General features: G+C 41.2%; 1 long non-coding RNA gene and 1 other non-coding gene across 2 annotated transcripts; one reads left to right on the forward strand and one right to left on the reverse strand.

Annotated features, from left to right (window-relative positions):
* Positions 1 to 16,815: 16,815 nt before the first annotated feature.
* On the forward strand, positions 16,816 to 102,868 carry LOC123458584. Its single transcript, XR_006635726.1, has 2 exons — positions 16,816 to 16,921; positions 102,818 to 102,868. It is a non-coding gene; the product is annotated as an uncharacterized LOC123458584 (long non-coding RNA).
* On the reverse strand, positions 25,848 to 25,983 carry LOC123459141. The gene has a single exon (XR_006636049.1). It is a non-coding gene; the product is annotated as a small nucleolar RNA SNORA51 (small nucleolar RNA).
* Positions 102,869 to 144,179: the final 41,311 nt, after the last annotated feature.

The raw sequence follows: 144,179 nt of genomic DNA on the forward strand, positions 1-144,179 counted from the left end.
TTGTTCCAAATATAATCAGATTCCAAAGGCCAGTGAGGGTTTATTTATTTATGAAAATGAGGACCCAGCACCTTTTGAAATGAATGCTCTCATGCAGCAGCCCTGGTCTGCCTGGATACATTACTCTGAAAAATAACAACAAGGTTTCTTTGACCTGGGAAAGTCACAGGCTGAAATGCTTATTTTCAAAGCAGCATTTATTTTCTGCTGGTTTGGAACATGCCCCCCTTAGGAATAACCTTCTGGCTGCTCCAGAAATGCTGATATGTGGATTGTGTAACGTCAGCCCTCCTGCGTGCCCCTGTCCCGAGTCATTCCTGGCGGCGGAGGCAGCCGGCCCAAGCCTTCCCATTGTTCCCACGCTGTCCTGGAAACCGGAAATTATTTCTGTGAAGAGTGGAACGAAATACACATAGGACATATTCCTCAGAAGATGGGTCCATTTCTGAAGTACAGCATGGAAAGAACCAAGATGAGATTTAAAAGGGGGGGAAAAAGAAAGAAGAAGTTGTTTTTTTTTCAACCTGAGGCCCCCACTCTAAACCCCTTCCTGCCTAAGGTTCTGTTTGCTGAGGGAGGCCGCCTAGGCAGCCTTGCTTCCTGGGCTGCTTAGAGAAACGGGAGAGAGGGGAGCTTAACAAACGTTTCCGTGTTTGCTTTTTAAGCAAGCTCGGGTAAGAAGGGGCCCATTCACAAGAGTCCAGGTAAGGCCAAATAGCAGGTGGAGGGTGGGCGGAGCGAAATGAAACCCTAGAACATTTTGGTCCTCAGGATCCTGTTATCTTCCCTTCTGATCAGAGGGTGACTCCTGATTGAATTTGAGGAAAGTTCCAATACCTCAGGCTATTTGCAGCCTTCCCCTTTCTCACAGAGTTTGTTCAAGTGTATCTGGTCATATGGCTTCAGATTTACACCCACTCCAAGTCGCTTTTTCTTGGGTGGAGAAGTTCCAGAGCTCAGAAATGACCCATCCAATCAACCCATGGCCCCTTAACCGAGCAGCTCCCACCTGTGAGGTTCAGGTGTCTACACGGCTTCATCCTGCTCCACAAACTCACACACTCCAACCAGCTCAGGGCAAGCCTGGAGAAATGGATCCAAGGTCCCGCACACGTGCTTACTTGTGTCTTCACTTCTCTCCAGCTCAGTTTTCCACCTGTGAAACAGACCAAGCACTTCTCACTTTTCATTCACCTGTCCCAGGGCTGATAAGGAGAGCACGTGAGATGACTGGTGTGCAGGGCGGCCTTTGGCAAAGTGCTTCTCTCCTTTGCTTGGATCAAGTGAGTGACCCCACAGGTTCTCATTCTAACACTTGGCTGTGTACAAGAACTACACAAAGGTCTGGAAGGATGGCTCAGCGGTTAAGGCACTTGCCTACAAAGCCTAAGGACCTAGAGTTGACTCCCCAGAGCCTATGTAAGCCAGATGCACATGGTGGCTCATGTGTCTGGAGTTAGTTTGCAGTGGATAGATGCCCTGGTGCTCCCATTCTCAATCTCTCTCTCTCTCTCTCTCTCTCTCTCTCTCCTCTATAATAAAAAAATAAAAATAAACATTTTTTTTTTCCTTAAAGAACTACAGGGAGCAGTATGAAAAAAATTAAAAAAAAAAAAAAAAAAAAAAACCACCCTGGTCTTATCTCCAGAGCTGAGAGTAGAACAAAGCTGGTAGGAATTATTCTTTTCAGTAATGTTCCTCAGAAAATTTTATTGTTGACCAGATTTAGAAGCTGCCAATAAATTAGAGTTGTAGATGTTAAAAGTAAGGAGGTTAAGGCCACCCTGAGACTACATAGTGAATTCCAGGTCAGCCTGAGCTAGAGCGAGACCCAGCCTTTAAAAAAAAAAAAAAAAAAAAAGCTTTTGCCAGGTGTGGTGACACATGCCTTTAATCCCAGCAATTGGGAGGCAGAGGTAGAAGGATCGCCATGAGAAAAAAAAAAAAAAAAAAGCTTTTGCCAGGTGTGGTGACACATGCCTTTAATCCCAGCAATTGGGAGGCAGAGGTAGAAGGATCGCCATGAGTTCAAGGCCACCCTGAGACTACATAGTGAATTCCAGGTCAGCCTGAGCTAGAGCGAGACCCTGCCTCAATAAAACAAACAACAACAACAACAACAAAAAAAAAAAACAAGCAAGGAGGAGTTGTGTATTAGAGTGGGTAGGTAGGAAAATCCTATAAGATAATGAAAATTTGAAGAGCAGATACTCATGCTAAAGGGAAATTTAAGAGGGATGAAGTGCAGAAACCTGAAGAGGAGGAGGATGAAGACATGATGTGGAGCTGCTATTCAATTAGCCATGAAGCAAAGCGGTAAGTATACTGGGGAAGGCTGAGTGTCTTTCAGGAAATCCAGGAACTCCAAATGTATCTCATAGTGACCCCAAGTTACTTTTCTCCCTTTCTACATCTTTGCACAAGCTACATTGATGCGTTGGTGCCTGCACGTGGAGCTGTCTCCTCCCAGAGAGTCTTCTCAGGGTGGAGTTTGTTCCTCTCACCAGGCGAACCATGACAGCTAGGAAGGTGCCTACAGCAGGAAAGAGCTCAACCCGGCTGTGTAGATGATGAAGTTGGGCATTTGGTAAGGACTTATTTAGGTTTGATTCTGACACTAATTTTTCTGTGATGCCTAAGACCACAGTTTGTCTCTTTTGATTTCAAAGACATGCCCTTGTGAGATTTGAAGGCTCTAGGAATTCAAGTATTTGCTTAACAAGGTGCTTAGGACATCGAGCTTAGTGAACAGGCTCATACATATAACTAGAGCATACTGACTCAAGTCACTGCTTCTCAAACTTGAATGTGAATACTGTTACCTAAGGGTCCTGTTACAGGGCAGATTCAAGCCCAGGAGCCCAGGATGAGCCTGACCTCGTGCATGTTTGACAAGCTCCCACACAATGTTAATATTCTAGGTCGTGGTGACTACTTGCTCAGCATGGTCAATGTACTCTCTCCCAGGGGAGACCGATGCTGCTATACCATGGGTCTCCCTTGGCTGGCAGGTGATGAGGCTATGACTGTATGATGCCATACTGACTTGCTGGAAAATTTCTCAATACAAACATTGAAATAATGACTTTAAAAAATCTTGGCAGGAGATGGCAGTGACCTTTGGATGACTCAGAAGGCACCATGGTGCTGGGAAGAACTGGCAGAGGAGTGCTCAGCACTGAAACATCTCAATCACACCTTCCAAGGCTCAGGGTCCATTGTGAAGAGGTGGCAGAAAGAATGTAAGAGCCAAAGGAAGGGTAGGACTCCTTACAATGTGCTCCTCCAGACACAAAATGGCCTGGGTATCCATGACCTCACAGTGCCTGACACTACCTACACAAGACCATCATAATAGGAGGAAAAGATCATGACATCAAAATAAAAAAAGAGACTGATTGAGAGGTGGATGGTACATGATGGGGAATGGAGTTTCAAAGGGGAAAGTTGGGGGGGGGGAGGGAATTACCATGGGACATTGTTTACAATTATGGAAGTTATCAATAAAAACAAACAAACAAAACCAAAACATAAAACAAAGAAATATCTTGTCGGGGTGTCTTGTTGATTAGAAATTGAGAATTTAAAGTCAACAAACCTGAGGTCAAATCCAAGCCCATCGTTTCTTAATTGTGACTTTAGCTAAGTTACATCACACTCTTAGCCTAGGTGTCTCAGGTAGGCAGATGAGAACACAAAATCTATCTCAAGAAAGTATCTCTCAGGTATCCTGATGAGAGGATTCTGTAGGCCACACGGCTCACATGTAAGCCATCCCGAGAACATGGCAGTCCTCTCCTCCTGACTCAGCAGCACAGGAAGTAGAGAGGCTGCAGGTGATAGAGGTTTCTTTTTCCTTTCACATCAAGTAGCAGAGGTAAGCCTTGTGGAAAATGCAGCCCCTTTCACTTCCTCTCTCTAGGTGGCATGAAACCCCCAGCAAGGGGGAGGGGGTCTAGTACAGGGTCCGTGGGAAGGAAAGAGTGAAAGTGCAAAGTTCTGTAAGGAGGGAGCTGACTCACAACTCCACAGGAGCACTGAGACCCTTGGGAGAGAAGTTCAGTGGGGGACACAGAGGGCAGGTGAAGAGAACAAAGCAAAGAGAATCACAGGAGCCTCTCCTACTTCTCTACAAAAGCCTTTTCCTATCCACATGCCTCCTTTGATACTGAACTCTAATTCTTGCTGCACTTATCTTTAGACACATTCTATTTCTGTATTTAGTGCAAAGGAGAATCAGAACAGCATATTTTGGTCCTTTGGGGGTCAGATATGCACACAGGTGTTGTTCCCTGGTTTGCTCAGTGCCATAGTCCCTTAAAATCTAGATGATATGCTCCAGAGATGAATCCTGTGTTGATTTTCCCTGATTTTCCATCAGAATAAGTATAATCAACCTTTAGTCAGGATTCTACTTTGCACCTCTCTTCTGATTTCTGGGCACCCACTAGATTCCGGCTGACCTTGGGCTACTCAAATGACAACTTTGGGGGATGACAATCAATGTCCTTCAGCTGAGGTGTATACATGCTCCATGTTTAGTGCTTTTCCACTCTAAATTTGCTTGTCATTACTAGAAATTTAAAAAAAAAAAATCTTGACTATGGACACAGCCTGTTCACCACCTGCTGTATTTGTTACTACCAGGAGAAATTTGCATTTTAAACAAAGAGCTCCCTCAGTCAAATGAGTATTTGATTTTGGGGGTTACCACTGTGGGTGTTCATTACACATATTGGGAGATTTTAAACATGTAAATACAAGCCTAAAAGTTTTGCATTTTGATGACCTTCACTAGCATTGAGCAGCTATGGTTTTGAAAACTTTCCAGGAGCTATGATGTCCACCCAAAATTGCAGATCCCTTCCTACTGGTGGACTATATAATGGGATAGTAGGAAAAAAGTGTTAATAGGTCTATTTTGACTTAGATACCCATCAGATATATATTGCTGCATGATAAAAATACAATGAATGGATAAATAAGATGTGGTATATCTACACAGTGGAATTCTACACAATAGTAAGAAAAAAATGACACAATAAAATTTGAAGAAAAATGGTTGAACCTGGAACAGATCATTTTCATTGAACTTACCCAGTCACAGAAAGATAATTACTGTATAGCCTCACTCATCTAAGCATCTTAGATGAGGACTGGACAATAGGGTGGATGGGAAGGGAGGGGAGGCAAAGGGAGGGGTTGGGGGCACTATCTAGACCCAAATGGCAATGGTACCATAAAATTCTGCATCCTGAAGGGAAGACCAAATGGTTGAACTTTCACCAGGCCCTTAGAGGGAACACCTGAGTCACAAGGCACTGGAGAGGGTATGATGAAGACTGACCTTAATCTTCTAGAGCTTCTCTCTCTCTCTTCTAACTCTTATATATTAGTTATCTTTTTCTTCCTTCTCTTCATGGGCACTGACCTGTAACTCCCAGTACCAGCAGGTGGCTATCATCCACAATGAGCTTTTGATCAGAGAGACCCACAAGGTTTCCTAAAAGAATGACAGATTTCTGTCAGAGTACTTGATGACCCACCAAAGGTTCCTGGTAAGACACTACTGCTGAACATACCATATGTGGTTGACATGTAACATGGAGTGACATGGCTGGAAGATGAAAGAGAGTCAGTTCCCAGACAGTCAGCACATCTAGTGCCAGAAGATGCTACATTGGTGACGAGGGGAAAATGAACAATATCTGTCCAAGCAACTCATGGTCTAACCTCCTTAGCAGGAAATAACCTGTTGTGATGCTCACACAAGTGCAATAGTGGCATACAGCCATGGTGGGAGACCAGCTGCTCTTGATTTGGCTAACTGATCCCCTCAGTGGTACGGGACCCATAGTTGGAACTGGGAAACAAGTCAGAACCATATCCAAACCTAAGCCCACTCTCCATTATCAAGCTAACATCAATCGTGGGCTACAAGAGGGCCTACACCTATTAAATTCTCTATAAAAAAGTAAGGGTTATCTCATTTGTCTGGTGCTAACTTTACTCTCCATTGGAGAATCTGCTTCTCTTTTTCAGATAGATGTAGATCATAAGGAGAGAGCCACCCCATCATGCCTCAAAAGGGCCCTGGCTGAAACTAAGAATAATTGGCAAAACAAGCAAGGGTGTTGTTTACTTGGTGAACCGGGTACCAGCACAAGGGTGAAAGAGATCAACACAGAGAAAAATCAGCTCCTACCAAATCAGAGATCCAGAGACCCAAAGGCCCCCAACACCTCATCACTGAAGCAGACCAAATTGAACCCAACATGGCTCAGGGAAATTTTGCGGAAGAGGGGCGAAAAGAATGTCAGAGCCACATGTTGGGTCATGATATGCAGAGACATTTATCCTACCCATAACTGTGGGCTAACTCCACAATGCACGACCCATATACCTCAACAAGAAGGGGCCAAGGGGAGAGGGTATGTCACGGATAAGCCTAATAATGGTACCAAACTGACTATTTGCTGAGTACAAAACTAATTAATAAAATAAATTAATTAATTAAAAATGCAGTTTCTGTGGGAACCAAATTTCTATTACGTGGGAAGAAGGCCATCCCATGCACACTGCGTGGTTGGTTGGCTTGAGTGAAGTTCAGGAGGCGCTGACTGGTTTACGGTGCGTTCTGCACAGGTCTCGGAAGCCACCAGCCTTCTTTACCATCTTGTATTACCAAGGGCTCTTTTCTGGATCTGCCCGACCCAGGAGGCTGTCTCCTTCAGTGTTTCACTCAGGTGTAATCCGCCTTTATTTGTTTTTAAGACAGGGTCTCTCACTGGTAAGTATGCTAGGAGGGCTGGTCACTGTATCTCAGGTATCTCCCCAAGGCAGGGACTACAAGCACTTAACACTACACCTGGGGTTTTATGATGTGGGTTCTGGGGAACAAGGAGCTTGCTCACTGAGTAATCTTGCCAGCCATGAGAATCAGCATTTTGATGAGACAGGCGATTTTAATGATGAAAAATTTAATGATGAAAACCAGCCTGCAGGCTAACCCTGGAACAGCAGGCATCACTTCTCCTCTGTGTTGTGCACTGAGGCCACTCCAGACTTAAGAAAGGGACACAGGACATACTCACCTTTTGACGAAAAGAGCACCATATGCGCTCACTAGAAAGGAAGAACCGCGGTGTCATCATGCAGAGGTCTACCAGTTGTTTTTTTTTCCATCACATTGCTCAAGTACAGTAACTACAGTCTGTCCTACCTCTAAAGAATGCCAGTCCTGACGACCCCTGCAAAAACAATCTCAGAAATGTCCATTTGTACCATATGCATAATCAAGACCATCAATAGCTGGTGTGAAGAAATTTGAAGACAGCCAGAGAAATGGATGAGCGGAGGAAGTCTCGGCAGCACAGGTCCCTGAGTTAGGGTTGCCAGACCCTACGTAAAAGCTAGAAGCCATGGCAGGCATCTGTGCTTGCATCATACCAACAAGATGGCAAGCTGAGAAGGAGATATTCCCAGAAGTTTGTTGACTAGCTAGTCTGGAAAATACAGCAGTAAACAATGATAGAGACTCTGCCTCAAACAACATGGAAGGCAAGGACAGACCCCCTAACAGCTTTCTTTTGACTTCCACACTCAGGCATACGAGCATGCACACACACACATACACATAACAATAAAAATAACAATAATAAAGAATATATTAATGGGCTGAAGAGATGGGTCAGGGGTTAAGGGGCTTGCCTACAAAGTCTAATGACAGAGGTTCGGTTCCCCAGGACCCATGTAAAGCTGATACACAAGGGGACACACATGTCTGGAGGTCCTTTGCAGTGGCTAGAGGCCCTGGTGTGCCCATTCTCTCTTTCTCCACTCTCATAAATAAATAAAATATTGTTATATAAAAGATATATTCAAGCTAAAGCAATGGCTTTGCAGTCAAGGGGCTTGCCTGCAAAGCTTAGTGACCCAGGCTCAATTCCCCAGTAGTCACTTAAAGCCAGATTCATAAGGTGGTGCATGCATTTGGAGTTCGTTTGCAGTGGATAGAGGCCCTGGCACACCCATTGTCTTTTCCTCTCTCCATCTATACCACTCTTTCTAAGAAACAAATAAACAATAAACAAAAAAGAATATATTAAAGATAAATTTAAAGACTTGAGATTCCTTTGTTGCCATTGTTGAGATATGGCTCAATTAGCCAACTCTAATGAGAGGAAACCCACAATACTTCTTACATGCTTGTTAAGAGAGTCTTAGGGAGAGCAGTGTGATCCAATGAAAACATACATGAGTCTTTAGCCAATGGAAATGGCTTAGACCCCTAGAATTTTCAAAGGTAAGAGTTATGAAAGAAACTTTCTCTGAGCCTCAGTTTCGTTCAGTTTTCAGGCAAGTAGAGGTGATGTCTTTGAGGCTTTCCAGAAATTCAAAGTGATGGTATTTTCGAGATGCTGCCCAAACCTTTAACAAGTCCTATTAAGAACATTTTTTTTTAAAGAGCTAAACTTTGTAGAGGCTCTAACATTTAACCTCATAGGAAAAAAAAAGAAAAACACGTGTTTTCTCATGCATATGTGAGAGAAGGAAGGGAGCGAGTCAGCAGGCAGTTGAGTATGTATTTAATGAGCAAGGGTGTGTAATTGGGAATGTGGAAGTGAATAGGTCGAATGAGTCAGTGAGTAAAATTTTTCTGATATTGATAAGCACTGTGTGTGGTTTTAGTTCATTTTTCCAGAACAGTGATTCCTCCCCCCCCCCCTTCAAATGGGCAGAGCTCCTGGCACTTTTTTTTTTTTTTTGGTTTTTCGAGGTAGAGTCTCACTCTGGTCCAGGCTGACCTGGAATTAACTCTGTAGTCTCAGGGTGGCCTCGAACTCATGGCGATCCTCCTACCTCTACCTCCCGAGTGCTGGGATTAAAGGCATGTGCCACCATGCCCAGCTTACCTGGCACATTTTTATAGGAAGCCTTGAGGAGCCATCAAACCTTGAAGCCTATGGTCTGCGGAGGCTGAAGGTGCAGCAACAGGCAAAGGGAAGAAAGGATGGCTTACAAGAGATGGGCAAGCTGCCTGGAGAAGGGGAAACCCAGGGACCCACGGCTGCTTCTGATCTCCCAGCACAGCCTCTGCCTACTAGAGCAGAGCTAAGAACAATGGCTGCATTATTTCACAAGGCATCCTTTCATTCAGCTGGGAACTAATTGTCTGTAATTGTACTTGTTCTAGTTCACCGTGCACTGCCACAACAGAACACCCAAGGCTGTGCAATTTCTAAAGGATAGAAACATACTTCTTACAGTCCTCTTGACTAGGAAGTCCAAGGTCAAGGAGATCCACACCTGCATCATCTCATGACAGAAAGAAGCCCAAGAGAACAGGCAACATGTGAGAGAGGGAGAAGGAGCGGGTCCAAGCTCAGCCTTCATGCAGTAAGGACACTTGTTTATTCCCAAGGGCAGAATCCTCATGAACTATTCATGTCTTAAAGGTCCATTATCTCAACACTATTGCATGAGGGTCCTCTCTCTCCCTCTAATACACTTTGAGGAATGATCAAATCACAGTGCTTGCTCCAGGAAGGATTTTTTTTCCCTCAAGGTAGGGTCTCACTATAGACCCAGGCTGACCTGGAATTCACTATGTAATCTCAGGGTGGCCTAAAACTCATGGTGATCCTACTACATCTGCTTCCCAAGTGCCAGGATTAAAGGCATGTGCTACCATGACCAGTTTAGGAAGGATATTTTTCAAAACACACAGGTCAGTAGTTAACAATAAACACCATTGATTTAGTCTGTAACATCCCTAAGTAGAAATAAGGAGGCATTTCCACACATAGCTTTGCATTTTTAGGACCAAGACCTAGACAGCTGGAAGAAAGAGAACTAGAGTGGGATATTGTCACTGTGTAAAAGCCACTATGGTGGTCTTCCTGGCATTGCGATCGTTGTACGTTTTCATAGCTCTACAATGCAGGCAGCATGGCTCCTGTTTAATGGAAGTAAAAGCCAAGGAGGACAATTCAAGAAAATACCTCACAAACTTTTCTGCCTCAAACAGAAGAACATCTTAGAAATGTTAAAAAAATAATACAGCATCAGAATATGACAGAAAAATCTGAATTTTAGAAAGTTAGAAATTTGTGTGATTTAAATAGGCTTGCCTACAAATAGAGGTTGTAATTCCCCTTCATCCAACTGACAGTTGTAAAATCCTAGCCTGCATTTTGTTATAGTGAATAGTATTGAAAATTCCTCCCAAGCAGAGATGTTTAATAATGTCATTTTCTGGATTTCCTCTGTAAACCAAGAAATCAAGAGCTGAACGTTTGTATGTCTCCATGGGAGGGAATTCCTAACTGGTATTGAAGACCTAGTCAAAATTCTATGGCTGTGGAGGTCATAAGCCCTAGGGAGGAAACTACTACTGCTGTATGGCCAAGTGGGTATATTATGCAACCATGGGAAGGGGAGGAGTGCTTTGCAATACTGTCTTTCAGACACAAAGTAGTCTTGGTATTCATGACCCCACAGTGGCTGATGCTACCACCCCAAGACCTGCAAAATAGGAGAAAAAAATGATGACTTCAAAATAAAAGAGAGGCCTGGAGATACGGCTCAATGGATAAAGACACTTGTTTTCAAATCCTAACTGCATGGGGTTGATTCCCCAGTACCCATGTAAAGCCAGATCAACAAAGTGGTACATGCATGTGGAGTTCATCGCAGTGGCATGAGGCCCTGCCCTGTCCATTCTCATTCTCTCTTTCCCTCTCCTTGTAAATAAATAAATTAATTAAAAGACTAAAAGAGGAGAGTTTAAAAAAATGGAAGAGAGACTAACTGGATAAAAGATTCTATGGAAAGAGGATTTGAGATGTGAAAAAGAGAAAGTTGTGGAAGGTTATTATGATCTTGGTATATTGTCTATGTGTATAGAGTGTCAATAAAATGTGTAAAATAGGTTTGTATGTCCAATAGATAAATAAACCCAATCAGTAATTAGAAAAATATTTTTTACCACTTGCAAAACTGAATATGAAATATTCCATATAAGCCAGGGATGAAAAAAGAAATAAAAATAGAAATTAAATCTGATCTAGAAATTAGTGAGGTGATTAGCTGTGATCAGAATCTATTTGGTATACATCAGAGAGGAATGTGTAGCCTTACAGCACCTCCACTGTTTTATTATGAAAAGTAAATGAGTGATTCCAATCAGGAATGAATAGGACCATGAAGAAAACCGAGAGGGAGCTCATGTGAACGGGCATGTGCAGAAGGCACGATTCCAGATATAGAACACACAGAGCACGGGAGAAAAGACGCAAGAGGAGGAGCAAACCTGGCTCTTTGAAGGGCCAGTGAACAGATTTACCCTGGGCAAGCCCTCTGGAATGAAAAGGGAAAGTTTTGCAGCACTGAGTAGGGAATCTGTCTTTAATATACCACCCACTATGAAAGGGAACCATGCAGTGAAAACCCAAGGCTTTAATAAACGGACTCAAAGCCTTCCCATGGTTCGGATATACGTTTTGGGGCTCAAATGTTCTGCATCCTTCCTTTCCAACCACAAAGCCTATGCGTGGTCAGCGCTGAGACTTCATGGCCGATGGATAATAACATTTCCAGTTTCTAGAACATTCGTATAAATTCTCCATCCTTCTCGAATTCAGGAGACCCAGGGAAAGTAAAGCCAAGGGCCAATCCTGAAGGAGAAGCCACAGCTGGGCCCAGGGAGTTTACTGAACTCAGTCTATGTGTAAGAGACGCATCGAATGTAGCTTGTGAGGCAGGTTTGATTATGACCCTGCTGGGGCCAGTGGGGGTGCGAAGTCCCAGGAGCCCTCAGCCCTGCCCCAAGTCAAACAGCCGGCTCGGCAGAGCAGAGGCAAGGCTCGGCTTTCCCGATTGGCTCCCGCGCTGGCAAGCACCCTCGGAACCATTCCCGGATCTCTGGAGAGGAATATCATCCCTATCCCATTGCCCCTCAAGGCGGGCCTTCACATTTCCTTGCTGGGCCAGGAATTGTGACACCTTTTGCCTCGTGGACTGATTAGAGGAGGAGGGCCACCGCTGCGTGGAAAGAAATCTCGCTCTCCCCCCTCAGCTGTGCGCGTCTTCCCTTCCGCTGATGCTCCTGCTGTTATATGCATGGAATGTTGCACAAATGTTTCCGCTATGAATTTATCCTTTCAAGGGCTGAACAAAAGAAGGAGGCGTTGTGTTTTCCTTTGTTCCCCAGGCACCTAGGTTAAGAATTTGTGCTTAAATCATGATGACTCACTATTTCTTGGAGCAGAGCACAAGGAAGTGGACAGATCAAATATCTCTGAGAGATGTGGGCTTGAGCCCGCGTGGGAAAGAGCCGGCTGCAACCACGAAGGCAAAGTTTCCTTCAAAACACACCGGTCCCTGCCCCCCGCCCCTTCCCCAGCAGCTGCCAACATGACTGTGTTCTTACAGCAGCCTTACTTTGATTCCTGCATGACTGTCAAATATTTAGGCAAGTGATATCTAGTTCCCCTGTACGCGCCTGCATGCTGACTTGTTGAGGTTTGCAATTGTTAACGGAATCACTGGTTTGCTGTTCCATAGGTATGTTGGATTTGGGAACAGTTATTTACAGAACAAAGACAGGAGGGGCGGTGGTTTAAATACTACAGTTCAGGGTAAATAAGCTTAAGAAGTACCTAATTTTTTTGGAGATTGCAATATAATAAAGCTTTCAACTAAGCGCACTGTATTTTAGTTCTCCATATGCATGCATGCATGTATTATGGTCAGAAAACAACCTGGGTTTGAATAATTAGATCCATTCCTCAGCAAAAAGAAAGAGATTCTCAGAACAAACTTTCTACCGAGAAAATGTTGTATAACCTCCCACTTTTCCACCCTCTCCAGGCCCAGCAGTTTAGTTGTCTAGAATGTTCTCCATGTGGTTCACTGGCTGGCACAGGGAGTTGCATGGATAAGTGTGAGTGCATCAGCCTGTTGGCTACTAGGAGCCCCAAGTGAGGATGCTGAGGTGCTCAGGGTGTTTGCTTTGGAAGCAACCCTTCCAGAGGATTTCTTTTCCTTGCAGAAGACAATGAGGAGCTGGGAGCCACTCTGGCTGGGACTATTTCTCTCCTTCCACATTCATTGCTTAATTCCTACATGAACATGTCCTGGAGCAAAGCAACATGATATTAGCTAGAAGGATAAGAATTCTCCTAACATGCTTTTATCCATCCATGAGATCTGAAAGCCTGTCAAAAAAGACTTTCTGCAAACTGTTGCATGAACTGGAAGACAGACTTGTCACCTAGTTCCTTGCCCCTCCCCGCTCTCCGATGCACAGCTCAGGGGTACCACCCCCCACACACCCGTCAGTATCACCACCACCCTGAAATCTCATTACCTCTCTCACCAGCTCTGTGAAGGTCACTGTGGTCAGCTGGGTCTATCAGAAAGAGCAGGACACGATTCGTCCTTAGAAGACAGCAATCTATTAGAGAAATTTAGAAAAATTCCAGATATTCTGATAATTCAAAAGGATCAACCTGGACGACCCATTTTCTGGGGAGCTTGAACACTAGTAATCCCTTCTGGTCCAAGTAACACAATGGCCAAACTAAAACCGTTAAGACACGATTATTGCACATGAAGGGATGGCTAGTGTGTCTGGTTCGGTGACTTAGGACTATCAGGGCAGCAGGCCACCACTGATGTAATTGTCTTTTCTTTCATTCATGGCTGCCCAGTGGCTGGTCTCCTGTGGTCAGCTGAATTCAATCTCAGCAGGCAAGGAGAGTCAAGAATAGCTAGCAGAATTCTCACTCCTGCCTATTTTAACATGAAGAAAATATTCCCCACAGACTCTAGAAAAGAGCCCTCAGTATCTTTTGGGTCAAGAATGAGTCATGTGGCTTCCTGTGAGTGCACGGGAAGCCTAGACAGCCATGATCCTGGATCCGCAGTCTTTCTAGCTAACACAGAAAAGGGCAGGGATCAAGTGGACAGAAATTGCCAGCTGTTATTAAATCAAACAACATGTTACTTAAGGAAGACTCCTGTGAATTTCTTGAGGTGTTTACTTCTTTCCTCATAACAATACCCCATGCCACTGTTTGAGAGATAAATCATGCAAAAATCACAAGAGTTATGAAAAGCAAGAAGTTGATTGATTATTGAATGTCCAGCACCTGGTGGTTTTCAGATCTTGGGAACCAGGCTCGATGCCTTCCTCGTTCATGGTGTGCTACTCATGCAGCATGGAGCTTGACAGGGACGACCCGACCCTCACGCCTTAAACGACTGAGCGCGGGCATAGTGAACATGCAAAGTCCTTGAGTTTACTTGAAATTCACTGAAGAAAACGGGACTTCAAAAAATGGTCAACAGTGTAAGAGTGGTGAGAGAGACATTCGTTTTTCACACTCATGTCTTACATGCACAAACATTTATGGATTCTGGCACTGTGTTTCTACAGTAGTAATCAAAACATGATTAGGATTTTGCTCTGCTACTGTGCATGCAGTCTTCATACCAAAATTTTACTGCTGTGCTGCCTCTGTTCTGCTTGTATTAAAATGGTGCTGGTGTACCACCCAGGGCTTCAGGGTCAGTGCCCTCCATCAAGATTTGAAGCTGATAGAAATGACACACTCTTCTTTCCAAGTTCATCATCTTTTGCTTCCTGATCCTACCTCCCCAATCCTTACTCCTTTACTGCCTTATTTTGGTTGAGAAGTAATGTGCCTTTTCCATCTTCCAAATATAATAAACATATTCTTAATTTTAACATGCAAAACTCTCCAGAACTTGTCGCAGATTACAAGTGATAGATAGAATTTAGTTAAAGACAAAACTGAGAATGTAAGAATAAAATGCCTATTATTTATTAGAGAGAGAGAATATGACTTTGTATTCAAAACAAATGCACTGTTTTACAGTAGACCCCGAATGTCTTTACCAGAGCTGCCTGCATGGTCAGGTGTGTTTGTACTTTATTATGGGGCTAGAGTTACAAAGTTTGCAGCTGATTTCATTTTCCAAAGGTAGTGTCAACAGTATTTCCCAGTCACAGACCTTATCACTCATCTTTAAAAACACTGAATCTCTTTTCTTTGCCCATGAGTCTCAGCAATGGGTGACTGCAAAGGCGATGTATTGTTACTTCAGGACTCAGATGTAAAAGCATTATACTCCTCCTTTTTATTAAAAAAAATATTTTATTTCTTTATTTATTTGAGAGAGAGAGAGGAAGATAGGTAGAGAGAGAATGGTCACACCAAGACCTCCAGCCACTGCAAACTAACTCAAGATGCATGCACCCCCTTGTGCATCTGACTTATATGGGTCCTAGGGAATTGAACCAGGTTCCTTAGGTTTTGTAGGCAAACACCTTAACCACTAAGCCATTTTCTCAGCCCTGCTCCTCCTTCTTATTGTCCTGGAGAGCCTGCTTATAGAATGGAGGCTCAGGTTGTAAGAGGGCTCAAGTCACCTGGAAGGAACTCAAGGCTCCCAGCTGACCGACTCGACAGTGCTCTTAACAAGAGATGAACCTGCTGACTAATTTGTCATCCATGGGAGTGACCATATAGAAGTTGAATCCCCCCATGGGAGACCAGCTGCCCCAGTGGACCCTGGAAAAAGCAGACACAAATCTGTCTTGTGAGACTTACCCAAGTTCATGAATACAATGAGTAGAAGGCAGCTTCGTTCCTTATTTGTATATCTGTGGTTCTGTTGATCCACCGATCCACCATTGAATTCACCTGCCTGTCCATCTACCCACTCATCAATTGCATGACCCCCACTCATGAGGACTTGTTCTAGGCACAATGGTTCCAGAAATGAAAAGACCGATGCATCTGAACTGGGGCTTATTGTCAATTCTCGCAGTCACTCTTTAAGTCGCTTTGTGGTAAGGAAACTGAAGCACAAGTTTAATGACCTGACTTGACATCACCCAAGTGCTTAGTGGCAGGACCTAAGCAGTTTATTTTCCCCCACCTTAAGCAGGAAAGCATTATATATGACCTAGTTTTACAAACACAATTCCTCAGTGAGGCAACAATTAGAGGTTTTCAACAGCCAGTACTTAGAATTTTAGGCTTCTTTAATTAGAGTATCTTAAGTTAGTGTTATTTTAAGTTTACGTATCTTAGAGATGTTTGTTGTAGAGGACGAATTGCTGATGAAATAATGCACATGAAAGCACGTTATAACACGTCAAGTGCCATACAGGTGGGAATTATATATAGTTTCTGGGTTGAAGATATTGCTTCATATGTTAGCATGAAATGCAGAGTAAAATAGACTTTGTTAGGAAAGAAGCAAGAAATGAAACAAGAGGGAATTAAGATTCAGGCTCAATAGCTAAGACAGGCTGTATTAGGGAAGCCGGAAAAGGGCTGTGACAGGCAGGTCAGAAGCAAATTTCCTTGCAAATTAGGGGTACTTATGGGGCAGTGGGGGCCGTTGGAGTATTTGGTTTCATGGCAGTGTGCCTTGCCTTGGGACTTGGGCCATTCCAGAGCAGTGGTACCTTGGATGTGTGGTCTAGTCATGCTTCAGAAACAGAGTTGCAAATGGCATCCACGAGTTCAAAACAGGAGACATTCTGATTTCAGGGTTGATGCTGTGAAGACACTCCATAAGTTTTTTTGTTTTTTTTTTTTTTTAAATTGAACTTCAGATTTTAACTCTCTGGAAAAAAATTAACCATAAGATTTAACCATTAAAAGTAAAACCATGTGCATAGGCCTTTAACAGACACTTTCTCAGGCAATCGCAAGGGTAGGTATGCAGGACACATAGACACAATGTGGGCTTCTCTGTGGTGACATTCTGTGGGAGCTTGCAAGCAGTTTGCCGCCCTAAGGGAACTCTCTGAATAACCTACACATGTGCAGTGAGAATTGCTATTCTCTACCTGGGGCACAAGAAGCATATGGCTTAGGTAAGAAAAAACATTCTTTTGGGAGAAAAACATAAGTTTATCTAGAGCTAGATTATCTAATGAGTCTATGGTGTTATTATTATCTGTCTTTCAGCAGTTGCCTTTAAAGTCCAAAATCAATACCGTATTGTGTCTGTTTTTGTTCCTCCAGCTTAGCTGATAGGTCTTGAGGTAGAGTAACATACCTTCCATAGCCTAGAAACGGTCCATGTTTTATAACTCACACACTGGAGTCAGGATGAATGGGTTCAAATCCAGGTTATGTTTCATAGACCTGTGGAACCATAAACTCATTTCTTAACTGCTCTGTGTCTGATATTTTTTAAAGCAAATAGCTAATAGCAGCTACATAATGGGACTTTTGGAAGGATTAAGCAAATTAAATTATGAAAAGTACTTAGACTAGCACTCAATAAAGGCTCAGAATGTATTAGCTAGTATGTGTCTCCTTGTGTTGGTCTCCTATGGGGCTATAAAAGCTGGAGACCAAGGGCTTTGTCCTATTTCATTGACAGTTCCCTCAGTTCTGGGGTTAGGGTTACAGTGAAAGGGCCCGGGGCAGACAGGGGGAGGCAGCTAATGACAAAGAGAATGAAACACAAAACAGGATAGGTAGTATGCTAGTACAGAACTAGAAAGAAAAACAAAATTATTGCAAATATTTCTTGATGAACATGATGTTTTAGTATCTGTGATCTAAAGTTCATAAGCATCATGTTAGGCCTCCACTTGGACATGAAACATCATCAAGCATGATAACTCCTCAAGTTTAAAATGTTCATGATGCTGATTTTAAATATGTTGATGAGTTTACTCATCAATAAAAATCAGGAAACTGAAATGATAATAAATGCAGATCGGGATATATATTAAATATTTTAACTTAAAATAATGTGTTTTAATCACCCACCTATAGACTTCAGTACCTTTCTAAGATTTTTAATATTCTGGAAAAATTAATCATAAAATTTAACCATTAAAATTTAAAACGTGTACATAGGCACACACGTTTCCCGTAGACTCAGGTTCCAGCCCAACTTGCCCAGGTTTGTAGCTCCTGGCATGGATTCTGGTAAACAGAGTGTTTTTGAGTTATATACATGGGAAGGACTGTGCACTCTAGGAGGATAGGACAGTAGTATTTCTGTCTCCTGAGTTCCTTCTGTCTGGTACCTGGTCCAGTGACTTATTTCCAAAGGGGGATCAGAAAACACTATGACAATATTTTATAAATGAAAAACAGAATGGATTGGCCTTAGTTTAAATCACATGTCATGCTATTGAAATGAATTTATTGAAATTTATTGAAATGTTCTTAGACGATCATAGACATCTGTACTTTAGACATCCCAGTCAGGATCCCCTTATCTCAATGAAGCCATTATGAAACTTCTCTTCCATTAGAGGTGATATAAAGGGTACCACCATGGATTCCTAAATAAAGATAAAGAAAAGTGTGCTGCCAAAATCTGTACCTGCTGCTTGTGCATTTACCAATCAGAAGGCTCACAGCTCACAAATATTTCTGTCATGATCTTTGGGATGAGAATTTTGCATGCCACTATCCAGTGTGTCCACATACAGGTTTATATGTGAGTGAAACTAGTGTCATTATATATTTACTTGAATTGTGTAAGATATATTTGATATTTCATTTTTCTGTATTATTAAAATACATTTGTTGTGACCCCAGAGTAGGTCCAAGGCCAAGGTCCATAGTTTGCAAAACCATGAACTAGACTAAGTTTTGGAGAGGAAGATATTTTGTGTTTTCTTGCCCCTGGCACAGGGACGTATGTAATAAATCATGTTTTCTTCATGTTTAGATGCAAGGTACCTAAGCATGGGGATAGGAAAATGGGTTTACTTCTTAGCCTTGCCATCGAACAGCCTGATGATTTTAGGAAAGATCCTCTTTCTCTTCATTTGTGCTAAAAGTAATGACAACAGTAGCACCAGTGACTAAACTTGGTTGAAGGTTTGTAATGAACTTGTAAGAAAGTAATTACTGGCCCTTGACAAAGGGATTATGGTCTTCCACTGGGGTCAATGTCAAAAGACCTTCCATGTACAGAGAATGTGAGCACTGCTGGGTTCATTTTCCTCTGATGGATGCTTGGAGTATGGATCTCCATGGGAATCAGAAGGAGCTGCTTCCTCTGGTCATTTGGCATGCTTGGGGCTGGGAAGAACCCAACCCTTTGAAGAGCAGAGTGAGAGTGCATCACCAGCCGCGTTCTCAAACATTCTTCTTTCACTCTTCCTCCTGGCCCGTTTGCAGCCCTTTGGTCTGCATTGGTGGCACTTGGGTCCAGCTGGCCTTCTTCCACATTCTAGCCTTTCTGGGGAGGACAGAAGAGGCATTGTTGAAGTCTGAGGCCCACGGGACACAGAGCTCATGTCCTCAGGCTACCTGTGGCATTTCTTTTCCAGGACATTTTCTTGTTCTTCTCATTGGTCTCATTGACACGTGGGACCAGAGAGGAAAAAGGAGGACTGGCAAAGTGCCACAATGAATGTAAGCCACAGTGGACAGATGAACTGTGTGAATCAATCTCTTTAAATGGTGCTGTCTGTATAGAAAGAAGCATTTATGTTTGCAATGAGGTTTTTGACTTTCCATAGTGCACTGGCCCCTCTCACTCATGTTGACTCAAGAATATCACAGTCTTAGCATGTGAGAAAAAGTCATCTTCTGCTCAGGGAAGAATGTCAAATATTGTCAATTCTAATGGTAATACTTTCTAGACATGCCTATCATCTTGTAATTATATATAATTGCCACACACTGAAAATATACCATATAATATTTGCCTCTCATAGCTGATTCCAAATCTTCGTAAGAACATCTTGAACAATGAGTAAGCATGCCTCGTTGGAAAAATTTAAAAATGACATTAAGAGGAATTAAGTAATTTCCTTCAAAGCTTCTAGCTCATAATGGTGGCCTTTCAATCAGAGCTTAAATTTGTCTGATTCTGAAGCCAAACTTTTTGTGCTTCCCACATTACCTGTCCACAAATCATGTCCTCACTAATAATTCCAGTTCATATTTCATTTCCTGGATGTTTGCCTCGTCTGGCTCTGTTGGGAACACTCTACTTCTGTTTCTGGTGTCACCTAATGCTTACAACAGCTCACATAAGTGAAATAAATTCATCTCAAAAGAGGGGATCAGGCATCTGTCTATGAGTATACAGCTCCAAAACTAGTGATGCCATCACAAAATTTTCATTTCCAGCGATTCAAGTTGTGTACGGATGTTCATATACTCGTGTGTAGCATATGAACTCTCTTCTCTGAAGATTTTAATGACAAGCCTTTGTGCCCCCAAATCTACCTAAGCTCACAGTGTCTTTTCTCACAATCACAGTGTTCATGCTTGCTCCCAAGAGGCCAGATTCCCCATGTTGGCAATGGTTTAAAGTTTAAATATGCCATTCTTTTCAAATACATGTACCTCAATGTGGCAAAGTTGTATTTCACTCAAAAACATGTAAAAAATAAAGAAATTCACAAGTTACTTTAATCCAGTATTGTTTGCTTAGCTTAGTACTGGACTTAGCAACAGGTACACAGATCAGCACGCATATGCATGTACATACTAAATAGTCTCATTGTATGGTGTTTTTCATGTGACTTATCAATATTTGTGAAGTCAGTAAGCTTCAATCACCATCAAGTGGAAGTGAATGCATCACATATTAAATGAAAATACAAGAAAAGTATGTTTGCCCCAAAGTAAGTAAAGACCTGGTTAAGAACTTGCCTTGTAAACAACATATAGCACATCCACTTTCTCTTCCTTTAGTATGCTCATAATAAAAGGAGGACACCTAATTTGTAAAGATGCAGCTCCATGGACAGGTTTCTTTTTGCATATTCTCTGTTCCATCTTAATCTTCACTTTTTTTTTTTTTTGAGGTAGGGTCTCACACTAGTCCAGGCTCACCTGGAACTCACTATATAGTCTCAGGGTGGCCTAGAACTCATGACTATCCACCTACCACTGCCTCCCAAGTGCTGGAATTAAAGGTGTGCACCACCACACTCGGTTTAAGTCTCCACTTTTAATGGAACCTCCCTCCATAAATATTTCCTCAAGCCAGCAGGCCTCAGATAACCTCACTTTGACAAAGACTTCTTGATACATACATTATATTGTTGTTTAAAATGAAACTCTTGTTCCAGTGCCTCTGATCCTTATACCGAACAGAATGAGAAAATAATAGTTTTTAGGATTAACACTCTTTACATTACAAACAGGGAACTAAGGCCTCCCATTCCCTGTCATGCCTCCCTGGACAAGAGCTACGCTATCTTTCATTCCTTTAACTCCCTTTCTCTTAAAGCTCCCTCTTCTAAAGCTCTAACCAAATCTTTCTGAACCTTAAAAAATGGAATTCTCAAAGATTTTCCAATTCTGACTAAACTGGAAACTTTAAACTTATCACCAAAAATCCTGTGCAAATTCTGTCTTTAAGATTAAAAAAAAATTACCAGGCATCTATTTTCCCCCTGTATTTCTAAGCTGTGCAGTTAAAATTTTCTGTTAAGGAAACAAAGATTATGTGTCTTGTGTATACACTGAGCCATAGCAGTTGCTATGGGATATTAGATAACTTTAGAAAAAAATAATTCTTCAATTCAAGGAAAATTTCAATTAGTTACATGGGGAAAATATGATTCATAAGGACCAAAAAAATGTCCATCATCAACTACAAGACAATTATTTGGTAATGGAAACTTGAACTAGCTCTTCACGGACAGAAGATGGAATAGAGGTACAAGATAACATTGGCTGGCACAAAAGAAAATAGTTCATTGAAACTCAAAATCACTGGAAAGTGCTGAGGGATGGATTCATATGCGTTTCTTTCTTTTTCCTTTTCCCATTTCTTTTTCTTTTTATTTTTTCATTTAATTATTTTATTAATTTATTTTTTGAGATAGGTTCTCAGCCTAGCCCAGGTTGACCTGGAGCTCACTCTGTAGTCCCAGGCTAGCCTCAAACTCACAGCAATCCTCCTACCTCTGCCTCCCAAGTTCTGGAACAAATATGCCATGCTTGGCTCATATGGACTTTATCGTACCAGGATTTTCTGAAACCTGGGTGAGGAAAAGGAAGTAGTTCAGGCTTTGGAAATCACACACTGCAATCCTTGGTCGGCTCCTCAGTGCATCATCATAACTTCAGGTCAATCATTAAATCTCCTGAAGTCTCAAGAATACAATCTGTACAACGGTCACAGTGAGATTACCTATATGCAGCATTATTGCAGAAGATTAAGTGAGAACTCCTTTTACAGATTGATGTGTAGGTTTGACTGCTCCCAGTCTTTCAGATTATTTTGGCAAACAATGGACAATGATCTTGAGAGGTAGGTGGGGCTGAGAGCCCGCTGCCCAACAATCTCATTCCGGAAGGAATGTTTTCGATGAAGGCGCGTCTCTCGTGTAAACATTATTATGGAACAGGTCTCAGTCACACAGCCTGCTCCGGTGAACCTGGTCAGTGCGGCCTCTCTATCGCTCTGCGGTTCTCAAAGCACACAGCCCTTCTGCTGTGCATTTAGGTTCAGCCAAGCATCCAGTGGGACAAGGTGACAGAGCTGAGAACGGAGAGGGGAGAGGCGAGGGGTTAACAGCAGACATAGTTATGCCAAATATTTAAGGCTGCTGGGTTTGTCAGATTTCTGTTCTCTTCGTGAAGGAGTACAGATTTCCTATACATTCTCTTGTCAGCCACACCACTTGACTATCATTGAGTCCTTCAGGGAGCCACTTCCAGCATCCTTTGTGCTAGGGTTTTATCTGGTCCGTTTCTGCACCAGGCCCTCTCTGGCAGTGATGTGGCGAGAGCTGTGAACAACATGAAAAACTGCATCTGGAGAATGGTTCCTTCAAAGTCCTCAATCAAGGTTCCTGACCTGCTTTTCCCCTACAACACTTTAATTTCATGAAGGCAGCTTTAAAAATGTGGCTTTTACAGATGCACAAGGGGCGCACGCGTCTGGAGTTCGTTTGCAGAGGCTGGAGGCCCTGGCGCGCCCATTCTCTCTCTCTCCCTCTATCTGCCTTTCTCTCTGTGTCTGTCGCTCTCAAATAAATAAATAAATTTTTTTTTTAAAAAATGTGGCTTTTACACTACAGAGTTCAATACAAAAAGAATAATGCCAAGCACATACGGGTACTTGATAAGTATTAAGTAATGAATGAACAGCTTGGCGAGTGAATGAACTTATCAACTTCAAGGTGTAGATTAAGGTTAACTTAATGTCTTTGTATACATGCAGATATGGATACACACAGAACAAGTTCAGGAGAGTGTGGTGGGTGGAACACCCAGTATGTTGTACACTTTTCTTTTTCCTTCCTCTAGTAAAGCTCGCCAAACTCCTTATTCTCAGCAACTCCAACAGAGACTTATTCAAATTAAATTAGATGTTTTCACACATTTTTTTCCATGAATAACTTGGAGGTAATACTTCCCATTCTATTTCCTTGATTGGGAAGTTGTGATATTCAAAATGCAGGGAATTTAACAAAAATATACAAAATATCACAAGAGAGTAATTCTATGGCATGAAGCATTCAATGTCTGAAATTGGGTTGTTTTGAAAATGCAATTCTTCGATTCTCCTCAAGTTTGGCCCATTTATAGCATGACAAATATGCCTAGATATTTATATTCTAACAATATCCCCAGGTAATTCTTTTCAAGCATTTGTTTTTGTGTTTTTTTAATTATCTCCAGATGATTCACTAGCACAATTAAAATTTAAAAATTGCCTATGAGGCAAGAAAGGGGACAGTGAGGAAAATGACAAGGCGATCCACAGTGACTGGGACAGACACTCCCTTGGAAAGGGAGGGACACTGATTTTTCTGCTCATCACTGGAGCCCTGTCGCCTACTGAGGTAGTTGTCCCATATTCAAAGCTCAGAAAATGGCCTTTGAAAGAGCCATGCACGTGGTGGTAATGGTGTTTTGAACTCTCTGTGGTACCCAACACAAAGGAAATGACCCTTCATCCTTAAGACAACAGATGCAGGTCAAGTCATGAATTTCTTTGCCCTGTTTCTTGCCAAAAGGAAGAGGATTTCCTTTATGTACTTTCTTCCCCTTCCATTTAAACAATGTCCATAAGCTGGGAGAAGGTATATAAACATATACATTGTGTTCACACACCTAGGTCGGGTGGGGGGGTGGTGTAGGGGAAATGGCCACATTTCCTGACTTATGAAACTGTCGGAATCCCTGTGGCCAAAGATCTCTCTTCCCCTGAAGTGCAATGCAGTCCCCTTATGTTGTTGGTCTTTGGTAATTTCTTCCTAACCCTTTCTCATAGAAGCTCAGAAGTCGCAAGAGTCAATGCAAATTGCATACAAAGCTGATAGCTTGAAAAGGTAGCTAATTACACAAATACAGTCTAGATTTTTTTTTCAAGCCACCCACACTGTGATTAAGGAGTCAAGGGGGCTCTCAGCCTGGTTTATGACACACACAGGACCCGTCTATGAACACATGGGTTGTTACAAAGACACTTTAGTCCTCCTGTTTGTACACACGTATGTGCCTCTGTGTTGTGGCTTGTCAACTTCCAGCATGGAGCAGCTGGAAGGACCCTTGGGCTACATTTAAGGTACAGGTTTCAGCTCATTAACCAAGTAGAGGTCTTTGAAGCCACCTGCTGTCTTAAGTGTCCCTAGCAGATATCACAGGGCCAGAGACAAGAAGGTGATGAATAAAACAGGGGATAAATAGGCAAAGGTACTATATGCTTGTCAAAAAATATTCTTAGCCGAGGATGCATTCTGGACCCCTCAGCTGCTAATGGATCTCTTGACTGTGGTGACCATGTGCCAAACCCCTGTGCTCTTACTAGCTACCACTCAGCTGCTGTCTGTGTCATTGTCTAGGCAAAGTGGGAAGTCCATATACTTCCAATGAAAGGAGCAGCATCCTTAGAGGCCGGAGTACACCCTCTAAGCCAAAGCCTCTTCCCCTGTTTTGCACATCTTTAACTTGTCAGATATTCATTCCTTTGTACTGATAGCAGGATTGTCACTTAGGGCCTGGGGTAAGCTTGGTCCCACGGTCCATGTTTCATTGATTCCTAAGGGCTTCTTCCTCTTGAGTTAAATTTCTCCTGGTAAGTCAAACCATTGTATAAGTTTGCTTGTCTAAAGAATATAACATTTGGGACTGTTTTGTGAGGTTTTGTTAGATCTAGGGAAGTTCACATCACTGGATTTTATCTCTTCTTTCACTCATATTCTGTTTACCGTCACTCACCAATTTCTGCTGCTTTTCACTGGTCACTAATTTCTCAATCTCTCTGTATTTATAATGTGGAAACAAGCCTGAGAATTCAAAAACAAATAAACATAAGTGTGAGGCTGGAAATCTGACTTGAGCATCATTTAATATTAGGATTTTTCTTTCCTAGATTGTATCTTTTATCTGACCTTAGCACCCAGTGTGGATACAGAGTGAGATGAAGAAACTGAGCTGGAGAGGTGGAGTTAGTGAATATAAGGGGAGGAACGTGGAGTTAAATTTGTGTTTCTCTGATTCTGAAGCCAGATTCTTTGTAATCTTCCTATCATATCCAAGCAAAGGGGTAGAGAGGAGGCCCTTGGAGATTATTGACAAAACTTATCAATAGTAAAAGCCAAGGTTCCCATTCTTTGCAGGGCCAACACCATTGATTAGCAGGTCCTGCAATGCAAGCTGATCCTTGTAAGGAGGAAACGCCCAAAATATCTCTGTCCCTTCATCCCTCATGTACTGGTTTCCTATTACTGCTATGGTAAATGACAACAAACTTGGGCACTTACAAAAATAATATTTTTATCTTACAATTTGGAAGGCTACACTTTTTTATTTTTTTATTTATTTTTATTTTATTATTTTTTTTTTCCATGTCTCCCCATTCACAATACAGACCAGGCACAGTGGCTCAGGCTGAGGTGTACTTGGGGTTAGGTTTACTTTGCCTCCTCTTTCTATACAGTCAGTATAACAACACACAGCCTGTGGTAAGCAGTAGGAGGCTAAGGCTACACTTTTAAAACTAATTTTGCTAGGCTAAAATCAAACTATTGGCAGAAAAACAATTGGGAAACTGAGTCTGGAGAGATGGCTTAGCAGTTAAGAGCTTGCCTGTGATGCCTAAGGATCCTGGCTCGAGGCTTGATTCCCCAGGACCCATGTTAGCCAGATGCACAAGGGGGCACACATGTCTGGAGTTCATTTGCAGTGGCTGGAGGCCCTGGTGCGCCCCTTCTCTCTCTCTCTTTCTCTGCCTTTCTCTCTGTGTCTGTCGCTCTCAAATAGATAAATAAAAAATGAACAAAAATTTTGGGAAACTGGGCTGGAGAAGATGGCTAAGCGGTTAAGGCATTTGCCTGTAAAGCCAAAGGACTCCAGTTTGATTCCCCAGGTCTCACATAAGCTAGATGAACAAGGGGGCACATGCATCTGGAGTTCATTTGCAGTGGCTAGAGGCCCTAGCACGCCCATTCTCTCCCTCCCCTCTTCTCTCTCTCCCTCTTCTTCTCTCTCTCTCTCAAATAAATAAATAAATATGTTACAAATTTTGGAAACTATCTCAAAAAATAAAGAGGATTTAAATTTAGTATTTAAATTTAGTATTTTCATATGAAGAATGATTTGACTTTTGTGGCTTGCTTTGTACATTTCCTTTATGCTCTTCAAGTGTTTTTGATCACCTACAATATATTGGTCACTGTTTTTGGTACTGAAGGTACAGAGATAAGAAAATATGATCTTTAAGTTCAAAGATTTCATAAAGTGACATCAAAAATCCTATAGCCAGGTTATAAACAGAGTGTTTAAGAGTTTTCTGCTAAGGCTACGTGCAAGTACCGCATTCCTGAGTGTGTCACAGCGGTGGTGTGCGTCTGCTCTGGCCAATGCTGCCTTTCTCCACAGTACCTTCCTGCAGTAAGTGCTCAGTAATTTATGAGCATTTGTTCAGATGCAACTGTGAGCAGAGAAAGACCTTTGCTCTCATGTTGCTTCCTTTCAAATAGCAGCCTGCTGGTCAGCATAGAGACTGGACAGCAAGGGCCAGTACTGGTCCAGACAAATGGTGATGCCAAGGCACAAAGTAAGACTGGGTGCCTAGGGGGAGTTCCTTTGCTATTAATCAAACTGAAACATAAAGGATGATAACATTTTAGGGGGAAGGTTTTGTAGAGACTATGCTAAAGGGTCTAGAATCATCTGGAGGACAACTGTAGCCTACTTGCAAACAGCAGGTCCACATGAATGAAGCCTACCATTCTCTTGGTCCAGAAAGCTCTTTGAGTTATGATCTCCTCACTGTAGGACTGAGCCTCACATTCTGTTGCTGGCTGCAGGCCAGGGACTGCTGTCAGTTCCTACATATTGCTTCAATTCCTTGTACACGTCTTCTTTAATCTATTCTCATCCCCCAGGTCTTTCCAACTGCAGGAAGGTCCCAGCCCCATATTAAAGGTTCATCTTATTAGGTCATGTATCCATCAGTAACTTCTTTTTGTTTAACACACAGTTAACTGATTAGTAACCTAATCTTGGGAGAGACATCCCATCACAAAGAGGTTCTGCTTACTCTCGTTGGGAAAAGTTTTTACATAAGGAGGCAGAAATCTTAGGTTCATCTTAGAATTCTTCCCACCACAACCAGTAACTGTCTGGGTTGATTTTAGAGACCACCTTCAAAACACATGAGCTCTTAAAGAAGTATCCATTTCTTTAAGATCAAGCTGTTCATGGCACAAACTGCCTAATACTTTTTGAAATTTTTATTAATTATTTGTTTAAGAGAGATAGAAAGAGGGAGAGGGAGAGAAAGAGAGATTGAGAGAGAGAGAGAGAATGGGTGTGCAAGGACCACTAGCCACTGCAAACAAACTCTGGATGCATGTCCTACCTTGGGCATCTGGTTTACGTGGCTCTTGGGGAAACGATCCTGGGTCTTTGGGCTTTGTAGGCAATTGACTTAATCACAAAGCCATCTTTTCAGACACAAATGGGCTAAATTTTTCATCTTTCACTAGATGTATATATTAATGAGAACTAATAACTAACATACTCCATATACCTGAAATCATTTTAAGAGCTCTACTTATATTTCTTTGCCTGTCTCACTTTATTGTGATGTTGAGCATCAACCACAAGGCTGTACACATGCTAGACACAGACTTATGTCCAAGGGCTCCAATTGCAGCTGTCAATCTAATCGTTACAACAACCACATGATGAACCATACATATTCTTATTTCACAGATGTGAAAATGAAGTCACTGAAAGAAAGGTGGATGATTATTCAGGGCTTCCAGTTAGTCAGTGGCAGAAGCAGACAAGCGCTCTCAAGCAATTTTATTCTATGCACTGAGATGGCTCCTCAGCCCCTAACTGGCATCATTAATAGCTAACTAATGATGCCATTTTTTTGACCTACGATTACTCAAAGAAGATGAACAGGTTGGAACACAAAAGTACTCTTTCTTCATATGAGCAAAGACAATTTCTCAGATTTTTATAAATTAATCATTATATTTTTATATAACAACTACCAGCCTCTGAAGTATTTCTTGAGCACTTAAGCAACTTCTCCACCAAAAACAATGAGGTTCTTAAAGGCTGTCCTTTACTCTAAAGTTCAGCTTAGAGAGCAAGACACAAAAACCAATATACCAAGGTCTCTTACTGGTCACCCCAAATAAATTCTTTTCAACCAGGATTTATGACCAATTACTAAGTCTATCAGCCACAATAAGGAAAAAAGATTTTTTTTAATTAAAAAAAAATAGAGTTGAGTGCCAAGCTTTTCATCATATATTTTTCTATAAAGCACTGCTTAAACTTTCAAAAGGAGTCACATAATGATTATCTTTAGATAAGAGGCAGAAACAAATGATATTCTTTCAAATTTTGGTTTCAATTCTGTTTATCTAACCACCAGATTGTTCTTTTTACTCATTGAAAAGAAGAGGGAGACAGTGTGGTTTGTGGACTCTGTCCCTCTGTGAAGATAACTTTATTCAAACTAAGAGGGAAATGACTCACATACTAGTTATGTATTCACAGATGGATTAGACTTTCATCTCCCTTTGCCCAGCAATGAAAACTTTGCCAAGCCTCCCGACCTTCATAGATGAAAGTGTTATGCCAATTTACCATGGCACAGTGGTTTCCTGGATGCCTTTCATAATGAGATACCAAATTTTCATTTGAATATTTAATCTTTTTCTGTCATAAGACTATAAGGAGAAAACTGAAGTTATGAAGTAAAGCATTATGGCATAAAATTCTGTGTAACTGCTGAAATGAAAGGTAAGATCAATGTCATTAATATAAGGATAGCTATCAAGGAAAAGTGTACTTTTACCAGAACGTACCAGGAAGCTCTCTGGCACATTTGTAAGTATCATTTTCAGATATAACCAAACTATAACACAAATTTAAAACATGGCTATCTACCATCCATCAATCATCTATCTATCATCTATCTACCTCTCACTTGAGAAATAACAATTAATATTTTATGGATTGTGGCCATTTTTATACTACAAGGATAATTTAGTTTCATTTTCAATTTTACCTAGTTGTTATTTACCTTTATAAAATCTTTCAAATAGTTTAAGTAGGAACCACACATCCTTTCCAATTCTCTAAAGTTTTTTCTAAATATTATATTTTATTCATTAGATAAAGAGAGAGAGAGAGAGAAAGATGGAGGGAGAGAGAGAGAGAGAGGGAGAGAATGAGCACACCAGGGCCTCTAGTCCCTGCAAACAAACTCCAGACACATGTGTCACCTTGTGCATCTGGCTTACATGGGTACTGGGGAATAGAACCTGTGCATTTAGGCTTCACAGGCAAATTGTTTTCAAATAAAAAACAAGTCTGCTTTAATTTATTCATCTATATGTATACATTCATGTGTGTATATGCATGTTTAGACATGTACGGGCACAGATGTGTGTGGGATCTTGTGCACAGGTGTGCATGTGGAGGTGGAACACCAACATCAGATGTCTTCCTTGATGACATGCTCTTCATCTCATTTTATGAACCAAAGGTGTTCACTCACTAAATCTAGTGTTTGTTGAGTAGGGTAGACCAGCTATCCAGCAAGCTTGCAGATCCTCCTGTCTCTGCTTGCCCAGTGCTGGGATTATAGTACTGCCATGCCTAGCTTTTATGTGGGTGCTGGAGCTCTGGACTCAGGTTCTCGTGCTTCCATGGCAAGAACCTTACTGACTAAGCACCATCCCAACCTCTTTCCATATATGTTGCTAGTGTTTTTAGTTTTCTACTTTGAACAATGCTTGGTGCACTTGTAAAAATACAAGCTTTAAACTAAGGAACAGTCACTCTTGCAGAGCCATTTTGAAAATGGCTTCCTACCTTCACTTCCAAGAGAGGAATCCAGTTTTATTTCACTTCTATTGAAGGGTTTTACACACTTTCAAAATACTTTACTTTGAAAGGAACAGAAAATTCAAGTCAGACTTGATAAAAGGCAGTTATTTATTTATATGACTAATAACTCCAGAGGCTATTGGCTTCAGGTACAGGCTGATCCAGCAGGTTAATTATATTTATGTTAGACGTGATTTCCTTGTATTTCTCATGAATCTGCTCCATCTGCCAATTTTGGCCCCAGGCTAGAACTGTTAATGGTAACAGCAAGGGCTTCTGGCAGTTCCAGACCCACATCCTCCTTTCAGCCAGAAAAACAAGTGTCAGAGGCCCAGCTTTTCCAGCCCGTTTCCTGAGGTCCAGTCATAATGGATGAGCAGTGACCATCTGCTCACTTTCATGATATCAGAAAAGCACCACCTAAAGAAGGGCTCAAGCCAGTCAGGGGTCTCACTGGAGCGGAGTCTGGACCCATCTCTCACAATATATATGGGATAGGATAGTTCTTCAAAGAACATTTAAGCATACTTTATCAAAAAGAAGAAATAGTAATGCTTTATGCTGATGTAGGAGTTGGCATAGAATGCTATGATAAGTCAGCTTGGCTGGATTTGAACTTACCTAGAATATAAACCTCTGGGAATATCTGGGAGGCACTTCAAGGTTTACTCTAAGGAGGTAAGATTTATCCTGAGTGCGGATCTCACCTTCTCACTGGCTAAATTGAATAAATAAGAACGAAGGCAAACTGAACAGAGCACCAGTATTCATCTTCTTCTGCTTTTTGGGTACGCTAAGTGGTCACTGCCTAACATGCCTGCAGCTATAGCTATAGGCACACCCACCCTTCGGACCTTCCCCACCACGATGAACAAACCCTTCAAGGTGTGAGCAAAATAAAGCCCTTCCTCCTTCCTTCCTTCCTTCCTTCCTTCCTTCCTTCCTTCCTTCCTTCCTTCCTTCCTTCCTTCCTTCCTTCCTTTTGCTTCCTTTCACCTCTCTCTCCCTCCCTCCTTTTTCCCTCCCTTCCTGGTGCTTTATTATGGCACTGAGAGAGAAACTAACCTAGATACTATCTGGAAGTAGAGTTCTACTGCTAAAAACAAACTTGAAAAAACCTGAGGATGCCATCCTTAAGTCCACCCCACTGCTACTACTCTGTGTGATGGCATCTTCCTTTCATTGACTCACTGTCAAACTTTCCAGAAAGATCTAAGTCCGCAGTAGCTCCCATTAAAGTTTAGAATGGGTTAACAGCTGAAGACATCAAACATTACTATAAATAATGGCTCATATGTTCCTGGTAAAAGTCCTAAGAGTGCATCCCACAATTTGCATTAACCCAGAGGCCAATATGTAATTATTTAAATGAGATTTTTTAAAAGAGGAATGATTCCCTAAGGATTGACTTCCAACCCATTGTCACGTGGAGTCAGTAATAGCCTTAAGGAAAAGAAAATCTTCCATTTACTATGTAATATTTCACCAAAAGTAAAGAAAATCTTCTATTTATTATAAAGGGATCTGGGAGGCCTTAGTATTCCATCTACTCAAGCCTAACTTGTGAAGTGAACTCCTTACGTACCCATGAAGGGTCTTAGCTAATGTAGTCTTTAGCATCATGACAGCAAGCGGAGACTTGGAGCTAACCCAGCATTTGGCATCTAGAAGACCCATCTGCAGGTACAAACACGGTAAGGTCAAACATGTGAACCACAAAGCCAATAAATATATACAGGTACCTTCTCTTAAGAAGGACTTGGAAAGGACATTGCCAGGTTACCTGGTGAGCTTCATTAAGAAGTTTATAAATTTACTGTCTCATCTCATCTCAAGGCCTGTGCTTTTGTTGCTGTTGTTCTATTCTCCTTTTAGTGCTTTCTTCTCTTCACTCATTTTCAAAGCCCTGCTCAGAGACCATCCCTTCCGTGAACTAGAATGGGTAGAGCTACTTCCTAAAGATTCCAAATATAATTCCCACAGTAGGCACCTGTCATTTATGACTCCCTCTGATCTTCTTCTCTCTTCCCATGAGGGTAAATTCTTCATTAATGAAATGGGAATAGCAACCTCCTTTGAAAATAATAACTGTAAAGCAGAATGAGTAGAGGCCTAGAGAGCATTCATGAAATTTAGCATTTAGTAAATATTCAGTGTATGTGTATCTTAGTCCTGTAAACGGTTAAAACTCAAAAGGGAAAATTTGTAACATGAACATTCATGAGACCTGGACTCCGTGCTAGAAGCACCCATATACGTAACAGTCACTGAAGAGACACATTCCTCATCCCTCAGTAGGCTATGTCGCTGATCACAGCCCACCTGGGATTAAAATTGCCTTGCAGATAGATTCCAGTGGCACCCAGACTGCTCAGTGCCTGCCAGGCATCTGCTCTGCTCATGTGGAATATCTTCTTTGAAATATGGGTTCCCACTGAGAGGAAAAACATCGTGTCTCCTTTGGATGTGCACAGGTGGGCTTGGATGGCTGTCCCATAAGGATGAGCTAGAGAGGATTCCTGGACTGACAACAATGTTACATGACATCCAGTAAGGTCTCAGAGAGCTAAAATTCTTGTTCCCTGGTTGAGTCGTGTATATACATATACATATACATATACATATACATATACATATACATATACATATACATATACATATACATATACATATGTACATACACACACATACACATACATGCTGGTCTTGAACTCACGGCAATCCTCCTGCCTCTGCCTCCCCAGTGCTGGGGTTAAAGGTGTGCGCCACCACGCCTGGCTAAAAGGTTATTTACATGACATTCTGGATGCCATCTCTGACACTCATCTGTGTGAGGCTACATCCAACAGACAGCTCAGCATAGCTGTTCTCTGACTATTTCCCACTATGGTACCAAAGTAGAAACAGCAACTGATGACTCTGCCTGTTTCCTCGTTGTTTTCCAGATGGTACTTAACCTTGATGAACTGTCTTCCTTTTGCTGGGCTTAGGAAGCCAGAATTGTAAGTTTGCCATTCTTTCTTCCAGGGAGGAAGCCATATTTAAGCTCTCTCTTCTTCATCAAGAAAGAGAAAGTCGGAGTTGAGAGCTAAAGAAGAGAAAGTTTGAATCATGGCTCTGTGTGTCCTAGCTCTGTGATCATTCCTGACTATGTCTTAGTTTTCTCCTTTTTTGGGAACAGATAATAATATGGAAATTTCAGGGCACCTGTGAGATTCAAATAGGACCTTTGCTTAACTGTTTCTCATGCAGTAGGCAGTTACTAAGAAATTGCTTCCTTTCCTGCTTGCATCTTCATTCTAGGTTTATTCTGTTGACAGAAGGAAGAGGAGCAGTCACAGTTGAGAGAGTATGAACCTGACTCCACATATCTTTGCAAATACAGACCAACACTGGGGAGTCCGGGGTGTCACGGGCATTGTTTCCGATTGATCACGTCCACGTTTGTGCCCTCTGCTCTACTCTTCTGCTCAAGGGATCTGGGTCTCATGTGATGTTCTCCTTCTTTTCAGTTGTTATCTCTAGAAAATATCCAATACTCACTCCAAATTATGGAGCAAAGTCCTGGTAAGGGATAACATATGCTTTGACATGGAAACATGATCCAAATTCATGTCCATTTACTTTGGATTCTGGGGCACAGCCAGGTCAGTATTTCACTTCTCATCATCATTTCTTATTTATTTAGTAAATATGAATAGAGTTCCTTTGCAGAAACAAGTTATAGGAGCCTGAAGTACATGACTGAGTGAGACATGGTCACTCTCTTCAGGGGTCTCCCTGTCTTGTGAGACACAGCTGTGTAAATACAATAGCTGCAGGCATATACAGAGAGCACTTGCCTTGTGCCAGACACTGTTGTATGTGTTTTAAATTATTAAATCATTCACTCTTTGCATAACCCTGTAAGATGGAAAACATTATTATCTGTAGTTTGAAATTTAAAAAAGTATTCAGAGAGGTTAAATGTACTGTCCTGTGTCATAGAGACAATGTGATCTAGCTCCTGAGTTTCAATTTTTTATCACTGCTTACAACCACACTATACACAAGATAGTACAAAGTCCATTTCTAAAAGTCTATAGTCATGAAGTAATCAAGGATGCAGACTAGACAAAACCTTTGAGAAAACTAAAGGAACTGGAAAAACTAGCTGCATTCATCAGTTGTAGAAAGTTAAAGTTGATGGTCAACTATAACTTATGTGTGTACTGAACTATTGTTGAAGCCAACTTCATAATTCTCAGTAAGAAAAGATGGAAAAGAGTTTCTAAGCACCATTTTAATGTTTGAGAGTGCATTTATATGTAACCATCCCTACATGTCAGACAGAATTTCAAACCTTACCACAAATAGCACAGTGTCTGTCCTTCAAGAGTTTCCAGTTTAGGAGGGGCAGGTATTTTAATAGCTGGTATTCAGATGACATGAAACGGGTCCTTGGCAACAGAGAGAGAACAGGGAAATCCTCATAGCAAAAGCATGAACTGATTCCCTCTGGAGCAGACTCAGAACAGCTTGCTTTGCTCACATTCCATTTGCCTCTCTAAGTGGGAAGAAGAAATAGAGTCAAAATGTGCCCATCTCCTTCCAAGTGTATTGCAGTCTCAGAGTGTATCTAGTCTGTGTCCCTGCACCTCAGTTCCCAGGTCAGGAGTCAGTCTCCTGTCACTGTCTCCCCCTGTCCACTGTGATGCCATTTTAATGCCAGAGCTCTGCTAGTGTCCAAGAAGGATAATGAATTGAGAGTCATTCTTGGAGGTGGGTTACAGATTTCTTCCAGGTAGGAGTTCCTAAAGTTTCAGTTGGGTGCTTGACCCTCAAGCCCATACCTCTCATTCTAGCTACACTACAACTCAACCTTCCTGGTGAGTGAGACAGAAGCAGCCCTGTGGATGCCCACTAGCTCTGAGATAGGCATGGTCTCTACATCTGGACTCTTTGTGATAATGACACAAAGGATATCTGATTCTCTCTGTAAATGAGGAAGTGCATACTTCAAGGAGGTGATGGTGGTACCTACCAAGGATATCTTACTGACACTTATAATATCTGTTGGAACATGGAAGGGACTCCATCAGTAAGTGCACTTATCACCCCCTCTGCTAAGCTGTAAGTTTGAGATTGGACCCAGGTCTACAGTATCCCACAGCCTCCTATCCCATCCTGAGTGGGATTCACCATTGTGAATTCACCACTGTGTTCTCCTGTAGAAATTCACCCCCACCCCCCGGCAGCTATGACTTTTTTGCTAGAGATAAATGCATCCACTCTGGACACTCCTGTGACTGTGAGGAATTCATGAAGGCTTCTACATCAAAGACTAGGGAGTGTGCTCAGGGGACTGTTTGCCTGCATACTGTTTCATACTGTACCTGGGAGGGTAATCTTTCATCCTTGCTGTGCCTTCCCTAGAAGCCTATCAAACAACTCCAGGCCTTTTCCTACTCCTTTTTATCACCCTCTGGAACAAAGTTAGGACTTGTGCAACTGCAGGGTGCTTTTCTGTGGGAACAATAATCTCATTTCAATATGTGTGGGTGGGTAGATTATACGTTATGGGCTTGGAGCTCAGTTGTAGGACTAGGGAGGGACTGAGCTGAATAGTTGTATGATTAACAAGCTCTTGTGCTTTTATGGCCTGGAAAGAAAGGGCTGCTGTGAGAATTATCAGTTCAGATTGGAAATGATTCACCCCAAAGTATTCAATAGTTTGGGAGGTGGGGGTGAGAATAGACAAAGAATTTATATCCCCTACATGTTTGTAAAGGAATTAAACATGCTGTATTTAGAGGAATTTGATTCTTTCTTTCTCCATCTCTCTCCTTCCCTTCCTTCCTTTATTCTTCTCCTGTCTCATTCTCTTACTCTCTCTTTCCTCCTTAGATTCCTAACCCTCCACAGAGGTAGCGTGTCCTGTACTAAGCCCCGCTACCTTCTGTGAAAGCATTCTTCAGGGACTTGGAGGCACGCTGTCCAGACAGCTGATTCTGGTTGGTCCTGTCATACATTTCTGGGTTTTACTTATCCTGCTGGCCAGCACAGTTGGACTACCTGCTCTTCCATGTTTTCTCTTAGTTCACATAGTCACTGAGTGTTTGCTAAGCTTCTCTTATTCTCCCTGCCTGACTTCAGAGATCAGAGCATCACCACCTCTTTAGAGGAAAACCATGGAGTGGTCAAGCTTAGAGAAAACAGCTTAGAGGTATTTTCTAATACCAAAGTAATTTGAATACAAGAAATGGATTCATCTATTATCTAGTGATACAAGACCATACCAAAGTCTACTCTCCTCTATGTGGATGTGGTTACCCTCCTCTAGGAAAGCTTGCAGAAGGGACAGGTAGTACAAAACATGACATTTGCTCTCAGCTATACTTCCACAGACCAAAGGAATGGAGGAGCTACACCAACATGACTAGATACTACCTCCAAACACACCCACAGTTCCGTCACCTGCTCCGAACAGGAGTAATGTGCAGTGGAAAGGGGCTGTAGAGCTCAAGGTCATTTACCTTTAGAAATCCAGAATACTGGGAACGACTGAGGTACAAGCCTTCTCCAAATAGCCCTTGCTCATCTACACATCTTAGAGTTCTTTTTGCAAGATTAAGGCAACAAAAATAAATCTTGTCAATACACTTCTGTGGGAATAATGTGTGTGGACTGAATGAATGAAAATCTCTTTTGTCCCCACTCCCTCTCTGCCAAGGTTACTTTGAAGGTCATTCGTTATTGATAACATGACTACAGGATAAAGGAAAGATGTCAAAGCTAGAATGTACAATAAAGCAGTCTTTTTTTTTCTAACTCATTGACATTTGTAAGAGTTGTCTGTTATTGTAGAAAAAATTTTCTTATTCTGACTAGAATGTTTTCTCCATAAATATCAAGAACTGGTTACACCATAAAGAGCAAAACAGACATGATCTTTATACTCATAAATCACTTAGTCTAATGAAAAAAAAACAGTTATCAAACATAAGAACACACATATATATATGTGTGTGTGTGTGTGTGTATACACACACACACACACACACACACACATATAGCTTTGATTTTTACTTGACAAACATATACTTATCATATTGAGTGTGAGTTTCCAAACTACATCAAACCCCATTTGCAACACCATTTAATTATGTTCTTCCTTATGCTCACCTATATGATATATAGCCTATCTGGTTAGAAAATATCACTGACTTGGAATATAACCTCTGAACACTTAGAATTCTATCTGTGGTAAGTAGAGTAAGTGGAGAACTGGCAGGTGCATCCTTCAACTAGATCAGTGTGGACATTAAATCAAAGCCCCATGCTCTCCTTTGGTTGATGGTCCAAATGGCAACTGGACAGGATATTGCTGGTTAATTATTTTTGTGGGGGTGTGAGCAGGATATGCTGTCCTTATTGGATGGCATTACTTGGTATGTAATCATCTCCCACCTGCATCCAGATGTTCTAGGTGGATATGTGAGCTCACATCTGGACTTTGAAATAACATTGCTCTTCTGCAGGCCATTCATACAAATGTGAAGCTGTGATCCAACCTAGTTCACTGATGGTTAGGCTCTAGAATTTTGAGAGAACCAGTGCCTTTATCTCTAAGCAAAAAGAGGGAAATTTTCTTGATCACTGACTACCAGACAAGGGAACACAGAGCTGTGGCATTTACTTAACTTTTCCTTAGAAGACAAACATTACACAGAGAGGAGCTTTTTCCAGCCTTCTTGGTTCCACTATTTATGACAACTTTCTCCTGGCCTTGGGCCAATATGAGCTGGCCTTTGAATGTCTGTAACAAGAAGAAATCTAATTAATGTAAGCACTAAAAATCTCATGAGGAAAAGGAAGAAGTTGATGGACTAAGCATCAATTATTTTGTTGTTTAAAGTATTGCATCAATTCTACCAATTTATGGGGGTTCCAGAGTGGTTCTAATAATTGCCTGGGGAAGGAGCTCATGTCCTATTCACTTGCCTTACTAAGCACAAGGAATAATTGCCTCAATATAACTGTAAGATTTTATTTAAATGGAAATTATTAAATGGAAAACATTGCTAGTTATTTTAAGAATAGGAAAGATTCAAAGGCTAAACAACACAAGATCAAAACCTCCAAAATCAACAAAAAATCAATTTGAAAGTTCTTTACTCAGTGGATAATTACATAATTGTTAACCTCTTGATTCTCTGTGTTAGCTTAACTTAGCCAACACACATAGTTATTTGATTCTCTCTATCCCTAAGGTAATGCATTCTTCTAGGGGTGTAGTGCTAATTTTAGGTAACCCAGAAGAGATGAAACACTTCAAAATTGACACTAGGTCAAGTTCACTTTAAACAGTCATTTGTTCCCTGTCAACAGCACTTTCTACAATCTCTAGAAGGGAGGGGAGGAGAGATACTAGAAGGAAGGTAGGAAAAAAAAGTGAGAAGAAAGGGAGGGAAAAGTGATCAAATGCATTATTAAAATCAAATGATCACTGTAATTAAGCCTATGATGTAAATGTTATTCAAGTTTATAAATGAAAACCTGACCTAGAGAGAGTTATAATTAATCTTTCTTCACTGCATTATATATCACATAAGCTTTTCTCTATTCATGATACGAATTAGTGTTTAATTCTCACAACCCCTTGAGATAGGCAATATTATCTTCAGTTCATAGATGAGGAAACAGAAACCAAAGGAGATGGAATTTCTTAGTCAAATTTGCGTGACTTGTATTAGAGTAAGGCGTCAGACTCAGGCGGGCTCACTCCCAAATCTGTGCCTTTGACTATTAAAGTGACTTGCTATTATGAGACGACAGACCTGTCAGGCTTATGTGTTCCACCATTGAAGCCTTTTAATAGTTGTAGACATCCTGTTTGATTTTAATGCATATAACACAATTAAGTCAGATCTTTTCAGTAGAAAGAAACACAATGAAGGACACAAGAAACTCCCAAAACCGATAAAGGGGCTCTGATGATATGAAAACTAAACTTCTGGAGAAAATTCAGAGAGCCATGCCTCAAGAACAACCCACCAAGAGAGAGAATCACCTTTTCCTGCCCAGGGTGCTATAAATCTAAATACGCTACCCTAGCAGAAGATTTCCTAACCAGGCTACATACGCAGCATCATAAAACATGAGGATGGCATCTCTGCCTCCTATCAAATTTAGCATAGATTACATTCCACCTTGATGTACATCTGCTAGTGCCTGTCTAAGGAACAGTGGCTATGCTTCATGTTCCTGAGAACACTAGAGTGGATTCAATGTTGGAATCTAGAGACTTACATTGGGGAGAATTATCAGAATGTGAGCAGCATGTTCACAAGAGCTAAATGACAGACGCTTGCCACAATGGTAGAGCTCAGTGTGGAGCCCAGATCAAGCCAACTCCAGGGTCTATAAAGGTCATTACATGCTACTTTCTGATACCATTGTTCCCAGGATTCACCAAGTTTGGAATCCTTGGATATGTGGCATATCACATACTCTTGTTTATGATTCACAAAGAAATAGCTGATTCTAGATCCAAGTTCCTTATCCAGAAAAGCATATCTGACTGGAAGTGCTGGGCATTGTTTCTTCCTAAGGATTTGGAATAGATACTTGAGGTGAAAACTGAATGATGCTATTGAGAGATGACATGAGCCTCAGTGCTTCCTCGATGCCCACGCCTCTCCCGCTCACCTGCCTGGTGGCCCACTGCGGGGCAGACCTTGTGCTTTCTACTTTTCTGCCTCATAGGACTGGGATAGGTACATTGGACATGCTCAAATCAATAATGTCTCAACAAGAGAACCGATGTTGGGATGCATGAGAGATGAGAGAATGTTTGATCCTAAATTGCTGCCAAGGAGGGACATATTCAGTTAGGTTTGGGAGACAGTATATAGAGAGACAGAGAGACAAAGAACAGACCAAAAATGAATTGCAGGAATATGCTATACTCCCAATTAAACTCCACTTCTCTTATTTTCATAATAACCCACAATAAGCCCAACCACACCATCTCCATAGTAAATACCAAATTTCCCCTAGTATAATCAATTCATATTGCATATTAAGAAAGCATCATCACTCCTTCCAACTCCTCTAGTACAATAACCAGTTTGTACTCCTCAGAAGCCACAATATTACCTTTCCCAAACCACCTCACACCCCACCGGAAGCCCCAATCCTCCATCCCCAGAGGCAATTCTTCTTCCCCTATAAACCACACTTCAGAGTAAAGTTGTCACCACTAAAACCACTTCATACTTTATGGCAATGATCAAGAATTGCTCCATATACATCCTCAAATTCCCAGAAAAGCCCTAGTTCTCACTTCAACAATTAGGTCACACATCACAAAAAAGAGACCCATTTGGACCTCCTCCTCCTCCACTGCCATGGACCATGACATTCTGGAGTACTCTCAACCCTCCCATGACAAAAGCCAAACCATGCTCCTTCAGTTATTGGCAGTTCACCACCCCAGTCCTGTAACAGCTTCTTTATCCTCCACAGAAAGCCCCCATCCTCCTTGATCAGGCCATACACTGTGGACAGAACCAATTCTGTCCCTCAGATGCCCTCATTCCCATGAGGAGCTCCATGAAACTAGTTCATGTTCAATATCAAGCACAAATGCCTCACCCAGCTACCACTCACACTGCCCAGTAAACTTTCGGGAGTTTTCTCACACCCTCATGCTCTATAGAACACCCGTGCTCTCCTTTCCAACCGTCACTCCCCACTCTTCAGTGACTGTCATTCCTGCCTCCTCCAATGTTCACACTCCACACTGCTCCTTCCACATTCTCACCTCTCCTTCACATTCCAACTATGTCTAATCTTCCCTTCAAGCCATTCACACTCTCAGGCAAACCTTAAGTCATTCAATCTCATCAACCCTGTCTCACTTCCCAGAAAATGAATGCTTTTGCTCAATTCTCCTTTTAGCCTCAAAGTTAACCTCAGACATTCCATGGTTCACACCACTCCTGAAGTACTCTATAGTGTGAATGTTGTCCATAGCAAGTCCTATTCTTTTCTGCTACAACTTAACCATACTGCACACTAGCACCTAACATAAAGCATGACAGATCCTTCATGTTTCATGATAATCCCCTTCATCCCCCCCAACCCGCCACATCCAGTCCACACCTCACTATGGCTCTCAAGGCATGGACTTCCAATCTCATTGCAAAGTAAACCCAGGCTATGACCCCATATAATCATGCTCCATTCCCCCAAACCTGTGTAACTTCCTCAAAGAACTCTGACAATTAAAATGGCATTATTTTTATTTTTATTTATTTATTTGAGAGAAAGAGAAACAGACAGACAGACAGAAATATTCAGGGAGAAAGAGAGAGAGAGAGAGAGAGAGAGAGAGAGAGAGCATGCAATCGCCTCCAGCCTCTGCAAACAAACTCCAGATGAATGCGCCCTCTTGTGCATCTGGCTTACATGGATCCTGGGGAGTTGAACCTGAGTCTTTTGGCTTTGCAGGCAAATGCCTTAACCACTAAGCCATCCCTCCAGCCCCAAAATGTCATTTTACCCTCAGATACCAGAGACCTGTTACTCTTAGTCTACCTCCCTATGAGTGTGTTCTGAGGAGTTGCACTGATAGAACTGTCTGATTTTCTGCAGAAAGATGAGCTTACAGGGAGGGTGTGATGCAAGTGTGCACCTTAAAGTGCAGCCCTAAATAATGTACTATAGCTAGAATAAATGTAGTTTGAAAGCCTGGAGCCTTTCTGTGTAGTATGATATGAGTAATATATAATATAATATGAGAAAAATATGATGAACTAAGAACAATACCATCACATTGATTCTAGCTCTCTGAGTGTCTTGAGTTCTTGTGGTCAAGGGGAAGAAGAGGATACAGGCAAAGTGAAATATTTTAGGTGATGTATTGAGTTTATGTACAGATTTCTTAACGGTTTTTATGTACTATCTTAGCACTGCTTTTGTACTACAAAATAGACATTATTAGAAACAGTGGTTCTCTTCAACTTACACCTTTTCCTTCTACATGCCAAGAATGTTGCAGCATCTGTGCTGTCCTTCTGAATCTTCCAAAAAATCTTAGCAGAGAAGTCACATTGGAAGCTCAGCTAGGAAGAGTAGGGTATATGCCCACGTCCTATAGAGGCTTAATGGTGGTGGCCATAAACCTTTGTCTCACACTCATTCTTTGGACTCCGTTGCTGTGGATGTTGATCTGGAGGTGGATGGAGCCACGACGGCTCTTAATTGTCTGCCTTTATCACTCATCCTGGTGAGCTCAGCCTGACTTGCGTGATCTGCACATTGTCCTGTGAGCCAAAGATGTTGCCTGTTTCACTCGCCCTGTAGTCCCGGCGTGGATGCAGTGATGGCTCCTTACATGTGTAATGTGTTACTCCATTTCCATTCAACCAAATAAATCACCAAATTAGGGTTACTTCTGAAGAATCTGTCCATTGATTAATTTATTAAGCATCTACTTTGTAGTAGAAGATTTGAGGTGATACTTTATTTAGCCGAATGTCCTTAAATACATTTCTGTTATATTAGTATCCTGTGAAATTGAATAAGTGACTAAAATATATATAAGCAAGTACTTGGAGAAAAAAAAAAGGACACATCAGACTCATGTAATTTCCAATTAAAGGCATGCTGAATTCTGGCATGGCACAAAAAAAAAAGGTGTCATGTCAGGCTGTTAGAAGCTCTTTCTTTCTTTAATAAACACAGTGAGAATGAATTTTGAAATGATCTTGACAAAGTTCAATAGGTTTATATCCTCTGTTAAGGAAACCCTCTGTCTGTATAACCAAGTAACCATTATTCTGTTAATGTTCAAATATATTCTCATAACAGGACTGAATTAAAGTCTTCAGTAATTGCTGGTAAGAGGCAGGATTTATTTTCATAACTAACCCAATTTTACTAGCTCATGAAAACCTCCCATCATATGTTAAAACATAGTAATAAAAAACTCTATGAAGCTGAACATAATTTTCTCCTATGAACTAAAGATACAGCTTAAGTTTCTGACTGAAAGCCAGTCCACCAGTCTTCATTCATTTACACTTAGAGAATCCAGGCAAGGTAATATTGAGCTGCAGCAGAGGAAAAGCCTGAGCAGTTCTCAGAATCTTAAAGAGCTTGAAAGAAATGTCAGATTAATTTGTATTAATATGTTATATGTTAACTCTAACGTTAAACTTCTTTAAGCTGCAGTTATTATCTAATTCCTGTTGATCGGTAGTTTGAAAAGCAATTTGTTATCTTCAATAAGTAAAAACAAATGGAACAACAAATTAGTACTAGAAAAACTGTCAAAACTAATTTTTGGATCAATTCTTTCAGAACACCAGATCTCAGGTAAAAGCAACAAAATTGTTCTTGGTGCTAAACTAAGCCAAATATCAGTACAGTTGTCTGTTGGTATCAGGGGTTGATTCCTGCACAAGCTCAAGAATATAAAAAAACTATAGATGCTCAAGGCCTTTATATAAAATGCATAGTATTTTCATCTGGCCTTTGTAAATCCTTCTGTATAATTTAAATCATCTGTACATCATTTACAGTACCTAACGTAATATAAACGGCAGGTAATAGCTATTGTTTTATCTTGTTTGTGGACCAATGAAAAGAACAAAAATCTATACATGATCATCTGTACATGCTCACTGTAGTTTAAAACATATTTTTGAGAAGAGATTGGTTGAATCTACAGGTGTGCAGCCTATAGATATTGAGCGATTTTATCCTTCTATAAGTTAGTAGAGTAGACTAGTGTATTACCATCCCAAATGCATAAAAAGGGCAGCAGGGCAAGAATTCTATCTCCATCACTGCTTTGATTGCTGCAAAGTCTATTTATTGGATAAGTCAGGGATACCATCTTCAGATTCAATGCATTTTCAACAATAGCATTTCCCCCACTCTACAATTGCAAATGTTTCCCTGTTCCCCTGAAGTTTAACCAACACAGACTAGTGTGCTAGACAGAGAGGTTTGCTGACCATACCAACTTGCAGCCTCAAAATCAGAGCTTCATCAGAAGTGCCTGGTGCCCCAGTGATAGCAATGCAAACAAATTCAAGAAGTTTTACTTTCCCCTTCCTGTAGTCCTAGAAAACCACAGCGGGTTTGCACAGGTGAGCTGTTGGAAGGAGGTATTTTAAAGCCCAGCACAGAGTCTGGATAGAGCTGGTATCAGGAAGTATATAGTGTGATCTTATTGGGATGGTATAGAAGTAACTCCTAGCAGGGGAGAAGAGAGCAGTGGGGAAGGGACAGGAACTGAGGCCCAAGATGGTGATGTTTCAAAGGATGACTGGAAGAGAAAGGTGATGTCTGGCAGTGATAAGCCCCAGGTATTTGCATCTTACTGGAAACCATGTAAATAAAAGGAAACTTCCTGGCAAAATACCTGGACTTGTAGAAACTTCACCATAGGTCATACCAGGTTGAAGATGCAGGGGAGAGGCTGGTCACACCCTGTTCAGCTCAAGCCTGGAGGCAATTTTCCTCCCAGTACTTAGAGAAGCCCAAGTTCATGAATGGGAAAAAGAAAGGTGGCAGGAAGTAAAATGAACCAGGGTAATATCTCAGATACCTCACAACACCTTTGCAGCCCTCACAGACTTCCACTTAGGTCTAGTATTTTCCATCTGGAAGTTCAGTGGAGCTCCAGGACCCTCATATCTAAAGCCAGGTCCATAAGCAGATATGCAGACTCCCGTGAGTGTTTTGTACTCATGGCTGTTTTTGTTCAATTTTATTTATTTATTTGAGAGCGAGAGACACAGAGAACAAGACAGATAGAGGGAGAGAGAGAATGGGCACGCCAGGGCCTCCAGCCACTGCAAACGAACTCCAGACGTGTGCGCCCCCTTGTGCATCTGGCTAACATAGGACCTGGGGAACCGAGCCTCGAACCGGAGTCCTTAGGCTTCACAGGCAAGTGCTTAACCGCTAAGCCATCTCTCCAGCCCTCATGGCTGTTTTTGACATTCTTGAACTCATTCATGTCATAACATCTGATGATTTTATGTTAAATAAATTGGCATCTGAAACGTTGTAATACAAAGGAGGTGCTCAATAAGGTAATATCCAATGAATACTGACAGCAGAGCAAGCTGCATGTCAAGGGCTATTCTAGATCCTGCAGACACCACAGTGAGCAAAGCCAGGGCCCCAATCTTCAATGAGCTCCTAGTGTAGAGGATAAAGAGAGAAATGGAAACTGAAAAGTATATCCTAGTGTGACACCTCAGCATAGGAGCACCTCAGCATCCAGATATAGAGGAAAGACTGTATGGAGCCAACAAAGACACAGGAAGGAAGGAAGGAGTTTGATCTAAAGTATTTAGTCAGGAAAACTTGGGATTATTTGAATGTCAATCTAGTGACAAAAAATAGATTTTAGAACAACTGCCTCTAAGGTTCTATACTCTTCCCACTTAAGTACCCTGATGGTACTGTATTTCTCCCCTCTGAGGTGCCGCACTCCTCTCCTCTGAGGAACAGCACTCCTCCCCTCTGAGGAACAGCACTCCTCCCCTCTGAGGTACCGCGCTCCTCCCCTCTGAGGTGCCGCGCTCCTCCCCTCTGATGTACTGCAGTTCTCCCTCATGCATATTCATAAAGCATTGGCTTGTATGTTTTCTCTCATTTATGAAGAATATAGAAGTGTTCACTACCCAGAACCGATGTTATTGGAGCAATTTTTAAAAACTATCTTTGTAGATGTCTTAGTAGTATTATTAATGATTTTGATTCTCTCCCATCATAATAGGAAAAAACGCTTCTTTTTTCTTTTACTTTATGTGGTACCCAAAATCGTGGTTCTTACTATTGAATTAAGACTTGGAGCTTTAGTTGCACCATTTGTTGCTTCAGAGAAAAATAAAATCTGGAAAAGGGCTCGAACGGTATTTGTATGGTATTACATGGTTCTTAGAGAATTAAACATGTGACACAAATATGTACGGACTGGTCGTGGTGGTTTTTTGTGAGGAAACACTGCGGTATGCATATCAGTGCCTTTGTGGAGGAAGTAGGTTATTGGGGTCCATAAGTGGTGCAATAACATGAACTAAACAATGAAATCTCTGGTAATTACACAGCTGCCGGGTGCAGAAATCTTCCATCTATATAGTTCGGAAGTTATATCTAGAGCTGTCTGAGTCAGATTGTGTTTTTAAGTGCTGCTTCCTATTACCTGAGTGGAGGCATGGAACCATGGGTGAGCTGGACAGACGTGGAAAGATGGAAATTCCTCTGTCTGCAAGACAGAAGGTACACGTCTGTGCTGAGTTGATTGTACGCCTTTGTTTAGTTGGAGGCACTTGTCTATATTATGAGCGGCTGGCATGGAGTGGAGATTGTGAGTTGGTGTTGGAGTGCAGGCTTAGAGACAGACTTCATGGGTCCAAATCTCAGCTGACAAATTCTAGATGTGTGATGTTGAGTCGTAGAGGAACTATTTTGAGAGAGAAAGGTGGAGACCAGCAGCATAGAAGAGAGCCCACGCTGTGCTGATCTGCCCTGGTTACTCAGGGGGAACAGTCCTGGCTCAATTAACATCAGAAGAATTCAGGTTAGGAAATGTGCCTTAGCATGTACTCAACTTGCCATGTGGACAAACAGAAGGAACACAGAACAAAGAACTCTGATGAACTTGGCTGATAAACACATTGCTAAGATGAGAGGAGGAGAGTGGGGAAAACAGCCCTCCCACCGAGGTGATGCAGCTGGCAGCCCAAAGGCGATGCAAAAGGAACACATGGGCTGTCACAGTCCACAACCGTCTTCCATGAAGCACCTGCCAGGTATTTTACACAAAAATTCAAGTTCAAAATCTACCTCTGTGGAGTGGTAAATATTACACTTGCCCTTGAATAACAGGGCTGCAATTTATGACAGCACCTGCAAGCAATGGGTGATATTTCACATGGTATTTGCACCTCTGAATTTAAGTTTTCCCAAGTTAGATGGAGCAAGGGCATCCTGCTTATCACTGGTTCAAAAGCCTTATTGCGTAAAGCATTTTTGCAACTTATGCTGTGATACATAGAAAGAGAATTAGCCAAATTATAATCACACCTTCAGCATAAGCAACTGCATCTTTTAAGTTCATTTTTGCAGACCTATTTATTGTTATTCAGGAAACAGAAATAAATGTCTCATGCTTGACTTCTTTTCCCTATGAAGAAATAGGGTTGTAAAAAATATAAAAGCTGATTTCTGGGAAGCAAAATGGTCAGTTCCTTAAGTGTGGTTTGGGACTGGTAGCATCAACAGCAACATCACCTTGGAACTTGTTTAAAAATGAAATTGTGGGGCCACACCCTTGAGCTACTGAATCAGAGACTCTGGGCTTGGAACCAGCATCTGTTTTAACAAGTTTTGTAACCATTGACCTAGAAAAAAATGTGATCATTTGGCAAAAGATAAGATTATAGGACTGTGCTACATAATGAAAAGTATCCCCAATGTAGAAGGAAATGACACTTTCTAACAGAGTCTACATGACACAAAGCTATGAAGGTGACACCCGTGCCCCACAGGAACTAACAAGGATCCTTTCACTTCACTTTCTTCTCTGTGATAGGTGAATAGTGTCTCCCCAAATCAATGTCCATCCAGAACTTACAAATATGATGCTCTTTGAGGAAAAGGGTCTCTGTAGATACCATCAAGACAAAATATAGCCATGTGGAAACAGAGTGGGTACTCCATTCAACAACTGGTTTCTTTCAAATGAATGGGATTTTAAGGATCAATGGGAGTAAGACAGCCAGTAAAGTGTTTGGCTCACACACATGAGGACATGAGTTTCATCCCCAAAACTCATGTAAAACTGTCAGGCATGTTGGCACACCCTCGTCATCCCAGGCTAGCCTATTTGGCAAGCTCCAGGCCAAGGAGGTACCCTGTGTCATAAAAGTTGGATGGCTTTTTATGAGGAATGATACCCAAGATTTTCCTCTGGCTCCCATGTGCATGCTCATATAATACATACACATCTGCACAAACATTGCACCCTCACACATAAATATAAACAGGCCAACACACACACACACACACATGCATGCACGCACACACACACAGGAGTGATACTTTGAGAAACAGAGAGATGAAGAAGAATGTCATGTGAAGAGATGCAGAGATTAGAATGACATGTCTATAAGTGAAGGAACACCAAGGGTTGACTGCAACTCCAGCAGCTAGAAGGGACATGGAGCTGAGATGTCCTTTCCCTCATCCAAAGCAACCTACTCTTCAAATATCGTGGCCTCCCACTTCGGGTTCTCTCGACCTGTGTGTGAGAGATAGAATAGAGTGAGAAAGGGAATGTGTGAATCAAAGAAGGAGGAGGAGAGAACAATAATTTTGGTGGTGTTGGAACCATGATCAAATTGTGGCTTTGTGATTGAAAGATGTACACCAACACCAATCTTTATTTTTTTTAATACAAAGAAAGTTGCTCATAAGAATTTAAATGCTTTACTGTGCAGCCAGCTACATGCACCTTTTCCTCTCACCACCATGCTGTATGTCCAACATAGTCTAGTACACTGTTCTCCCAAACGTGTCACTGCATAGCGACTTAGAAATCCCTCTCTCTCTCTCTCCCTCCCTCTCTCTCTCTCTCTCTCTCTCTCTCTTTTGTTTTTTTGTTTTTTTGAGGTAGGGTCTCACTCTAGTTCAGGCTGACATGGAATTCACTATGTAGTGTCAGGGTGGCCTCCAATTCATGGCGATCCTCCTACCTCTGCCTCCCCAGTACTGGGATTAAAGGCATGCGCCACCACGACCAGCTTAGAAATTTCATTTTTGTGTTCCCTGTTTATCTGGGAAAACTACAGAAAGTAGAAAACAGTTATCTGGTAGCAACATGGCCACTCCTGCTTTGCTGTACTATATACCCAACTTTCTCCCAGTTAATGCTAAAGAGCCATGCATGCCTGTGTCCAAGACCAGCCTCTGCACATTTGCACCAGAGCCCAACCCTCTTGCCTACTCAAGGATGTTGCACCAGCAAGCAACTCTTATCTCCTACACAAATGTTTTTATTAGCAAATGAAGTGGGTGTGTGATTCTTCCCATCTTTAAAACTTGTTCCCTTGGCCAGATTTCCTCCATATTACCCTGGTCCTCTGTTTGCAAAACTTTTGCTAAAGAGATGTTTTTTGTTTTGTTTTTGTTTTTTTTCTCATTGTTACTACATCTGTCTTCTGTTTTGTCTGGAACTCACTAAATACTTCATAAAAATTTCTCTAAAGAATTGCTCATTGCAAATCTTGCCCCTTGTTTTAATTGACCACTGGCCACTCCCCATGAATTAATTTAATTTTCTCTTTTCTCCCAGGGTATCATCCCAGACTCCATTTCAATCTCTTCTACACTTTGCTTCCACAACCCTGATCCCTAAATGTGGCATGCTGCAGGATTCAGTTTCTTTATTATTTTGTTTTAGGATTTAGTTCTTCAAAATCATTTCTTTCTAGGTACTTTCATTTCCATATTCTTTTGGAGGGTCTTAAATACCATCTATAACTGATGACTTTCACACTTATACACCAAGCCTCAGTCTTCTCTTCCAATGCCAGAACATCCTATCCAGCTGTTAGCCTGAGATTTCCACCTGAATGTCTAAGAGGGTTTGTCCCAGTATCATCTACCTAAATAAATGACTTCGTCTTCCCACTATTCCAAAACTTGCCACCTCCTCACTTTTGGTCATCCCTACATGTAATACATTGGTACATCCTGCTGGCTTTGCATTAGAATATATCAATGACCCATCCAGCTTTCCCTCAGTGTGTGTGTGGGGGTGGATGTATATGTATGTGCAGATTTACTGCTCCACATGTGCAGAGGCCAGAAGAGAATGTCATCCAAGTGCTTCAGAAGGACATTTCAGAGAACCTTCAGCTGCCATTTTTACAGCTCCCAATGATTCCCAGGTCTCTGTAAGAGTTGAAGTGACCATGAGTGTAGAGTTCAGTGGATTAATGCCAATCTCGTAGGAGTGAATCAGTCACTTAGAAGGCCAGTTTGCTATAAAAATGGTTCTAGCCTCGCCCCTGTTTTTGCTCACTTCCCTTTACCTCCAGTTGTCCTTGACCTTGAACTCAAGACCTTTAGAACTCTAAGACACAAGCCCTCTGCACCTTGTAAATTACATAGTCCTACCTATTCTGTCATAACTGAACAAAATGGGATAATACATCTTTTTTTAAAATTTCCATAGTCATAATCATCATCAACACATTGTGTTTTTACTTGTTGAGTCTGCTCTTCCATTTGTAAGTAAATGCTACAAGAGAAGGGACTGGGTCTGTTGTGGGTCCAAATGTATTCTCACTGTTATGAAAAGTGTCCTTCACACATTCTCTGCTCACTGATCAAGTGAATGAATCCACTGGCTTCTTTTCCTGTGCTATTGATGGGATACACACAGGAATAAAGGGAAGAACTCATTTAAAATACAAAATTTGGGCTGGAACAATAGCTCAGCAGTTAAGGCTCTTGCTTGAAAAGCCTAATAACCTGAGTTTGATTCCCCAGTATACACATAAAGCCAGATGAACGGGGTATAACATGTGTCTGGAGTTTGTTTGCAGTGGCCAGAGGCCCTGGTTCTCCCTCTCACTCACTCACTCACTCATCTCTCTCTCTCTCTCTCTTCTCTGGGCATAGTGGCACATAACTTTAATCTCAGCACTTTGGAAGCCGAGGTAGGAGTATCACTATGATTTGAAGGCCAGCCTGGGCTATATAGTAAATTACAGGACAACTAGGGGTAGTGCAAGGCCCTACCTCAACCCCCACCCCCAAAAAACTTCGCAAAATGCTGCTTTGCTTTCTCTGAGACTTATTTGAACATTGTCTATCTGCTTGCAACCCTTATCCTGCCTAGTGGACTGACAGGTAAAAATTCTGTGTAGTGTATCTCTATCTCTGCCTCCTTTCCTGCCTCTCATGTACATTACATTCTCTGATTTTGGGATGGAAATGGTTTCTGTTGTTATTGTCTCACGACAGTCATGTTTAGCACTTAACTTTGGAGGGCTTCATCTGTTAGATGCTGGTCATTCATCCAATTTAGTTTTTATCTCTCCTCTCTTCTCTTCCTTTCTCCATTCTCCTTCCTTCCTCTACTCTCTTTTGAATTGGAACCTGGAGAATCATCCTCGTATTATAAGAATTTCTATGATACAGAGCAGAAAATGGGAAGCAAGACCAGGAAGCCTTTCTCCTCATCCCGTCACTGGAACCGTCATCATGCCACTTCTTGGTTGTCCTGTCACTTGGCAGGCTGAATGTCTTCGGAAGTTTAACAGGAACTGAGCTTGCAATAGTTTTCTTATGGAAATGTGAGGAATATATATTTTTTGTATCTAAAACCATAGGAAAAGTACGAAAACATGTTTGTCTTTCCTATGTTCTTCTGCATTCTAGGATGCTATTTTGCACAGAGAAAGATAGTGTAGTCCTAGACCCCAAGTGCTAGGAGAGTGCCTGACAGAAGCTTGTTCAGAAAAGATCTGGTCCCTTTCAGTCTTCTTTCTAGACACTTCCTTGGAACATGGACACTCCTATTGGAATCTAACAATGAAACTACTAAGGTATGTATTTCAAGAATAGAATCTCCATTCCCCATGTGTATAGTATCTCTGGTTCCTAGAGGTATAATTTTCCTTTTGGGGTCTATAAATATAATCAATAACTTCATTTTCTTTTGAGAATAGGATCAGTCTGAAATAAGAAACTTCATTACTTTGAATTCTAGCACTTAAAAAAACAACAACCTATGGTGAGCTAGAAAATACATGATTTTGTTGTGTTGAAAGATACTTTTTTTAAAAGCAGAAAAAACAAAGCAGTCTAAGGCAGGTCTGACCACTTTTATCAAGTTTGTTCACAGAGAAAAATAGGCGTTCCTAACTGGTAGAGCTGGAAGAGTGCTTGAGAAGAGCTTGGGACCTAAGCCTAGAAGCATAGTGGGTACCATAGGCCTCTGGGTTCCAAATTGTTCCTTGGTGTTAAATGCCAAATTACAAGGTGGAATAGCCCAGTCTGATTTAGGACAATTTGAGAAAATCAACATTTGACTTGTTTGCACCCTTAGGGAAGGTTTAGGGAGACTGTAAGCCCCAGAGATGGTCAATGTGCAGCATGAAGTTAGGATCTACTACTGGGCAAGAGAACAAGGAAGACTTCCTCTCATACACTTCTAGCTGAGGGTGGGGAGTGGGTGAGGGAGAAAGAGAGGAATCGACACTGACCACAAGAAGCTATTAATCTAGATGAGGACGCTATAAAATGAGGACCAGAGGGCTAGAGACCACAGCAGCATCTTGGGTTGTGGATACTGGCGTTAGGAGAGCTGGGGCTCAATAAGAACACCACAGGTCAAAGGTGTCTGCAAAAATGGCAGCAAGGGAGCCAGGTGCTCCCAAGTCATAGGGCTTCTCTTTCTTCTTCCTCATCTGCAAACAGCCACTTGAGGTGTACAAAAAGGGGACAACATAAAACCTGAATGATAATTATAACTTAAAAGAGCCTTCCATTCGAGTGTTAGTAACACCACAGACTTGCTCAGGGGTGTGCAAACTTTCCAAACTCGAATGCTAGCTGTGTGTGTGCCCCACATAGCCTCACAAAGACAGGCATTAAAGTAGACCTCAGCAGAGTACTTTTGGACCATGAATATGATTCTAAATGATATCATCATTTACTACCTTCTACTGTATAAAGGAACCTAAACTCAGAGAAAAGTGAAGAGGAGAAAGGTGGTGACCTAACTATCCTTTGGTTCAAAAAAAAACCCACAAATGTACCTACAAAAACAAGTATGAAAGTCATGAGACTCTTACTCCAAATTACTTACTGTGAATTAAAATCCAAGTACAATGTAAGGCAATAAGATTGAATTGCAGATACAAAAGGAAGAGGAAGCACAGAAGAAATGAGACAACCTTAACTGTATTAATGAGACCAGAGGGTCTAGATCAAAGGAGCTCAGGGGAACCGTGGATTCCCTACTAATGAGGCAACTTTCACAGTGTGTGGATGGCTTCAGGTTCCAGAAAAGAGAGGGATGTGGTCAACCTGTGTTTATACTGTAAAGTACCTTTACATTGATCTGATTTGAGTAGTTGAATACTTGGGATGGGAAAACAATGAAAGGTCAAGAAGGTATTGTTGATACATGTCTTTAGTTATAAAATGGTTGCGGCATAGAAGTCAAATATCTATTCTCATCTGCTTCAGAGAACAGAAAAAAGGAAAGGAAGGAGTTTCTGAAGTGAAGATGGTAGACAAAGGGTGAGAAATCAAAGCAGTAACTGGGAAAGAAGTGAGTTCTTACCAACAGAAGGGCTCCAGCAGCTGCTGGGTGCTTACCTATATTCCAAGACAGCTGGAAATCTATGGCTTCAGGTTCAAATTTTCTTGTGATCTAGATCTAAAATTTCTCTTATGTGGTGAAGGTTTGACCACCAGCCTATGGCACTGTTGAGCTAGGGTGTAACATTCAGAGAGTGGGACATAATGGAAAGATGTTAAACCATTGAGGTTATGTCTGTGAGGCAGATAGCAATATCTCAGTTTTTCTGTCTCCCTCCTCTACCATCAAGAGATGAAAAACTGGGCTGGGAAGATGGCTTAGCGGTTAAGCGCTTGCCTGTGAAGCCTCAGGACCCCGGTTCGAGGCTCGTTTCCCCAGGACCCACGTTAGCCAGATGCACAAGGGGGCGCACGCGTCTGGAGTTCATTTACAGTGGCTGGAGGCCCTGGCGAGCCCATTCTCTCTCAGTCTCTCTCTGCCTCTTTCTCTGTCTATCTCTTTCAAATAAATAAATAAATAAATATAAAACAAGAGATGAAAAACTTTATACCATGCTCCTTGTTACAGTATATTGCTCCTCCACAGACCCCAAATAATAAAGCATGGGACTATGGACCAAAACCTTTGGAAGAGGAAACTATTTAGTGAACATTTCTTCCTTTGAAGTATTTGCCTAGGTATTCTGTCAAAGTGATGGAACACTGACTAACATACAAACTATAGCTGAGAGTTACTCTCAGAACTGATAATTTCTACATTTTTTTTCACCTATATGTTGATTCAACACTTTCAGTTCTGAGGTACTCAGAAGCACCTATGCCCAGACGTAGTAATAAACCAGCAACAGAAACAAAACCATCAGCAGAAGATTGACTGCAATCACACAGATACCATTTATAACACAGTGTCCTTACTGCTGCACAACAAAGGACCTACTTCCTATCTCTGAAATTTGGGCTCTTCATGTGACTTCCTTCAGAAAATATAAAAACATGCAAATAATTCTGTGTCAAGTTGGACCTATTCCTCAATCATTTTTTTTTTTCTTACCTTCATGGAAACACAAGAACAAATGTAAGTTGGCCACCTGCACGGCGAGAGACCTAATAGAGCTCAACATGTTGCTTCAACTAAGAACATTATACATTTGCCAGTGGTCAGTTGGTCCATGTTGTAGTCACCTTGCTGGACAGGGAAACACTATCAGTGGAGAAGCTGGCTTACTTTCATAGATCCAAGGTAGAGAAACATCATCAAACAGCCACCAAACACGAACAGCCAGAGCTCAGACTGCTCTGAACACACCTTAGGGTTGGATTTAAGATCGCCCCCTCCAGTGGCATACCTGTTGAACAGCATGGCTCTATTCACTGGAGATGTGAGTTTCAAGCTCAATTTTAATTAAAAAAAACATGCCTGAGTCTATGGGACCATACATTCGAATCACCAAAGCCTCCAACATGTAAGTGTAAATGAGATATATAGAGCTGCCTACACAACCCGGGGTTGACTATATACGTAGTAGTGATCACATCTGAAATCAAAAATACTACCCAGTTTCCCTGGACACTTGTGAACAATATACATAAATAATAATTGTCTGAAGCACTGAGTTTTAGAGTAATTTACCACATGGCTGTTACTAACTAATGCATGGCTACAACCAGGAAACCTGCCCTTGAGTGCTATGAGCTCAGTACACCCACTTGACGTCTCTTATGCTGTACTGTCTTATGCATAAGCTTCTTTGCATATTGTTAGGTTAAGTACAACGTGCCATTGATTACAGCACTGGACCTCTTTGTCCTCTTCACTTCTGGTACTATATATAGATGTCACGCCTGTTGCATTTTAAGGGAAGTATTCAGTGTAATAATTTATACTGAGTACTTTACACAGCATGTAGTTCATAATTAACACTTAAAACTTTTTGTCTACTGTTAATATTTTTATATGTGAAATGGAGCAAAGTGCCTCAGGGAAAATATAGACCTCACATGGGAATAAATTCCTTGTGACATCCTTTGGTTCACACATCAAAAGGTGCAATAGCTATATCCTTTATCTTTTTTGATTGATGTGTTTATTTTGAGAGAAATCACTTCCTTTATACTAGTGGACTGGGCATATGTCCAAACCAGCACAAAGAACTTCAGATGGCAACACCCTCTCACCTATTTCTTCATGGCAGGAATATACACACTGTGTTTTACAAGATCTCTTGTGAAGGCTCTTTCCTGTCTGTGTGATTGTAAAGGCTGAAACTTAAAAACTCATCAGGACCAAGGAAATGACATGCATCTGTAACGTGTGTGTCCTTCCTAAGTGAGCAAGAACAGAGAGTTAAAGAAGGACCTTTTTATGAATGTGCTTCATAAAAAGTTTTTTAAAAAGAGGAAAAAAAGAACAAATGCTGGGGAGTTGGTTCACTGGTTAAAAGTGGTGATATGCAAGTCATTCTGACCAGGGTTCATTTTCCTAGTGCCACATAAATCCAAACGAACAAAGTGGTATATGCATCTGGAGTTCATTTACAGTGGCAAGAGGGATACTCCTCTCTTTATCTCTCTTTCCCCCTGCAAATAAATAAATAAATAAAATTTTAAAAAATAGCAAAGGCTAAACCTCCTGCTTTCAGCACCCACAAAAATGTATATATATTTCATACTTTGTTGTGCATTTCAGAACTCAAAGCAGGGACTGGTGTTCTTTTCTGCGTGGGTGAAGGTGTGAAGGTGTGACAAGTCAAGGATGTAATAGTTTCACATAGGAAACAAAAGAACTTTCCAGGTCTAATGTGAATTCTTTAGTCTAGTTACTCCTTTTATTACTCCCCCAAATTTCTTCTTCACTCATGACTAAATACTTCTACTTGTGAAGATCTAGAAGTTTCTCCCTTCCCCCCTTGCTTGCTTCCTTGCTTGCTTCCTTCCTTCCTTCCTTCCTTCCTTCCTTCCTTCCTTCCTTCCTTCCTTCCTTCCTTCCTTTCTTTCTTTCTTTCTTTCTTTCTTTCTTTCTTTCTCTCTCTCTTTCTTTCTTTCTTTGTTCTTACTTTAACCCAGGCTGACCCGAAACTCACTCTGCAGCCCCAAGCTGGTCATGAGCACACAGCGTTTCTCCTCTCTCTGTCTCCCATTTAATTGTTTTCTTATTTGTGAGTATGTTTGAGGATTCATGCACAATGAGCTATTTGTGAGACTGTTTTGGTTATAAGTAGAACCAGCACAGAGAATGGAAGGAACTGAGACATATGGAATACTATGAACTCAAATTACTTATTCCTGCAGGTAACAAGAGCTACTATGGAATGCTAGGAATCAAAGTGCTTAGTATACACACCCCAGAATTATCAAACTTGAAGAGTGAGGCTGCTGAAATATGTGTTTACCAGATGGTCTAGTTAGAGATAGAATCACTACTGAGCGAGTTTATTCCTATGCAAGTGGCAGGCATGAACTGATGAACTGCATCTCATGGGCATATGCCTTTCAGCCTTGTGGGAAAGGAACATGGCATTAGAGTCTGGGTTTATGTCACAGATGCAATTACCTTAAAGAGATATATGTAGGCATCCAACAAAGTGTGCTTTAAGGTGTGAAAATTACTCCTCACGGTAGAAGGCATCTAGCACTTTTAAATATTTTCATTTATCTTCAAGCAGAAAGAGACAGAGAAACGAGAGACAGACAGACAGAGAAAATGAGTGTGTCAGGGCATTAAACCATTGCAAATGAACTCCAGATTGCATGCACCACTTTGAGCATTTTGCTTTACATGTGTACTGGGGAATCAAGCTCCCAGCTGTTAGGCTTTGTAGGTAAGCACTGCATCTTCTGAGCCGTCTCTCCTACCCTGCCCCTGCCACTGTTGCTTCCCAGTATCGCTCTCCTCTTGTTTCCCTACCCCTGGAGAATATCCCCTCTACTCATTTCTGTGTATATAGTTCGGAAGGAACAAATCCTAACTTTTCGTAACTGCCATCTGAGGTTTGAAATGAGCATATTCTTACCACATCCTGGTCAATATTAGTAAGTATCTCCTTATGATGAGTTTAGGGATGGGGATATAATAAAAGTTAGTTTATCAGGATAACACCCTGGAATTTTGCAAAAGCAGTTAGAAATGAGCAAATATCTTCCCCACTAGGGTTGCTTAGCAGAAAGGTTGTAAGCCTAGGCATTATCCATCTTTGTCAAACTCTGAGAATGGAGCTGATTGAAGAAAGTATGTTCCCTACACTGTTTGAGCATTGTCACACAACTACTTGTCCTCGGACTTTTGATTTGGATGACTTTGAATTTACTCCACCCAATACACCGTCTCCATCTCCTGTCTCTCAACTTCCTCGCCTTTGGTGTGCAACTACTGCACAGGGCCGTGCAGGTTGAGCATACATGTCCGCCAAATGCCATCCCATTTGAGAGATCAGTAGAATTATGTGACGTAGGCAGCATGCAGTGATTAAAATATGAGCAAAAGACAGCATCTCCCTAAAGGAGATATATATCAGTGGTCAAACAGACATATGAAAAATTCCCAATATTGCTATCAGGCAATTACAGACAAATGCAACAATGAACTTCTAGTAAACAATGAACACACCTTGCATATTCTTGGTGGAAATGAAAAACAGTGTGGTCACTATGGAAAACAGTATGGGAGCTCCTCAAAAGACTGAAAATCGGACCATATGATTCAGCAATCCCATATTTATCTAAAAGGATTGGAAGCAAATCTCTGAAGAGATGTTGTTAGCATGTCCATGTTCATTTCAATACTAGTAATACAAGAGAAGATGTGGGATGAAAAAAATGTCCATTGACAGAGGAATGGATAAAGAAAATATGCTGCAAACACCATTTACATACAACAGTGGAAAGCAAAGTAGTTTCCAAATTAAAGAAATTTTCTATTGCATGACAACATGGATGGACCTTGAAGTCATTATGCTGTAAATAAGCCCACTACAGGGCTGGAGAGATGGCTTAGAGGTTGAGCGCTTGCCTGTGAAGCCTAAGGACCCCGGTTCGAGGCTCGGTTCCCCAGGTCCCACGTTAGCCAGATGCACAAGAGGGCGCATGCGTCTGGAGTTCATTTGCAGAGGCTGGAAGCCCTGGTACGCCCATTCTCTCTCTCTCCCTCTATCTGTCTTTCTCTCTGTGTCTGTCGCTGTCAAATAAATAAAAACAAAAAAATTAAAAAAAAAAAAGTCCACTACAGTGCTGGAGAGATTGTTTAGTGGTTAAGGCAATTGCCTGCCAAGCCAAAGGATCCAGGTTTGATTCCCCAGGACCCATGTAAGCCAGATGCACAAGGGGGCACACACATCTGGAGTTCATTTGCAGCAACTGGAGGCCCTGGTGTATCCATTCTCTGTCTGTTTCTGTTCCCTCTATCATTCTCTCTTTGTTTACAAACAAATAAAATAAAACAAGTTAAAAATTTAAAAATAAAATAAAAATAAGCCCACTACAGAATGACAATTACTGCATTATTCCATTTATATGAGATCATATTTTCAGAAATAGTCAAATTCATGAAATCAAACATTGTGGTGATGGTTTACCAAGGGATGAGTGAGGGGATGACACAAGAAGCTAACCAATGGGGTTAGAGTTCTTCTCAAGTAAGATGGATATTCTTTTGATATTTGCTGCACAACATTGTATTTATAACCTGTCATGTGGTACTGTACATTTAAGGTAGAGATCATGTTAAAAGTTATTATTAGAGAAGCAAACATCCTGACAGGGTACACATACCAGTACAATAGTGGGCACACAGTCTTGGTGGGTAACCAATAGCTTTCTGATTGGCTAAGAGATCCATTCAGTGTAAAAGACCAAATATCTGGAATTAGGAACCAAATTAGAATCATGTGGAGACAAATATTATGCCCTCCAGTGTCAAGCTTTCACTAGTCTTTGGCTAAAAGAGGGGTTAAGTACATCAAATTCTCCCTCAATTTATATACTTATCCCACTTAAACTATGCTGACTTCACTATCCATTGGAAAATCTGTTCTTATTCAGAAGGTAGCAAGACCCAAAGAGGTAAACTACCCTCACTTCAGCCAAGCCACAGCTGAAACCACAGAGGAACTGGGGGGTGAGCAAGAGTGCTGCTTCCATGCTGATCCTGACAATCAGCACCAGGGTGAAGGAGACAGATCCTGAGGACACTCAACACTTACCAAAGCAGAGATACAGAGGTTCCTAAGAGCTCATCACTGATGAAGACTTAAAACTCACCCATCACAGCTCAGGGAATTTTGTGGAAGATGGAGTCAAAAGATTGTAAGGACCACAGGTTGACACATAATACTCAGAGACATTCCCTCCCCTGCCCAAATAACTAACTACTGCTCCTACAGTGCATAAACCACAACCCCACAGGGAACACCTGCAACCCCACTGAGGAGCGCCCCTAGCAGAATGGGGGCAGGGATGAGGATTAAGAGGGTACCAGTACATGATGTATCCATATGAAACATGGTAACAATAATAATGATAAATCTACCCCCCAGAGTTATTATCAGGGCTGGAGAGATGGCTTAGTGGCGAAGGCACTTGCCTGTGAAGCCTAAGGGCCCCGGTGTTTTGCTCTCGTGTTCCCATAAGCCAGATGCACAAGGTGGCTCATGCATCTGGAGTTTGTTGGCAGTGACTAGAGGTCCGGGTGTGCCCATTCTCTCTCCTTCTCTCTCTTTCTCTCTATTTCTACCTGCCTCTTTCTTTGTCTCTCAAATAGATAAATAAATAAAATATTTAAAAAGTGCTATTATCAGAAAAAAATTAAGTTTTAGACTAAATAATATTTATAAATAAATATTTTAAAAATAAAATACTTGTTATATGAATTCAATAGTCAAACATAAACAGAGATAGTAGCAAACTAAATAAAACCTAAAAGAGTGTTTTGAATTCTCAAAGAAGTACATTTGAATCTTAGTCCAGACACGTATTAGCTATGTCTTAGTAAGATTCTTAAACGCTGTAAGCCTTAAAATGCAAGAGAGGGGTGTATACTGTGTGAGGCTCTTCAGAGGTATGCATTATGATTTCACAATATTTAATAGGAAGTAAATTTGATGATATTTGAAGAAAAAATTACAGAATTAAAGGCAAGTGTGTATCAGTGCTTTATTGAAACACAATTATCCAATGTTATATACTTAATGAGTCTGTATTGTTAATGTATCCATGAAATCTCCACCAAATTAAGGTACTACATATTTCTATAACCTCCAAAAATTGTCTTGCGGGAGGGATTATTTATTGTTTGTTAAGGTAATAAGAATTCTTTTTTTTTTCAAGGTAGGGTCTCACTCTAGCCCAGGCTGACCTGGAATTCACTATGAAGTCTCAGGGTGGCCTCAAACTCATGGCAATCCTTGTACCTCTGCCTCCCCAATGCTGGGATTAAAGGCATGCACCACCATGCCCAGCTTAAGAATTCTTAACATTAGATAGACATATTGTAGTCTCCAAACATATTACAGTACACAATAGCATGTTATTAACTGTAGTTCCTGTGCTATGCAGCGGATCTCTAGTACTTCTCTACTTAATATAAACTGATACACTAAGCAATCAGTCCTTATTCAGGCCTGTCTGAGCATAGACTCACAACTCCTACAGGGGAGCTGCAGTGTCTGTCTTTCTCTGTGCTTTCTCTGGAGAAAGAGCCTCTCCCTCCCTTAACCTCACTTCTATTTACCAATCTGATGTAACCAGAACTAAGGTAAGGCTCTTAGAAGTCATGAATGTTAGAATTAAGAAGTGATATGCATTAGCCTCATGTTCATAGCATAATCAGTGCTTTCAAGTCATATCATTGCCACTATTTGAGTCTACTCCAAATGCAATATCTACCACCTTCACTTCTTTCCTGGCCCACATAGCCATGGCTTAGTACCCTGGGAAGGGAATCATAACTTCTCTTCAAGTAGATATTTCTACTAGAAACTCAGTAAAGGTAATAGGACTCTGCTTTTGTACCCAAAGGGCACACTTAAAAAGCTTGCCTACCTCTGTGGTGGAGACAACACAGAAAAGAGGCTTAGGAAAATGACAAGACCAAGCCACAGTGATGACATGGAGTAAGGAAGAAAAGGGCTGATTGATCACTGAAAAGTAGATCACATTTCTAATCATATGATCTTTGGCACTTTGTGGGTAAGACAGTAAATGAGGAGGGACCCACTTTCTCCCTCAAATGTGTACCCTATCCTTAACCAATACTGGCAAATTTTTACCCACTTAGTAATTTTTAGGTAAGAGCATTCTACTGTCTGATTTGTGGTTTGGTTTCCTAAGGAGCTAACTTGGAGATGGAGATTGCATGCAGGAAATACATTAAATAGTGTGACCTCTGGACCCATGCCTGTTAGCAATTGAAACAAGATCAGGCAGCGAGGTTGAGCAGTATGCAGGTGCAACTGAGTCCTCAGCCCAGCCCACAGGCTCTCTAGAACAGGAGTGCCCTGAAGAATTGAGAAAAGTGGGGGGCTCAGTTTTGTATCTGTCCTGACTCAGCCTTACATCACTCACCTCAAGATGGGAGTGTTACTTTGGGCAAACAGATATCTTCCTAAGACTACAAAACCAATCAGCACCTGATGCTCTGGGCAGTTTGGAAAATTAGTGTCTGGGTTCTAAAGGAAAGTCAAGTACCCATGGGTCCAAGTTGAGGAAATGGAAGAAAATGACTTGATATTTGGAGCTAGGGGAACTTGGATTCCAGTCAGCACATCCCATTTTTGGTGTGATCATGGATAATTGCTCTAAAGTAATAGTTTCTCTGAGCATCACCTTCTTTACTTACAAAATTATGATGTTGTTCACACTGTTGCTTGCATGGCAGAGTTGGAGTGTGATAAGAAAAGGCCATTGGTTTGGGAGGAAGAAAGAGCTGATATATTGAAAGTCATTACTAGCATATTTCTACAACCTTAAAGATAGCTTGCACGTATGCTATGCTTTTACCCAAATGTACCATGTTTGCACAGTTCATGGCTGGGAGAACACGGAGGTGCATAAACAAGACGTGGGGTGGCAGATGCTGAGACAGGAGCAAACATGGTGTGTTTTGGGACTGTTGACAAGAATAGGAAGAGGCGTGAGTCTCCCCAGGAACTATTGCATTTTTTTTAAAGAAGATGCTTCTCTGGCCAACAGTGGGAGCAGTATGGACCTGTGGGCACAGACACATTACAAATATTCAGGGAGAAATTTCATGAGCACATCGCATCCTACCTAAAAATTACCAGCATGTGCTCCCATCCCCCCAAGGAACTGTGGCCTTCCTGTCCATAGTTTCTTTTATTGCTTTTTTTTCTTTGTCTAGGTTTTTAGTACCAAGCTTGGATTCTTTCTTATCTAGTGGGCCTCGAGTCCAATCAAAAGAAAATCAGGGGCTGGAGAGATGGCTTAGTGATTAAGCGCTTGCCTGTGAAGCCTAAGGACCCCGGTTCGAGGATCGGTTCCCCAGGTCCCACGTTAGCTAGATGCACAAGGGGGCGCATGCGTCTGGAGTTCGTTTGCAGAGGCTGGAAGCCCTGGCGCGCCCATTCTCTCTCTCTCCCTCTATCTGTCTTTCTCTCTGTGTCTGTCACTCTCAAATAAATAAATAAAAACATTAAAAAACTATATTAAAAAAAAAGAAAATCAGTGGCTGTTGAGTGCTCAGTGCTAAATGAGACATCTCTCACACATTCTCCAAAACTCATGCAACATTGCAAAAGAGGGCCAGAGAAAATGTAAGAGCCAGAGGGTGGGCAGTGGGAAGGAGTATTTTGGGACACTATCCTCCAGACAAGAGTGACCATGGCATCATAGTGACCACTGGTTGTGGTTGCCACCACAAGACGTGTCCAGAATTCAACTCATCGGCAGTTCTACATGGATGAGGGAGAGGGCAGAGAACAAAAATACAAACATCAAATTATAAAATATCTCAAATAAATAACATAATAAATAGAACATCAAAATAGAAGAGGGACCCTTTGAAATGAAAGGGTTCAGTGGAATAAGTGAGGGAGCTAGAGGACAAAAATGATAATGGGGGAGTAGGATAGAGTCACAGTATGTTCATGTACAAAAACATCTCAATAAAAAAGGATAGTGGAATCAGGAAGACCTTTCTAAAGAGTAAAAAACCTGCCCTGCGTCCTAAAGCATCAACAGGGATGAAGACAGTAAGGCAGCACTGATGGAAAGAATTGGAAAGGAGACTCAGGTTCAGGAGCACAGAGACACTGAAGAGTGGGGTGTCTGTCAATGGAATATGAAGTGTGTAGAGGGGCCTGGACACCTTTGTGCTTACGATTGGCAGCTCCTAATCCAAACCATGGCTCCTAGCTACCTGTCTCACTTTTCCTCAGGAACATTGAAGGATGGAGATGGTAGTCAGAAATCAGGGCTACTTCGAAGGGAGTCTTCCTGGGATGGGGATGCAGCTGGCATGTGTTTCACTTGCCGACCTTGTGAACAGCTCTGAATATCAGGCTTAGCAGTCTAGCTGGTTCAGAGTATTTTTTTTTTTTTCTGAAGTAGCCTATGTTCCCTTTGAATGATTAAAGTTACCCTTCCATATTAGACCATTCAATAGTAACAAGCTCCTGGTCTACCAAGTTCCTTAGCAGAAAAGGGCACAGTGCAGTGAGCAAGATAGAAACAGGCCTATCTGCCTGGGAAGGCTGTTTATCATGCTCACACCATGGCATTTTACAGATCTTCTGCATAGGCTGGGAAACAGTGAGTGCCATGCCCTGTCTATGACATGACTGCCTCTGGAAGTTTTGCCTGTGTTATGTGTTAAAGAGTACTTTATGCTCTGAACTTCATGAATTTTTTTTTTAAAAAAACTGATTTTTATATGAAAGCATTCAAGTTTGGATGCCCTCCAGGAGAGATTAAAAATTGCTAAGTGGAAATTGCACACTGCTGGAACCTTTTAGAATTTACAGCTTTCATTAATTGCTTCTCTGCCTTTTGGCTATGATCAACTATAGAGTATTCACTAAAATAAAATAAAAGTTCAAGGAGTGTAGGCTTCAATGAGAGTAATGAACTTCACAAACTCACATGATCCTGGTCTACATCCATGTTTTCTGAGATAATAATAATCAGGGTTTGTATCGGACTCCACACTTTCAACATCCATTGCATAATTTTGACACAGATTTGTATCATAAACCAGGTTGAGAAATGAAGAAATTGAAGCTCAGGCAGGTAAAACAATTTGCTCAAAATGGCCCATTGTAAATGGGAAGAAAATAATCTTTGGGGGCAAGACTCAGCTAGAGTTCATAGACAGCTCTACTGTGACTAGCAGGTGTCTGTGTGTCTTGAGTAGTTATAAAGTCTAAAGCTTGACATACCAACCTTTAAAGTGGGATGATATCATTATACATAATGGTATAAGAATTAGCTGAGGGCTGGAAAGATGGCTTAGCAGTTAGGGTGCTCGACTATAAAGCCTGAGGACCCAAGTTTGATTCCCCAGTACCCACATAAAGCCAGACACACAATTCGGTGCATGCGTCTGGAGTTTATTTGCAGAGGGCAGAGGCCCTGGTACATCCATTCTCTCCCTTTCCCTGTCTGTTTGTCTCTCCTTCTTTCTGTCTCTCTCTACATGCAAATAAATAAATACTTTTAAAAGGATCAACTGAAATAGTAATAGAAAAATTCTTTGTAAATTAGGGTGTCACTTAAACATTAAATGTGTTTTAAATGCAATTAATTAATTACATCCAATTAAGGATATGAATAGAAACTCAACCCATCTCCTGAGCCCTGGGTTAGCATGACTATTTCAAATAACCTTATATCACCATCCCTAGTTTTTTTAAGGAACTACTAAGTTCACTGCTCCTTCCAAGTTCTGTGGGTTATATAGATACACTTCCAAGTTCCCTATGAACTGCTCAGTCACTTTTGTCCCTCGCTAAGTAAGGTTGAAAATTATTGATGTGGAATGCACTGGGTTTGTTTTCTTCTCACGCTGGCTCCCTTGGTTTCTGGCCTCTTATGTAATTTGGAGTGATAGTGTTTAAAGCTCGTGAACTACATAGTGATTAGTTGGAAGGATGAACTATAGAAAGACATCATCCAAGCCCTCGAGGACTGTGTGTTCCCAGAGACATCAAACGTGAGGCACACCCACTACTCGAAACATCTGCCAAATCATGTCCACTGTAGAAACCAGCAAATATAAAACTAAGCAAATTTCAGGGCAGTGACTGACTATGTGCAGACTTCTAAAGTTTCCAGGTGCATCTTGTCAAGGAGCAGAGCAGAAAAAGAGAATAAACCTTTAATCCTTCATCATTGTTCTATAACACACATGTACAGATGAAGTGATGCAAAATGTGTGACACTATTTACTACCTCTCAAGTGATGTGGGGAAATTGGGTTGGCATTTTACTTATCATTACATCCCTAAAATAGTTTGGCAGCGTGGAGGAATACAATGATAAAGTCCATCATATTCAGTGTCAGGTTCAATATCAAATTTCTGTTCTTTTCTTTTCTTTTTTTTTTTTACAAGGTAGGGTCTCATTCTAGTCCAGGCTGACCTGGAACTCACTATGTAGTCTCAGGATGGGCTTGAACTCACAGTAATCCACTTACCTCTGCCTCCCTAATGATGAGATTAAAGGCATGCACTACTAAGCCTGGCTGATAACGGCATTGATTTTTGAAATAATCCTTGATGACAGTATTAGCATCTGTGGTGGTTTGATTCAGGTGTCCCCCATAAACTTAGGTGGTTGTTTGTGAGGCCTAAGGACCCAGGTTTGATTCCCCGGTACTCACATAAGGTGGTGTATATATCTGGAGTTCATTTGCAGTGGCTGGAGGCCCTGACATACTTAGTCTCTCTCTCTCTCTCTCCCTCTCTCTCTCTTTACACACACACATACACACACACACATACACACACACATATGTGTGTGTGTATGTGTGTGTGTGTATGTTCCTCTCTCCCTCTCTCTCTAATAAATAAATAAATAAAATGTTAAATAAACAAAAAAGACTACATTTTGTCATAACTAAGCTAATCTGTATATGAGACATACTGTCCTGTGGAGCTAGGCCATCTGAAGAGAACTTGCATGTGTGATCTTGTTACCTGCGCTCTTCTGTGTCTCTCAGGAATGTTGGGTCTGTTTCTCCGTGTGGGGAGGAGAGGCAGTGGACAACTACTTGCCTCTTATCAGAGTCTCTGCTTCCTGGCAGTAAGCTGTTATCCTCAGCATTCTTTTTTTATTAATATTTTATTTTTTGTTTGAGAGAGAGAGAGAAAGGCACAGGTAGAGAGAGAATGGGTATGACGGGGCCTCTAGCCACTGCAAACTCCAGATGCATGCACCACCTTGTGCATCTGGCTTACATGGGCCCTGGAGAGTCAAACCTGGGCCCTTTGGCTTTGCAGGCAAGTGTCTGAACCACTAAGACGTCTCTCCAGCCCTCTCAGCATTATTTTGACAAGAAATATTACTTCCAATATGTCATTCAATTGAAAATAAATACCATGTGCTATAAAGAGCCCAGTCCACCCTCTATGCACAGTTCTAGGAAGAATTCTCTTCTCTCATCCTGTTTCCCTCAGCAGCAGCAGTACCAGGAGCATTTGTCAATCATTTTGTCCCAAACACCATGCATTGGAGAATAGCATGCAGAGGAATGCCTCACTGACAACAGCGATGACCTCTGTTTTTGGATATCTCTTCATTATCAATTTCACTTAGGATTAAGAGCCTGTTATTAGCCTGTATCCAACACCCTAAGGTTTTCTACTTCAATTGGTAGGATTTAGGGCACAGAGCTTTATTTATCTCAATATATCTTTTAATTTGCTTTGATTGTGGTGATATCAATGTTCACTCTGCTATTTTAGCTGGTAACTTCATCTTCCAAAGAGAAAGAAGCAGATGTGGATTTCAATGACAAACTCAAGGCTCTGAAGCTCTCTCAGTGTCTCTTTTGCACTGTGTATGGCCAGTGTGTGGTAAATTATTGCACTGATACTTCTATCATAACCCTCTGTCCTGGTTAGTTAAGTAGCTGAATAGACTATATTGAAAATAATAGCATAGATCCTAACAGCATGGAGGCTGACTTTTTTTTTTTTTTTCCTTTGGTGGAGAACAATTGACACTGGCCAATCATATGTATATTAACTTGTTTTCATTATATTGAATGGTATTGGTATGTCTCATTAGGACTTAAAATAAGAAATAGGGTGTTTTCTGAATTTCTCCTAGCACCATTAAGATAAAAAATTGGGGGATGGGAAAATGGCTCAGAGATTAGAGCCAATGCTTTAACTGCTAAGCCATCTCTCCATGCCTTCTCTTTTATTTTAAATACATGTGGAATACTGTTTTGTGCATATTGATACCTTTAGTTTTGTGGGAGATCCATTCTGATTTCTAGGTCTCCAAACATGATTAACTAATTGTTTCTAATTTGAATTCACTTCCTCAGTAACAGAGTCTCAATGATAATTCTATGACATTGTCATGCATGATGTAAAAGTACAGGGCAGACGTGTTTCTCACTCATTGGTTCAGCCATGTTGAATAAACCTATAGCTCTTGTGGACTGAATTATTACTTCCTTGAGAATCTTGCTTTGGCTAAACATACCACAACAGATACACGTACTAAGTTTGTTTATGGGAAATTATAAAGATGTTTTGGTTAAATGGGAAATTTATACTTTAATAGGAGATTGGAAATATCTTTAATGGTGATGCTGATGATATAATACTAGTCACATAGTGGTCAATCAAATATTTGTTCATTATCTGCATATAGAATACCATAACATGGATTTTACTTCACTATACTTTGAGTGCATTTTGTAGTCTAGAAACCAAACTATGAAGCACTTTTAGATGGATGATGTTGGGGGAGGCGCCTTTTCCCTTAGCTTTTTCTTTCTACTGGTAAGAAAATCCACCATGCCCACATTCCTGACTCTCCCACACCTGTACCATGAGGGGGACTTAATTTTATTTCTGAGTTGGAAGGAGAACCCAAACAAACGTAACCTGCTCCTTTCAAGTCCCAGTGTTCACGGCCCACAAGGGCCAGCTCACAGACAGCGTGCATTCACTGTTATTTTTGGCCATGCAGAACCTTTTATGAAATATGTGGTCCTGACTGGGATTATCCAGCACCCACCAGGAATACTTCATGTGCCTACTTCCAGGGCTCAGATTGGGAAATTCACATGCCTTCAGGTATAAACTCATTCTCCAAAGTAATATTTTACAGAATTACAGGTATCATTGACACCTTACTTTTGCCCAGAAGCATAAAAATGTCACATGGAAAGTGACCTCAATTAGACGAGTCACAAGTTCCTGCTCTGTCATTGTCCAACGAGATTGAATGAGTTACTATGCATAAAGCTTTGAAACATTACCAGGCACAAGGTAAGTCTGCTCTGTGTTTACTATCAACACTGTCCTTTTGTTTCATTGTTGAAGCAGTTCAGAACACAGACCTGGAGGAACATGCTTTCTTCTGCCCTGTTGTATCCCAATATCAGAGTATTCTGGAGTGACTTGTACACCTATTCCAATTTCAAATCACTCTGCAATTGGGTTAATCCTATACCTTAGTGTTCCTCATCCCCAGAATTATCTTTGTAACTGGAGAACTAATTGTCCTCTTCTGATATCATTAATGAGCTTCAAACCCTTCACAGTGTGGCTCTGGCTTGCATTCCCAACTCCATCCTCCTTCCACACTGATCATGGTTCCTGAATCCCTGTGAGCATTTTCCCCACACACTGGCTTCACTCTTGCTGTGTCAGGGATTTCTTCTTCTCTGCTTATAAAACTAGAGCTTCTCCTTCATGGCCCACCTCACAGGCTTACTCCATTCTGAGAACTTCCCTTCTTCCTTCTCAATCATGGAGACGTTTCTGCGTGTGGTGAAAACAAAAGAACACATCGTGTTATGGTAACCTGTAACACATGAATTCTATGATGGTCATGAGAATTGTGAGTTCCCAAGGGTCTTGGCATGGGATCCTGTCCACTTCATTTTTCTGAGATTGTCCTGACAAGTACCTAACACAAAGAATTATGGCTCCTCAATGAGTACCCATATATCTATCCATAGACACCTCCTATCAATGCTTTTGCAAAATAGTTACCAAATGCATGTCCTTTTCAGCTCAGTGTGGCTGACGTTATGTATTACTGGGTCTATTTTAATGGCTTTTCAATTAAGCTGCCCATTTTTATAAAGGCCCCATTTCAGGTTATTCCCTGCATAGCCATTGGATCAATGAAGCTAAATTGTAAATTAGCTTGCCTTCCTGCTTTATGAATGCCTTTGTATTGATATGAAAATCTGAATTTTGAATCTTCAGTCCTGGCCTCTTTTTCTTATTTATTTCCTCCAGTCCTCCACAATTACTGCTCTTCTCTCACTCTTGTTTCCTTTTGGTTTCTATAGTCAGCCAAACTGTCTCTTTCTCCGACTCTTGTATGTATTGTTCTCTTTGCCTAGGATGCTATTGAGCTGTTATTTATTTGTTGAGGCAGAATCTTGCTGTATAGTTGAAGCTGGACTGGAACTCTCAGTCCTGCTTTTCCCAGTCCCTAAGTTCCGATATTACCAAGATCATTTTTTTAAAAATTTATTTGAGAGTGACAGAGAGAGAGAGAGGGAGGGAGGCAGGCAGAGAGCGAAAGCGAGAATGGGTGCGCCAGGGCCTCCAGCCACTGCAAACGAACTCCAGATGCGTGTGCCCCCTTGTGCATCTGGCTAACGTGGGTCCTGGGGAATTGAGCCTTGTACGGGGTCCTTTGGCTTCACAGGCAAGCGCTTAACCGCTAAGCCATCTCTCCAGCCCCGACCAAGTTCATTTTTTTTTATAACGAGGATTGTGTTTTTCTTAAACCATTTATATCTTGGCTCAGAAGCCTCCTCCTGAGACACCTAAACCTTCCTTCTAAAAGGAGAATTTTCCCTGTACTATGTAATTGTGAATCTCCTAATGTCAATTTCTTTCCAAAGCGTTCATAATGTTTTGCAGTATTTTTGGAGAGTGTTTTCCAGTGATGATTTGTGGAAACACTAAGTGAAGGCCCCTCAGAAGCAAACTCAGTTTGTGACCTTGCTTCTTACAGAGTCTGGATCTCTGGGTTCTCATTATTAGGACATGGGGATATTACCTGGATCACTGGGTCCTCAGGATCAATACTGGAGACATATGGAAAATGTGCTCAGAAAGAAAGTTGATGCAGGACTTGCAAGACTGCAGGATTCCAAGTAGGAAAAAGACCCACAGCATCTCACCATGAAAAATGTTAGGGTCCAATAATGGCAACAAGTTCTTCTAACGTTCCACATTAGGACCTGCTAGATAGCTATATTCTAGGGCTGTGTTGTAGCCCTTGTTATCAAGTTCTCTCTCCCAAGGCTTTAGAGACTATGAGATAACTACACATTATTAATGAAATAGTACGGCAGGAAAACCAAGTACTCATACGCATCAACCCTCCACTGTGAAATGGAAGCAAAGCTTAACAACATCCCAGCTGACTAACTTCTAACCAACACAAACCTTCTTAGTCATCACTAACCAAAGTGCCAGTGTTCTACAGAACGTGGTAACAAGTTCCAAGACCCTGACAGCATTTAGATTGACTCCACCCCATGATGAGGTCTGGGATACATTACAGAAGAGAGAGGCTCTGGCTTATGCCTCTCTCCTAGATAAGTAGAGAATACAAACGTACCTTAAGTAGATGGGTTCTCTTCTATGAAATGGACAGTTTCCTGCCACTAGCTATGGCTGCTTATTCATTTTCTGGGGTGTTTATCTTTCCAGCTTTGTTCCTAAAATAAGACGGTATCACTCATCTCTTGAGTTTGTCTCAACACATACAGTTAGGAAATTGCACACCTAACTTTCACCTCCCATACTTACCACTTTTCGCTAAGGTCATGCCATGCTTCCTCAGGCGTGCACGGCTGGTTCTCTGATCATAAAACTTTCTCTTGGATCCCCTATGAGCCCGCCAGAGAACTTGAACTGGCTTTATGATGAGCTCCGCGGCTGTCGGAGCTCCACGTGGCTGCAGTGCGGAGCAGCTCCACCAGGCACCAGCACCCGAGCGCTCAAGGGCAGCGGGGCATGGACCATCGGAGGAGGCCGGCGTGCATGGGTACGAGCTACGCTGAGGCTGCTCTCCCGCCGCGCCGCAGCCTGCGGGCCGCCCTGACTCAGCACCCTAGCTCTTGGGGCTTGCATTCTTCCACCCCCTCGGCCGCGGTGGCCGGCTTCACTGTTGGCTTGTTTTCATGACATGGATGTGGGATCTGTGGAGTGCCTAATTCTTTACAAGTTCCATTTGAGGGTGGAAGAGCTCGAACAAGCTGCAACCAGCAGACGACCCGGTGACTCTGGCGCCTGAGCATCTAATTAGTACAGAAAAGTGTGGCCAAGCCTTGCAGTTCCTAAGAGTGCGGGAGGAGCCACCAGGGCCCGAGTTTCGCAAGTCTCCGCTTCCTCTTGGGACTGCATCAGAGCTTCAGGAGAAGAAAGCCTGCCTTTTACCTTTGAGGAATTTCCAAGGCATTTTTGTTGGTGGCGGTGTCCGCGGACAAAGAGAACAGTTTCAACACCTCAGGGGGAAAAATGCCTCATCATTTCCTCTTGTGAAATCTGGGTTAGGAATGCAGACCTTCATCTGTGAAGGCCCATGTCCAGCTCCATTTCTTACCGCAGACTGCTACCAGTTGGTGCGGTGGTGAGGAAAGAGCACAGCATTTGCTTCTCTAGGTGCCCCGTCACCAGCACATGTCCCCAGGAAACAGGGAGATGGAACAATTGGCAGCATGGCCTTTAGCCGATGGGTTCAAATCTCAGTGAAATCAGTTTCAGGTTACAGGACGTTCCTCTCTGAGCTCCAGCATTGTCTTCTGGAAAATGGGGCTCTTTATTCCCTCTGGCTGAAGCGCATGTACAACATGCGGAATTTTGTTAGCTTCACTTTTCTTGAGTGAAAAATTAAGCTAGAAGTGTCTCTATCGCTAAGATATTGTAGGACGAAGAGGGACAGGGAGAGTGCCTAGCAGAAGTGATCAACAAGTAATGACTTTTTCCATATTTTTTTTTTTGAAATAGGTTTTGCTATGGAGCCCAGGTGGGCCTCCAAGCTGTTACCTTCCTCTGCCCAGCGCTGGGACTACAAGTGTGCGTCATCCAGTCTGGCCCAAACTGTAGCTTTTCTCAATTAGCAGTCTATATGAGAGAACTCTATATACTTTCCAACATTCTTTCCACACTGAAAAAATGTCAGCTAGGCTTACATATGTGCCAACAGGTTAGCGTTTTAGCATAGTGTTTGATGATAAATGCTTCATTCCTTTGCTGTTTATTTTCCACTTCAAATGTGATCTTAAGTGCATCATTGGATATCTGCTGACTGTTCTCACTCATCAGGACAAGACTGAAAGTCAGGCTCATATAAGGACAATTTCCCATGTTGAAAAGTATAGACCAGAGCCATTGTCAGATTTAGATTTTTTCTTTTATTCCCCCTTTCCTATTTGCTATGTTATGTCTGTGGTGAACATGGATATTAATATAGGTCCTTTCCAAAGATGCCACCAAGGAAAGAAAGCATTGCTCAGTAGCCCCATCCTAAGGCTTGGCATTAGGCACACCCTCCATATATTCCAACTTGGCCTTCACAATACCCAAGTTTCCCAGAAAGGGGAAAAGTGGTGTTCGAAGTCAGTTAGCTACCAAACAAATATGTAACTCTAAAATAAAAATGTCCATTTCAAAAACTAAACTTTTCATTTTCAAATTCTCCTACATTTTTGGTAGAGGACAGAAAATGTATTTGTTATCTTTGTCTCTATGTTCTTCTGTGTGCATGGAAAATACCAAGTAACATATCTTCCAGAAAGATACTGACTCACTCTGACTGATTGTGGTTGAACTTCTTGTCCCCATTCTGATCTTCCTCAATCTTGTACTGGCAGAATCAAAGACCCTCTTGTGGTCCAGCAACTTGTATTGCCCCTTCACCTTGCTCGGAGCCTCAGTAATCCTTTCTTTTTAAAAAAAACTATCACTCCACGTAGATCTCTGTCTTGTTTCTGCTTGAACAACAGGTAAATTTCTCTCACTAAATATGGTGACTGCTACCACCACCCGTGCTTTTGCAAATGCCTATCTGATAAGTGAGTGAGTGAGTGAGTAAAATGCAATTATTTCTATCAGTTTGTCTATATCCTCAATTTCAAATGACTTTTCGGGTACATAACATTGGCTTCTAGAATATCAGTATCTGGCTTTTATTCCTACACACCTCCTATCTTCTCCTCCTGTATCACAATGAGGGGAGAGGAAGGTTCACTTAAGCACTCTAGTGTCAGGATACTGGGTGGGTTCTGGAGAGGTGGAGCTGAAGAGATCTGATTTTTTTCTGAGTGAATGTGGATATTACCTTCAAAATAGAGCAGTCCCAATCCAGGAAGAATAGGGGAGTAGAGTATTTATGTGCTCTAAGTTGAAGCTAGTTGGCAAACCTCAGTGCAGGGGAAGGAAATATTCCATGTACTTCTGTGTATTAGCAGAGTTTGGGAAGTTAACAGTTCAGCTACTACATACTGTTTCCTTTGTTCTCTGGAATTTGGAAGGAAGGTGGCATTCTAGATGAGGGAAAGATGCTGATACTTGTATGTTCCTGGTTAAACATCCCACATGCCTACACTGGCCTCCTGACTCCACCATCACCATCAATGGAAACTTCTGGTTTCAGTCAGTTTCTCAACATCCCAGCTGATTGGTTTGAACCCATGAGGCAACCATTCTCCATCAATATCTGGGTTTTCATCTTGTCTCTTGTGAGATGTTGCTAACACTTCATCTTTGGGATTTCCAGGGAATAAGAATTCAGTCACTGATATAATTGACTGCATGATTTGGGTTTTGATATTGGCTTATTAATAGTGATTATTTATCTTGATTGCTTTCTTGGAGGAGAATGCCTTGGGTTCTGCCTTATCTGCTCTGCTCAAGCTTTGCACAGCTATCTGTGATGGAAGAATGATACACTTAGAGAATTTAGTTCATACTCTTAGTGCAGTGCCTGGAAATTGCAGATTTACTAAATTAATCTTGGTTAGGTAGAGACCTAGAACTGAATCCCTTATACCCTCAAGTCTCCATCACCAATCCCAATAAGAACCCTAAAGGAGAAACAGAATAAGTTTGCCACTGACTGCAGCATGTCTGCTGTGGGGTAAACAGAACAGCCCTTAATTGCAGCTCTGATCAAACACTGTGCCATTCACATAGTAGGCTTTAGTTCCTCACGTTCTAATGATTGAACATGTCTAGTTCCTATTTTAATCATATTATCTGGATGAGCAGATATAGTTCTGTGCTGATTTATGCATTCTAGCTTCCAAGACAAAACATTGAATCAACATGATGCTTAACCTATTTTAAGAACCATAGTCTCTTGCAGACCCTAAGATATTTTATATTCTCATAGAGGCTGAAAATCTCTGTCTTAAATGGCTCCCATCACACTGAGATCTTGTAACAACAACACTGCTGATTCAGACATTAATCCCAAGTACCCAGGGACCACTAAAACATCGTAACCCACTAGCACAGACCATGGTAATGGCCACGTAAATCCCTTCCATAATATGGCCCTTATTATCACCAGCTGGCCAAGGCCTGCCCTTAAATCATCCCAACTGAACAGAGCTATAGAAACACTCTCACCTACACATACCGCTCATTCTTTACATTAAGCTGCTAGACTTTTCTACAAACCCATTCTTTACCACTCTTTTCTTTCAGATTACCAATGTCCTGCTAAGTAAACTAATATGAAATTTCAAAGGAAAAGAGGAGTAATCCCTGTGGCCTTATAAGAGTCACAGAAATGCTCACCTTTCACAGATATCACTCTATGCTGTGCTTTAAAGGCATTCGAGCTTTTATGGCTGGATAAATGTGTAACTTCCAGGCCAGACAATACTCTGTCCCAACAAACACCTTGTGCATTGAGCAAGGGGCAGAAGCATGGACTTTGGTCTTCTCCACAATCTATCTGGAGCGTTTAGTGACAACACTGACTTTGAAGTTGGACCAACCAGGATAATTCTACCACTCATCAGCTTGGGTAAATTATTCATCTCGTTATCAACTCATCTAGCGTACAATTATTTTGTGCCATATGCTTGCTGCACAGCACTTATAAAAAGAAAACAAATAGTCAGAAAACTGAGGGAACTCAGAAAAAATATAATTAGAGAGGGTTACAAAGGACATCTTAAGCAAACAAGAAGCAATGCCAAGCTCAGATTTTTAAGTGATGTTACCCATGTCAAAGTGGTGGTTATATTAAATGAAATAGTATTAACAACAATGTTGGCAACTATACTGGACTCAGATTTGGCATTGAAAAACCTTCCTAATCTTTTGTCTAGTTATAAGAATTATATAATTAGGAAAAGAATAAGATATAAAGACAAGGTAAAAACCACTCATATCTTATATCCCACAGTTGTTTACATCCTATTAAAATTTTAACATATACCGTTTCATACATAGGGTTTCTTTGTATACTGACATTTTGGGAGTTATCCATTTTTTGTTGTATAATTTACTTTTGTAGTTAACTATGCGTTGTTAAATTTCTTTCCACATAATCAGTCATTGCAAATATTTCCAGGGGTTGTATATTATATCATATGTAATCATTATACTTTAGTATAACATTTCAGTCATTTCTAGTAATTTAGGCTGCTTCCAATTTGTAGTCACTATAAACCCAACTTTTAACCATTGCAAATCATGCTTAGCTGAACATCATTGTGCTTGTTTTTGGTTATTTCCTTAGGCTAGCTTCCCAGGGTTGGAATGACTGGGTCATAGGCTATGAATATCTTTAAGGCTCTGTGGATGTATTGCCAGACTGTCTTCCAAAGGGGTTATAACAATTTACACCCTGGCTGGAAGTGAGTGGGCAGGGCTGCCTCCCCATATGCTTGCCGACTAAACTGAAGTTGCCACTACGGTTTATTCTTACTACCATGTGCCAGTCATTCCTCAAGGGCATATCAGGTTTTAAAATTCCACTTAGATTCAGTTTCCACTTCTGAATTTAAAAGCACTCCTTGTACATTACAACTGGTACATGAATAAAAGAAAGCAATCAAACAAACAGAGCAAACAAAAAAAAAAAAGGATAACCCCAACAATCGTTTAACCGATTGCTATTTTCATGTAATTCCAGTATAGAAATGTGCTCATTTTCATAATCTTTTAATGGTACAGGTCTTTTTTCTTGCATACTGTTAACGTTATTTTTACTTTTATTATTGTTCAGTTTTTTTTTTAGTTAAGTACACATAACAGTTTTCATTTTGGCATTTTCCTGTATAAACAGCATCATACATTATACTTTGTTCTTATGCCTGCCCCTCCATGTCCCTGGTCTCTATCCCCTTCTGGTTTCTTTCTTTTAAAAGCACATTATTTTGAAACAATTGTTGATATGATTCTTATTCTAACACATCAATTTCAAATTCACCTCCAAATAAGGGGATATCATGGGAACAAAACATCATCGCACTCTACACAAGATCTTCTCAATTTTGACAATTCTTTCCCTGGAGACTTCTTTGTTAGAGAGAGGTTTTCCCTGAGACATCATAGGGTGCTTAGCAATTTCTCTGGCCTCCAGGGGCTATGACCATGAGAAGTGCTGACAGTCATTGGCCAGTGTTTTCTGTACACATCCCCTGTTGAGAGCTCTTGGCTGACCTTTGCCCCCGGCCCCTGCAACACCATGCTGTTCCAATCATTTGTCAGCTTATACTGGAACATCCCTGGCAATGGAACCTAATAACTGGTTGGCATGGTGTGTTCAAATATTGTATAGTACAAGGAATTGAGTCCTCCCAATTCAGCAATATTCTTGACTCTATCACTAGTGTGGCTCTTTACTTTTATACATGCAGAAGTATTTTGTCTTTTGCACATTAATTTTTGAATACTAGAAGACTCATCGTTTCTAAGCAGAGTTCCTTCATTTTTTATCTCGGTTCTCCAAGTCTTTATAACCGTCCCATCTCGGTGTCCACCAAATGAATATGTGTGCCTCTCTTAGTTCGTTACTGTTTTCAGAGATGGCATCAGGAACTGAACAATGGCTTAATGTGTGAACTGAGCTGAGCAGAGCAGTGTAAAGCAGGATTTTTTTTACCCTCTTTCGACTTACAGATTATGAGCCTAATTAATTTGCCTTTATTCAACCATTTTTGATAGACCAAAATGGAAATTTCACATTTCAAAATCTAATGTACATTCACATGTCACATTTAACCCTTTGGAACCACACATGTAAATGTCTCCTGTTTCAGTTATCACAACTAAAAACTTGAGACTTTATTAACATCCATTCCAATTGGAAATTATCTTGTCAATCTAAGAAAAGTCACATTAGGGCTGGAGGGATGCTTTAGCACTTAAGGAGTTTGCCTGCCAAACGACCCAAAGCCAAACGACCCTGGTTCAATTCCCCAGGACTCACCTTAGCCAGATGCACAAGGAGGCACAAGCATCTGGAGTTTGTCTGCAGTGGCTGGAGGCCCTGGCACTCCCATCTCCCATTTTCTCTCTCTGTCTCTCTCTCTCCCTCCCTCTTTCTCTGTCAAATAAATAAATAAATAAAATTAAAAAAAAGAAAAGTCACATTATTGACTCTATAGAAACCAGGTAGACAATGATAGAACTATTGAGAGCTATAGTAGAAAGGGACCAAAGAAGCTATTGGTTTCATTTCATTTTTTCAAAGAAGCAAGAAGCTGAAAGGTAAAGTACTTGTCTACATATCACAGATAATATCATCTCATGAGACTCCATTAGAAGCGTGGTTTCCTAACTACTAACCTGTTCAAGGATACTAAGAGGAACAAAGAGATAGCTTAAGAGAAATACAGATGAAAACACACACACACACACGGCATGTATATGCTGTCATTGCTAACAACCAAAGAAAGAGAATTATTTGAATAGCAGGCGTGATTTAGAATAATGCCATTTGCAAAGATGGAGGATTTAAGCAATTAACGCATACTCCGTTGGTGACAGTGGCCACAGATAACCCAGGCGACTGGCTGCACATGAATGAGAAGAGGTGAGGGTCAACTGCATGTTGCCTCATGCGGGCGCTCAGATTCGCAGCCTCCGCACCGTCACCGAAGTGAATCTCACTGACTGACCACAGGGTTTCTGAGGGGCATCCATTATTGTTACTCCAGATCTCTGAGTCAGTCAGCCCCAGTCACACACCTCTCTCCTACTTTAGCTATCTCCAAGCCAGACAAAGGTCTCTTCTACTAGAAAGATACAATAACTGCTAAACTGGATGACTTTATAAACTGAACAAAAAAGTCACCACCAACACATTAAAACAAAAACTGATAGAATTTTTTTTTTAATCCTCACTACTTTTAAGCTACTTTCAGTTTCTTAAGCACCCACTAAGCGCAATAAATGGGCAATATGAATAAACAATACATACATTTCGCAAAACCCTTGTGATTACCCTGAGTGCTTATCTCTCCCTCCTCACAGCCTCGTCCCTGTCAGCTCATAAACTTCGTGTTTGCTTCGTGACTCAGCATACCTGTGACAATAACTGTAGGGCAATTTGTAGATACCAACAGGATGTTTGGTTTAGGTTAGCCATGAATAAATACCGATATCACTAATCCTAAAAATCACAAGCATGATAAAAATAAATATTCTGGCCTTGCAGCAAGTGAGTAATTGGACACCAATTGCATTTGTCGTTTTGATAACCATGCAAAGCACAATGGCAGAGGAAGGGACATCCTGCATTTCTGCTTCCACTGCGATGGTCAGTTAAGCCCAGTTGACTAGTTTCAGGTCGAAGCACGGCCCTTGCCCTGGATTTGCTCTGCTGAAACTGACGGGGTGACCAGCAACGGCCTCAGATGGCAGGGGTTGAGGAGCATATTCCAGACTCTGGGCTAAACATTAGGAGCCATTCTCTCCTTTAAAAAAAAGATTGTTTATTTTTATTTATTTATTTGAAAGTGACAGACAGAGAAAGAGGCAGAGAGAGAGGGAGAGAGAGAGAGAATGGGTGCGCCAGGACCTCCAGCTGTTGCAAACGAACTCCAGATGCGTGCACCCTCTTGTGCATCTGGCTAACGTGGGTCCTGGGGAATCGAGCCTTGAACCAGGGTCCTTAGACTTCACAGGCAAGCACTTAACCGCTAAGCTATCTCTCCAGCCCTCAATTCTCTCTTGAGTAGTTGCTTTGTTTTGAGTAGTTGCTTTGTCTTGAGCTCAGATGAGATGAATTCTGGACATGTAAATTGTAAGAGATGACTGTTAGTGTTTCTGTATAACTAAATTACATTTCTAACTATGTTGAAGTAATTGGTCATTTCTTTCTAAATGAGATAGAGAATGTGAGAACATTTCACAGGGGAAAATACATGCACAGCCATATACAATATGTTTTTAGTCTTCTCTTGGATCCCAGAAGGTGGCTAAAAGTTGGGCAAACCTGTCCTCTTCAGGGCTCCATGACATTAAAACAAACAAACAAAAATCCTCTTGATCTAAGGTGTTATGATATAAAAATAGCCTCTGTTCTGTTGAACACAACACCTAGGGAAAAAAACGTCTAGATACATATATCCAATCTATGATTTTAGCTGAAGGAAAAACAAGTAGGACTCTCTCTATTCTTTTAAAAAATTATTATTTATGGATTTTTTCTAATAAAAGGCTGTACTCTTAGAACCTCCTTACTCCACCCTAATTCTGCTGATGGTCTTTGGTTGAGTTGTTGGTATTCACTGTGGGAACTATGGGCTCTGTCAGTTCTTGGAGTAAGTGTGCGATATGGAGGTGAGTGTATGATGGTGGAGGTGAGTGTGATGGTGGAGGAGAGAGTGTGAAGGTGGAGGTGAGTGTGATAGTGGAGGTGAGTGTGCGATGGTGGAGGTGAGTGTGTGATGGTGGAGGTGAGTGTGATGGTGGAGGTGAGAGTGATGGTGGAGGTGAGCATGTGATGGTGGAGGTGAGTGTGTGATGGTGGAAGTGAGTGTGTGATGGTGGAGGTGAGTGTGCAATGGTGGAGGTGAGTGTGATGGTGGAGGTGAGTGTGTGATGGTGGAGGTGAGTGTGTGATGGAGGAGGTGAGTGTGTGATGGTGGAGGTGAGTATGTGATGGAGGAGGTGAGTGTGTGATGGTGGAGGTGAGTGTGTGATGGTGGAGGTGAGTGTGTGATGGAGGAGGTGAGTGTGTGATGGTGGAGGTGAGTATGTGATGGTGGAGGTGAGTATGTGATGGTGGAGGTGAGTGTGTGATGGTGGAGGTGAGTATGTGATGGTGGATGTGGGTGTGTGATGGTGGAGGTGAGTGTGTGATGGAGGAGGTGAGTGTGCGATGGTGGAGGTGAGTGTGCGATGGTGGAGGTGAGTGTGTGATGGTGGAGGTGAGTGTGTGATGGTGGATGTGGGTGTGTGATGGTGGAGGTGAGTGTGTGATGGAGGAGGTGAGTGTGTGATGGTGGAGGTGAGTATGTGATGGAGGAGGGGAGTGTGTAATGGTGGAGGTGAGTGTGTGATGGTGGATGTGGGTGTGTGATGGTGGAGGTGAGTGTGTGATGGAGGAGGTGAGTGTGTGATGGTGGAGGTGAGTATGTGATGGAGGAGGTGAGTGTGTGATGGTGGAGGTGAGTGTGTGATGGTGGAGGTGAGTGTGATGGAGGAGGTGAGTGTGCGATGGTGGAGGTGAGTGTGTGATGGTGGAGGTGAGTGTGCGATGGTGGATGTGAGTCGGGGAACTTCAGGCTCAACCCTGAGGCTCTTACCGTCGCTCCATCCCCTCATTTTCCATGTTCTCTGAGTCTTGGCTTAGCAAGCATAAGGGATCTGCTTTGGTGCTGCTTTCTCTGTAGCCTCTACATCTATTCTGGTGAGGTTTGAGTGACCACAGTGTCCACTTTCAGGCTAGAGTTGGCTTTTTAAATAAGAAAAACGCTAGTTCTTGCTATCTCACTAGATTATTAGAACAATTATAGGAATACAACTGTTCCTACTTCTCCACCCAATTCCATACTGAGATAGAAACTAAAGTGTACTTCAATTCATTTTGTTTAGTTTTTGCCCCACGTCCTACAGAAAAGGAAACTGAGGCCCAGAGGTGAACACTCTCTCACACAAGTTTTCTCAGCAAACAAGCGATGCATGTTTAAGTCAGCTATCTGCAACAATGGTTATTACTAATCATAGTTACAAAGCATCAATTTTAATAACTTGTGAGCTCATCTCTTCCAGGAAATAGAGTATTTCTCACCTAGGATGATACTCAGGTTTGAGAAGCACTTTTCCAACTATCTGTTAGCTATTGTTTTTGCTGAATTTTGTTGTCCTTGGCAAGAGTTAAAGGAAGAGAATCAGGCAGCAACACAGTTATCAACCCATTTCCACCCAAACTCCCTTACCTGGGATTTATGGTGCCTATCTCTGAACTACCAGCATGAGAAGAAGAAACTATCTGTCCTCAAACAGGTCCTTGTTTCTTGTTGGCAACCCAACATTCAATCATTCCACAAACGTCCTTTCTATACCTACTCTACATGCTATACAACGTTTAGTGATACACAGAATGCCAATCTTGTCCCCACAAAGCTTATATACTCTGGGTGTAGAGCCCATGGCTTCCAATATACAGAATAGCCAAAATCAGAAGCTACATTGTGTAAACTGTTGGAGAAGAGGAATGGATCTGTTTTGTATGGGAGGTTTACGCAGTTTATGGCACACAGGCCATCCAGAGAACATTTGTTAGGACACTGGGCTAGTTTTCTGCTACTATGACGATATGTCAAAGGATGTGAACTTACAAGGAAGATTGGTGTATTCTAGCTTGTAATTTCAGGGATTCCAGTCCTCTAACCTGGTGGATTTGTGTCTATGATGGTACACTATACCCTGTGGTGGGAATGCATGGTGAATTAAAGCTGCTACCTCATGTTGCCTAGGAAGAGAGAGAGAGAGAGAGGGAGGGAGGGAGGGAGGGAGGGAGGGAGGGAGGGAGAGAGAGGGAGAGAGAGAGAGAGAAGGGGAAGTAAGCCAGAAAGGAGGAGATGGCTGGCCATTATCTCCTTTAAAGACATATACCCCCAGTGACCTAGCTTCATCCTGATACCATCCTAAAGATTCCATCTTTTCCCAGTATTGGTGCTATAGGCTGGTCATCAAGTCTTTGGGAGACATTTCTAAGATTCAAACTCCACTAGGAACTAAAATGTTCCAGAGAAGTCTCATGGAAAATGCTGTGGGCTGAGTGGGTATAGGGGTTAAGTTTGGAAGTGAGATGATACTTCAGTGGTCTTGATCTCCTTGAGTAGAAATATAGGAGAGAATTGAGCATCTGAGGAAAAGCCCTAACTACCATGAGCAAGGACTGGTGAGGCTAGGATGTGTGTGGCGGCTGGGTTAGCCCAGTGTGAGTTACCTTCCAAGCTGGCAGAGGGAGGAGGTAGTGAAGGGCACACTGTGAATTGCTGGATTTCTGGTTACTGGGGAATGACACTAGAGGTCTTGATGGCAAGTGTGTCAGCCATAGCTAAGTCCATGGCAGTGAAGATGGAAGAGAGAAAAGGCTGTTAGGATCAGAGTGCAAAATTCTGTTCTCCAAACAACTTCAAGAGAAAGATAGGAGTAGCTCCACTTTAAAGAAAAAATGAGGCCTGGAGAGATGGCTCAGCAGTTAAGGCACTTGCCTGCAAAGTATAAGGACCTGGCTTCTATTCCCCAGTACCCACACAAAGCCAGATACACGAGGCACATGTGTCTAGAGACTGTTTGAAGTGGCTAGAGACCCTGTCAAGTCCATTCTTTCTCACTCTCCCCACCTAGTTATCCCCAATAAATACATAAATAAAAATATTTTTGAAAATTGAATTTGTGAGGGTTAAATAACTCTTCCTAACTCTGATATTCACCCATTTCCACCACCAAAATTTGAGCCTCTTGTATCTGATCCTAGGTTAGTATATGGGAAAGCCTTCAAAGACATCAAGCTTGGGACAGTAAATTAGGCAGAAGCAGGATTGCCAAAATAGACCCTAAATGGGCCTACTTTAGTCAACAGACTTGCCTTCTTGAGCTAGTAATTGTTGATGTTTTCTGAATTTGAAAGCCTGCAGCACAGACTCCATAACTACCTATTACCCCTGACTTCTTTATTTGATCCTGTGAATTGTGTGCTTCAATGAAGAAAAATAGGCAAGAGAGGCCAGATGAGGAATCATCTCCTGTAAGCACAGCTCTTAAAACTCACACTGGAACAATAAGCTAGTGTAAGGGAAAAGTCTGAAGTTGAAGAGAGAAAAAGGAAAAGCAAAAATAGGGTTAAATTGGAATTGACATTTGGGACTTTTTGCAGGGAGAGAAGCAGGAAGTCAGCGGATTTGCATTCCATCCAGATGAGAGGTGGACAGGAAGAGGGAAGAGACAGTCAGAAAGATAACAGGCTCCGTTCTCTACGCTGTGTGGGCCGAGGCTGGGAGTGGAGTGGGGATGGCCGTCTGGCCTGCGCGTGGGGATGAGAAGGCCTGAGCCCTTTGCTCTGTTCCCCACTGCAGCCATCATTCTGGGTCTTGTCAAGTTAGCCATGTAGTTCAAAGTGGTAACGTTCAGTTTGGGTGTGGGGATGGAGAAGAAGCACTTTCTCACATAGGTTCAAGAAGTAAATTTTTGAAGCTGTTGATACAAAGAACTAGCAATATTTTCCAAGGTTTTTTCAAAGAAAGATGCTTCTAGAAATCTGTTTCGTAGAAGAGCTTGAACTGAAGAAAAAGATTAGTCCACAAAGGTGTTCAGCAAAATGTTTGTACAATTCTAAGAAAATGAAAATGCCTCACTGTCCAATGACATGGAAAGCTGGCTACCTTCATAAAATGGGACAGCATAAGACTATTTGGTTCAGAATGCCATGAAAAGTGTCCAATAATAACCCAAGCACATACGATGCATTGTGAAAAAGAGCAGAATGCATAGTTGGATATCTGACATGGTACACACAGAGAACATTCTCAATTCTGTAAGCCGGTAATTGGTAAACACTGGCCCAGTGGCCAAATCCAATCTGACACGTGCTTTTGTAAGTAGTGAGAACACAGCCACAGTCGCGCTGCATGTGTTGCTTAAGACTGCTTGCTCTGCACCACAGGGACCCCAGCTCTCAAAGTCTGAAATAGTTGCCATCTGGTTCTTAAGAAAAACTGTGCTGACCTCTCCTGTATGCCAGTGCATTGATGGTAACTCTTACAATTGCACAATCATATTTATTTAAAAAGCATTGTTTTATTTATGTTTTGTTCTTCTAATAAATAAGTATCATTTTTGTATTATACTAAAAGGGGAATTTTAAAAAATATCTGGCTGCACATGAACTGAAGATCTGGTGTCATTTCACTCAGGTCTCAGTCCAGATATGCAAAGTGAGTTTCTCTGAGAATTAGGAAGTCCCAAAGCTAAGCCCCAGGGGTGATGATGACCCGTTACACATTTGTTATAGTTCTCCAAAGGTGGGTGTGTGGCCGGGGAATCCCTGTGTTTCGCACAGCTGCAGGCTTGGCAGTGATACACATTACATGCCCCTATGAATTAGAGGAAGAGGCCTATGATACAATGGGAAAGGCTCATTTCTACTGTGCGCGTCCTGAGGCCTCCCTCTGGAGGTGACTTATGGATAGAAGGTATCTGACACCTTTAAGTCTCCCCAAACTTTTATTTACCCAGCAAGGGCTGGCTCAGATGTCCTCTTGACCTCCTGTCTAGCTCCCCACTCTGGATCTCCACAGATCGTCACAAATATTTGGTCAGCTTGCAGTGGTAAAGAGCTTGCTTGGTTTTTTCCAGAATCTGTGGAAAGCAGGGTGTTAACCAACACATGAGAAGACAGCCTTTCTCTCCCCTATGAACCTCTGAGGCCACTTATGCTAGTTGCTGGTCTGTGACAACTCTGTCCCTAGGGGGAAACTACCTGTTTCCCAGCACCCTTATTCCCTCTAGTGGTTTTGGTGTTGGGTGGTACACACCCTGTAACCTGTGTCATCTCACTGATGATTGTTCGAAGAAATTTAGTGTCTGTGGGAAGGAAACATGAATGTGTTTGTTATGCCTCAGCTACCAAGAATCTGTACTAAAATAGCTAAAAAGTCAGTTCACCGGAAGAAAAATTCAAATAGAATTTTTTTCTTTCAGTTCATTATTATAGTTTCTGTTTTCAGTGGGGATTTCATGGGGGAAACTTAACCCGAAGAGCTGGCCATTTTGAGACAACAAAGGTAGTGACACCCACATATCTCTTCACGTTTCTGTTCCCCATCCAGGTTCCACCAGCCTCTTGATATGATTAACACTCTTTTCCGTCTCGTCACAGGAAGGTTATTCCTTTGTGAGTGCAGAGTGTAAGCGGTAGAAAGACTGAAGCTAGATGACCTTCCTGCAGGAAGGGAAAAAGAAAGCTATCTTAAATGTTCTTTCCAGTGGCTGCTTAAATCTTCCCTTTCCAGATAAATGTGCTCTAATGGACAATTTTCTCATCCGCAATCTATCTATGTGGAATTTACCTTCAACTAACTCTTCACATCTGGAATTTTAAAGCCAAACAAGCAATCTTGCCTTAGTAGGGTTTGTGCTCACACCTGTAGTCCAGTACTTGGGAGACTGAAGCAGAGGCTTCCTCAAGTCTGAAGCCTGTTTGGTCTGCATACTGAATTCAGGCCGACATGGATGGCAAAATGAGGTTTTGTCTCAAAAAACAACAACAACAAACCCAAACCGAACTGAACCAAGGCAAAAGATCCTATCTCCAATCCCATTTTGATGGTCATGTCAGAATGGTGAAGGAAGCTGAATTTTCTGGCAAGTATTGATGTGACTGGAAAGGCCACCAGCCACCTCCTCATGGGCTTTTGTGTCCCACACTGTAGCAGAACCCTAAGAGCTATGGTCATCCCTAATGCTGCCGCTGAGAACATACTGGCCAGATGTCAGAGCTATTCTTCAAGACAGTGCCTGAGCCTCACAGGGACATTGGTCCAGGGCCTTTGAAGTCCTCTTCTTATTTGAGTATATGTGACAACTTTGTACTCACCCATCCATTTACATTTTCACCTTTGAATCTTTGAAGTGCTTGAAATTCAAATTCATTGAGAAGAATCAGATATCCAGGAGTGGTGTTGACTGTTTGTAATCCCAGCACTGGAGAGGTAGAAGCAGAAGGATTAGGAGTTTAAGGTCACCTTTAGTTGCATAGGGAATTGGATGCCAAGAGGAGACCATATCTGAAAATATAAGGAACTCAGTTCAAGTCTTCAGGAGCCTCGTGTACACCAGCATTACCGCTTCATTTCCACCAACTCCCTGGGAACTGGCAGGACAGGAGCGCTGACCGCTACCTCCCACTGGGAGGTTTTCCTGAGAACCTTTGCTTATGTTTGCACCTATCTGCATTCTTATAAGAAAATCATGCTCACAGACACACATGTTCAGACACACATACATACCTATGTACTTCTTTCTATATGAAAACACCCTTTGACACAGAAAGATATATACACAAATGCACTGACCTCTACCTCCCACCAGGAGGTTTTTCCTGAGAACCTTTTCCCTATGGAGATCTCTCTCTCTTTCTCTCTCTCTCTCTCTCTCTCTCTCCCCCCCCCCCCTCTCTGTCATTTTTTTTTTAAATTTAAAGTACTATTCATGTTTCAAAGCCTTGAAAAACAGCCTTGCACCAGGGAAGTCTCCCTCTCCCCGAAGGCAGTTGAATGACCCCATAACAGTCCATCAACTTCTCTTATCTAGACTAGAAGGTATTTAAAATTTTGGAACCAGAGTACTTGAATGAGAATTTTGAGTTCTTCAAAGATTTAACTAGTTTTAGGCAAGTTATGTAACCATTTTCACTTCCGTTCCTCACCCATAAAATGGATGTAATGAGAGAACTGCCTCAGCAGACCGTGGCAGAAATTACACACAATAGCAGCACACTGAAGCCTGCTGGGAAGGTACAACAGAGAAACAGAAATTCACTGCTTGAAATGGAGAAGTGGCTGCACTGGTCTCCGGAAGGGAGAGAATCCATTCCACTTATTCTTTTGTTGTTGTTGTTGTATAGCATATTTATTTATTTGAGAGAAAGTGGGGGAGAGAGAGAGAGAGAGAGAGAGAGAGAGAGAGAGAGAGAGAGAGAGAGAGAGAGAGAGAGAGAGGGAGAGAAATGGGCACCCCAGAGCCTCCAGACACTGCAAATGAATTCCAGATTCATGTGCCCCCTTGTGCATCTGGCTTATGTGGGTCCTGGAGAGTTGAACCAGGATCCTTTGGCTTTGCTAGCAAAAGTCTTAACTGCTAAACCATCTCTCCTGCCCCATTCCACTTTCTTTGGGTCTTGGGTTCCCAGCCATGCCTGGTACATACTTATTGTGAAGGAATATATGAAGTAGAATGGTGAGGAGATTCTCCCAAATAATCCTGGGCTGACTGCTAAGCAAGGAGAAAGCTGTACTGCCAGGTTACAAGTAGTTAAAGCAAGATGTAGGGAGCTGTTGGCATCTAAGCATCAGACAACCCCAGATGGGACATAGGGTGTGCGTGTGCTGGCCGGCTAAAATGTAGCGGATCTTCTAGGAGAGGGTTGAGCATTTTGAGAACCTGATTTGTGCCTCATGACCACCCCGAAGTTGTCAGCATTTGATATTGGTATGTTCTGTACGGATATAACCTTGTTGAAAGACTGAGGGACCTTTTACTCAATGGCAGCCGGGGAAGGCAAACTCACCCCATGGCTCGAACTGGTTACGCAATATAAACCTGAACTTGCGTCCTGTGCAGTGTGTCCTTCCCCCACTGGACTAGGTAAAGCAAGTCAGACTCAAAAGAGGGGCACACCCTGTTGGTCAATGGGGGGACTTGGAGTAGTGAGAGACCTGAAGAGAACACAGATGGGAGTTAAAATCCAGAGGGGGGCAGACAGTGTAGAAGGACCAGACTCAATCTTGCTGTTTTCACCAATTTTTTATTTTTTTTGAGAGAGAGAGTGAGAGAGGGACAGAGGCAAACATACACACACACACACACACACACACACACACAGAGAGAGAGAGAGAGAGAGAGAGAGAGAGAGAGAGAGAGAGAGAGAGAGAGGGAGAGAGGGAGAGAGAATGGGCACACCAGGGCCTCCAGCCACTGCAAAAAACTCCATCTGGCTTACCTGGGTCCTGGGGAACCTAACCTAGGTATTTTGGCTTTGCAGGCAAACTCCTAAACTGCTAAGCCATGTCTCCATCAGTATCTTGCTGTTTTTAACCTCCAGGTCCCATCCACTCTTATCTCCCACCTTTGCTTTCCCTTGGAATCAGAATAGAAGATAGAGAAAAGAAATGTCTCCCTGTTTCTCTTTCCCTTTAATCACCAGCTGGTTTAATATTATCATTTCTTTAAAAATTGTGGTCCTGGGCTGGAGAGATGGCTTAGCAGTTAAGCCTTTGCCTGTGAAGTCTAAGGACCCTGGTTCGAGGCTCAATTCCCCAAGATCCACGTTAGCCAGATGCACAGGGGAAGCACGTGTCTGTAGTTCATTTGCAGTGGCTGGAAGCCCTGGCGCACCCATTCTCCCTCTCTCTTTCTCTGCCTCTCTCTCTGTGTTGCTCACAAATAAATAAATAAAAATAAGCACAAAATACTAAAACATAAATAAATAAATAATAAAAATTGTGATCTTTCTGATAAACCAAACACTTTGGGTGCCAATGACACTGTGATATAGAAAGGAAGATGAGCAGTCCACTGTGCTTTAGGCCTTGTGTAAGCTGTCAGTGGATCACTGACGCTCATAGCAACTGCACACGGAGACTTGGTATACCCACTTGTGCAGTCGATAGCAAGCACACTGCCACGTGAATGAGTGAAAATATTTCTATGTCACTAGAATGAAACAAAATGTCTAAGAAGAGGAGAGTGATTTTATCAAAGGAAACGAGAAAGGGCTACAATTCAAGGGTACCAGTTTTCCCTGAATTAAGCAGTGGACACTAGAAGAGAGAGTGTGAGAGAAACCAGAGTGAATAGACAGGAAAGAAGATACTAAGTTGAGAGCTATCACTCACCCTCAGCCCTTCAAAGAGCAGCAAGGATGTCTATGTGTGATGGAGAGGAAGTAGATGGAACAGGAAAGACGGATGGATTCATGCCCTAGACTCTAGATTCAAATGCTTGCTCATTTATTTGGCCGCTTTTCAAACTCTAAGAAACACATTGGAATTCCAAGCTAGGAGGGGTTTCCTTTTGTAGGTCTGGCTATTGTAACTTTACGAGAAATTGTTCAAAACTTCCTCTCACCAGTTATAAGCCACAGTCTTCTGAATGAATTTCTTCTTCATTAAACAGTCAACCCTTCTCCTTTCTGACTCACATTTTTCACATTATCACTCAGCTTTTAGAGTAAGTGAAAACTGGAGCGTTATGTTTTTTGCACTTCCCTCATCTCTGCCACTTACAAAAAGCTATGTTTGCACCTACCTGCATACTTACAAGAAACTTACAAACACACATGTTCAGACACACATATATGCCTATGTGCTTCTTTATATATGAAAAACACCCTTTGACACAGAAAAGTATATATACAAATGCTCTCATTGGTGTGTTGTGGACTTTTACTCTTGGGGAAGAGAGAAATTGACCCCAAATATTCAGACTTCCAATTGAACACGTAAGAGACTGATCTCTTTTCAGACAAGCAGGAAGTTATAAGCATACTGTTGAGGTTTAGATCTCTCCATATCTCCTTCCATTGGTAGGATATGGAGTCTCTACTGAATGATATTTTGTGTGTGTGTGTTTTAATTATTTTTTTAAAAAATATTTATTTATTTGAGAGAGAGAAAAATAGGGAGGGAGTGAAAGAGGGGGGTGCATAATGGTCTCTAGTCATTGCAAAAGAACTGCAGACATATGTAGTACCATGTGCATCTGGCGGTATGTGGTACTGAGGAGTCAAACCTGGATCCTTTGCCTTTCCTGACAAGCCACTTAAGTGCTAAACCATCTCTCTAGCCTTTAATTCTCCTCTATGCCAGGCAAAATCATAAATAAAAGTAGAAATATACTAATGAGCTCCAATCCCTGACAATCTATGCAGACTACAGAAAGCACCCAGCCACAGGAATGGATGAAAATGATTTCTGTGTCAGTAGAACACAGGGTGTCTAGGAGCACTGCCCAGCCACCTCTTCTCATAGCGAGGCTTCATGGTCACAGAAGGCTGCATGGTCAGCTTGGAGGCTTCTCTGGCAGTGGTGAGCAGAGTGAGGCAGCAGGCACAGCTTGGATGAGCCAAGAATAACTCTCCTGGGAAGATGCTTTCTGCAATACTCCTTCTTGGGGCAATTGCACAAATCAGGTGGCACTTGGGATAGTTAGCCCATCCATGTTTGTTGCAGATATTGAGACAAGCAGTTCAGATCATGACTTGTGGGCACTGTCTTTATCTGACAGCTAATAGACCCATCACTCCTGTGGATTTCCTGTGCTTTTCTCATGGGTGACTTAAGTGTTGAGAAGTGTATGTGAGTGAATAGGATTGGGCAGGAAGAGAAAGCAGAGAAAGGAAGGAGCCCAAGGAGGTGTAACATCAAAGATTAAAAAAAAAGGGGGGGTACTTCCTGGTAAGATGGCAGCTTAGGAACCACACCAAAGCAGCCTAGGGGAGAAAAAGCCAAAGAATACCCAGCAAAATGCACACTTTTACTAAAAAGCGGGGTGTATAAGAAATTAAAATGGCAGCAGAGAAGTAGGAGAGACCCAGAGCATCCAGAGCCCACACAGGCAGGCTGAAGAGGCTCCAGCAGCAGTGGCTCCAGCTCCAGCTCTGGCAGTGGCAGCAGCGGCTATAGCAGCAGCAGATGCAGCAGTAGCAGCTTCAGCAGTGGCAGCAACAGCTCCAGAAGCAGTGGTGCCAGGTCTGTGGGACCACAGTGGCCAGGCTCAGCTTGCCCCACAGAAAAAGCCATTGCCCAGCTCCAGAAAACAGAACAGCAGTCCAGTGACCCAGCCAGCCTACTTGAACCCACAGGGCACCAAAGAGGGATGCAAGCAGAACACAGCATAACTGAGACCAAAACCATCCAAAAAGGTAACTGGGATTGCACCAGGGAAGGGTCTCACTTGGTCACAAGCTGACTTGTAACACTCAACAGACCATAAATCACTAACCTCTTTGTTGACAGAGGATCTGGTAGTTATAATACCTACTCTTACATAAATACTCAAAATACTGTTATTCATTGAATGTGTACATTGCTTAGTTAAATTTTAGAATCTATCTGTATTTTGTTCCACTCAGCCTACTTAAATACTCCCATAGCAGGCAAACCCAACCCTTAAGAACACATTTGTAGATACTCTGAGAGTCTTAAGAACCACACCTAACACCTTAAGCTCCTACCCTAAAGATATATAACAATAGATTGATTGATACAGCTAAGAATACCCAGCTAACTAGGAAATCAAAGCTTTAATTTAATCTAAGTTGCAAAAATATATACATTATAACACAAGAAACACTAAAAATCAAGACAATATAAATCCACCAAAAACTATTAATGCACCAGAAATGACCTCCACTGAGAACGAGTCACAGAAAATGCCTGAGAAATATTTCAAAAGAATGATTATAAATATGTTCAAAGAAATTAAAGGAATCAAAGAGGAAATCAAAGGAATCAAAGAAGACACAGGACACCAATTTAATAAAATAAAGAAGTCAATACAAGACATAAATAAGGAAATAGAAATAATAAAGAAAAAAAACCAGTCAGAATTACTAGCAATGAATAACACAGTTAATGAAATTTAAAACTCTGTAGAAAAATCTCACCAGTAGAATGGATGAAGGAGAGGATAGAATATCTAAGCTAGAAGATCAGGTGGCAGATCTAATACAGCCCAACAAAGAGAAAGAAAAACTAATAGAAAGTATGAATGGGAATTTCAAGATATTTGGGACACTATGAAAAGATAAAACATAAGAATTCAGGGCATAGTAGAAGGAGAAGAATTTCACTCCAAAGGCATAGTATGTGCCTTCAACAAAATCATAGAAGAAAACTTCCCCCAAATTGGGAAAGAGATGCCAATGCAGATACAGGAAGCCTTTAGAACCCCAGCCAGACAAAACCTGGAAAGAACCTCTTCTTGCCATATTATAATCAAACTACCAAACACACAATCCAAAGAAAAAATATTGAAAGCAGTTAGAGAGAAAAATCAAGTTACCTACAAAGGCAAGCCCATCAGGATTACAGCAGATTACTGAACACAAACTTTAAAAGCCAGAAGGGCTTGGAGTTATATTTTCCAAGTTCTGAAAGATAACAACTGTCAACTAAGGTTACTTTATCAAGTAAAACTATCCATTCAAGTAGACGGAGAAATAAGAACATTCCATGACAAAAGCAGGTTAAAGGAGTATTTGAAGACAAAACCAGCTCTATAGAAAATACTTGAAAGAATCCTCCATGCCAAGGAGAAGGAAAAGCACACATATAAGGAAGCTGGAAAAAAAAAAAAAAAAAACTATACTCAAATACAAGAGACCAAAGGTAGAACTGGAACTACAAAAAACAAATGGCAAACATAAATACACACCTTTCAATAATATCTCTTAATATCAATGGCCGCAATGCCCCAAACAAAGGACATAGTTTTGCAGACTGGGTTAAAAAGCCGGATCCTACAGTTTGTTGTCTCCAAGAAACTCACCTTCCTACAAAGGATGGACATTATCTTAGGGTGAAAGGTTGGAAAATGGCATTTCAAGCAAATGGGCCTAGAAAACAAGCAGGGGTTGCTGTCCTAATATCTCACAAGGTAGACTTCAGTCCAACATTAGTCAAGAAAGATAAGGAAGGTCACTTTATATTGATTAATGGCACACTCCAACAGAAGGACATTACAATCCTAAACATATATGCACCTAACATGGGGGCTCCCAAATTCATCAAACAAATGCTGTTAGAATTAAGGTTACAAATAACACCAAAAACAGTGGTAGTGGGGGACTTCAACATCCCACTCTCATCAATTGACAGGGTATCCTGGGAAAAAATAAACAGAGAGGTGTCTGAACTAAATGAGGCCATAAAAGGAATGGACCTAACAGATATGTACAGGACATTTCATCCAAATGCTGCAAATAAACATTCTTTTCAGCAGCACATGGAACATTCTCTAAAATAGACCATATATTAGGACGCAAAGCAAATCTTAACAAATACAGGAAAATTGAAATAATTCCTTGTATTTTATCTGAGCACAATGGAATCAAACTACAAATCAATAGCAAGAAAAGCTATAGATCATACACAAAATCATGGAAACTAAATAATACACTACTAAGTGATGAATGGGTCAATGAAGAAGTCAAGAAGGAAATCATCCATAGAATCAAATGATAATGAGAACACAACATAACAAAATCTCTGGGACACAATGAAGGAAGTTCTGAGAGGTAAATTTATAGCATTAAGTGCCTATATTAAGAAATTAAAAAGGTCACAAGTAAATGACCTAATGCTTCACCTTAAAGCCTTGGAATAAGAATAACAAGGCAAACCCAAAATCAGAAGAAATAATAAAGATGAGGGCAGAAATTAATGAGATAGAAACAAACAAACAAACAAAAATCCAAAGAATCAATGAAACAAAGAGTTGGCTCTTTGAAAGGATAAACAAGATAGATAAACCCTTAGCAAATCTAACCAAACGAAAGAGAGAATAGACACAAATTAATAAAATTAGAGATGAAAAAGGCAACATCACAACAGATACCAGAGAAATTCAAAAAAATCATAGTGACATATGATAAAACCATATACTCCACAAAGTATGAAAATCTGAAAGAAATGGATGATTTCCTTGATTTATATGACCTACCTAAATTAAATCAAGATGAGATTAATAACTGAAGTAGACCTGTAACAAGTATGGAGATTTGAGCAGTTATCAAAAATCTACCAACTAAAAAAGTCCAGGCCTAGATGGATGCAATGCTGAATTCTACCAGACCTTCAGGGAAGAACTAACACCATTGGTTCTTAAGCTTTTCCATAAAATAGGAAAAGAAGGAATCATACCAAACCCCTCTACAAAGCCAGCACCACCCTGATACCAAAACCAGGCAAAGATAGAACAAAAAGAAAAAGAAAAAAGAAAATTACACACCAATCTCCCTCATGAACATAGATGTAAAAATTCTCAACAAAATATTGGCAAACAGAATACAAGAATATATCATCAACATCATTCACCTGGATCAATTAGGCTTTATCCCAGAGATGCAGGGATGGTTCAACATATGCAAATCAATAAATGTAATACATTATATAAATGGACTGAAGGACAAAAATCATATGATGATCTCATTAGACACAGAAAAAATATTTGACAAAGTCCAACATCCCTTCATGATAAAAGTCCTACAGAGACGAGGAATAGAAGGATCATATTTCAATATAATAAAGGCTATTTATGACAAGCCTACAGCCAACATATTACTAAATGGGGAAAAAAATGGAAGCTTTTGCACTAAAATCAGGACAAGGGTGTCCACTGTCCCCACTGTTATTTAATATAGTTTTGGAAGTCTTAGCCATAGCAATAAGGCAAGAGACACACATAAAAGGGATACAAATTGGAAAGGAAGAAATCAAGTTATCATTATTTGCAGATGACATGATTCTATATATAAAGGACCCTAAAGACTCTACCAGCAAACTGTTAGAGCTGATAAACACTTACAGCCACATAGCAGGATACAAAATAAACACACAGAAATCAGCAGCATTCCTATATGCTAACAACAAACACACAGAAGATGAAATCAGAGAATCACTCCCATTCACAATTGCATCAAAAATAAATAAATAAATAAAGTACCTTGGAATATACCTAACCAAGGAAGTAAAGAACCTCTACAATGAAAACTATAAAACACTCAAGCGAGAAATTGCAGAGGACACTAGGAAAGGGAAAAAAATCCCTTGTTCCTGGATCAGAAGAATCAATATTGTGAAAATGGCAATCTTACCAAAAGCAATCTACACATTTAATGCAATCCCCATCAAAATTACAATGGGGGATGGAGAGATGTTGTTAAGAATTTGCCTGTGAAGCCTAAGGACCCCAGTTCGAGGCTCAATTCCCCAGGACCCACGTTAGCGAGATGTACAAGGGGGTGCACATTTCTGGAGTTCGTTTGCAGTGGCTGGAAGCCCTGGCGCCCATTCTCACTCTTCTCTATCTGCCTCTTTCTCTCTGTCACACTCAAATAAATAAACAAAAACAAACAAAAACTATTTAAAAACTACAATGGAATTCTTCACAGAAATAGAAAAAAACAATCCAAAAATTCATTTGGATTCACAGAAAACCTCGAATATCTAAAATAATACTGAGCAATAAAATTAAGCTGGTGGTATCATTATACTTGATTTTAACCTATACTACAGAACCATAGTAACAAAAAACAGCATGGTACTGGCACAAAAGCAGACATGTAGAGTAGAGGACCCAGATGCAAGTCCAGGTAGCTATAGCCACCTGATATTTGATAAAAATACTGATTGGAGAAAAGTCATCCTCTTCAGCAAATGGTGCTGGGAAAACTGGATATTTATCTGTAGAAAGATGAAAATAGATTTTTCTCTCTCCCCATACACAAGAATTATGTCCAAATGGATTAAAGACCTTAACATCAGACCTGAAACTCTGAAACTGCTAGAGGAAAAAGTAGGGGAAACCATTCAGCATACTGGTCTTGGCAAAGACTTTCTGAATACAACCCCAATTGCTCAGGCAATAAAACCACAGATTGACTGCTGAGACCTCATGAAATTACAAATATTTTGTACAGCAAAGGACACTGTGAATAAAGCAAAGAGGCAACCTACAGAACGGGAAAAAAAAAAATCTTTGCCAGCCATACATCTGATAGAGGATTAACATCTAGGATATACAAAGAACTCAAAAAATTAAATAATAAGAAATCAAACATGCCAATTAAAAATGGGCTATGGAATTAAATAGAAAGTTCTCAAAAGAAGAAATACAGATGGGATATAAGCATCTAAAAAATGTTCTACATCCCTAGTCATCATGGAAATGCAGATTAAAGCTACGTTGAGATTCCATGTCACTCCTATAATATTGGCTACCATCATGAAAACAAATGACCATAAATGCTGGTGAGGATATGGAAAAAGAGGCACCCTTTTACATTGTTGGTCAGAGTGCAATCTGGTCTAGCCATTGTGGAAATCAGTGTGGAGGTTCCTAAAACAGCTAAAGATTGATCTACCATATGACCGAGCTATAGCACTCCTAGGCATATATCCTAAGGACTCATCTCATTTCCTTAGAAGTACATGCTCCACCATGTTTATTGCTGCTCATTTCACAATAGCTGTGAAATGGAACCAGCCTATATGTCCCTCAACTGATGAATGGATAATGAAGATATGGCATATTTATTCCATGGAATTCTCATCAGTAAAGAAAAATGAAGTTATGAAATTTGTAGGAAAATGGATGGATCTGGAAAGGATTATACTAAGTGAGGTAACCCAGGCCCAGAAAGCCAAGCATCACATGTCCTTTCTCATATGTGGATCCTAGCTACAGATGACTGAGCTTCTGTGTTGAGAAGGAAAAAACTCAGTAGCAGAGGCCAGTAAGCTAGAAAAGAGATAGAAAGGGAAGAAAAAGGAAGGGAGGGGGTACTTAATAGGATGGTATTGTATATATGTAAGTAGAGGAATAGATTAATGGGGGTGAAAAGGCCCAAAATAAGGTCTGGGGAAGAGATTGAGTAAAGGAAAGGTGGAGGGACATCTAATCAAAATCTAAGAGGATATAAATAAAACATATGTAATCCTATTTTTTTTTGACAATGGGATACTCAGGAGCTGTAGATTGTTGCTAGAAATTTTTCAGTGCCAGGAATGGGATATCTTCCAGTGAATTGTTGGCCAGGGAGGTCCCTGATGCCCCCAAAACATTATAAGCCATTGCTGAGGTCCTTGGTTTCCCAGCAGGAATAGATGGTAACTATTGCTGAAGACTCCATACACTTGGTCTGCAAGGCCACTGAGAAATCTTGCTGGATCTGAGCTGATAACCTCCTCCATGTAGACAAGCTGACAGAAAGCTGGAAGAAGCCATTCTGCATGCAGTTCAATGGTAGAAAGAGACATGACCAGTGAAGATACTCATCAGTAGATACTGCAAGCCTTGCAATTGGCCAGCCAAGTCAAATGAGCCAATGGGTGCAATAGTGGCACATCTGTCATGGGGGAAACCAACTGCCCTCTAAGTGGACTAGAGGCCCGTTCCATGGGAAGGGAATAGATCCTTGATACTGAAAACTTAAAACAGGGGTAGTCATGAGCCCTAGGGGTGTAACATCTGCTGTTGTCTGGCCAAATGTATATACTATGCTTATCAAACTTCCTAGTAAGCACTTCTCTTAATGTTCACACCCTTATATTAATGCTACTCTCACTTTTGGTTGAGAATCTTCTTTTTTCAGATGGCAGTGACCTTGGGACGACTCAGAAGTTATCATGGTGATGGAAAGAAATGACTTCAGTGCTCAGTACTGCAATATCTGTATAATACCTTCAAAGGCTCAGGGTCTAATGTGAAAGAGGTGGCAGAAAGATGTAAGAGCCAAAGGAAGGACAGGACTCCATACAACATGCTCCCTCCAGACACATAATAGCCTGGATATCCATGGCCTCACAGTGCCTGACACTACCTGCATAAGACCATCATAAGAGGAGGAAAAGATAAAGATATCATAAGTAAAATATTATTTATTATTGAGATGGGGAGGGGGTATGAAGGAGAGTGCAGTTTCAAAGGGGTAAGTGGGGGGAGGAACGGCATTACCATGGGGTATTTTTTATAATCATGGAAGTTGTTGCTAAAAAAATTAAAAAAAAAAAACTTCTTCAGGTTTGTTAAATTAAGAGGAGCTACAAAGAGAGCTCAATAGGTAAAATTCATGCCAACTATAGCAATTATCTTCTCTCTCTCTCTCTTTCTCTCTCTCTTTTTTTTCCTGAGGTAGGGTTTCACTCTAGCCCAGGCTGACCTGGAATTCACTATGTAGTCTCAGGGTAACCTCTAACTTATGCTGATCCTCCTACCTCTGCCTCCCAAGTACTGAGATTAAAGGCATGTGCCACCATGCTAGGCTTAGCAATTATCTTCTCATTGCTGGGACAGAGCACCTGACCAGAAACAGTTTATATATAGAAAGGTTTATTTTGCCTTACAGTCTTAAGGGGAAACTTCATCACGGTAGGGAAACCATGGTAGAGTAGATTCCAGAACATCATATCTTATCACATCAGCTTGGAGGACGTATGAGTGAGTCAGCTGTAAGGCTCTACTTATAACCCTTATTGTTTGTCCCAAGTGATACCCCTCTTCCAACAAGGCCCCAACGGCCAGAGGCTCCACCAGCTAGAGACTAATTATGAGATTTAATCACAAACATTTGGGGATGCTGGGGGTCGCATTTTACAAACAAACACCACAACAAGCAAAAATGAAGACCTGAGTTTGGATGCCAGGCATGATGGTGCATGCTTTTAACTCCAGGACTGGGGAAGCAAAGGCAAGAGTATCCCTGGGATTGCTGGCTAGGCAGTCCAGGAAAATTGGTGAGTTCTAGATTCAGTGAAAGACCTTGTCTGAAAAAGTAAAGTGGGCAACAATTGAGACAGTTAAGGAAGGCACCTGATGTCAACCTTTGGTCTCTATATGTGTGTTCATACACATATAGACATGTATATACACATGCACATACCACACACACACATACAAAAAATAAAATGAATCACCATATAAAACACATGCAGTAAGGTATGCATAGGGTTCAAATGAGTATCCAGTTGACTGATTTTTAGTGTTTCTTATCATCTGTGTACACATGTGTGATGGATACAGGACTTGGGGACTTGGGTTCCCCAAATTTATTAACAAATTCTTAGGTTTGTTTTAGGGAGGAATCACAAATTGTGGGGTTTATTTAAGGAATATTGGGATCTAGGAAGGAAACTGGAGCAGTGACATAAACACATGGGAAGTAGGAAACACACTCTCATATGGAAACACGGCAGAATTTATAAGGTTCATTTAAGAGAAATTGAGGTTTTGGGGGAAAACCTGGAACAAAGCCACAAGTATGTGTAGGCAAGTTAAACTGAGGGTTTCAAGGAAAGGCTGAGGTAGGACTGCACAAACATGGAAAGTAGAATTTAGAAGATGTGTAGGGAGACTTAGAAAGGACACACGCGCCATCTGTTATGTGTTTTCCTGTGGGGATAGTTAAGAGGGCAAATGGTGAGGCTCGAGGGAAAATATCAATACAGAGACCAAGAAATCCAGAGAAGAAATGAGTAATGAAGAAAGTGACACTTGAGGCTGGACAGGTGGCTTAGCAGTTAGGGCACTTGCCTGCAAAGCCAAAGGACCTAGGTTTGATTCCCCAGGATCTACATAAGCTAGATGCACAAGGTGGTGCATGTATCTCAAGTTCATTTGCAATAGGTGGAAGCCTTGGTGCACCCATTCCATTCTCTCTCTTGCTCGCTCTCTCTCTCTCTGATTCTCTCTCTCTCTTTCAAATAAATACAAATAAAAATAATTAAAAAAATACTTACACTCATTGCTCCACTAGTTTAAATAAATTACACAGGTAACAGGCCTGCCTAGAATTGGTGAAAGTACCCGTGGGTGAGTTAGTGAAAGAAATCATGTGGCAGATCTGGGGTGTAAGAATCCACAGTCATAGTAGATTAAGAGACCAGAGGAGTATCGGGCACTTAATGAAAGTGAGACCTCACCGCAAACTATAAAGCAGAAGCAGAGGAAAGCAGAACAGTTCCCTCAGACCAAGAAACAGTTCATGCTTCCCGCCCCACCAACACGCAGCCAGAATGAGTGAGGAGGACACTACACTCACATGTGTCCCTGAGGCCCTAGCAAAGAGGCAGAGTAGAGTAGCAAAGTCAGAAAAAAATAAAAAGCATAGAAGTGAGCAGAGCAGGGCAGAGCTAGAGACAGGAAGAAGCCTGCAGCCGTTATAGGCAAGGGGAAGTCCTGATTGCTTTGTTAATTTGGAGGGTGGAACCCAGAACCAGCCCACCTGGGCCTGCCCATCTAGGTAGCACTGGACTGTGGGCAACAGAGGGCTGCTGTGGATCATCCTTGATAGGACAAGAATTCCACTTCTGGCAATTGATCTGTTATTGTGTCAGGGTGAGGTTGACATGTGGGGTACCAACTCATGGTTCTCTTTGGGACTCAATCTCTAACTAAAATTGCCTTTAAAAAGCTAGCTTTTTCCTATACTCCTTTATCACTACAACCCAACTCAATAGGGAGCATTTCCTTTATTATGTTTTACCATTTTCTCCTAATATAACCCTTTTCTTGCACCCATCACTTCAGGGTTGTTTTGAGGGCTGGAGGGATGGCTTAGCACTTGCCTGAAAAGCCAAAGGACCCAGATTTGATTCCTCAGGACCCATGTTAGCCAGATACACAAGGGGGCAAAAGTGTTTGTAGTTCATTTTCAGTGGCTGGAGGCTCTGGCATGCCCATTCACTCTCCCTATTTCTCTGTCAAATAGATAAAAATAAATAAAGTTTAAAAAGAGAGTTGTTTTGCACATTTCTGAGCATTTTATGAAGGTAATTATAAGATTTGAACTCTGTTATACCTGACATGCTATTTATAAGTTTAATCCATAGTTTTGCATATGCTAGTCATTTTTTAGTCTCTGAGTAGTAATTCATTATATAAATAAACCATAATTATTTATCTCTTTTTTTTTCAAGCTTGTAAATACTTCAATGGTTTCCAGATTGGTATTATTTTGACTTAAAGTCATTATGAATATTTTTGTATAAGACTGTTAATACATCTGTTTTCAGTATATATTGAGGAATGGAGATTCTGAGTCATAGTATAGATGTTTAATTTTAATAGGCCATTACAACAGATTTTCAAAGGAGTTGTTCTAATCTATTTGTCCCAGCTATATTGAAATTTTACCAATATTTGCTTGTATTTTTAGCTGTTTTCAAATCTAATGAGGATATAGAAGTAACTCAGTTATGTTATAGTGGTGAGAGGAAAGGATTTCTTTCAGGCTTACAGAGTCCAGGGGAGGTTCCATCATAGTAGTCGAAGTTGGCTCCCTGCAGCACACATCACAGCAGAGGGAGAAAGAGTGAGGAAGGGAGCAGGACAGAGAAGCCAACGCCACCAAACGTCAACAACCAGCAAGCATGAACAGCCAGACCTCAAACGGCTCTGAACACACCTAAGGGCTGGACTACAAGATCCACCCCTACTGACACCTCCTCCTCAGCAGGCAGATGAAGACTGAAGTAGGAAACTTAACTAAAAATACCTCAAGCAATTGGGGACATACTGTGGTAGTTTTAAGAGATGACCCTCAATGTATTCTGTGTCTTATTAGCTTGTAGTTTGAACCTGCAGCCACTTGGCTGGAGGAGGTGTCAGTGGGTGGATCTTAAGGTGTGGTGGGGCTTTGACATTCCATTCTAAAGATATGCAAAAATGCTTAATTCTGTCTAAGATTCCTGAAGTGTGCTGTGTGGCTTTTAGTCTTTGGCTTGTGGCTTTTCTCTCTTTGTCTGCTTGGACCTGTGAAAGAAGGTCAGTTTCTTCTGCCATTATTGAACTTCCCCTACATCTGTTAGCTTAAATAAATATCCCTTCTTTCATAAGTGTGCCTAGTTTGGAAGTTCATCTCAGTGAACCTGAAGCTGTGTGCTACAGAAATTGGTACCAGAATGTGGAGTGAGATGAATCTGACCATATGGATTTTGATCTTTCAAAACTTTTATTTAGTAGGAATGGGCTCAGACTTGGTGCTTGGAACTGAAGATGCCTTCTAGAGTGGTAAGCCAAGTTTTATGGACTAGTCAGGTGAGAGTTTGAAAATGCTAAGTGCAGATAGTTTTGAATTTCAAGGCTTGGCTAATGAGCTTTCTAGGGGGAAGGAAAGACTGCAGAGGACTTGGTTGGGACTGGATTACTTTTATAAAGGCTGGCTGTGTTTTGCTGCCCAGGCCCAGATAGTTTGATCAAGGTTAAATGTGTAATGGACTGATGTGCTTGGCTAACGACATAGGACTGTGAGATTTAAGATTTTCAGTTGGAAAACCTCAAGTTAAAATTAAAAGTTAAAATTACAGGCACTGAGACTGGTTTTAGGATACTGAAGCTACTATTGTCAAATACATCAGCAGTCTCAAGGAAGATTGTCTGAGTGCTGTCCATAAAAACAATGGAAAGTGGCTGGAGGGATGGCTTAGTGGTTAAGGTGTTTGTGTGCAAAGCCAAAGAACCCAGGTTTGATCCCCCAGGACCCATGTTAGACAGATACACAAGGGGGCACACTTGTCTGGAGGTTGTTTGCGGTGGCTGGAGGCCCTGGCATGTCCATGATCTCTATCTCTCTCTCCCTCTTTCTCTGTCAAATAAATAGATTAAAAAAAAAAAACAATGGAAAAGATGCCTGAGGAAAGACTATGATAGAAATTCAAACTCCTTTGGAAAGAGTTGACTGGAGAAGGAACCTGCTCTTCAAGGTAATCATTCACTTTGTCCTTGAATTTAAAATATGGCTGTGTCTTGCACTCCTGGTATTGGTTTCAGAAGCATGAAAAATGTGGGGAGTGGTCATGAAATGCACATGGTTTCAGAAATCACTGCTGAGATGCATCACATAGGCAGGGTGTGATGACCCTCATGCATAGGCTGGAAGAGCCTTTAAAAAATAGACTGCGGTTTGCTTGAAGACCCAAAGATGTTTTGAATATATCAGGACTGTGCGAGGACTACCATAGAGTGCACTGTTGGTCTGGGAAGGAAGTTTTCCCTGGCTACTCTGCCCAGCTGAAGGGGCAGAACTGGAAAATCCAGAGACTGTCAGTCAGACTGGCTGTCAGTCATACTGGCTAGGACTGAACTTGAACTGCGGATGTTTGATGCTTGTTTGATGGTTGCTGAATTTGTATTGCTCTAGTCTCTCCTTGCTATGCCTTATACCAGTTGAAACTGTTTTCTCTGTGCCTTTATTGAAAGTATATAACTTGTTTGATTTTAGTGGGCTCATAGCTAAAAGACCATTTTAAATCTCAGAGCAGACTTGGAACTTTGGAATTATCTAAAGTTGGTCAACACTGTGGAGACCTTTGAAATTGGACTGAATACAATTTACAACATGTGATCATTTTGAATCTATTGAAGATCAGGGGTGGGATGTGGTAGTTTGAATAGACAGTCCCAAATATATTCTGTGTTTTATTAGCTTATAGTTTGGATCTTCAGCCCCCTGGCTGGAGGAGGTGTCAATGAGTGGATCTTAAGGTGTGGTGGGGGGAAATTCTAATCAAAACATATGCTAAAAGTTCCTGAAGTATGTGTTCTGTGTGGCTTTTGGTTTTTGGCTTGTGGTTTTTCTCTCTTTCTCTGCTTGTACCTATGAAAGCAGGTCAGTTTCTTCAGCCATTATGGAACTTTCCCTAGATCTGTAAGCTTACATAAATATTCCTTCCTCCATAACTGTGCCTGGTTTGGAAGTTCTTCTCAGCAAAGCTGAAGCTTTCTCCTACATTTATATTCACAATCAAACTACCAAGCTCAGGCTGGGCATGGCGGCACATACCTTTAATCCTAGCACTCATGAGGCAGAGGTAGGAGGATCACTGTGAGTTCAAGGCCACCCTGAAACTACAAAGTAAATTCCAGGTCAGCCTGAGCTAAAGTGAGGCCCTACCTCAAAAAACCAAAAAAATAAAATAAAATAAATTAAAAAAATACCAACCTCACTGTTGCAGTCCGGTTCACATTGCTGGTAGAAATCACCCAACCAAGAGTAGCTTCTGGGAAAAAGAGATTTATTTTGGCTTACAGGCTCGAGGGGAAGCTCCATGATGGCAGGGGAAAACGATGGCATGAGCAGAGGGTGGACATCACCCCCTGACCAACATAATACAATAGCAACAGGAGAGTGTGCCAAACGCTGGCATGGGAAACTGGCTATAAAGCCCATAAGCCCGCCCCCAACAATACACTCCCTCCAGGAGGCATTAATTCCCAAATATCCATCAGCTGGGAACCTATCATTCAGAACACCTAAGTTTTTGGGGGACACCTGAATGAAACCACCAAGCTCCCTGTACTTTTATTATTTTTTATTATTTTGGTGTTTGGTTTGTGAATGAGACAGGGTCTCACGTGAGCCCAGGCTGGCTTGGATGTCACTGAAGCTCAGGCTGACCTCAAACTTGAGACAATATATCTGCTTCAATCTCCTGACTTCTGTGATTACAGACATGAGCCACCACTTCTAGCAAGTATGATAGCCCCAATATACCCTTTCTTGATGAATAATCTATATGAAATGCCTTCCCCAGTTTTTGTTCTTGTACTTGAAGTTATTATTTGCCATTTTGATATTAACTTACAAATTTCTTAATGTTTTCTGGAGGCAAGTCCTTTGCCCAATATTGCATATGTGATGCAGTGTCACAAAACCTCACCGTATTCTGTGACTTGCCTTTCCATTTTGTGTCCCATTTAAACAACATCTTGTATCTCCATGTATGGAGATATCATTCCTTTTTTTCCCTAGAAGCTATTTTGTTTTTCCTTTCACATTTGACATATGCTTTATGTATAATTAATCCTCATATATAAAATCCAGTGAAGGCTTCCTTTTGTTCTCATATGGCTCCCCGGTGGCAACATTTATATAGAACATTTTCCTTTTCCCTATGGATTTCCTTAGGGCTATTGTAACAAGTCAAATGATCGTTTATGTGTGGTTCTGTTTCCAGTTTCCTGCTTTGTCAGACTGATATTTCACTTATTTTAAAATTTTATTTCAGCCATTTAGTTATTTGTAAGGAGAGAGAGAGACAGAGGGGACAAGCAAGCATGCCAAGTCCTCTTGCCATTGCAAACAAACTCCAGATGCATATGACACATTTTACATCTGGCTTCACGTGGGTACTGAGGACCCAAACCCAGACATTAAGGCTTTGCAAGTAAGCATCTTTAACTGATAAGCCATCTCTTTAGCTCCCTGATTTTCTATTCTTATGCCAATATATTTGTTGAATTAATTAATAATAGAGATTTTAGTGTATCTCAAAATCTGATGGATGCTTTCTGCAAAGTTCTCTATTTTATGTCCTTTGTATTTCTATACAAATTTTAGAACCAGTATGCCCATTCTAACAAAAATACTTGTTGAGACTTTAACTATGATTGCATAAAGCTACAAATAAATCTAGAGAACACTGACATATTAGCAACATGTAAATTTTTATATCATAAGCAAAGCAAGTATATTGGCTTAAAGCATTTAATTATTCTGAGCAGAGTTTTCCAATTGCTGCTGCTGAGGCCTTAAAATATTTAATTTCAACTTGTTGTAATATGATATTGTGGTGCAACTATAAATGATGTTGTTCATAAAGTTGTTTTCAATACTTTGCCTACAGAATTAATTTTTACAATAAATTCTGTATCTGTTATCCTTGCTATATCCATTCATGTTCTCTGATAGTTTATAAATTCTTTGAGATTTTCTTTTTTGTAATATTTATTTTATTTTTATTTGTTTATTTGAAGTGGGGAGAAAGAGGAAGATAGAAAGAGAATAGGCAACCAGTGATACCTGCTTTAGGGTTTAGAAGTTACCATGATCCACAACCAGGATCTTTAGCTACTGCAAACGAAATCCAGATTCCTGTGCCACCTTGTGCATCTGGCTTATGTGGGACCTGGGAAATTGAACCTAGATTCTTTGGCTTTGCAGGCAAGTGCCTTAACCACTAAAAAATCTCTTTGGCCCAGATTTTCTTTTTACAATAACATAATCTAGTCTCTGAATAAAATAGTTTTATTTCCCTTAAATTTGTATGACTTTTATTTATTTTTCTTGCCTCATTCCACAAGGCAGTACTTATATAATACTGGTGACAAATGATGAAATGGAGAAAAAAATTAATAACCAAATTACATGAAAGATAGTTGTGATGGGAAATACAGAAACTGAAGGAATTAAACACCTTATATTTGTGCTAAGAAGGAAAAGATTCTGCCTCTGTAGCAATTTGCATGAGGCAGATTCCAGGGTTGTATTAATAGCCTCTATTACTTAGAACTGTTAATTATTCTGGTAGAGTTTTTTGTGACTCCATATTCCAGCCTACAAAGTAGTGATTCATAAATACCCTATCTCCAAATTTTATTTCTGTACAAACTTCTGTTGTTCATGAACATTTTTATCAATTTCTTACAGTTTTTGTTTGAGCTATTAAATATACTATTAAATTGGTTTTATCGGTCATACAAAATAGACAGAACCTTATCTCAACTGTGCCTGAAACCTGTGTGTTTCAAATAAAAGATATATATTAGAAAGCTGCCATTTTTAAACTTATTTTTGAAACTTTTTTTTTTTAATTTTTTTATTTATTTGAGAGCGACAGACACAGAGAGAAAGACAGGTAGAGGGAGAGAGAGAATCGGTGCGCCAAGGCCTCCAGCCTCTGCAAAAGAACTCCAGACGCGTGCGCCCCCTTGTGCATCTGGCTAACGTGGGACCTGGGGAACCGAGCCTCGAACCGGGGTCCTTAGGCTTCACAGGCAAGCGCTTAACCGCTACGCCATCTCTCCAGCCCGAAACTTATTTTTGAATGAAATTATTCATTCAACTAGAAGTTTGAAGATATGTGATTTTAGGACCAATTAAACAAAAGTTTTATTATGTTTTTAATTAAAAATTTAATGATTCATTTTATTTATTTATTAGATATAGAAATAGGCATATATATGTATACATACATATACATATATGAAAGAGGCAGATAAAAAGAGAGAATGGGTGCACCAGGGCCTCTAGCCACTGCATATGAACTAGACATATGCACCACCTTGTACATCTGGATTATGTGGGTATTTGGGAATTGAACCTGGCTCCTTCGCCTTCACAGGCAAGCACCTTAACCACTAGGCAATTTCTCCAGCCCTTTTTAAAAATTAAAAAAAAATCATATGCAAAAGTTTTATTAGGGCTCTAATGTTTACAAATTGTCCTCTCTATCCCCTTAGGTTCTTGACTTTTGTTCATATTAATACTACCATGGCTAATTGAGTTCAAATATCATAATTCCCCCCAAAAAAATCAAAGAAGAAAGTAGAATAGCTGCTTTCATCACATTTATTTATTTATTCATTTATTTATATTAGTTTTTGCAGGTAGGATCTCATCGTAGGCTGATCTGGAATGCACTACGTAGTCACAGGCTCACTTTCAAACTCACAACTCACAGTGCTCCTCCTACCTCTGCCTCCTGAGTGCGGGGATTAAAGGCGTACGCCACTGTGCTCTGCTCATCTCATCGCTGTCTCCTTTACGATGAGAAACCATTTCTAAAGATTCCATAGAGTCCGCTATGGCTCAATGATAAGAACTGAAGTACATGGTTATTTATAGTTGCAAGAAAGGCTGGAAAACAAGTATCAGAGAATTAGGAGTGGCATTTTCATGGTAAACTCAGAGAACACATGACAGGCAGGATGCATCAGGATGCATTATTACCTTAAACCAAACTGGAATATTACTAGCAATGACAGTGAATATTGCCAATTGATAGGCAACCAGTGATACCTGCTTTAGGGTTTAGAAGTTATCATGATCCACAACCAATTAAGTTAGGTTATCTGCTGGCTATCACAATTCCCATGAGTAGTACCTTGCTCTACAGTCTCTAACTATAGAAGACAGGCTTGTTTTGTTCACTGCCATAATCCTAAATTCATTGCCTTCTAACATAATAATGCTAAACATACATTTGTAGATTTTAAAAGCTGTTATTGATAAACCCATATTAAATAAATAAATGGATATATTATTGGAACTGGCAACCACTTGAAAGGACATTAACCTGCGCCAGAGACGGCTTAGTGGGTAAGATGCTTGCCTGCAAAGAGAAAACCAAGATTTGACTCCTCAGGACCCCTGTAAGTCACATGGTCAAGGTGGTGCATGCATCTGGAATTTACAAGTGCTGAGGGCTCTGGCATGCTAATTTTCTTTATATGTCTTTATCTCTCTTAAGTATACAATATAAAATCTTTTAAATAGGCATTAATCTTTGATGGATCACAATGATGATCAGCTCAAGTTTTCAATGTCTCCAGCTACACTAATACTCATAAGTAAACATGGGGATATTCACAGGTATAGAAAAGAATTTGGGGTTTATAAACACCCCATGTCTATTTTTAAACAAAATTTTAATAGAAATATGTCAAAACAACTTACTCAATGTATAATCTTATTCCACACTTTCTTATAATTTTTATCTCCGCTGCTATTTTCTCTGAAGCCACAGGACAATTAACTCTCTATGCATCTTCAAATGTTCATTCATTCATTCACCCGTGCAAAATTTATTCATTCATAAGACAAAAAGTTGACATCACTGTGACGTTCTGTGACTCACTGCCCTAAGATGGCTCTCTTCCTTGAACACATTCTTGTACTTGCTTTATACAACAAATCACAGCACATGTTTTAAGCCTCATTCAAGCATCTCCACCTGAAATTTCCTGAGCAGTTATATGCTGTCCCTGGACTCTGTGATCAAAATATACATTCTGTATTCCTCAGTAAGAGTTTTTGAAATTTCTGCCACAAATATTGCGTCCTCTCTCATTCACTCTTTCATTAGACTGCAATTATTTGATTGTAGGAATGTATAACAATCAAATTTTTGTATATTAGTAATTGTCATAGTCCCTCAGCTACATAGCAGGTATTCACTGACAGCTCATTTTGTAAAGGAAGAAATGAAGAAACAGATATGAGGGACTGGAGAGAGGGCTTAGTGTTTAAAAAGGGCTTACTCTGGAGATCAGATTCCTATGATCTACTCAAAGCTAGATGCCACAGGTACCTGTCATCCTATACGCTTATGGCACTGGGAGGTGGACTCAGAATCCCACAGCTCATGGACCAGTTAGCTTATCTTTCACAGCCACAAAGCAAGAAAGACCCTGTGTCAAAACTGGTGGGAAAAGATGCAGGCCCTTCAATAAGACTTTATCCCACTATGGGATAATGCTCACTCCTTCAGTCATTTTTTTGCTGTTGTTGCTGTTGTTGTTTTCAAGAAGGAGTGGACATCCCATGGAGGGATAGCGTCTTATTGAAGGGCCTGCATCAGCAGAGCTACCACCTCCCCTGTATGAGTATCTGTAGAGCAATCTGAGGGTTCATCTTTTCCACTCTGTGGGTGTTGTCTATTCACAGTACTACAACAACAAGAGGGCAGCCTAGGGACGGAAGAGGGTACCTTCTAGTTCTGAATGTGATAAGCATCGTTAGTTTTTGCCTTCTGACAGCGATGACCTGAAAAGTCATAACTTAGGAGAAAAAGGAAATGAAGCCAACCAAAGTTTATGAGAAGACGGTATGAGCCTCACCTTGCCAGGACCTTGTTTCCTTCCTGTGGAAAGTCATTCTTGTAGACAAACTTGCAGCGTGCACCAGCCCTCTGACTGCTGTGCCTGCATGTCACAGTCGCCAATCCCAGGTCTCAACTGGAAAAGGCCTCAAGTGGATTTGAGATTTCCGTTGTAAACTAGTTTATTTCAGATTGTAATCTTGCTGTCTAACATTGTGACAGAGGTTGTGTATTCATCAGGTAATCTGGCCTCTTTTTATAATTTTTTTTTTTTTTTGCACGAGAACTCTGTTCTATCCTTTTACTTACTTTGCAAGAGGGAGGTGTGAGACTAAGAAAGAGGAAGTGACTTTTCTCTGAACACTTGTAATTCAATCTTCATTTCAATGTATATGTTAAATATTTATTATATATTAAAAATGATGCTGATTTTTTCCATGAAGGAGATCCAGTGTTATGGATTGAACTAGTCTGGAGATCTGAGAAAGGGCATTTGAATTATGGCTTGATAGGATTGCATGTACCATTCATGACTAAGTTTGGGTTGTAACGCAAGCAAAGCGGCCTAGCGTGGGTTCTTTTGGCTTTGTATTCCTATTCTTTCTTTGGACAAGCTCTAGTCCAAAATCATGCCAGTCACATATTTTCTTCAGGTCCAAATGCACTGTACATGGTAATGGCAAATGGCCCCATGGTCTCAGAGGATTCCCAGTGCATCATTATGCCAGGCAGGAGAAAAATTCCAGACTCATCCTCATCCATCCATCATGTTCAGTCTAGCAGATGTCTTAAACAAAGAGAAGCAGGCCAGATAGTGCAAACCAAGTCCAGCAACAACATAGAGACAAAATAATTTGTTTCTCTACACTAGAATAAATGACTTCTATAGTGACAGGCTATGGAACCAATGACTGGAAGAAATAGAAAACACTTTATTACTACCCTCTGCGATGTAGATGTTGAAACTCAGGAAAATGATGTATCTAATGACTGAAAGATGACCCAAATCAGGACTGGAAATGAGTTATTTTGAAACTTAGCATAGGAGAAAGATATGATAGAGTCCCCAGACAGGTTGTGGACTGACACCTGACACTGGTTCCATACTGCAATTTACTACCTGTGTGGCCATGACCTTTCAGAGTCTGCTTCAGCACCCGTGGGCGTTCCATCTATGCTGAGCGTGCTCACCTCTTGCTCTTTGTTCTAGAACACCGTGTACACCAAGACCTGGGACTGGGCGCATGCTGGGCACAGCCTAGTGCAAGACTGAAATGAAGAGATAATCAAGCCTCTGTTGCCATTCTACCCATACCTAGTAAGGCTCTGTACTAAGATCTCAGGACAATCTGAGGAGTTTACCTATCTTCCCTAAAATAAAAGTAATAGACATGACTTACAGCCTCTCTGGGTAAAAGATCATGGTATCAGGAAAAAAAAAAAAAAAAAAAAAACCTCACAGATGTCACAGATGCGCCCTTTGTCACCAAATATTTGGCTTTCAAGGTAGAAATGGGCATTGCCACTGGAGAGCTGGCCTAACCTTTGGTATTTCTTAAAAGAAGTGATACTCTTGGCATTTTAGGGTGTATAGTTTCTTTTTTTGAGATGGTTTCTTTGGTTAAAGGGTATTTATGATCCCCGAGCTCTCCCTAAGGACACTAATAGTGTGCTACAGTCACTGAGGTGGGCCAAGCATCCACAGAGGTTCCTGAGGACAAGCCACTCCTGGTTGTAAATCTCTCAATCGGCTTAAGAAAACACAACAGCACTTGGAGGACAGGTTTCTGGGTTCAAGTGTCAGCCTAATCACTACAGAGCTTTATGATTATGGGTGAGTCTCCTAACTTTGTTATGCTCATTTCCTGGTCATCAAAATGTGGACATAGACTTCCGGCCAAGATGCCGACTGCCTAGCTGCACTGCAGATACCAGGGAAAGAAAGGCAAGAAATTAAGGGTTATCAGGGTCTTCTTGCCAGTGGGAGGGCACAGAGTGGGGAAAAACAGGAAAGCACGCATGCCCCCTTGGGTGGGTAGTCTACCCCCACACATACAGCCGCTGTGCCCTGTGCCCCGCACCCCGTGCCCCACGCCATGCGGCTGTGCTCTGATCGCATGCCTGCCAGCCCATCGCGTGCCTGCCAGCCTGCTGCGCTGACGCGGCGACCTCCACCTTTGTGCTCTGATTGCACACGCTGGCCCGCCACGCTGTGCTGGGTTCGCACACCTGCGGGGGCCACCTCTGCCGTGATTAGGTGGCTGCCAGACCCCCTGCTGGTGTGCTCCCATCACTTGCCCGCCGGCCAGCCTCTGCTGGGTCCCAATCCCGTGCCCGCATCAGCTGCCTCTGCACTGCAATTGCACGTGAAGCGGGCCCAGTCCCACAGCAAGGGCCACACAAGCCCACACTGAGTCACTAGCACCAGCTCAGGTGCCAGCCCCTACCTGTCTGTTGCCACCCATCCCCCACTTCCCTGAGACGGGAGAGTGCAGACTGTTTGCAGGTCTGAGTGTTCCCAGCCGGAGTTTGGGTAGCTTCAAGGCTTGCTACCTCAGTCCTCTTTCAAACTCGAAGGCAGGCAGCTTTGGTGAATTACTGAGTGAGAATTCAGGCAACTTTGGTGCCCCTGTCGGGCAATAGATAGGCGGCTTTGGCAAGAGAGAGCAAAAGCCCACACTGCTTACAACTGCCCCAGGCTGCCTTGGATTCTCATTAAGCTAGATCCCAGGCTGCTCCACCCACCTACCTGCCCATACACTGACATGGGTAGACCACAGCACAAAAGAAATAACATGAAAAATAAAATGCAAGAAAATCCAGACAGATCACCCAGTCCAACAAAGATTACATCTAACCAAAACATAGAAGAGTGTTTAGGATCAGAACATTAAGTGGAAGTTATGAGCAATGCAACCCTGACCAACATACTGCTAGAACTTGCAGGAAAGCTACAAAGGACAGATAATCGTGTGGATGCTACCATCACTAAGCTAGAGCAATATGATAAGACACTGGAAGGAATTCAAAGAGAGCTAAGACAGTTGAGGGAGAGTGAAAAAAAAGAGGACCTTAAAAATCAGCTGGCCACACTAAATGAAAACATAAAGAAATGCAAGGATGATTTCTAAGAATCATCAAGAAAATCAGAAAATGAGGTGAAAAGGGAGCTGGACAGAGCAATGGAAGTGATACATAGGAAAGTAGTAGAAAATGCAAACTTAATTGAACAAGTCCAAAACTCGCTAGAGGCTCTCAAGAATAGAGTCAGCAAAGTGGAAGATAGAAACTCTGATCTGGAAGACAGGATGGAAGAAACAGTTCAAGAGTCCAAAAATTTCAGTAAGTTCAAAAGTTCCTGTGAACAGAACATGAGAGAATTGTGGGATACACTTAAACGTCCTAATATCAGAATCATTGGAATACTAGAAGGAGAAGAATTTCAGACCAAAGGCATGGAGAACTTATTTAACACAATAATTGAAGAAAACTTCCCCCGTCTCTTAAAAGAAAGGCCCATCAAGACACAAGAAGCAAACAGAACTCCTAACTGACTAGACCAAAGGAGAAACTCCCCAAGACATATTATCATTAAGACTCTAAACATTGACACCAAAGAGAAAATCCTAAAAGCAGCTAGGGAAAAACAGCACACCACTTTCAAAGGAAACCCCATCAGAATTACTTCAGACTTCTCAATGGAAACCCTGAAATCTAGAAGGGCCTTGAATGAAACTCTGCAAACTCTAATAAACTATGGCTTCCAACCCAAACTACTCTACCTGGCAAAAGTCTCCCTTATAATAGATGGTGAAAGGAAAACTTTCCATGACAAAACTCAGCTTTACAATTATATGAACACAAAACCAAACCTACAGAACGTATTCCAGGAAATTCTCCACAGAGAAGAAACAAATAACCAAACACAAATGCCTACAAGAAGCAGATCACAGCAACCAAACCCTGAGTAGACAGAAAAAATTTCAAATTCCATGGAAATGCCAACACACCTCTACCACCACAACATGGCAGGGATCAAATCAAATATCACAGTCATCACCCTAAATATTAATGGCCTTAATTCACCCATCAAGAGACACAAGCTAACAGGGTGGATCAAAAAATTAGACCTCTCAATCTGCTGCCTTCAAGAAACCCACCTTACCACTAAAGACAGAAACCTTCTCAGGGTGAAATGGTGGAAAACAATATTCCAAGCAAATGGGAATAAGAAACAAGCAGGTGTAGCTATATTAATATCAGATAAAATTGACTTCAAACCAAAAACAATCAAAAAAGACAAAGAACGCTACTTCCTACTTATAAAGGGAACAATCCATCAAGAGGATATTACAATCATAAATCTGTATGCACCAAACACAGGGGCACCACAATTCATAAAACAAAACCTACTTGACAATAAAACAGAAATAACCACCAACACCATCATAGCTGGGGACTTTAACACACCATTATCAGTAATAGGCAGATCATCCAAACAGAAGCTCAACAGGGAAGTAAGAGAGATCAACAAAACCATAGAGCACGTAGACCTAACAGACATTTACAGAAATTTCCATCCCAAATCCACAGACTACACATTCTTCTCAGAAGGCCATGGAACATTCTCTAAAATAGACCATATGCTGGGTCACAAAGACTGCCTCCACATATTTAGGAAAATCGACATAATTCCCCGCATGATTTCAGATCATAATGCTATATTCCTAGAAATCAACAACAAAAAAACCAACAAGAACTCCAACGGCAACTGGAAACTGAATAGCATACTCTTAAACAATAAATGGATAGTGGATGAAATAAAAAATGAAATTACAAAATTCCTGGAATTGAATGACAATGAGAACACATCATACCAAAACTTATGGGACACAATGAAGGCAGTTCTCAGGGGAAAATTCATAGCACTCAATGCCTTCATAAAAAAGACAGAAAGATCCCAAATCAATAGCCTAACCATCCATGTAAAGGCACTGGGAAAACAAGAAAAATCCAACCCAAAGAGCTCCAGAAGGAAAGAAATAATTAAAATCAGAGCAGAAATTAATGAATTGGAAACCAAGGAAACAATTAAGGCAATTGACAAAACAAAGAGCTGGTTCTTTGAAAAAATAAACAAGATGGAGAAACCTCTGGCCAATTTGATCAAGCAAAAAAAGGAGAGACTCCAAATTAACAAAATTCAAAATGAAAAAGGAGAGATCACAACAGACATAAATGAAATCTGCAGAATCATCAGGACTTATTTCAAAAACCTCTACTCCACAAAACTGGAAAATGTGGAGGAGATGGATAAATTCCTGGATGCATATCATCTATCAAAGCTAAACTAAGAGCAGATTAATCACCTCAATGAACCCATCACACTCATGGAGATTGAAAAAGTAATAAAAAACCTCCCAAAAAAGAAGAGTCCAGGACCAGATGGATTCCCAGCCAAATTTTATCAAATCTTCATGGAAGAACTCAAACCAATCTTTGTAAAACTGTGCCACACAATTGAAGAACAGGGAAAGCTACCCAACTCCTTCTATGAAGCTAGTATCACCCTAATCCCAAAACCAGGCAGAGATGCCACAAGAAATGAAAACTGCCTGCCTATTTCCCTAATGAACATAGATGCAAAGATCCTGAACAAAATCCTCACAAACCGAATCCAACAACACATCAAAAGCATTATCCAACTTGACCAAGTGGGATTTATCCCAGGAACACAAGGGTGGTTCAACATACAAAAATCTGTCAATGTAATACACCACATAAACAAACTTAAACATAAAAACCACATGATCATTTTGATAGATGCAGAAAAGGCCTTTGACAAGATACAACATCACTTCATGGTCAAAACATTGGAGAGAATCAGCATGGCCAGTTCACATCTTAACATAATAAAGGCAATATACAAAGCTCCAAAGGCCCAAATAATACTTAATGGAGAGAGACTGGAGGAATTCCCATTGAGATCAGGAACAAGACAGGGATGTCCTCTCTCACCTCTGCTTTTCAATATAGTTCTGGAGGTTCTAGCCCAAGCAATAAGACAGGAGAAGGAAATAAAAGGGATACAATTTGGAAAGGAAGAAGTTAAGTTAGCTCTATTCACTGATGACATGATTGTATATGTAAGAGACCTGAGAGACTCCATACCAAAACTTCTGAAGGTGATTAACTCCTATAGGAAAGTAGCAGGATACAAAATCAATGCACAAAAATTGGTAGCATTTCTGTATGCAAATGACAAAGATACAGAAAAAGAAATAAAGGACATAGTTCCATTTTCAATAGCGACAAAAAAAATAAAATACCTTGGAATAATGTTAACCAAGGAAGTAAAAGATCTATACAACAAAAATATAAAAACTCTCAAAAAAGAAATTGAGGAGGACTTGAGAAGATGGAAAGACCTCCCATGCTCCTGGAGAGGCAGAATTAACATTGTGAAGATGACAATCCCACCAAAGGCAATATATAGATTTAATGCAATCCAATTAAAATCCCTACAGTGTTCTTCACAGAGATAGAAAAAATGATCTCAAATTTCATATGGAAAGGCAGAAGGGTTCGCATATCCAAAATATCCTCAGCAAAAGAAATACCTCTGGTGGCATCACCATACCTGATCTAAAGGTATACTACAAAGCCATAGTAATAAAAACAGCATGGTACTGGCATAAAAACAGGAGTATAGACCAATGGAATAGACTTGAGGACCCGGATTTTGGTTCAAGCAACTATAGCTACTTGATATTCAACAAAGGCCAGAACAATATAGGCTGGAAAAAAGATAGCATCTTCAACAAATGGTGCTGGACAAACTGGATAACCACATGCAGGAAACTAAAACTTGATCCACACATTTCACCATGCACTGCACTCAAATCCAAATGGATCAAAGACCTCAACATAAGACCAGAAACTCGAATACTACTGGAAGAAAATTTAGGAAGTACTTTCCATGATATAGGAATGGAAAAAGACTTCCTGAACAAAACCCCAGTGGCTCAAGTTCTTAAACAGTCACTCAACCAATGGGATCATATGAAGCTGAAGAGTTTCTTTACAGACAAGCATATAATAAGCAAAGCCAATAGAATACCCACAGAATGGGAGAAAATATTTGCAGGTTATCCAACTGATAGAGGCCTTATCTCTAAAATTTACAAAGAACTGAAAAGTCTAAACAATAAGAATACCAAATACCCCACTCACAAAATGGGCACAGAGTTGAACAGGCAATTTACAGAGGAAGATATACAAATGGCAAACACACACTTAAGAAAATGTTCATCATCCCTAATCATCAGAGAAATGCAAATTAAAACAACTATAAGATTTCACCTTACCCCAATAAGGATAGCCAACATCAAAAAATCAAATGAAAATAAATGCTGGCGAGGATGTGGAGAAGCAGGGACACTCATTCACTGTTGGTGGGAATGCAGGATGGTACAACCACTTTGGAAAGCAATATGGAGACTTCTGAAAAAGCTGACTATAGAAATACCAACAGACCCGTTTATACCCTTACTGGGCATCTACCCTAAAACCTTCAAACCACAGGCCAGAGAGATTTGCTCAACCATGTTTGTAGCAGCTCAATTCGTAATAGCTAAAAGCTGGAATCAACCCAGGTGTCCATCATTAGAAGAATGGATAACAAAGATGTGGTATATCTACACAATGGAATTCTATACAGCAGTAAGAAAAAAACGACACAAAGAAATTTGAGGAAAAATGGTTGAACCTGGAACAGATCATTCTCAGCGAACTTACCCAATCACGGAAAAAAAAATCGACACATAGTCTCACCCATCTACAATACCTAACCTGAATCTACCCAAGATACCTTACATACCCAGCAAGTACCTCATGGACTATACAGTAGGATGGATGGGGAGGGTGGGGAGGACATCAAAGGGTGGAAAACAGTAATCTGGACCCAAACGGCAATGGTACCATAAAATTCTACTTCCTAAAGGACAGACCAAATGGCTGAACCTTCACTAGACCTTTACAAGAAACACCTGAACCACAAGACACTGGAGAGGGTAGGATAAAGACTAACCTAAATCTTCTCTCCCTCCCTCACCCCCTCACCCCTCTATCTCTCTCCTCTCTAACTCTTGTATATTAGTTATGTTTTTCCTCAGTTTCTTAGTGGGCACTGACCTGTAACCCCCACTTCCAGCTTGGGGCTACCATCCACAATGAGCTTTTGATCAGAGGAACCTACAAGGTTTCACAAAACAATGACAGACTTCTGTTAAGAGTATTTGATGACCCACCAAATGCCAGTGGTAAGACCCTATTGCTGAAGACTGCATACGTAGCTGACACGTAAAATGGAATGGCATGGCTGGAAGCCAGGAGAGAGTCAGTCCCCAGAGAGTCAGCGTGTCTAGTGCCAGAAGGTGCTACATGGGTGACTGGGGGAAATGACCAATATCTGTCCAAGCAACTCATTGTCTAACCTAATTAGCAACAAATAACCTGATGTGATGCCCACACAAGTGCAATAGTGGCACACAGCCATGGTGAGGAACCAGCTGCTCTTGATTTGGCTAACTGATCCCATCAGTGGTACTAGACCCATAGCTTGAGCTGGGAAACAAGTCAGAACCATACCCAAACAAAGCCCACTCTACAATATCAAGCTACCATCAATTATGGGGTACAAGAGGGCCTACACCTATCAAACTTTCTATCAAAAAAGTGTTATCTCAATTTTCCGGGTGCTAACTTTCTCTCTGTTGGAGAATCTGCTTCTCTTTTTCAGATAGATGCAGATCCTAAGGAGAGAGCTGCCCCAACATACCTCAAAAGGGGCCCAACTGAAACTAAGGACAATTGGTGAAACAAGCAAGGGTGATGTTTTCCTGTGAACCGTATACCAGCACAAAGGGGAAGGAGACCAATGCAGAGAAAACTCAACTCCTACCCAATCAGAGAGCCAGAGCCTCAGAGGCCCCCAACACCTCAGCACTGAAGCAGACCAAAAATGAACCCAACATGGCTCAGGGAAATTTTGCGGAAGAGGGGGTGGAAAGAATGTCAGAGTCACGTGTTGGATCATGATTTGCAGAGACATTTATCGTACCAATAACTGTGGGCTAACTCCACAATGCATGACCCATTTACATCAACAAGGAGGGTCCAATGGGAGGGGGTAGATCATAGATGAGCCTAAACAATGATACCAAACTGAATGTATTTGCTTAAAAGAAAACTAATAAATTAAATTTAAAAAAATGTAGACATAACACCAAACACAGGATAAGATTATGAGAAGTAAACAAAATGATTTGTTAGGTTTCTTTTTTAGCTTAAATTGTGTTAGTTGAGAGCCTATGAGATGGATAAATAATTAAAGATACTTAGCTTGCAAAACCTGGTGACCTGGGTTTACTTCCATAGTACCAACGTAAAGCCAGATGCAATAAAGTGGTATATGCATCTAGGGTTTGGCCGCAGTGGCAGGAGGCCCAGGTCTGTTCATTCCCCCTCTATCTCTCATTCCATCTCTCTGTAAGTACATATACAAAAATGTTGAATATTTTCTTGCTTTATTATTTCTAAGTGTCTTCAACATAGGACAGGCTAAGTTTCATTCATCAAACATTGACAGTAGAAGGAATTATTTGTATTAAGACAGACTAGAGATGAAAGAGAGAGAGAAAGAAGAGAAGAGAAGAGAAGAGAAGAGAAGAGAAGAGAAGAGAAGAGAAGAGATACATATATATAGAGAGAGAATAGACAGGCCTAATGAATAAACTCCAAATACATGTGCTACTTTGTGTATCTGGTTTTACATGGGTACTGTGGAAGTGACACCAGGCAAGTACATGTGCTGCTTTGTGTATCTGGTTTTACATGGGTACTGTGCAAGTTACACCAGGCAAATACATGTGCTGCTTTGTGTATCTGGGTATCTGGTTTTACATGGGGACTATGGGAGTGTACCGAGGAAAATACATGTTCTACTTTGTGTATCTGGGTATCTGGTTTTACATGGGTACGGTGGGAGTGAACCCAGGCAAATACATGTGCTACTTTGTGTATCTGGGTATCTGGTTTTACATGGGGACTATGGTAGTGAATCCAGGCAAATACATGTGCTACTTTGTGTATCTGGTTTTACATGGGTACTGTGGAAGTGACACCAGGCAAATACACGTTCTACTGTGTGTATCTGGGTATCTGGTTTTTACATGGGAACTGTGGAAGTGAACCCAGGCAAATACATGTGCTACTTTGTGTTTCTGGGTATCTGGTTTTACATGTGTACTATGGGAGTGAACCCAGGCAAATACATGTGCTATGTTGTGTATCTGAGTATCTGGTTTTACATGGGTGATGTGGAAGTGAACTCAGGCAAATACATGTGCTGCTTTGTGTATCTGGGTATCTGCTTTTACATGGGTACTGTGGGAGTGAACCCAGGCAAATACATGTGCTACTTTGTGTATTTGCGTATCTTGTTTTATATGGCTACTGTGGAAATGAACCCAGGCAAATAGGTTTTGTCAGCAAGTGCCTTTAACCAGTGAGCTATATCTCCTTAGATCCAGGACTACGAGATTTGCAATAGCCTTCCTGAGCTCTGAAATATACTTTTTTTTACATAATTGGAAAGGAAAATTTAAGAATTTAAAACTTAAGGCTTGTTCCATGTGAGGTTATTCATATCTGTTACTGAAAACCTATTCAAATCCTTTGTCTGGGAGGGTCATAGACTCTAACAAGGAAGTAACTACTATTTCTTTGGGTTAGTGGATGTGGTGTTCCATAAAATTGTTTCTAAATATTTATGTTTATGCTCATAGATTAAAGTTTCTTTCATCTTTGGTCTGACAAGGTTCATTTGGCAGGTGGTGGTAACTATTGGGAGACTCAAAACTCATCAAGTAGCTAAGACTAAGTAGCTATTGGGTTGTCGTCACTAACTGAGACATCTGCCCCATCCCCTCCCAGGCACAGAGAGCATTCCCGAAGAAGAGGTGGAAAGAATGTAAGAATTAGGGGATGGGGAGGAGTGCTTGGGAAAGCTGTGTTGCAGACATGAAGTGGCCGTCCCATTCATAACTCTATAGAGGCTCTTTACCTGCACCAGAACCACACTCTGCTAAGCCCACCTACATTCCTTCACAACGATGAAGGATAGCAAAGCATGCCTAAAAACAGAACAGGAGCAAGTCAAAAAAGGGGTGTTCCAGAGGGTACAAAAGAAGCTAATGCAAAATGCATGATGTACATATATGAAAATTATCAATATAAAGTTAAGGTAATAAGGACCAAACAGATAGAGACCTATGATGTGTGATACCAGGGAGAACTCAGATTTTCATTGTTTTGATTAATATTTAAATTATAAGGGAAACTTTGTCAATGAACCCCAGAGGTATTGTATCTTTTCCACACTACAACCAAAATACATACTCTTTGGCTGGCCAACATGGACAGACTCCTCAATCTTCTCGTCAGTTGCTCAGGTCAAAGTCCTGGGTGACTCTCGACATCACTTCTTCCCACTCACCCTCTCTCATATCCAGAGTTTAATCACTACTCTAGACAACTTCTGCTTCATTCCTAGTACAAGCAACTAGTCCATTTATCAAGATGACTGCCACAGTCTTCTCACTGGCTCCCTACCCCACGGTTGCCTTGACACATTCCAGTTAAAATTGAGTTATATAATAATGTTCTGCTTTAATCCATCCAGTGGATTTCCCCCCTCTCAGGTGATCCCCAAGCTCCAAATGACTTTAAAAGCCCTTCTCCCTTTGTTCTCTGACCTCATTCCCTACCATCGTTTCTCTTGTCCATTGTAGTCTAGCCATACTGGCCTCCTTACTACTCTTAAATGGGCTGTGGTCAATGCTAGACATTTCACTGGCTGGTCCTTGATCCTATAGTGCTCATCCTTCTGATATCAGCCCAACCAACACCCACAACTTAAAGAGTAGGATGAAGCATTACTTTCTCAGTGAGAACCTTCTGAACATCCTGAGCGTTGCAATCTATTCCTGAATACTTCTCTTCCTCTTCCCCAATGATCATTCTTCAGAGCGTGCCACATCTTGTCTTATTGTCATTCCAAGAAGAATGGTGGACAGTTGATGATTGAGTGAGACCTCACAGTACGCACTCAATACATACTTGTTGACGAAATGTATCAGTATGTGATATGGATGCATTTGGCTGCATATGATGTCAGATGCTTCTAAATACAGGACCTTCGTGAAATGTTTTCATAATTCTTGAAATAGTCTAAGGTTATAAACAATTTAATCAATTTTCTTACTTTTTTTTTTTTGAGGCAAGTTCAACAGACTGGCATTTTTTTATGTGAAAGAGTGAAGGGGAGAGAGAGTAGGAGAGAGGAAAAGAGAGAAAGATTGACACGCCAGGATATCCAGCCACTGCAATTGAACTCCAGGAATGTGTTCCCCCTTGTGCTCATGTATGACTTTGCCCACTTGTATCATTGTGTGTCTGGCTTTTGTGGGACCTAGGAAATTGAACATGTGTCCTTACGCTTCCTAGGCAAGCACCTTAACCACTAAACCATCTCTCCAAACCATTGCCTGCATTTTTACTGTAGTTGGGAATTTAGCATGACTATGACCTTGGAAGCTGGCCCTGTTTTTCACTCTGGCTTCACTTCTTTCCTCTCTTCACATCACATCTGTTCTTTAATAATTCTGATTGCTTATAATTTCCCAAACACTAGCTTGAGTCATTTCTCTTTGCCTTTGATCACGCTGTACTTTTCTTTGGCATGTCCCTACCCCTTTCCTTTTTTCTCTGGACAATTCTTATGAACCTGGGGCTCTCCTCAGAAAACTGCCATGGACTTCTTGTTGGGTCCAGGTAGCTCTGCTCTGTCCTCTGTACTCATCTAGGCATGTCTACAGTTTTGCACCATGTGACATTGAACTCATTTCTTAAGGTGCACACCTATCCTCTTGGATCACACAATTCTAAAGAAAAGCCTGAAACTATGTGCAGATTCTGCCCAGAGGAAGATGGTAGAACAGTAATTGGGGATTACCTGGGGAGGGGGTAGCAGTCTTGCACATGGCAGAATACATGTTTTTCCATCCATCTGGTGCCTTGATAGAAGGGACAGAGATGTGGGACTCATGCTGACCTAATTTTGAATTCTGAGATCATAACAACCAAATGTAAGTTTTAGATGAGTCCAGAACCTTGTAAGCTCTTCTGCCTAGTGGAGATCATGCCATTACACAACACATACATGGTATGCGGTGCACATCCCCTGATTTCCTTCCTCAGAAGGCAGAGAAATAATTTCCTGTTGTTACCCATGGATCTTTTAGCAGTGACAATGTGTGAGAATCAAGCGTAGATCTGCCTGGGGAAGGGCTACAAGCAGTAGGTGTTGTTGGATATGGTGGAGATTGTTGACTTCCTACGAGGACCCAGTTGAGAAATGGCTTGTTCCTTGATGGTTGAGTTCAACTTTCACTTTTTAGATCTTCTGAAAGTTAAAAAAAATTTCTTTTAGCTGAGAGATGTCCCTCCAGGCCCCAGGCTTTCCCAGTCTCATTTATACTCTCACTGGTGAGCATGCATGTCCGGCTTATCTTCTCTTACCAACCACCATGAGCAAGAAGACACAGGACCTCCTTAGTACAACGTGCTGTGTGTCAGAAGCTGTTGTGCCAAAGACTCCAGTGTAGTGAAATTTCACAGAATCTTTATGGTAACCTCCCAAGAAGGAAGGGATGTTCTGAACAGGCTCTGCGGCTTAAGTCAGCCTGCCTTGTCAGCCTGTAGTGATTGGGTCCATAGGCCAGAACCACTGGTCTTACAGCAATTCGGAGTTCATAGGCCCAAGTTTATTTCATTCCAGCAACAATGAGCAAAACTAAAAGACTGAAGGGGAGGGGAAGATGACATTCCTTTTTATTTTTCCAAGATAGAGTCCCACCCTAGCCCATGCTGACCTGAAATTCACTATGTTGTCTCAGGGTGGCCTCAGACTCATGGTGATCCTCCCATTTCTGCCTCCCAAGTGCTGGGATTAAAGGTGTGCACCATGACTCCTGATGTTACATTTCCTTAAAAAAAAAAAATATATATATATATATATATAATATATATATAATATATATACATATATATACATATATATATATACATATATATATATATATATATATATATATATATATTTATGAGAGAAAGAGTTAGAGGGGGGTGGGCTCATTAGGCCTCTGCAAATGAACACCAGACACATGCACTACCATGTGCATCTGGCTTACATGGGCACTGGGGAATTAAACAACCAGTGTCTATTTCTCGAAATGTCAAGTTGAAAAAGCTAGTTATCTGCATTTCTTCTTTTGTTACATCCTTAACTTCTTTACATAGGTAGTGGAAAATTGAACCCAGGCCATCTCACTGAGGCATCTCTCCAGTTCACTAATTCTGTACCTTTTTAAGTATTAGTGTTTTTCACAGATATCTTAATTCATTTCTCTCATGGTTCTCAAAATTGTCTCTGATCCAATTCTTCAGATTTCACCTATTATGCTAACTTCACAATTAGTGTTTCCTGTTTTACCTTCTTCTCAGTTTCCAGACCTAAATATCTAAAGCTCAACACATAGTACATTATGGTCTCCTTGTGTATTTCTCAGAGGTAATAGAAATCTCATGACAAGCGTACTTCTTGTGCTATGAGATTTAGAGTCATCAATTCCCTTTCCTTCCTCATTTTTTAATACTCTAATATCTGACTGGTGAATTTTCTCCCAGAACACATTAACATATTTCCTCCTTCACATTGTATGTTTGATCTATGTATCTCAGACCCTTGAATTCTCGCACACTGGATTTGGCAATGACTTTATAAGTCTATGTGACCCACAGGCCACCATGCTTCATGTGAATGTGAATCTGTAGAATACAAGGTAATGACATAAGCTATAGAAACATACCCAGAATTTGCTAGAAAAATTCCAACACATGTGCACAATGAGTTGCTAATGGAATGTTCAGAATGACTTTTATTCTTTTTAAAATGTTTTATTTATTAGAGAGAGAGAGAGAGGTAGAGAGGGGGGAGAGAGAAAGATGGAGAGAGAGAGGGGGTGGGTGGGAGAGAATTGCTGCACCAGGGCCTCCTCCAGCCTCTGCAAACAAGCTCCAGATTCATGAACCACCTTGTGCATGTGGCTTTACATGGATCCTGGGGAATTGCACTTGGGTCATTTGGCTCTGTTGGAAATTGCCTTAACCACTAAGCCATCTTTCCCGCCCAGAATAACTTTTATTTTTAATTGCAAATATATGAAAGCAGTGGATGAAGCATTTCATGCTCGTGCAATGGAAACACCGCTGTAGACAGCATGAATGCTCTGAATGTGCATCTTATCTGGAAACACAAAGACTGTGTAAAAACAAAACAAGCTGTAGGAAACCCTTCATATTTTGGATACCATATAATGTAAAGTTTAACAGCATGAATAATTCTGTAGTTATTAGTGTGTATACATGAATACAGCCGTAATACTAAAGATAGCATAGTGATGCTATGAAAGTCAGAAAGAGCTTGTATTTCTAAAAGAGGACTGAATATGTTAGGAGAGGCAGACACAGAATGTTTCAGGGATATCTATATTGTTGCTTTATTTAAAGAAAATATGAATCAAACATGACAAACATGACACCTGTTTAAGCATAGTACTGAGCACATGTTTGTTACTTTACTATTCTCTATATTCTTCTGTATCCTAAACATATTTTTAACTTTTTTAAAGTTTATTTATTTGAGAACTACAGAGAGAGAGAGAAAGAGGAAGGGAGGGGAAAGAGAGAGAGAGAGAGAGAGAGAGAGAGAGAGAGAGAGAGAGAGAGAGAGAGGGGAGATTTGGTACGCCAGGGCCTCCAGCTACTGCAAACAAACTTCAGACACATGCGCCCCCTTGTGCGTCTGGCTAGCATGGCTCCTGGGGAATTGAGTCTCAAATTGAGTCCTTAGGCTTCATGGGGAAGCACTTAACCTCTAAGCCATCTCTCTAGCTCTATCCTAAACATTTTATGATTGAGAATATATGACAGTGTTACTCCTTTGCTTAAAATATGTCAATGACCTCCAATTGCCTATCAAATAACTTCGAAATTCTTTGATGCAAAACCTTTACTGACTTGAAACTTACAAAATGCAATGGGAATTCCTGGTTGCTGTCCTAGGATCTGTCCCCTTCTTGCCAGCAGAGCCTGATTTCCACCTGGGTACCAAGAGGATTCCAGAGAAGATGATCCCCAAACCCAGCTCCAGGTTTGGATCATGTGACCTTGGATAATCAAGAATAACTCCACAGGTTATATCTCTTTAAAAACGTTTTTTCAATTTTATTATTTGGGAGAGAAAGAATGGGCACACCAGGGTCTTCTACCCCTGCAAGCAAACTCCAGACACATGAACCACTTTGTGAATCTGACTTTATGCAGGTACTAGGGAATCAAACCTAGGCCATCAGACTTTGAGAGCAAGTGTCTTACCTACTGAGCCATTTGCCTAGGCCAAGAAAGTTTATATCTTAAAACAGGATGGAACTAATGTATAGTGAGTCTGATGACAAATGCATTTTTTTTTAAGATTTGCTTTTATTTGTTTATTAGAGACAGAGAGAAGGAGAGAGAGATAGTGAGTGAGCGAGAATGGGCATGCCAGGGCCTCCAGTCACGGCAAACGAACTCTAGACACATGTGCCACCATGTGCTTCAGGCTTATGTGGGACCTAAAGAATTGAACCAGGCTTCTTAGGCTTCAAAGGCAAGTGCTTAACTGCTAAGCTATCTCTCCAGCCCTGACAAATGCCTTTTGAACATAATGACTTTGACCTTTAAGAGACCAGATGTCACTATATCTTTCCCTTCCCATGGGCATTTAGTGAGCCAATTTAGAATGAATGAGTCCCAAGTACCTGTTAGGAAACTCAGAAAAAAATGTATTTTTTCTTATTTCCATGCAATCCTTTTAGTAGAGAGTGAATGGTAGGTAGTATGGCTCATTTTAGTAGTAAAGCCAGCTGCTACATCAACAGAAACAACAATGTCAACGAGACAAGATATGTGCAAGAATGAAAATGTGGTACTTCTAAAATGGAGGTGCTAAGGAAGTCACCATCACTGGAGTCTGGAAGTTCAGGGAAAGATGCCATGTGGTGTCTTGGAGGTCTTGTGTTCCAGGTATATGGGAACCCCTCACTGGAAGAAAAGCTCACTCTCGGAAGAAGAGGAATGAGGTTTAGAGAAGAGGTACCTACCCAAGGATGAAAAGGAAGAATACTCAGTTAAGTGAGGTTAGTGTCTATCATCCTGTTTACCTCAGGCAAGTCGGACCAATAAATTGAAAATCCTAAGGGAAATGGTTGCACTGAGATAAGCCATGTCTTGAAGGACATGTATTTATTTCAAGCCCTGTGAATTTGTTAAGGATCCACCCTAATAGAGGCAGTGTTTTAGACATGAAGAGAATTACATGAACAAAACAGAAAGTGCTGTGTCTACCTGGAGCTTAAACCCTAAAGGAGTGGGAGCCGCCAGACCAAGCCTGATCAGAACTGTATTGTGCCTCCAGGCAACCCGGGGTTGTGAGCAAGTGCACGCTTTCATCAGTCCTCTTGTCCTACTGCCACTTCTCACTTACAGCTGACCTCGCCTTCTTGTAGCCAAGAAAATAGCTGGTTCTGTGTACACTCCAAGGTATTTATCATTGAATACTGTGAACATTTTCCCTTTTGTTGAAATGCCTCCCTACACAGCTCAAAGTCACAGAGCTAACTAGAGTAGACATAGATTTGAACAGTGATCACAAAAGGCTTTTTAAAAATAACTTCTTTCCTCCATTATTGCTTTTATTTCTTAAAATTTGAATAATTTCTCATCCATCATTTAAAGAAATATACCTATGTGTATGTAATTGTGAAAATATTTCTGTGCATTCATGAATACTGTAAAAAAAAATATTCCAGGGTACTAATAGAAGGTCTAACATCCTTGAGGAACATTTAAAAAACTGTTCTGAGATATTCCTCAAATGAAATGCTCAAACCTAGACCATCAGATTTGTTGAAAGCTTTTGTCAGAAAATGCTTTTGTTTCGGATGGCATCCAAGATCATCTGAATTCGCTTATGAGATATAGCCCACAAATCTGTATTTTAGCCTTCTTTTCTATAAGACATTTTTTCAAGTTTAAGAACATATTTTTCCCTAACACACTAATTCCTCACCTCAGATTTTTGTTTTTATTACTTAAAGAAAAAAGTTTTGTTTCTTGATACAGCCTGTCTCACTAGGCATCCCAGGCTTGCTTCTACCTCACCAGCTTCCTGCCTCTTCTTCCTGTTTGTACACACCAGCACTCCTAGCCTCAACAAGATTTTGTCCATACATGGTTGTGATGGAATGTTGAGAGGCTGGCTCCACAAAACTTGGTGCACTTGCTTTGTTTTCATGGCTTTTAGATTTGTGGGGACGGTTGGGGGCTCCTGGTGTGGTGGCTCCTCAGAAGATGCTTGTGTGTTCATGAACACCTTTCCCCCAAGAAGCATCTCCTCCCAATTTTTACAGGTAAAACAATTATCAATACCTGCAAAACTAGAAAGTCAGCTTACAGCTTAAAAGCTTTGGACTTAATAATTAATTTCTTATCATAGCATCACTTGATTTGTTATCAGGCTTATATTTATCTCTTCCATTAAATTGTATACATCATCCTTGTGAGCAGACGTGGAACCTAATATTCCCTATCTGTCTCTGGCCTTATGTTTGGCTACAGAGTATACGCGATGTGTATTATTGAATAGCTGTTTTAAAATTTGTTTCATAAACAGATGACCTTAATTTTACAACCCTAGGTTTTGTGTTCAATTTTCAACACACTTTAGGTACTAATGGTAGTATAAAGAGCTGGAGATTTCTAGATAAAAGGTGGGATTAGACTGGGGAGATTGTACAGTCATTAGAGGTGCTTGCATGTAATGCCAGCTGCCCTGGATTCAATACCTCACTACCCAGCTAAAGCAATAGGAACTAAGTGGCACTTGCATTTGTAGTTTGCAGTGGCATGAAGCCTTGGAGTGCACATTCTCTCTCCTTTCAAGTAAATAAGTATTAGAAAAAGAAAAGAAAGACTTATCTTTTCTTGTTCTCAGCCAATTTTGGAGGGTCAAATCCCATATTTGTAAAATGGGAATAAGGTAGTCCTTGCTCCAGAACAGTAGTGGGAGGGTGTGAAGGGATCGTGAGTGTAGAAGTGTTTGGCAAAGTGGTACTGAAAGATTCCTAGTGGTTTTCACATAAATCTCCAGTTGTTTAAGTCAGCTGATCCCACTAGTCAACACTTAAATTGTTGGGACTTATTCTTTTTTTCAAACACCTTTAAAGTTTTGTTCATTTTTTGCTGGAGAGAGCTAAGGGTGGCTCATCTTGAGGTTCTCCTACTTGTTGACCCCCACCCCTTTCCATTAGTCAGAAAAACACACTGCGAAGCCGTGGGGCACTTCACATAGGAGAGAAGTAAATCTGAATGAAGAATCACAGCTGAGTCATTGCTAACACTGATGAATTAGTACCAAGCAGCTCTTCAAGATGTCATTTTTTAAGATTTTGAATGATTGCTTTACAATGGTTCCTTCTAAGAATTTTAATTTTGAGCACTGCACAACACACTCACACACACACACACACACACACACGCGCACACACACACACACATAAATCACTTGGCTTTCACCTCTGAGGATGAAGAAAAGTGCTTATGAAGTAAAACCTGGCTTTTCTACTTCCCAGCTTCCTGCTTCAGCTCAGGAATTTTTATTAGTCTTTTGTTCAGTGTCTAGCACAAAAAAGTTTCTTGTCAGTCATTTTAAGAGTAGAGAGCATACATTAGATATAACTCAGTTGAATGATCCACTATATTTCCCATTAAAGGCAAAAGTAAAATTATCTTCAGTAATAATGGAGCTAGTGTTTCTGATAATGGTAAATATTTATTATGGCCCTGTTATACACCATGTATGGCACTAAGCATTTACCTACGTTCATTGTTCATTCAATGCTCAAACAGCCCATTAGGAAAATAACTGGTTGTAGAAATGCTATAGATTGAGATATTAGCTTAGAGAGGGTTAGTAGTTAGAGCAAGACACCTTAAATTATAAGCAGTTCAGTGGTGGACCTTACTTGATTGAAATGGGGCTCCTGAGTCTCTCCCTCACACACAAGTATCTAAATAAGTTTCCAAGCTCTTTGCATCTGTTTCTCCAGTAATGACATGGTAGTGATAAGGATCCATCTCAGAATATTAGATAGTACCTGTTACAGAAACATTACTTTAAATTGCCTGAAATGCTTGGGCTTCTGAACTTTCTGTTGGAAAGTTCATTGTAGTTGGTACTTCTGTGGATAATGAGGCTGGTCCTAGGATAGAGTGCTGAGGAATATCCTGCCTGTCCCACCTGTTTGATTGTCTGGCCTTGGTCTAGGTGACAACCTCTCTGAGCTTCCATTTCTTCATTTGTCCAATGTAGATTAAAAGTGTGTGTATACTATGCAAACCTGCTAAATAAATGCATTTCACCTATTACCATTACTGTCCTAAAGTTTTCCTTGGAAGATTACTTTTTTCCCCTAGCTGGAGAGAAGATTCTGAGAAAGATAGCAACAGACTGGGGAAAACACAAGCGTTTGCAAAAACCATAAATTTGCAGCCTGCACTGAATTTTCTCCAGCAGAGTTTAAGGTGCTGTGTCTTAATTTTATCCACTCTTTTTTCTACTCCATCCATACCTTCCAAACAGCAAATACCAAGAGTCACTACCATGGGGGTAATAATGAATTGGCTTAGTCCTTGCAGAGTTTATTCTGTAGGTTTTAAGGTATAGATCATTACGCCAAGGGTCATCGACACCTGTCCCTCCAAACTGCAGGAAAAGGCCCCTGGAAGCCCCACATAGTTCACAGTGCTTCTGAATTCCCTTAAATTGCTGCCCTTGGGCACTCCCTGAGGCATTTTATGACAATCTCAGATACCTTATTGGCTCGAATTTACATTTTTTCTGAGTTTGCATATTTTAGTTGCATCCCCCTTGTCACCAATGTACTGAGTCTTTATGTATTTCACTGCATTTGCTGCAGTTTAGAATGGCCTCTCCGACACAGGACATTAAAATCCTGGGGTGTGACACCGGGAAGTGGAGAATGCTTCCTTTGTCGGCTATTCAGGCATGCTGGGCATTGTCTAGGAAATGATTTTTTTCCCTCAATTTTCTCAGGTAGTGGCCCAATCTCGGGTCTGATAATTATGTGTAAGAATGCATTAAATGAACGGTTTTGATTACCAGAAATGCATGCTGGTAGAGGGAGAGGGTTGCAATGGTTTATTCTAGGAAAATAACTATGGTAATGTTTACTGAATGCCTTCGCTGTAACAGACATTGAGTCAAATTCTTTCATATCTCCTGAAACATATTTGGTCTAAGGTAATGCTTGAAGGTACATCTCATAACAATTTCATGGAATGGGGAATTGTCACTGTTTTATAAATGAACAGCCAGATGCTGAAAGAAGCTAAGCACAGAGGTTAAATAAATGAGACATGACCTTCTGCTATCTTATCAAGTTCTTTGTAACAAATTATGCCAAACCTCAATGGCCCAAAACATTTATTACCTCAGAGGTTCTATCCCATAGATGTGCTTTATACATGACTCCTTCCTCGTTGACAATGAGGCTACTCTAGATACTGTGTAGAGCTGAGCAGAGATGTATACTGGAGAGAATCCTGAAAGATAAGTTCAAAAATAACAATAATAATGCAAGTTGGTGCTATTCTAAGAACTTTACATAAATAGTCATCTACATTTCACAACCCAGTGAGTAAATATAAGTATTCCCATTTTAGAGATGAGGAAGGCAATTTTGAGAGGCGTTTAACTCTTGCTCTAGGTTAGACTACCAGGAGTGGCAAAACAAAGTCCAACCTGGATGATCTGTTTGAAGGGGCTGTGTTCTTAAACTCCATGGAGCACAAGGGCTTCATTAGGAAGGGATCTTTTCCCTGGCTTTGAATTACTGTATCCCAGGAATAATTGGGTGTTTTAAGAACATACCATTACAAAAGTAGCCCTGATGGCTGGAGAGAAGATTCAGAGGTTACAGTGTTTGCTTGCAAAGTCTAAGTTTGATTCCCAGCACCCAAATAAACCCAGATACACAAAATGGTGCATACATCTGGAGTTTGTTTGCAGCAGCTAGAGGCCATGGCATGCCCATTCTCTCTCTGTGTGTCTCTCTCTCTCTGTGTCTCTGTCTCTGTTTCTCTCTCTCTCCTCTCTTTCCCTCCTTGCAAATGAATAAATAAAAGTATTTTAAAATGGCTAGAGAGATAGCTTAGTGGTTAAGGCATTTACCTGCAAAGCCAAAGGATCCCAGTTCAACTCTCCAGTACCCACGCAAGCCAGATGCACAAGGGGCACATGCATCTGAAGTTCCTTCTGCAGTGGCTGGAGGCCATGGTGTTCCCATTCTCTCTCTTCCTCTTTCTCTCTCTAAAATAAGTAAAAAAATATTAAAAAATTAAAAACATGTTAAAAAATAAGAGTGGCCCTGACTACCACATATAACAATGAAGGGGGACAAGTGGAAGCTAGAAGTGGGAAGAGTGGAAAAAGCTGTCTTGAGCACCATGTGAAGAAGCAGATCTAGAGGGGAGGGAAGGGCTCCTTTGCAAAGGGCTGGCCAGTACGTTTCACAATAGGATTGTCTCACTGAAAGCTGTGATCTTTACAAATTGCTTTAGACTCCATGCACCCAAGTCCATCGTTCTCTTCTGCCTTCCCAGTCAACATGACATTCCTAGGTGCCACTTGCAGGGCATGAGACTGAGCTTTGGACAATGGGCTGAGACGGGGAGTGTGGGTCGCTCCCAAGCAGGCTCTCTGTGTCCTTTCTCCTTCTAGCTGATTGATGGAGCCCTGTGTTATGGCACAGAAACCTCATGTGTCAGATGGAGTAATCACTGTCCATTCAGAGTTCCCAGTGCCTGCATGACCACCTCCCGTGCCCCATTCCAACACATTTATTTACAGCCTCGTTGGCCTTTTATATAATGATATAAGAAAACATTTGGCTGTGAATACTTACGAATGTAGTTGTATTTATCATCACAGTTTATCCTCAACCTGTATGTTTCTAGTCTAGAACATCCTGAAATTAAAAGTGTATGTGCCCAAGGATATTTAAAATCTTACTATGAATTGCTTCTCATTTCAGCAGGGCATGTGGTCTCTTGTGTTGTTTGAAATCTCTTTTGGGTCAAATGGCATTTTGAGAAGTCCTTTTAAAGTTAATGGTTATTTATTTATTTATTTGAGAGAGATGAGTGAAAGGAGAGGGAGAATGGGTATGCTGGGCTTTCAGCCACTGAAAACAAACTCTAGAAGCATGCATACAGGTTCTAGGGAATCAAATATGGGTCTTCAGGTTTCACAGACAAGCACCTTAACTGCTAAGCCATTTCTCTAGCCCTTGAATTTTTTTTGGCACTTGTTGTCATGAAGTAATAAAAAGGGGAAACACAGGAAAGGAAAAAAACAGTAATTCATATCTCAGGATTTCTAAAAGAATGTCTTTTTCACTGGAATCTATATGGTGGTCATTCATTTATAACCCACAGAAAGTTACATTTCTGAAATTCAAGTATTTTTAACTCATGAAGACCGACTTCACTGATGAGGTTAACCTGGTATTACGCCAAACATGTAAAGTCTGTATTTCCAACACAAGAGCAGGAAGCCAGAGATGGCAGGTATATTTTTGACTCTCAAAGCATACAACAGTGAACAGGGCCCCTGAAGACTTACATGAAACAAAGAAGAAACAGACCTCAAACTTACGACTCATGGCCGGGCTTCATTTCAGTCTACCCCCCCCCCCCCCCACCGCCCCGTGGTTTTGTTTCTCATAGTCGGTGAAATGTGAGGTTTTTTGGTCATTCTGACAGATTTTCCAGCACTAAAAATATCAGGGGCTTAACTGACAAATCATGGGTGTTTTTGACAAGACAGACGATTAGGCCTGGGAAATTCTCTACGTGCTAGAAGAAAAGACCAGTGCCACTGAGAGCTGGTGCGATTGTCATGGGCTGCTAGGTCCCTGTCCTTCTGCAGTGTCCATCTCTACTCTGCTCATAAGACCCCAAGACTCAACAAGCACGTAGGGAAGTGTCCGTATTAATTGGCATAGGAGTTGGTGCTTTCCTAGTTTTCTGTGTTTTTAATGCACCAATATATATATATATATAAAAATGAAATGTATGTTTTTTTTCCTAAAAATTGACAGAGCTCACACTGCTTTCGAGGGCATTTACCAGCACCCACTAGGTGTGTGTGCTCAGCTTCCTGTTTTGGAAACTAAATGTGTGTAAAGTGGTGATGTAACACAATGACTATTCTATGGCTAGGAAGTGGCATGTCCGTCCACTTTCTAAACCACTCTGCTCCCAACCTCTCTTTGAACAGGTAGTTGAATGATGCCTCGCTGTGTGGCAAAGACCCTGTTCCTGCCCTTATGGAATTCATAGTTTAGAAAAGAAGCTCGGCCTCTCTCTCTCTTTCTCTCTCTCTCTCATTCTCTCTCTCTCACTCTCTCACTCTCTTTACTTTGGTAAGGTCTCACTGTGTAGCCAAGGCTGGTCTTGAAGACATGAGCCTCCTGCCTCAGTTTCCCCAGTGCTGGAGCTATAGGAATGTTCCAGTATGTTTTGTAGTAAGCCATGTTTAATCAAAGAAATGCAGAAACAGATACTTGCCCATAAAACGAGATGGCTCCTATAATGACAGGGTGATCTGGGAGCCTACAGTGGACAATCAGGTTGTGTGCAGAGAGACAGGAACTTTCCTGTTGGAGGGAAGAGAACCAACATCTGGGGTATCAGTGTTTGTCAGCCAGGTATGGCAGGTAAAAAACACGACCACCTGAAGCAGCAAGAAAAGAGTCTGTTTCCCCACGCATGGATTCTGGGCTTCCCTGGGCCTTGCAGCAGCATGAGGAAGCAGGAAGGGTTCCTGCCATTATTCCCCAGAATGCCTGCCTTAAAGCTTCGCTGCTTCCTGAAGCAGTCTGGTCTTGTGCTCTGTGGGATGGCAGCATGGTCTAGCTGCACCTCACGTTCCTCTAGCTGATAAGCTGTTCCAGATACGAGAAAGTCCATCTCACACATGCGTACCCAGTCCAGATGCCAGATCCCTGGAGGTGCAAAAGTGAATGCAGGTGATAACAGCAGAGGAGCCACCTGCCTAATCCCAGCCCAGCCTGCTGTGTGCAGCACAGAGTCAGGAGCTAGCAACAGCAGTGCCATTTCAAGACCAGGGGCAGGGGGAGACATGTGGGCTCTGGAAGTGACTCAGTGGGCACGAGCACTTGACATCCAAGCAGGAGGGCCTGATACGGCCTGAATTAGATGCCCAGAATCCATGTAAGAAGCTGGGAGTGGCTGCCCCTCCCTTTAACTTAGACTGTGGAGATGCAGAGACGGGGTTCCTGGGGATCATGCGCTCAACAGGAAGCGGCGTGTTTCAAGGAGACAAGTAGAAGAGCAGTAAGGAAGGAAATCCAACATTCTCCTCTGGTTTCCACATGTGTGCACATGGAAGGTGCATGTCTATACACATATGAGCACACACTATCCATGTATATCACACCACACAAACACCCACCCACCCACACACACACACACACACACACACAAAATCTAACAAACAACAGAGAGATTACAGTACACCAAGAAAAATGTGGGGCTGGGACTGAATTCTAGGCAACAAGAAAGCCATCAGGAGGGAAGAAAGTAAGAAAGGTGACAAGATACAGTGCTTCAGAAAGAAATGATGTGTTCCATGGCAAGCAAAGCCAAAGACCTCAGTTTTTTTGTTTTACTATAAGTGAAAGACGTCAGAGATAGTTTAGTGACAGTGACATGATTAGACCTGTGCATTGTGTAGATGATGCTGGCTTTGGCAGACACACTGGCCGTGACTGTAAGGGAGCACAGGGACAATGCAACCTGCTTACCACGTGAGTGAAGGTTATGCACACAGGAAGCACCTGCATGGTAAGGTGTTAATTAAGCCTAAAGTACTATTATTATTATTTTTTTTAAACATTTTTTTTAATTTTTTTTATTTATTTATTTGAGAGCGACAGACACAGAGAGAAAGTCAGATAGAGGGAGAGAGAGAGAGAATGGGCGCGCCAGGGCTTCCAGCCTCTGCAAACGAACTCCAGACGCGTGCGCCCCCTTGTGCATCTGGCTAACGTGGGACCTGGGGAACCGAGCCTCGAACCAGGGTCCTTAGGCTTCACAGGCAAGCGCTTAACCGCTAAGCCATCTCTCCAGCCCCTAAAGTACTATTATTGATTGGAATTTCTGCACAATGTTAGAGAATATATGGCAATATGTTGTTTTTGCTGCATATTTTCAAATGTAGTTGTGTTTTATACGTGATTTTGCTATAAATTTGACAACTTTTAAGTAGAAAAGTCATCATTTTATTGTACATACACTTTTTTTAAAAAACCTTCTCCTAACCCAAGTTCAGCGGTTTTCAACGTTGGCTGCACATTGGAGCCTCTGGGTAACGTACCAAAATATCAGTGATGTTTCCATTTCCAGAGATTCTGATTGACTTGGTCTGAATTGTGATCCTTTTACTGTTATCAGTTTAATAAAATAATCTTTTATGAATAACTTCATGCATTAATCCATTGAGCTTGGAGAATTTTAGGGGCCGAGGAAATTGTCCACGGAAACACTGCTGGTTCACATCCACAGCCAATGTTGTTTCCACTATTCTGTACCCACATAAACAATGCCACAAAGCACTTTGTCTGATCCTTTTTGTCATAATGATAACTGAATAGGGTCCTGTTACCAAGTGAGTAAAACAGTATTGTGACTCAGTAAATAAGAAACAAGCCTTGAACCAAAGTGTGTGTCATGATAAAACACAAAGTTGTATTTATTCTTTTTCCTTAATATGCTCAATGAAAATACTGTACTGAAATCACAAGGTGAGACCCTCCACCACCTCATGAGATGTGACATCTATCACTTCATAATTACACTCAAAACTAATTCTTCAATTAGGGTATGCTGCCAGCAGGTGGCAGTAAGGGCCTCGCCTGTGCCCGCCCTCTTTGGATACTACTTAGACTCCATTTGTAAAGGTTGATATGCTTTTAGCTTTGGAATCTAAAATCATAATTTTAATTCTGTAACTGAACTTTTACAGAATTAATAATTATAAAGATTGTAAATATGTGTAAATAAATATAGCGATTGTATATTTATGGGCCCATAAAAACCTACATATATGCATGAAGAATATTTTAGTTAAATTTAGAGTTGAAGATGATAAAAATTGATATATTATTATCTCTTGATAACTACTAGACATGGTGCAATCATCCAATCCTACACAATCCTTTATCCTCTTCTGCTGTCAAATTTGGCTGTTAATACCTTATGAGATTGAGGGCTACCGTGGAAATTCAGGCCAGCATTGCATCACAATCCTCAAACTTTCTAACAATGAACATTTGTAGTTAGATTATTAATATAGATGCTGTAGTATGTCCTGTTAGCGATCTCATTTCTATCAATACCATTGTTTCTTAATTTTTAAAATTTTCATTTATTTAATAAAAAAAAAGTGGAACAAGAGAGAGAGAAGGAGAGAGAATGGATGCACTAAGGCATCTAGCTACTGGAAACAAATTCCAGACACATGTGTCTCTATGTGCATCTGGCTTAGGTGGGAATCAAACCTTGGTCTGTAGTCTTTGCAAGAAAGCACCTTAACAACTCATCCACCTATTCATCCCTATATCATTTGCTTTTTAAAAGTTTTTTTAAAGCTTTTATTTTTATTTATTTGAGACACACCATGGCCTCTAGCCACTGCAAATGAACTCCAGACACAGGCACCTCCATGTGCATCTGGCTTATGTGGGACCTGGAGAATTGAACTGGGGTCCTTACGCTTCCCATGAATGCACCTTAACTGCTAAGCCATCTCTCCAGCCCCCAATATCATTCTTAACTCATTATCTTTCATTTTCTGCAGTGGAGAACTGGAGGGAATAATGAAGTAGCTTCGTGTGTCTCTGGTATATATCGATTCCTCATGATCAATTGTTCCTACTCAGAACAAATGTCACTATGCGGGTGCAATTGCACAGTGAGAAAAACAACACAGCAGAGAGTTATACATGAGTTGAAATTTATGTACCACAACCCTCTGATATCAAAACAAGTTTGAATTTAACATTATCTTAAGTCTTTGGAATAACAACTTTGCTACAAAGCAACTCATAAATTCTTAAACCATCTGCTATTCATAACGAGGGATTGCTGATGCAGTTGTGCCTCTCTGGAGGTAGACACCTTGGTGAGATAAAGGAATTCCAGTAATTTCTCCTCTTCCCGTTGATATTACTGACGTTACGTGACAGGAGACATTGTAAGAACCCATAAGAAAATTGTAATTACATTTGGTGGCAGGGGGTAGCACAGGAAATCTCACCTCTGGGCTGCCTATGAGACATAGTTATTGCCTTTGAGGTAAATCACTAGGCTTCTGATCAGTGAAGCCACTTCCTGCCAATGGCTGCCTATGAAACACAATCACAACCTTTCCTTTAAGTAAGAAGGCCTTAAGAAAAAGGTGCGCACATGAAGCAAAGCTAAGCAATATTCTAGAAACTTCTGTAGCCATTAGCAGCATTCACTCGCGGTGCTTACCCAGAAATGACACAAGTCCGGAACACGCGCCTCCTTCAGCTGCTGAGAATGGAGACCTGGGCTCCGGAGCTACCACCACTGACCGCGGCTGACATAGAAACTCTAGATTGACATGAACAGCATTGTCAGACAAGAGATATTTGTGTTTTAAATTTTCATGATTTCGAAAAGGATCTTAAAAATTCATGGGAAAAATTAAAAAGGCAAAATCAGACCTCATATCTAACACTTCTGCTGTGGCCTCTCCTCTACCCAATCCCTTCCTTTTGTTTGGCACGCATAAGCTATTGGGTGATAGGTAACTTGTACACATAGAAGCACAGGTGATGCAGGTGCCAAGATTCCTCACAGATTAGATTAGATATGCCTTCCAGTCTCATTATTTGATGACTAGAGCCATCTTGAGGAGAGGATGGCTGGGCCTAGGTTTTGTAAAGAAATACTCTGAAGCAAACATAACAGAACTGTTTTAATCAGACTTTCCCCAGCTCCTGTACCTTGTGATCTCCCAACACTTCTGCAAATACCCACAGGCCCATGCTCTTGTTTATCTGTCCCTTCAGGCTCTTGTGTTCTACCTTCCAGATGACTTCTATAAATGCCCCGCTCCCTGCAGGGTCCTGATGTCCTTGCTGTGGGCTGACTTGGCTACAGAGCTGAGTTCATTACCATGAGTTATCACTTGGACTTGGGAAACATCACTTCCAGTCCCCGTTGTTCAGAGGGTGGTAATGGATCAACAAAAATCAGCACCACCTGGGATCTTGTTAGCTATTCTGAATCTTAGTCCCTTTCTCAGACCTATTGCAATGGAACGGGTCTTAACAAGATCCCCAGATCGTCCCAGACATACAGTGAAGTTAGAGAAGTACCGAGAGCCCAGAGAAAAAATGGTCGAAGGGAGGCAAGGCACAGACCCATGGTTAGCACCGGAGGCAGGCGCAGGCCACAGCCCTCGTCTCCCAGAGGCATTGGGATGTGGAAAAAATTCCTGAGCGAATTGGTTTGACTTTCAGGACAGCGAACGCACAGCTTGGGCGAGGCGAGGGCGGCTCACAGCCAGAACACCTCTGGCAGCACTGACTCTCAGCGCTCTCCCTGCAGGACACCACGCTGGCGCCTTAACTTGCTCACCCGCGGGACCTTGCTGTCCTAGTCTACTCCTTCCTGCCCAGCGGAATGTCCAGGTGACCACTGAAAGGAATCCCCAATTATTGAATGGTTACCCATGGGTAGGAATTTCCTCTCCAATCTCCATTCCGTTTGAATGGAGTCTCAGGGTGGCCTTGAACTCACGGCGATCCTCCTACCTCTGCCTCCCGACTACTGGGATTAAAGGCGTGCACCACCATACCCGGCAAATGCCCAAATTTTTGAACAGAGCTGGAGAGACCTTTTTAGTCTCTTCATTGAACCCTATAACAGGTTTTCTTAGTTAACAGAGGCAACTTGGCCCAAGTTAATCCAGGTTCCTGTTTTTCTTTAGTCCATGGTTCTTGTACATACATTTTCCCTGTCAACCACCTGAATGAGGAAGAGTTGAGACATGCTTACAATGTGCGTTTTGTAATAGAGCCCACCTTTAGAATGTCCTGGAAACCACAGGCCTTGCCTTCTCTAGATGTGGCCCTACCGTGTGGAATGTCCTGGAACACCACAGGCTTTGCCTTCTCTAGAGTTTGGAATGTCCTGGAAGACCACAGGCCTCGCCTTCTCTAGAGTTTGGAATGTCCTGGAAGACCACAACCTCACCTTCTCTAGACTCGGCCCTGCCGTTTGGAACGTCCTGGAAGACCACAGGCCTTGCCTTCTCTAGATGTGGCTCTGCTGTTCGGCTGCCCTAGAGACTCCTTTCACGCAGGGCTACAGCTGCTGCTCAGCAGAAGCTGGAGAAGGGCTGTGAGCTCTAGTGTACTGATCTTGGTTACAAAGGCCGCATCTTGCAGATCCATGTGTGCTCCACTTCTGAATTCAAACCTGCTCTCTCAGCTGCTTTCAATTCTCCTGTCCAGAATCTAATCTTGGACTAGTCATGAATTTGATTTTCCTAGATGACCGATTTAAGCAGCAGATAACCCTGACTCACATTTCTATGCCCTTTTATTATATTTTATTTATAATATTATATCATATATAATATATATAAAATAATACAAATATATGTAATACTTTTGAAGATTTGTATTCCATGTCCAATATATTACCATAGACATACTTTCATTCACTCTTTTACTAACTCATTATTCAAGAATTTATTTAGCAACTTCTACAAGCCAGAATCTACTGTGTGTCAGGGACATGATGGTGAACAACAACTGTCTTACGGAGTCAAGCTTTCTAGAGCTAATAGACATTAACTTATCCATAGCAAATCTTCTTAAGTACCTCTGTGGTACAGGGATTGTTCTTAGCATAAAGACACATTAGAAAATAAGCAAGTAAAGCCTATGCTTTTATGCAGCTTACACTGTACTTGGGTAAATAAAGGATGTAAGGAACAAGCACAGAAATGTTTTAAAATATTTTATTTATTTATTTGAGAGAGAGGGGCATATAGGGAGAGAGAGAAAAGGTCACACCAGGGCCTATAGCCACTGCAAACAAACTCCACATACATGCATCACCTTGTGCATCTGACTCACTTGGGTACTGAGGAATCAATCCTAGGTCCTTAGGCTTTACAGGCAAGTGCTTTCTGCTAAGCCATCTCTCTAGCTCAAACACAAGATTTAATACCATGCCATATGGAAGGAATTGAGAAGGAAATTAAAGCATGAGAATTGGAAAAGAGGAAAAAGTAGTTATAGTGTTGGTACCATAAACAAGGATATTTTCTCTAATAAAGTAGCATTTGAGCTGATGTATGAATATGAAGCTATAAAAAGTCATGTGAACACCTGGAGGAGGATTTCTGAGAAGGGATAAAAAAAAAAAACTGAAGATCTGAAAGTTGAATGTTCGAACTGTTGGAAGAACAGGAAGGAGGGCAATGGACTGGAACAAACAGGAAAAAAGAGGTGAATTCAGAGATGATGTGGGTTCACTGGTCAGGAGCCTTGTATGCCCTGAGGATTTGAAATTTCAGATAAGAGTGCAATAGAAGGTTCTGAGCAGAGGTCTGACTCAAGGCGAAAAGACCCACTCTGCTTTCTTACAGACATCAGTAAGCAAGGGCAATGTAGGAAGAAGATCATCAAGAAGACCTTTGTGAGAGTCTTCAAGGAAGGAAGTGGGTTTTGACTATATTTCAGAGTGCAGTAGCTGTTCTGACGGTCCAGCAGTTAAAAATTATTAAAAGGAAGACGTCAGAGGTGACTCCATGACTTTTTGGATGAATCACACACACAATGAGCGGAGCTGTCCTTCACTGAAGGGAGTCGATCTCCACTGAAGGGGAAGATAGAAGTTGCAGTTGGCACCGTAGCTGGAAGATGCTGGACCCTGTGACTTGACGGTCCTCTTCCTCCACTCCCGCTTTAGTCTGATGCTCTCTGAGTCACCGACTTTCCTCTCTTCATAGAGATATTGAACAATATCTGCCCTTGAAGTATTTGGGTCTTCTCTATAGAAATCAGGCTTCCCCAACTGAGGGACATTCTGTAAACATGCTAAGGTCATGGCAAATAATGAAATGCTGAGAAACTGCCACATTCCAGAGAACACTAATAGTTCAACTATACACACATGGGATTCTGTACTTGCTCTTGAAACCGACAGGACACAAATGGGAAACTGGTGAAGGGCCAGCAAAGCCTGTTGCCAATAGGATTGCACCAATGCTAATTACTTAATTTTGACAAATTTACTGTGGCTCGGTGAATTGTAGATATTATGAGTACTAGGCAAAATGTGTTGGGATCTTTTGTATCAATCTAGAATTATTTCAAATAAAAATGTCTAAAATTTCAAAAATCAGTTTTTTGCAATCAGTAAGATGATAAGGTTGGTGCTTTTTAAAGTTTACTTTGTCTACAGGTATAGAGTGATGTGGGGAAGGACAAGTATAAAGGGAAGAGGACCAATTCAGTTACAGGGTGACTAAGTGGCTTAGACCACAGCTCGTTGACATTCAATTGAACGTGATAGTAGAGGCATTCTGGAGGCAGCAATTGTTAGATGCATCATAAGTAACCTACTTGTGTACATTTGTCTAGTTATTAGGTTAGGAAAGACTCAATTAGGTACGAGGGAGAAAGACAAGTGGTAGATAACCAGTATAGGTTTATACAGAAGGAGGTGAAATGTGGTCTTTAAGGTGGGGCCCTCAGGAAACTCTGAGCTATTTCTGGGAAGAGATGTTACATCTCTTTGATGTCACAGTGGTTTTTAATTTATCACTTTCTACTCAAGTACTCTCTCTTCCCCATCACCCTCCCCCAACAGAACCATTTCATGCACTTCAACTTGGCCCTATTTCTAGGTGCTGTGCCTTATTGTCTTTTAGACCTCTTTAAAGTATGAGTTGGAGGTAATTTTGAACATTGCATAAGAGCACTGGATTTTGAGTGAACTAACTTGAAACTTAGGTCTACTACTTACTAATTAGTTTTCTATTCTTACAAAAATCTCTCATAACTTTAGTTTCATACCTACAAAATGGTGGATGCTATCATATCTACTTTATGGACTTTAGAAAGATTAAAAACATAATGCCAGGGGATATCTGGTATCTGATTACGTTTAACAAGCTTGGAAGTCACCATTGCTTCTTAGCTATAAGTAAAAAGCTGAACAAACTAAAATACCAGTATCTAGTCTTAGAGCTACAAAAGAAGGGATGTCACAGGGTAACTCATTGCCCCTGATACTTGAGAGAATGGAAGAGTAATGCACCAGGTACTGAAGCTGAAGCCAGTGAG

Source organism: Jaculus jaculus, chromosome 2 (genome assembly GCF_020740685.1).
Source record: "Jaculus jaculus isolate mJacJac1 chromosome 2, mJacJac1.mat.Y.cur, whole genome shotgun sequence".
In the NCBI taxonomy this organism is placed as follows: Eukaryota; Metazoa; Chordata; class Mammalia; order Rodentia; family Dipodidae; genus Jaculus; species Jaculus jaculus.